We start from the raw sequence: 144,179 nt of genomic DNA on the forward strand, positions 1-144,179 counted from the left end.
AAGCCTGGTGCACACTTTCTTCTCTCCACCAAACAAAGAAAGGATCGCTGCTTATTGGTAGTAAACAACAATAGCTACATGTACTGACTGTCTCAGCAGTGCCGTACGTATTCTTATGTCATCCGTTAGTTCCTCGTTTCTGGCGGTATTGTTATTAAAATAGCTCTGATAGCATTTCACATTTTCTGTTACAAGTCAGCATTTCAAAGCAATAGAAATTTAACAAATAAACATCAATCTATTTAAAAAAAGTTTTATTTTTAAACAAAAAACTGCTACGACAAACTGGTATAACGGATTTTTACCCTGTTGTCAGTATAAATGAAAAATCCTAATATAATTGAGACCAAACAAATACCGAAAAGTGACGGTTACTCAGAATTACAATTTCGGTAAGAAGGCTGTCATTAAGATATTCGTATACACGACCAGGAAGTCCAACATTAGCGAGAACAGCGTTCACAGAAGCACAGTTGTAACCAAGAATGGTCTGCAGACAATCGTAATCAAAACTCTGACACTTAAAAGAGAAGCAGCATTCTTAGTGAAATACAAAAGAAGACGTGCAACAGAGTGACAATCTGCCGTTACCGTAGGAACTCAGTTTGACCTTTACACTGCAGATGCTGTTAGGGGAAAGATTTCGAAATACTCGAAACCAGAGAGATTATTGGCGATCAGGCGAATGTCGTCTTGCCAGATGGCGATGTCAGTTGTGGCTTACACAATCCAGTAAGCTGCTACAGCTATATCTACATCTACATCTAAACCCCAGAAGCCACCTTTGTGGCGGAGGCGTAATTTTGCTTTCATGTGCTTTTTGCATGTTGGTTGACTCTTCTAGGGACTTACGTTCTCCACTAAAAAGCACACTTTGATGCAGAACACCTCGCTTGCAGCGTCTGCCATTGGAATTGCTTAAGGTTTTCTCGTTAATTAAATGAACCTGTAACAAAACACGCTTCTTCGTATCGTCGGTTTCTTCCATCAGTCCCATCTGGTGCGGCTCCCAGACTGATGAGCAGAATTCAAGTTCTGGTCGAAAGAAGCTGTTTTAAGCTACCTCATTTCTAAGTCCTAAGGACCTATCCCATGAATCTCAGACTGGCGTCTGCTTTACCTGCCATTAATTCTATGTAGTTGTTCCACACTGTATTGGTTCAAATGGCTCTGAGCACTATGGGACTGAACTTCTGAGGTCATGAGTCTCCTAGAACTTAGAACTACTTAAACCTAACTAACCTAAGGACATCACACACATCCATGCCCGAGGCCGGATTCGAACCTGCGACCGTACCGGTTGCTCGGTTCCATACTGTAGCACCTAGAACCGCTCGGCCACACCGGCCGGCCCACACTGAATTGCTTTGTCCTTATACTCCCAGTTATTTTATGTATGCGACTGCTTCCACTGATTGCTCTGCAATCACATGATGGGTTTTTGCCTGTTTTTGCTGTGGGCTTCAGTCTGAAGACTGCTTTCCAAGCTACTCTATCTTATGCAAGCCTCTTCGAATCCGAATAAGTACTGCAACTTACATCCTTCTTCTATGGTTAACTAATGCGGTATCAACAGTTTGTGTCTCCGACCAGTCATGATGAATGCTGCACTCTTTAATTATTGGGGATGACATTTGTCCTACCTAAAGGCAGAACGTATATTACAGGGTGTGTTGAGGGACTTCTCCATCCTAAAAAACTGGCATGTGCGCGTCACACATACTGCGCTAGCCTGGTAGCCGCATTCTGTGTGATGCACGAATGGCCTATTAATGAAGCCTTAAAATTCTGCAGCAGACAGAAGAGGCCCAGAAATCCGCTTCCAAGATCGTCACAAAATTGCCTGAGCCTCTGGTTTAGGCGTTTCACTTTTCTCGAAAGCACAGGAGCGTTGTCGGTTCCATGAACTATGCTGCAGAACGTTAGGTCTGTTTCCATCCGTGAGGGAGGTTAGCTGTCTTCAGAAAATCAAGAGTCGAGGATGGCCTGTGAAGCCAGACAGCGTGCATCATTTGTGGTCACATATCCCACGATTTGCAGCCTGGTGCACCCAGTGCAGTCGATCACTCCTGGCAGAACCTCCTCCACATCTTGGACGATATCCCTGACAAGCAGACGGAGTGGACACTGCCCTTCTTTCTCGACCTGACCTGACCATCGCCCGCCTTCCATTGGAGCGCCTTGTGACAAGCTGCTGACCCTCTGAGCTTGTTCTGACCTTTCAGGAAAATCGCCCCGAGTCACAACAGACGAGATAAACTACGCACGCTCAGATGTACATTGAGCACTGGGCAGTACCACAGACCTGTTTGTAAGGCATAGGGATGCAGTTGTGGGGCTGTCACCAACTTTCGTATTCCGCCAGGGATTCGCAACTCCGCCAATGTTCGCCATTTACCATCATATAAAGTGTCCACTGCCCGGATTTTGGGTATTAGAAGGCTTCGCAACGTCAGGGATCTAAGGCGACACTATGGGCTCCAGAAGCGTCAAAGCATTCGGCTCAGGTTCCCCAGCGCCATCGCAGCTTAACAGCAGTAGCTTGAAGAAGTCGACCATGGGCAACAGAGCTTCCAGTTGTTTACCGGCAGCATCAATACTCAAAAGGCACAGCTTTTTATCAGCTTTTGTCTGTGTCACAAGTAATATAACCCTAGCCTAAGGAGTCACTGGGTGCAATATAATTTATGCTAGTATGCTACCTCTGTGTTTCTGCGGTTCCGTGCTTCAATCGGTAAAAATGGAATCATTGTAAGCTCACTTTCTCATCAGTCTGTCCGTATCTCAATCTGTCTGTGCGAATGTTACGACATCTTTTTCTCACAAGGGAACCTTCCTATCGCACCCCCCTCAGATTTAGTTATAAGTTGCCACAGTGGATAGGCCTCGAAAAATTGGACACAGATCAATTGCGAAAACAGGAAGAAGTTGTGTGGAACTGTGAAAAAATAAGCAAAATATACAAACTGAGTAGTTCAATGGAAGATAGGCAACATTAAGGACGATGAATGCGCAGGAGCGCCGTGGTCTCGTGGTAACGTGAGCAGCTGCGGAACGGAAAGTCCTTGGTTCAAACCTTCCATCGAGTGAAAAGTTTAATTTTTTATTTTCAGTTTATGTGACAAACTCTTATGTTTTCATCACTTTTTTGGGAGTGATTATCACATCCACAAGAAAACCTAAATCAGGCAAGGTAGAAGAATCTTTTTACCCATTCGCCAAGTGTACACGTTAGGTGGGTCGGGAACATATTCCTGTCATGTGACTCACATGGCGTCACCAGTGTCGTATAGAATTTATCAGACATATTTTCCTGTGGAGGAATCGGTTCACCTATGACCTTGCGATCAAATGTTTTCGGTTCCCATTGGAGAGGCACGTCCTTTCGCCTACTAATCGCACGGTTTTGCGATGCGGTCGCAAAACACAGACACTAAACTTATTACAGTGAACAGAGATGTCAATGAACGAACGGACAGATAATAACTATGCAAAAATAAAGAAAGTAAAATTTTCAGTCGGGGGAAGACTTGAACCAAGGACTTGCTGCTCACGCTACCACGGGACCACGGCGCTCCTAAGCCCACAATGTCAATTATGGGGCTTATCTCGCCCATGGACTACTCAGTTTGTATATTTTGCATATTTTTTCACAGTTCCACACAACTTCTTCCTGTTTTCTCAATTGATCTGTGTTCAGTTTATCAAGGCCTATCGACTATGCCAACTTATAACTAAATCTGAGGGGGGTGCGATGGTGAGGTTCCCTTGTCAGGAACAGGTAGAGGTGCAAAGGTCTACGGTCCCATAAGACAAACGAACACCGTCCTTGGACGTCCAACGGTACCAATCGGCCGCCTTGTCATCGGATGCGGATACGGAAAGGCATGTGGTCGGCACGTCGCTCCCCCAGCCATTGTCAGTTTTCGCTACGTCTTAAGCAAGTAGCTCCTCAGTTTGCCTCACTAGGGCTGAGTGCGTCCCGCTTGCCAACAGCAATGGGTAGACCTAGACGGTGACCCATCCAAGTGTTAGCCAAGCCCGGCAGCTCTTCATTTCGGTGATCTGACGGGAACAGGTGTCACCATTGCAGCAAGGCCGTTGGCTCTAGAGTCGCTTGGTGGTTCAGAAAAATTTAAGCATCAATCACATCAAAAGATACAGCCGTTTATGTCACATATTTTGGTAGTCGCAAACTCACTCACCAAATCGTATAGTGTACTTCCCGTCCATCTAGAATAATAAAATTTGCCAAAAAGTATGGTTTCTCAGTACAAGTAAAGTGAAGAATGCGAAATTTTTAAAATTTATAACTAAATCACATGCGTTCTCCGTCTGTCCATCATTCTGATAATATATTTTTTTTTCTCAGGAGCGGGTAGAGGTATCGAGCTGAAATCGATGACAAATACCAAAATGTACAGTACCTTGGCAGTGTAAAATATTTATGGTTCTAAGTCAATGGAGACAAAAGATACGGCCATCTGTATAGATCCATTTTATTTTCAGGATCGAGTTGAGCTATCACATTAAAATATGTATGAAATGCTAAAGTCTATGATCCAGTATTATGAAAAGGGTGGTTGCTAACTCACCATATAGCGAAGACGCTGAGTCGCAGATAGGCACAACAAAAACTGTAAGAAAATTAGATATCGGCCAACAAGGCTTCCGTCAGAGATCGAACGTAGACACACACACACACACACACACACACACACACACACTCACACTCACGCAAACGCAACTCACACACACGTGACTGCAGTCTTTGGGAGCTGAGGCCACAGCACCCAGTAGCCCTAGTTTTATTTGAATACTCGACACTGTGAAGTATGCCTACATAAGGTGAAATTTGTATTGCATTCGGTTTATGTGCTCAGTTTCATGAGCTCTGTATTGAAGTTCGATTTTTATCTTCAGTCTTACTATGAAATTTTGAAACGCGAAACACAAAGTAAAGAATTGTGCGATCAAGAACTTATTATTGTACCATAACCTCCTTTATGCGTTATCGTTGATGTGCAGAATTAATTTAGTTATTTCGTGTCAGTCAGTTTAGATTGCTACGTGTGGTAGGGAACACGCGTGCAGGCATCGGTTTCAAGCTACAGCGATGATAATGTAATGTAGCTGTTTTAACTCAGAATATTGCTTTTGGAGCGCTACGTATATTTTAAGCGCTAGTAAATGCGTCTTAAATATACGTAGCGTGAGGTAGTCTGAATAAACAGGCAAAAAGTTACTTATTATTAATGCAAATATTACGCTCTCTTTCGACAGATGACAACGTAACGTAACTTGCAGTTAACCCAGCGATAATACAGAGCATGAAATAATTTCTTTTCCCAGCAAATTAATCTAATGTTGCATCGAAAGAAAGAATGGTACAAATATCAGCGCATTATTGAGATTAATTAATTTATATTTCTTTAACTTTATCTTTTTAAGAACTGAGTTAACTTTTAATCCTTTGAATTGTGGGGAAATATTTTAAGGCATTGGTGAAGCCTCACCCTTACCTTGCGGTGTTAAATCTCTGATTAACTTCCGTAATAAAAAAAATACTAAATTTAATACTGAAAACTGATTGTCAAAAACGCATAAAGGCACTTAGGATTGTTTTCCTTTGCGAGTGAAGCTGGCAAACATTGAAATATTCTTTAGCACACATAATGGCGGACTCAGCGCCACCGAAACACTCGAAGCCAGATGGGCAGTCGAATGCAGTACTATTATCTTTAAATAAATTTCACGTGGTGGAGAAGTATTTTTTAAAAGAAACGTGAGATACTTTCAATTAACAATATACTGTAAATTTAAATTTCATACAATTGTGCAGGCAGCGTGTTAGGCGAGAGAGAACAAACAGGCGAAAAACAGAGAACAAACATATATAGATTGTTTCAAAAATGACCGGTATATTTGAAACGGCAATAAAAACTAAACGAGCAGCGATAGAAGTACACCGTTTGTTGCAATATGCTTGGGACAACAGAACATTTTCAGGCGGACAAACTTTCGAAATTACAGTAGTTACAATTTTCAACAACAGATGGCGCTGCAAGTGATGTGAAAGATATAGAAGACAACGCAGTCTATGGGTGCGCCATTTTGTACGTCGTCTTTCTGCTGTAAGGGTGTGCTGTTCACAACGTGCAAGTGTGCTGTAGACAACATGGTTTATTCCTTAGAACAGAGGATTTTTCTGGTGTTGGAATTCCACCGCCTAGAACACAGTGTTGTTGCAACAAGACGAAGTTTTCAAAGGAGGTTTAATGTAACCAAAGGACCGAAAAGCGATACAATACAGGATCTGTTTGAAAAATTTCAACGGACTGGGAACGTGACGGATGAACGTGCTGGAAAGGTAGGGCGACCGCGTACGGCAACCACAGAGGGCAACGCGCAGCTAGTGCAGCAGGTGATCCAATAGCGGCCTCGGGTTTCCGTTCGCCGTGTTACAGCTGCGGTCCAAATGACGCCAACGTCCACGTATCGTCTCATGCGCCAGAGTTTACACCTCTATCCATACAAAATTCAAATGCGGCAACCCCTCAGCGCCGCTACCATTGCTGCACGAGAGACATTCGCTAACGATATAGTGCACAGGATTGATGACGGCGATATGCCTGTGGGCAGCATTTGGTTTACTGACGAAGCTTATTTTTACCTGGACGGCTTCGTCAATAAACAGAACTGGCGCATATGGGGAACCGAAAAGCCCCATGTTGCAGTCCCATCGTCCCTGCATCCTCAAAAAGTACTGGTCTGGGCCGCCATTTCTTCCAAAGGAATCATTGGCCCATTTTTCAGATCCGAAACGATTACTGCATCACGCTATCTGGACATTCTTCGTGAATTTGTGGCGGTACAAACTGCCTTAGACGACACTGCGAACACCTCGTGGTTTATGCAAGATGGTGCCCGGCCACATCGCACGGCCGACGTCTTTAATTTCCTGAATGAATATTTCGATGATCGTGTGATTGCTTTGGGCTATCCGAAACATACAGGAGGCGGCGTGGATTGGCCTCCCTATTCGCCAGACATGAACCCCTGTGACTTCTTTCTGTGGGGACACTTGAAAGACCAGTTGTACCGCCAGAATCCAGAAACAATTGAACGGCTGAAGCAGTACATCTCATCTGCATGTGAAGCCATTCCGCCAGACACGTTGTCAAAGGTTTCGGGTAATTTCATTCAGAGACTACGCCATATTATTGCTACGCATGGTGGATATGTGAAAAATATCGTACTATAGAGTTTCCCAGACCGTAGCGCCATCTGTTGTTGAAAATTGTAACTACTGTAATTTCGAAAGTTTGTCTGCCTGAAAATGTACTGTTGTCCCAAGCATATTGCAACAAACGGTGTATTTCTATCGCTGCTCGATTAGTTTTTATTGCCGTTTCAAATGTACCGGTCTTTTTTGAAACACCCTGTATATATATACACTCCTGGAAATGGAAAAAAGAACACATTGACACCGGTGTGTCAGACCCACCATACTTGCTCCGGACACTGCGAGAGGGCTGTACAAGCAATGATCACACGCACGGCACAGCGGACACACCAGGAACCGCGGTGTTGGCCGTCGAATGGCGCTAGCTGCGCAGCATTTGTGCACCGCCGCCGTCAGTGTCAGCCAGTTTGCCGTGGCATACGGAGCTCCGTCGCAGTCTTTAACACTGGTAGCATGCCGCGACAGCGTGGACGTGAACCGTATGTGCAGTTGACGGACTTTGAGCGAGGGCGTATAGTGGGCATGCGGGAGGCCGGGTGGACGTACCGCCGAATTGCTCAACACGTGGGGCGTGAGGTCTCCACAGTACATCGATGTTGTCGCCAGTGGTCGGCGGAAGGTGCACGCGCCCGTAGACCTGGGACCGGACCGCAGCGACGCACGGATGCACGCCAAGACCGTAGGATCCTACGCAGTGCCGTAGGGGACCGCACCGCCACTTCCCAGCAAATTAGGGACACTGTTGCCCCTGGGGTATCGGCGAGGACCATTCGCAACCGTCTCCATGAAGCTGGGCTACGGTCCCGCACACCGTTAGGCCGTCTTCCGCTCACGCCCCAACATCGTGCAGCCCGCCTCCAGTGGTGTCGCGACAGGCGTGAATGGAGGGACGAATGGAGACGTGTCGTCTTCAGCGATGAGAGTCGCTTCTGCCTTGGTGCCAATGATGGTCGTATGCGTGTTTGGCGCCGTGCAGGTGAGCGCCACAATCAGGACTGCATACGACCGAGGCACACAGGGCCAACACCCGGCATCATGGTGTGGGGAGCGATCTCCTACACTGGCCGTACACCACTGGTGATCGTCGAGGGGACACTGAATAGTGCACGGTACATCCAAACCGTCATCGAACCCATCGTTCTACCATTCCTAGACCGGCAAGGGAACTTGCTGTTCCAACAGGACAATGCACGTCCGCATGTATCCCGTGCCACCCAACGTGCTCTAGAAGGTGTAAGTCAACTACCCTGGCCAGCAAGATCTCCGGATCTGTCCCCCATTGAGCATGTTTGGGACTGGATGAAGCGTCGTCTCACGCGGTCTGCACGTCCAGCACGAACGCTGGTCCAACTGAGGCGCCAGGTGGAAATGGCATGGCAAGCCGTTCCACAGGACTACATCCAGCATCTCTACGATCGTCTCCATGGGAGAATAGCAGCCTGCATTGCTGCGAAAGGTGGATATACACTGTACTAGTGCCGACATTGTGCATGCTCTGTTGCCTGTGTCTATGTGCCTTTGGTTCTGTCAGTGTCTTTATCTGTGAGATTAATGGAAAATATTTACAAAATTTGTCACAAAATATTATCAGACTCGACAAAATGCCTCATAATATCGCAGGTATTATTTTCTCGGTTTACACTACATTCATATTAGTTGAATAAATCGCGTCATACGTTACATAGGCTTCAAGGTCACGCCACACTATATTTCAAAGTTTTACCAAATCTGAATGGTCTCCTGCCTCTACTATGAAAGTATTTCTACATCAAGTAATGAAAATCGCTTGACACTTTTCAATTGCACTAAAATTCACGCAAACGATTGTAGTAAGTTAGTATGCCCTAGTCAGCACAGTAATCTTCACACACAATTCACTAATTCTCAAAAAAACGTCAGGTAAAATCTAAACTGAATGCAGGGCATAAACTGAAACTGCTATCGAGAGCTTACATGCCTTCAAAGAGGCAGTCAAGAATTATTAAATTCGTTTAAAATAGTTATTTGCTCTTCGCTGAAGACGGTTGCTGACACTCATGAGACCAGCAGTGTTACGTGCTGTGACGTACGCGCAATAACCTGTCATTCTCGTGGCCTCGCGCCGGTTCTGCTGACGTGTAGGCTCGACCGCTGCTGCCGCTGCACGTCGCTGCTGTCGGAACAGCTGCTCGCTTTATCATGGATGTCACAGCGCGTCTCCGTCCAAGGCAGTGAGCAGCAAAACTGTAAAAGATCCTAGACGACAAGTGTCAGGAGCTGAATCCGATAACCAATGCCCTGTTCGGAACGTCCAATCTGACTTCGATCGTGCAAAAGCAAAATAGGGTATGAGCCTGCCCGTTCCAGGATTTTATGACCCAAAGTGCCCGGTCCTTATTATATCCTGCCAAGTGTTGAGAAATTCAGTGACCGATTTGTACCTTGTAGGACGTAGAAAACAGGTAATACTTTTCGTCCCTCAGAGGTTTCCCAACCTGGATAAGCGACAATCGACGCAAATGAGGACGTGTTCTTCATCAAGACGTCTCTTTGAAGGAGAAATTGTGAACCGGTCAGATTTTCAGCAGATTCTAACATTTATCACCATTTTTGAGAAACTGATGACTTCTCTTGTGAAAGTCGTATCTTGAATGACACTGAGGGTGCTGTTCTGCAGTATTCGAACACAGTGAAATAAATTCGTGTGACTTGATCGGTTGTGAGTTCCCAGAGGGAGGGGTTCAGCTACCTGCTTGCAAGCTGTTTCTTCTGTGCACCACCTGAGCGGCTTGTGCACACTCATTCTATCCTGGGAATCCTACTGAAGAAATGGTACCTACTGTTTAAAATCCGAACAACGTATCGCTAATGGGATATCCTCGCATCATTCACACGTGACAGTTAGAGTAAAGACTGTAAAATTACTGTTTCTCATTTGGATTCGATCCTGAGATCGGTTTCTGGACTCTTATTTTACTAAAGCACCAAGCTCGACAGCAGTCTGTAAGAAATCTGGCTGTGAATGTCTCTCTTGACTACAATTTTTCTTCGAGTGGGAAAATCTGCTCGCAAAGTTATGCAAACATTAAATTAAAACTGATATTTTACAGTGAAATACATCAGGGTCTTTTGTAACCAGAAGATCAATGTCCTGAAGGAAAATGAGCATCGTTGTAATTAATCGCAAATTCTTTCTTTGTTATTTGATGTCGCGCTAGCGTTCGTGGACCTGTCTCAGCAAGTGGCGAAGCGGACTTGGTTCGTGGCGTCACAGTGAGAATACAATATTGTAGCATGTCTCGGTACGTGGCGAGGTGGGCTTGACTTGTGATGTCATAGTGAGAATACAGTATTGTAATTAAATGCGGAGCATTATTAACAAAAATATTCCAGACCTGCAAGTCACAAACTCGGACAGCCTCTGACGAAGAGCCACGGAGAGGGAATTGGTGCGATAGGGGGGAGGGGGGGGGGCGGCCCCTAGTGACAATTAATTTACTTTACGAATGTGAAAACGGACTCCAGAGTCCAGATTTTAGTAAACCAAAATATCTTAAAATCATCGGTAAAATGACATGAAAATATCGATAAAACAAGGTTAAAGTGATATAAGGATGTCCCAAAGAAATACCGAAAAAGATCATGACAGATTCCTTGCACAAAAACAATAGCTCTAAAGCGCATGCGGTAAGAGATAGAGCACTTGTTTATGTTCAGCGCTGCGAAACACATCTCTTCTACTATAAGCTCTTTGCTGTTCATATTTTAGGAGGACGATGTATGAACCAAAACAAGAAAAAGTGACTCTCAAAAGTGGACTCTAAACTTCATACCATAACAACCCTTTTTATTTATTTCTGTTCAGGTTACCTGTACGTAGAGTTCTTCGGTGTTTTTTTTAGTACACGCTGTATATGTGAAGTTAGTTATACGTCATTTAGAGTGATTAAAAAAGACATAGGAGGCTGGAACAGAAATTAAGAAAAGGATAATTAATTTAAATCACTATGTTTTTCTTTACGAAGCCACATTCTTTGAAGATGTACGAAAATGTAGGCTAAAAATCAACAGTCGAGATCGCAATAACATTTCTTTATTGACCGGCTTCAGCTTATGTTAAAGCCATTTGACTGTGTAAATCACAATATCCTTTTAAGTAAATTAGAATATTATAGTGTAACAGGAAATGCTGCAAAATGGTTCAAACTTTATATCTCTGGCAGGAAACAAAGGATGTTATTAGGAAAGAGACATGTATCAAGCTATCAGGCATCATCCAACTAGGAACTAATTATGTGGTGTCACTGCCAGACACCACACTTGCTAGGTGGTAGCTTAAATCGGCCGCGGTCCATTAGTACATGTCGGACCCGCGTGTCGCCACTGTGTGATCGCAGACCGAGCGCCACCACACGGCAGGTCTCGAGAGACGTACGAGAACTCGTCCCAGTTGTACGACGACGTTGCTAGCGACTATACGGACGAAGCCTTTGCTCTCATTTGCCGAGAGACAGTAGAATAGCCTTCAGCTAAGTTCATGTCTACGACCTAGCAAGGCGCCATTAGCCTTAGATAGCTTGTATCTAAAGAGTCGCACTTGTATCGCCACAATCTCCAGATGGCTCATCAAGAACGATGTATACAAAGGAAGGATTAAAAGTTAAGTAGTCCAGAAGATACGTACTTTTCTTTATAGCATTCATTAAGTCTCCTGTTTCAGACCTCACTCCATCCTTCGTGAGTTAGCGCGTGCATCTTGGCCACCTCTTTCAATTAGTGTGCGTAGTGTTGGCAAGTCTGCCGACACAACAAATTATATGTGGGGTCCCAGAAGGTTCCATTTTAGGGCCCTTACTTTTTCTTGTGTATATCAATGACCTTTCATCAGTAACATTACCAGATGCCAAGTTCGTTTTGTTTGCCGATGATACAAACATTGCAATAAATAGCAAATCAAGTGCAGTCTTAGAAAGATCAGCTAATAAAATATTTGTGGACATTAATCACTGGTTCCTAGCCAATTCCTTGTCACTAAACTTTGAAAAAACACACTACATGCAGTTCAGAACTTGTAAGGGGTGCCCCACAAGAGTATGTGCCTAACATATGATGACAAGCAGAGAGAAGAAGTGGACAGTGTTAAATTCTTGAGATTACAGCTTGATAGTAAATTCATCTGGGAATAGCACACCACAGAACTGCTGAAGCGTCTTAACAAATCTCTATTTGCAATGCGAATTGTGTCAGACATAGGGAATATAAAAATGGAAAAGGTGGCGTACTATGCTTACTTTCATTCCATAATGTCATATGGGATTATTTTTTGGGGTAATTCATCAAGCCAAGCTCAAGTTTTCCGGGCACAAAAACGTGCAGTAAGAGTTATATGTGGTGTGAACTCAAGAACATCCTGCAGAAGCCTGTTTAGGGAACTAGGGATACTAACTACTGCTTCCCAATATATTTATTCTTTAATGGAATTTGTCATTAAAAATATATCACTTTTTCAAACCAACAGCTCAATTCATGGAATCAATACTAGAAATAAGAATAATCTTCACGAAGATTTAAAGTCACTTAGTCTTGTACAAAAAGGTGTGCATTATTCAGGAACACACATTTTCAATAACTTGCCAGCAGCCAAAAAAAGCTTAACAACTAATGAAATTCAGTTTAAGTCACATATTTTAATAATCGCAAACTCACTCACCAAATCGTATAGTGTACTTCCTGTCCACCTAGAATAATAAAATTTGCCAAAAAGTGTGGTTTCTCAGTACAAATAAAATGAAGAATGCGAAATTTTTAAATTTATAAGTAAATCACATGTGTTGTCCGACTGTCCATCATTCTGTTAATACACTTTTTTCTCAGGAGCGGGTAGAGGTATTGAGCTGAAATCGATGACAAATGCCAAAGTCTACAGTACCTTGGCAGTGTACACTATTTAAGCTTCTAAGTCAACGGAGACAAAAGATACGGCCATCCGTCAAGATCCATTTTTATCGGAATCGAGTTGAAGTATATGAAATGGTAAAGTCTATGATCCAGTATTATGCTACTTACCATATAGCGAAGACGGTGAGTCGCAGATAGGCACAACAAAAACGCAGTAAGAAAATCAGCTTTCGGCCAACAAGGCTTTCGTCGGAGGTAGAACACACACACACACACACAACTCTCACACACGTGACTGCAGTCTCTGGCAGCTCAGGCCACAGCACCCAGTAGCCCTAGTTCTATCTGAATACACGACACTGTGAAATATCCCTACATTCTCGAAATTTGTATTGCATTCGGTTTATGTGCTCAGTTTCATGAGCTCTACTGAAGTTCGATTTTTATCTTCAGTCTTACTACGAAATTTTGAAATGCGAAAAACACAATAAAGAATGGAGCAATCAAGAACTTATTGTACCATAACCTCCTTTCTGCGTTATTGTTGTTGTGTAGAATTAATTTAATTATTTCGTGTCAGTCAGTATAGCCTGAAACACGCGCACAGGCATCAGTCGCAACCTACAGCGATGATAATGTAACGTAGCAGTTTAAACTCAGAATATTGTTTTTGGAACACCACATATTTTGAGCGCTAGTAAATGCGTCTTAAATATACGTAGCGTGACGTAATCTCAATACGCAGACAAAAAGTTATTTATCATTAATGGAAATGTTACGCTCTCTTTCAACAAATGACAACGTAACGTAACCTTCAGTTAACCCAGCGATAATACAGAGCATGAAATAATTTCTTTTTCCAGCAAATTAATGTTGCACCGAAAGAAAGAATGGTACGAACATCAGCGTATTATTGAGGTAATTGAAAAAACTTTCTTCAACTGTATCTTTTTAAGAATTGAGTTAACTTTTAATACTTTGAATTAAGTGGAAATATTTTAGGCCACTGGTGAAGCCTCACCCATGCCTTGCGGTGTTCGATCCGTGACTAACTTCCGTAATAAAAAAAAAAAAATACTAAATTTAATACCGAAAACAGATTGTAAAAATGTATAAAAGCACTTACGATTATTTTCCTTTGCGAGTGAAGCTGGCAAACAGTACTCTTTAGTACACGTAATGGCGGAATCAGCGCCTCCGAAACAGTCGAAGCCAGATGGGCAGTCGACAGCAGTATTATTATCTTTAAATAGATTTCACTTGGTGGAGAAGTATTTTTTAAAAGAAGCATAAGATACTTTCAATTAGCAATATATTGTAAATTTAAATTTCATACAATTGTGCAGGCAGCTTGTTAGGCGAGAGAGGAGAAAAACAGAGAACAAACAGGGGCGAGCAACACGGCTCTTGATGTTCCACATTTTCGTGGATCGTATTGGAATTTCGTACTCTTTATCTCAGAGATTAATGGAAAATATTTACAAAATTTGTCACAAAATGTAATCAGACTCGACAAAATGACTCATAATATTACAGACATTATTTTCTCGGTTTACGTTACATTCATATCCGTTGAACAAATCGCGGCATACATTAGATAGGCTTCAAAATGACGCCACACTATATTTCAAAGTTGTACCAAATCTGAATGGTCTCTTGCCTCTACTATGGAAGTATTTCTACATCAAGTAATGAAAATAAGTTCACACTTTTGAACTGCACTAAAATTCACGCAAACGGTTGCAGTAAGTTAGTATGCAGTAGTCAACACAGTAATCTACACAGGTATCATTCACTAATTCGCAGAAAAACGTCAGGCAAAAGCTAAACTTGATGCTGAGTGTAAACTAAAACTGCTGCTGCTTTGGGGCCAACGAGGTATACCGGCCCTGACTGGAACTTGTGACGTCATGCTGCTCGGCTTGTCCGCCACACTTCGCGATCGCTAGGCTCCATGGAGGGTTCATGGAAAATCAATGTGTAACTGAAAAGGTACCCACTAAAACTCTTGAATTTCTCGTGTGCTATCGAGAGCTTACTTGCCTTCAAAAGAGGCAGTCAAGAATTATTAAACTCGTTTAAAATAGTTATTTGCTCTTCGCTGAAGACGGTTGCTGACACTCATGAGACCAGCAGTGTTACGTGCTGTGACGTACGCGCAATGACCTGTCTTTCTCGTGGCCTCGCGCCGGTTCTGCTAACGTATAGGCTCCTGCGCTGCTGCCGCTACGCGTCGCTGTGTCGGAACAGCTGTTCGGGCCGCATTAAAACGGTGGCGCTTTCTCACGGACCTAATAACGCGTCTCCGTCCAAGGCAGTGAACAGCAAAACTGTAACGAGGCCCTAAGCGACAAGGGTCTGGAGCTGAGTCCGATAACCACTGCCCTATTCGGAACGTCCAGTCTGACTTCGATCGTGCAAAAGCAAAATAGGGCAGGATTATACGACTCGAAGTGCCCGTTCCTTAGTATGCCTCTGACGTAAAACAACAGGTCTCCAGCCAAGTGTTGAGAAAGCCAGTGACCGATTTGTACCTTGTAGGGCGTAGAAAGCAGATAATAGCCGAGCGGTTCTAGGCTTTTCAGTCCGGAACCACGCACCTGCTACAGTAGCTGGTTCAATCCTGCCATGGGTATGGATGTGTGTGATGTCCTTAGGTTAGTTAGGTTTAAACAGTCTCTAAGTCTAGGGTACTGATGACCCAGATGTCAAGTCCCATAGTGCTTTGGGACATTTGAACCATATGAAAGCAAATAATACTTTTCGTCCCTCAGAGGTTCCCCAGTCTGCATAGGGCACAAGCGATGCAAATGAGGATGTGTTCTTCATCAAGACGTCTCTTTGAAGGAGAAATTGTGAACCGGTCAGGTTTCCAGCAGATTCTAACATTTGTCACCATTTTTGAGAAACTGATAACTTCTCTTGCGAAAGTCGTATCTTGAAAGAGATTGTGGGTGCTGCTCTGAAGTAAACACGCACGGTGAAGTAGATTCGTGTGACTTGATCGGTTGGGAGTTCCCGAAGAGAGAGGTTCAGCCGCCTGCTTGCAAGTTGTTTCTTCTGTGCACCAACTAAGCGGCTTGTGCACCCTCATTCTATCCTGGAAATCCTACTGGAGAAATGGTACCTACAGTCTAAAACGCAATCAGAACTATGTGTCACTCCTGGCATATTTTCGCATCATTCACACGTGACGGTTACCGTAAATAAAGACTATAAAATTACTGTTTCTCTCTGGGATTCGATCCTAAGATCGGTTTCTGGGCTCGTATTTTACTAGAGCACCAATCTCGACAGCAGTCTGTAAGGAACCTGGCTGTGAATGGCTCTCTTGCCTATAATTTTTCTTCGAGTGGGAAAACCTGCTTGCAGTGCTATTCAGGCACTGAATTAAAACTGATATTTTGAAGTGAAATACATCGGAGTCATTTGTAACCAGAAGATCAATGTTCTGAAGGAAAATAAACATCGTTGTAATTAATCGCGAATTTTTTCTTTGTTATTTGACGTCGCCCTACCGTTAGTGGACCGGTCTCGGCACGCGGAGAGGCGGACTTGGCTTGTGACGTCATAGTGAGAATACAGTATTGTAATTAAATGCGTTGTGTTATTAACAAAATATTCCAGACCTGGAAGTCAGAAACATGGCGGGCCTCTGACGAAGAGCCACGGAAAGGGAACTGGGGCAGTAGGGAACTAGGAGTGGGAGCATTTGCCCCTAGTGAGAAATCGTTTACTTTAGAATGTGAAAATGGACCTGTAACCGCAGAGTCCATATCTTAGTAAACCAAAATATTTGAAAATCATCGCTAAATTATCGATAAAATAAGGTAAAAATGATATACAGCGTGTCCCAAAGAAATACCGATAAACTTCAGGACAGATTCCATACACAAGAACAAGAGCTCTAAAGCGTATGCCAGAAGAGATAGAGCACTTGTTTATCTTCGGTACTGTGAAACACGTCTCTTCTACTAAAAGTTCTTTGCTTTTCAAATATTAGAAGGACGTAATATGGACCTAAACAAGAAAAAAAGTCTTGTAAACGTGGACTGTAAACTGCATACCCTAAGAGCTTGTTTAATTATTTCTGTTCAAGGAACCTGTCCCTACAGTTCTTCGATCTTTCTTTCGTACACACTGTAGATGTAAAGTGATGTATACGTGATTTAGAGTGGTTAAAAAAGACATAGGAGGCTGGAACAGAAATTACGAGAAGGATAATTAATGTCAAATCGCTATGTTTTTCTTTACGAAATTTCATTCTTTGTAGATGTACGTAAATTTTGGTTGAAATCAACAATCGAGACCGCAATAAGATCTCTTTATTGACCGGTTTCGGCTTATGTTAAAGCCATTATTAGAATTTTTGGGCCCTGCAAGGGTAGGAACAGCAAAGTTACAGACAGTACTACTACATATGGCGTTAAAAGAAAATGGAGAAAAGGCGTAGCGTTGACCCCTATCGCTGGTGCTGGCGAGTCCTCGGTTTCTCACGCGACAACAAGGCCATACACTGTGATTGGTGACTGTGGAGCCACGGGTTAAATAGTGCGCAATTTGCGGGCTGAATATGAATTCCGTCAGCACTAGCCAATGACAAATGCTTCACGAGAATTGAAATGTCATTGCTGTATGAAATTTGCAAAGTAAATTCTCATAGACCAAGTACGACCACACAAGAAGTTAAAATATTATAAAGCAACAAGCAAGTAGGTCTATTGACACTGGTTTGAATGACGAATACAATGCTCTTATTATTGTTTTGTCGATAAACGAATGAGCTAGAATGGTAATTATATGCACATACAGATAGATATTACATAAAGACATAATGCTAGGAAAAATTACATTGAAAGATACAACCACTGAAATGTATACACGTCGTTGTGTACTTTCTAGGCAGCTCCCTCTGGTAAGAATTCAAAGTGACGCCGTTGTCTAGGCAACGTAGAGGCCAAGATGGTCGCTATGAAATCATAGAAGAGTGTACTGGAAGGTAGACCGTTGTTATGGTAACGTAACGGCCGAACTGACAGCTAAAAAACCAAAAAAGGAAGCATTGGGTAGCTGACTGCGACCAAGGTATCGATCCAGGTCTGTATCTCCAAAATCATCTGTACAGAAGACTTATAAATTACTGGCAATACTAAAATCATCTCAAACTAAAATGATCTAAAAAATAAGAGTGAAATTGATATATTTTGTCTGTCTGGCCACCACGTAACTGTGGGGATGGAAGGTGACAGTATAAATGGGTATAATTTAGCATATTACACCTGCAGATCTAGCAAGGATAAAGGAGGAGTTGCTGTTTACACAAAACGAGGGTACAAATAAATAACTGCAGAAGTAAGCAAATTTAGTGTAGATCAGAACTATGAAGATTGTGCATGTGAACTACAGCTAGACAATGTAGTTTTGATGCTAGCAACAGAGTAAACGCCCCCATTAGGAGATTGCGAGCTACCTATAAGTAAATTTCACTCTCTATCATGCTGTCTGTCAGCCAAAAAGAAGTAGTTATTAATCTGTGGTGATTTCGAAGCAATTTTGACAGAAAAAGTGAACTAGAAGTGTAATTAATGACATATAACTTTCTCAGCGATCAATTTCCCTACACATATAGCTCAAGACAGTAGGACTCTAATAGATAATGTATTTTTACAGCAAGAGGATGTAAAACTAATACATGATTTACCTGTGATAAATGGATTATCAGACCACAACGCACAATTCACTTACAAAACCTAGCATGGTGTACAGTTCAGAAACCATTAAGTAAAAGCATAAGGTTGCTCAAACCTGTATCTGTAAAGCACTCCAGAGAAAGTTTAAGAAACGTTAACTGGGAAAATGTACATAATGAGCCAAATGCTAATGACAAATGCAACATATTTCTTGTAATCTCGTTTTTAACACTGTTGTCCAAAAGAAAATTATTAAATGTAACACAGAACATTTCTCAAAGAAGCCTTGGATTACTACAGGTATAACTGTGTCTTCAGAAAGAAAAAGAAAACTGTATGAGACAGCTAGAATTAGTAATGATCCAGAATTAATTTTACGCTGTAACAATTATTGTAAGATGCTGAGAAAAGTTGTCAGAAAATCAAGAAACATGTATATATGAAATTAACAATTTGGGCAATAAATTCAAATCAGTATGGAATTATGTTAGAAGGGAGATAGGAAAAATAGCTATGGGGGTAGATAGTATTACTATTAAAGAGAATGAGACCACCTTAATCAACAGTACACAAGTAGCTAATGTATTTAACAACCATTATTTAAGTGTTGGTGAAAAATTGGTGAGAATAGTTCAAAAGTAAAAGCCAAGCATTACATGGAAGAGTCAATTTTGAGAAATGCTAGATTAATTTTCACCTAACCATCTCTTGTGAAATAAGGAACGTCTTTAAATCTTTGAAAAATAAATGTTCTGTTGGAGTAGATGACATGTGGAGCAGTTACAGCTGCTGTTCTAAGTCACGTATGTAATGCATCACTAACTCAGGGTATTTTCCCAGATGGGTTAAAATATGCCATTCAAGCCTCTCCACAAGAAAGAGGACACCACAGATGATAATAATTACCTGTCAGTATCCTTGCTTACAGCATATTCAAAAATCGTCGAGAAAGTAATGTACTCAAGACTGGTTAGCCATATCAACAGTAATGGGATACTTAGTAAATCACTTGGTAAATCACAGTTCGGATTTCAAAAATGCTGCTCCACTGAGATAGCAATATACAGTTTTACTGCCCACATAACAGAGTCTTTAAATAGTAAAATATCACCAATAGGATATTTCTGTGACGCATTCAAAGCATTTGATTGTGTGAACCATGACATTATGTTACAGAAATTACAATTCTGTGGTATAAATGGAACATCATATAAGTGGTTTAAGTCATATCTGCAGAACACGAAGCAAAAAGTTACTTCTAATGATTTGAGTTATTTGGGGAAGTTTCCCATTTGATCTAACTGGGGTGAAATTACATTACGTGTTCCACAGAGTTCCATCATGGATCGTCTTCTGTTCTTGATATATGTGAATAACCTCCCTTCTTATCTGAAACAAGAAGCTGAACTGACACTGTTTGCTGATGATACACGAATCATTATTAATTCATTAAAGAAACTCCAATAGAAGATTATACAAATAATCTCTTTGCAAAACTTATCGATTGGTTTTCTGCGGATGGGCTTGTTCTGAACTTGGCAAAAACACAGTACATTCAATTTTCTATTGCGAGGAGTACAGTTCCTTCAATAAATATAACACGTCAACAGAAGTCAGTAGCCAGGGTAGAGCATACTAAGCCTTTCGGTGAATATATTATAGATGAGAATCTTAGATGGAAAATTCATATTTTGGATCGCCTGAGGCGACTAGGTTTATCAATTTTTGCCATCAGAATAATTGTTCTGAGGATACAGAAATCAGTAAGCTGACATACTTTGCATACTTTCACTCTCTGATGTCATATGGAATAATATTTTGAGGTGACTCAACTCTTAGGAAGAAGTATTCACTGCACAAAATAAAGTGCTTAGGATAATGTGTGGGGCACACAGACGCGCATCGTGCTGGCATTTGTTTAAAATGTTATGAAATCTTACAACACCCTCTCAGTAAATTTATTCAGTAGTGAATTTGTCCTCAACATGCTATTCTGAACATCCAACAGCTTTAACATGAAATTGTTCTATAGTGATCACTTTCTTGGCGCGATCATTCTGTGCCATATGCGTCGGCAGACTTCAAAGGGTTGAAGGACTGGCGGCACGAGGCGACTGTTCCCAAGGGAGCGAGCGGACCTGTCAAGGCTTGGTGACGGCTCTTACCTCGACAGCCGACTGAAAGAAACGGTGACTTTAAGGGAGACCGACAAAGTGGTCTATGCAATGTTAAACGCAATGGAAATACATTGGAAACTCCCTGCGGACGTTTACAACAGGAAAAACAGAAAGGGATCGCGCTACAGGCTTGGTCCTCTATGCGTATCTCTGGTGTCGTGGATGGAAGTAATTTGCTGATTTCTTAGCAAATGTCCTATCATGTTCTCTCTTATTTTACGCAGCGTTTCCACATATTCATTTCCATGCCGATTCTGCGAAGGACTTCCTCGTTTATTATCGTAACCGAACACACAATTTTCGGAATACTTCAATTACATGGCATCTTTCAAACGCTTCGCTTGTTCTCTTTTGCATCTTTCCAGTAGTTAACTTCGATATAATAGACCAAAGCTGAAAAATATCACCAGGAAACAGATAATTAGAATACACAATAAAATCTAAAGTACTAAATTGGAACAGCCGGCCGTGGTGGCCGAGCGGTTCTAGGCGCTACAGTCAGGCATGGATGTGTGTGATGTCCTTAGGTTGATTAGGTTTAAGTAGTTCTACGTTCTAGGGGACTGATGACCTTAGAAGTTAAGTCCCATGGTGCTCAGAGCCATTTGAACCATTTGAACTAAATTGGAACATTCATAAAGTATACGACACAGGCAATAAATGCATTTTCCTAAATATTTATAAACCAATTAATACCAATTTTATATTTTAATATAAGTATTAACTTTCTCGAATATTTTTAGTAAACTAGCGACATAAAGTTACTGTTTAAATTCTACTAAACTTCATATTGTCTGTTTTGGAGTTCTTCTTTGAATTACAACTGCTAGCAAGAATTATGTGACCATAATCCATATTTTACATGCATTAAAATGTCCGAGTGTATCGGATCAGTACCCAGGAATCTAATCGGTCATGTTAATGTTGATGGTAATCTTCCTTCATGCTGCTCTGATAAAATATAGTGGTCAAAACAAATGTTGTATATTTCTTTGTTGTCAATACTGGACACAGTATGAAACGAAACTAATTTTGCTCTATCAGGTACAGTCCCAAGAAAACAAAAATAAAGAAGATAAACGTATTTCCACCTGATATAAAATAAAATCTTACAAGTGATTCCACAGCACACATTACAGTTTCTTCTCAGTAGCATCTTGCATAACACATTATTTGTTAATCAACTTGTCCTTCTCGTAACTGGAAACACTTTTGAATGCAACTAGGCTCACCCCTTAACAAGTTGCCCAGATAGGCCTGTGAAACATTGACCCACTCCTTCACAGCAGACTGTTTGGTGTTCCGTAAGGTCTCTGGTGGGACATGCCCATTAAAAACCGCTCGTTTTACCACGGCCCAGTGCAGAGACTATGGAGGCCATTCCATCCCACTGATTCTCCTCTACACTATGACAGTGTTCACAAGATTGTGGCGCTGGAGGCGTGCATTGTCGTCAATCAGCCTGAATTCCACTGCAATATGTAAACCAAATGGAGCAACACTTATAAAATAAATAAAATAAAATAAAATATTAATTATTAATTATGTATAATTGTGATTGGTTGTAATTAATATTTGCTTATCTGGAGCGTGGACGTTTAATTTTTCGGTATCAGACGCTTGACAATGGCTTTTTCGTAACTGTAATGTTATTCGTAGTTGACCGTGAAATAAGACTCAAATAATCGGACTTCGTATTTAAATCGTTTCCAAAGACTGCTGCGGTAGGTGCGGACTCAAATCTAAATCTCAATATTAGAATAATGTGGCAGCCATGTCAATACGTCGTACAGAGGTGACTGTCTACTAAACATAAAAAGTTTACACAGTTAGTTAAATCAGATATATTCAACGAATAAGCCTACAGTTAAATAATTCTACTTACTTTCATAAATATAAATTCTTTACAGAATCGAGTGCCTAGTAAGATTGCAACTCGCAGTGTTCTTATATAACATCAAATATGGCGGTGTGCCAGTTAATAAAATATACGTGCTTCCCGCACAAGTTGTTCGGCCAGACCTCTCCTTCTTAATGAAACATAAGAGTATCGTAATTGTGTTTTGTTTTATCAGCGACACAGCGCTGCAGTTCTGTGCCATAAGCTTTATTTATTTGTCACAGATTAATTATTTAATTAAGATTTCGCGTTTCCGAGGAAACTCACGCACGGCATGCAAATGTGCCTTTATATTGCCCCCTGAATTGCGAGGCGAAAGGACACACCTGCAGGCGAGCAATTCACCTAAAGGCAAAAGAAAATCTAAGTTATCTACAACTATTTACATGACTTACATTATACTGTATATTATATCAAAAATTTGAATGACGCGCGAGCGCCGTAAAAGTTCTTATGTTGGCAAAATGGAGTGCGCGCATGCGCAGAAGCGTCTATGTGACTCCGGCACTGCCGTTATATCGTAAATTTAGATCACGTGGCACAGTATTGCAGTTCATATTGTTAGTGTGCACGCGCATTTCTTAGTCGTTGCACAAAGAAAATATTCCACCAAGATTACATATGAAGACTACATTCTATGACAGGTAACTTAGTTTTAAAATTACAATATTTGTTATAATACAATACAACTTTAGATTGTTGAATGTTCTTAGTTACATAGTATTGCATTGAAATGCTTCAAAGAAAAATGTCTTTTTGTTTCAGGTGCGTTGACCTATACACATCGTGTCGTTATTACAGTTTATATTCATCCGCTGCACAATAATTTTTCACAGGTTAGTGTCGTCGTGGTAAAGTTTTTTGATCACAGTAACATCGCTGTATAACAACGTGATTGATACATAAGCATGTCCATTTCCTATTTCAATTATAGTCGTTGTGATGCAGTTCGTTGTGACAAAAAGCATTGTTTATTACAGATCAGACGTGACCCGTCGAGTAATTGGTCTATATGCAGTTCGTTTTCGATATTCCGTGGAAGCTTGGTTGCAGAACCTCGGACGGCACATAGCTGGCGTCGATCCTTGGACAGTCCAGGTAAGTGTGTCCGTCACACTTCGAGAAATAGATTAGACGCACATCTCTCAGCAAGAAAAGCATCTACCAGTAGCCAAGGCCACACAGACACTATACACACACGCACAAAACGCGAGGAATCTAACAGCTTTCCGTCTCTTATTATTTTGAATATTTATTGAGTAGTGCTTCCCCCATGAACCATGGACCTTGCCGTTGGTGGGGAGGCTTGCGTGCCTCAGCGATACAGATGGACGTACCGTAGGTGCAACCACAACGGAGGGGTATCTGTTGAGAGGCCAGACAAACATGTGGTTCCTGAAGAGGGGCAGCAGCCTTTTCAGTAGTTGCAGGGGCAACAGTCTGGATGATTGACTGATCTGGCCTTGTAACATTAACCAAAACGGCCTTGCTGTGCTGGTACTGCGAACGGCTGAAAGCAAGGCGAAACTACAGCCGTAATTTTTCCCGAGGACATGCAGCTTTACTGTATGATTAAATGATGATGGCGTCCTCTTGGGTAAAATATTCAGGAGGTAAAATAGTCCCCCATTCGGATCTCCGGGCGGGGACTACTCAAGAGGACATCGTTATCAGGTGAAAGAAAACTGGCATTCTACGGATCGGAGCGTGGAATGTCAGATCCCTTAATCGGGCAGGTAGGTTAGAAAATTTAAAAAGGAAATTGATAGGTTAAAGTTAGATATAGTGGGAATTAGTGAAGTTCGGTGGCAGGAGGAACAAGACTTTTGGTCAGGTGATTACAGGGTTATAAATACAAAATCAAATAGGGGTAATGCAGGTGTAGGTTAAATAATGAATAAAAAAAATAGGAGTGCGGGTTAGCTACTACAAACAGCATAGTGAACGCATTATTGTGGCCAAGATAGACGCAAAGCCCATGCCTACTACAGTAGTACAAGTTTATATGCCAACTAGCTCTGCAGATGATGAAGAAATTGATGAAATGTATGACGAGATAAAAGAAATTATTCAGGTAGTAAAGGGAGACGAAAATCTAATAGTCATGGGTGACTGGAATTCGTGAGTAGGAAAAGGGAGAGAAGGAAACATAGTAGGTGAATATGGATTGGGGGGAAGAAATGAAAGAGGAAGCCGTCGTCCACATACTTCGCACCAGTCATTCCCCCATGTCGTGGCACGGTGGCTGACCTGCGCTCATATATGGCTCCATCCCAAAACAACACTAAATCGCTTTGATAGGGGTGGAGGTTTACGGTACTGTTAGGTAGTAAACGTTCTTCTCGTTGCTCCGCAACGATTGTCGGGATGGAGACGGATACGCTTCTCATCAGAAAAGAGCGTTGTGTCTCACTGCTGCCGAGTCCACAAGGAGTGGTTTTGTGCCCATGCGACACTAGCCGCTCCCCCAACCCAGTTTAGAGAAAGAGCCTTGAGCGATCTTCTGGTACGGAATCACTGCTAATGGAGCCTATATCATATCGCTTGTGTTGCCGCCTCGGTTCTTGTAGCTGTCTGGAAGTAGCACCGTAGAGATGTGGCACTGTCTTTATGGTTTCTGCTTGCTGTTATACGCAGATATCTATCCTGCCCACCCACTGAACTTTTCCCGCGGTTACTTCTGTGTTGATCCTCAACTGATTCTTTCGCTAGCGACTTTTTACACATTCTAGAAACACAATTTTTGACTCACACCAACATTCGCTGCAAGCTCCATTTACCTCATTCTCTGCTGCATTAGAGTAACTAACCTGATTGTACTTTATTGTTCTCAACACCATCCTGGAGGAACAAAACTCTCGCAGCACAAGTACTACAATATTTACATGTGACACAGTTGGCATAGCCTACAAAACACTGCGACCTCACCGCAGAAATACGGACCGTTTTTGCTAGAGTTACGTTACAAACGAACCATTGTATTGATATCAGAAAGTATTTTCGGATCACAACGTTCAATATTAGAGTTTAGTCAATATGCAACATTTATTTTGACCACTCCAAAATGGTTCAAATGGCTCTGAGCACTATGGGACTCAACTGCTGTGGTTATCAGTCCCCTAGAACTTAGAACTACTTAAACCTAACTAACCTAAGGACATCACACACATCGATGCCCGAGGCAGGGTTCGAACCTGCGACCGTAGCAGTCCCACGGTTCCGGACTGCGCGCCTAGAACCGCGAGACCACACGCGGCCGGCTTGACCACTCCAACGGGGATCTTTCAGAAAGGTCAGGATCTGTAGAAGTGTTCCTAGTGATCAATGGCGCCTATTTGTTGGCAAGGCCCTGAAACGTGTCGTTTCATACCCGCTCTTCAACACAGGAGGCTCAAGAATTGCACTGGCAACAAGTAATGTAATCAGACTCGAATGAAACGTGAGTGTATATTAATTTTATGGAAGTGGGTGTTTATCTTGCTCTGTCCTGATATCTATCTACTTTTTTTTTCTACGAAAGTTGCAACCGGCTGTGTTGTTGTGGATGCTTTTAACCAGATGTTACGATTGTTTTCCAGCAACACTGACAAATGTGTTGTGGGCCGAATTATTAGTTTTTGCGCCACATGAGCTGTTAACTGTTCAGTATTTTTGTAAGTTATCTCTACTGATGAGATTTATAGTAGATCAGGCAGTCACATCTGTTTTTTGTACTTCTTTGCAGAACCACTGACAGATGTGAGCCGAATTATTAGTATTTGCACCACATGAGCTGTCAGTTGTTGAGTATTTTTGTAAGTGATGTCTATTGATGAGATTTTTAGTAGATCAGGCAGTCACATCTGTTTTTTGTACTTCTTTTGTTGATTTTTTTTGGTTGCTTACACAGCTGCCGTTTCAAGCTGTGCAGCCAATCCATTAAACACTTTACCCCTCAGACTAACCTGTGATCGTGCATGCGGAATCACAAAGAGGGGCAGCAGCCTTTTCAGTAGTTGCAGGGGCAACAGTCTGGATGATTGACTGATCTGGCCTTGTAACATTAACCAAAACGGCCTTGCTGTGCTGGTACTGCGAACGGCTGAAAGCAAGGGGTAACTACAGCCGTAATTTTTCCCGAGGACATGCAGCTTTACTGTGTGATTAAATGATGATGGCGTCCTCTTGGGTAAAATATTCCGGAGGTAAAATAGTCCCCCATTCGGATCTCCGGGCGGGGACTACTCAGGAGGACGTCGTTATCAGGAGAAAGAAAACTGGCTTTCTACGGATCGGAGCGTGGAATGTCAGATCCCTTAATTGAGCAGGTAGGTTAGAAAATTTAAAAAGGGAAATGGATAGGTTTAAGTTAGATATAGTGGGAATTAGTGAAGTTCGGTGGCAGGAGGAACAAGACTTTTGGTCAGGTGATTACAGGGTTATAAATACAAAATCAAATAGGGGTAATGCAGGAGTAGGTTTAATAATGAATAAAAAAATAGGAGTGCGGGTTAGCTACTACAAACAGCATAGTGAACGCATTATTGTGGCCAAGATAGACACAAAGCCCATGCCTACTACAGTAGTACAAGATTATATGCCAACTAGCTCTGCAGATGATGAAGAAATTGATGAAATGTATGACGAGATAAAAGAAATTATTCAGGTAGTGAAGGGAGACGAAAATTTAATAGTCTTGGGTGACTGGAATTCGTCAGTAGGAAAAGGGAGAGAAGGAAACATAGTAGGTGAATATGGATTGGGGGGAAGAAATGTAAGAGGAAGCCGCCTTGTAGAATTTTGCACAGAGCATAACTTAATCATAGCTAACACCTGGTTCAAGAATCATAAAAGAAGGTTGTATACCTGGAAGAATCCTGGAGATACTAAAAGGTATCAGATAGATTATATAATGGTAAGACAGAGACTTAGGAACCAGGTTTTAAATTGTAAGGGGCAGATGTGGATTCTGACCACAATCTATTGGTTATGAACTGCAGATTGAAACTGAAGAAACTGCAAAAAGGTGGGAATTTAAGGAGATGGGACCTGGATAAACAGAAAGAACCAGAGGTTGTAGAGAGTTTCAGGGAGAGCATAAGGGAACAATTGACAGGAATGGGGGAAAGAAATACAATAGAAGAAGAATGGGCAGCCTTGAGGGATGAAGTAGTGACGGCAGCAGACGATGAAGTAGGTAAAAAGACGAGGACTAGTAAAAATCCTTGGATTACAGAAGAAATATTGAATTTAATTGATGAAAGGAGAAAATATAAAAATGCAGTAAATGAAGCGGGCAAAAAGGAATAGAAACGTCTCAAAAATGATATCGACAGGAAGTGCAAAATGGCTAAGCAGGGATGGCTAGAGGACAAATGTAAGGATGTAGAGGCTTGTCTCACTAGGGGTAAGATAGATACTGCCTACAGGAAAATTAAAGAGACCTTTGGAGATAAGAGAACCACTTGTATGAATATCAAGAGCTCAGATGGCAAACCCAGTTCTAAGCAAAGAAGGGAAGGCAGAAAGGTGGAAGGAGTATATAGAGGGTTTATACAAGGGCGATGTACTTGAGGACAATATTATGGAAATGGAAGAGGATGTAAATGAAGACGAAATGGGAGATAAGATACTGCGTGAAGAGTTTGACAGAGCACTGAAAGACCTGAGTCGAAACAAGGCCCCGGGAGTAGACAACATTCCATTAGAACTACTGATGGCCTTGGGAGAGCCAGTCATGACAAAACTCTACCATCTGGTGAGCACGATGTATGAGACAGGCGAAATACCCACAGACTTCAAGAAGAATATAATAATTCCAATCCCAAAGAAAGCAGGTGTTGACAGATGTGAAAATTACCGAACTATCAGTTTAATAAGTCACAGCTGCAAAATACTAACGCGAATTCTTTACAGACGAATGGAAAAACTGGTAGAAGCCGACGTCGGGGAAGATCAGTTTGGATTCCGTAGAAATACTGGAACACGTGAGGCAATACTGACCTTACGACTTATCTTAGAATAAAGATTAAGGAAAGGCAAACCTACGTTTCTAGCATTTGTAGACTTAGAGAAAGCTTTTGACAATGTTAACTGGAATACTCTCTTTCAAATTCTGAAGGTGGCAGGGGTAAAATACAGGGAGCGAAAGGCTATTTACAATTTGTACAGAAACCAGATGGCAGTTATAAGAGTCGAGGGGCATGAAAGGGAAGCAGTGGTTGGGAAAGGAGTGAGACAGGGTTGTAGCCTCTCCCCAATGTTATTCAATCTGTATGTTGAGCAAGCAGTAAACAAAAGAAAAATTCGGAGTAGGTATTAAAATTCATGGAGAAGAAGTAAAAACATTGAGGTTCGTCGATGACATTGTAATTCTGTCAGACAGAGCAAAGGACTTGGAAGAGCAGTTGAACGGAATGGACAGTGTCTTGAAAGGAGGATATAAGATGAACATCAACAAAAGCAAAACGAGGATAGTGGAATGTAGTCAAATTAAGTCGGGTGATGCTGAGGGAATTAGATTAGGAAATGAGACACTTAAAGTAGTAAAGGAATTTTGCTATTTAGGGAGTAAAATAACTGATGATGGTCGAAGTAGAGAGGATATAAAATGTAGACTGGCAATAGCAAGGAAATCGTTTCTGAAGAAGAGAAATTTGTTAACATCGAGTATAGATTTAAGTGTCAGGAAGTCGTTTCTGAAAGTATTTGTATGGAGTGTAGCCATGTATGGAAGTGAAACATGGACGATAACTAGTTTGGACAAGAAGAGAATAGAAGCTTTCGAAATGTGGTGCTACAGGAGAATGCTCAAGATAAGGTGGGTAGATCACGTAACTAATGAGGAGGTATTGAATAGGATTGGGGAGAAGAGAAGTTTGTGCCACAACTTGACTAGAAGAAGGGATCGGTTGGTAGGACATGTTTTGAGGCATCAAGGGATCACAAATTTAGCATTGGAGGGCAGCGTGGAGGGTAAAAATCGTAGAGGGAGACCAAGAGATGAATACACTAAGCAGATTCAGAAGGATGTAGGTTGCAGTAGGTACTGGGAGATGAAGAAGCTTGCACAGGATAGAGTAGCATGGAGAGCTGCATCAAACCAGTCTCAGGACTGATGACCACAACAACAACAACAACAACCCAAGGACATCACACACATCCATGCCCGAGGCAGGTTTCGAACTTGCGACCGTAGCGGTCGCGCGGTTCCAGACTGTAGCGCCTAGAACTGCTTTGCCACTCCGGCCGGCAGTTGGCAACGGGATTGCAAGTTTCCGTGAGACGCCGAGAGCAGTCGTGTGTGATGCAGCACACCCAATGGTGCGCGCCCACTGAGGAGCGCCTCCAGCGGCTAAGCTTCGTACCACGAACTCCCACGACACAGTGCGGCTGGCGGCGGACACACAGGTAACCCACTCTTGCAGTCGGTTCTCTACGTGACGCCCAGCAGACACCGCCTAGCCACGGCTCCGACACCGTCACTTGTGCTCAGACCAGGGAACGTCAACCTTACGTACACTGAGGGAGCTGTACTTATTTCTTGCTGCTTTATTTGTAATGAGTCTTCATATACTTGGATAGAATGCATGCCCGCATCTCGTGGTCGTGCGGTAGCGTTCTCGCTTCCCACGCCCGGGTTCGATTCCCGGCGGGGTCAGGGATTTTCTCTGCCTCGTGTTGGCTGGGTGTTGTGTGCTGTCCTTAGGTTACTTACGTTTAAGTAGTTCTAAGTTCTAGGGGACTGATGACCATAGATGTTAAGTCCCGTAGTGCTCAGAGCCATTTGAACAATTTTGATAAAATACAAGTATGTAAATATTCTGTTTGTCGTGTTATATTTGGTACGTTAATTCTTTTTTGAACTGCAAATTCCTTAACCTTTAATATAAAGGGAGTGGAAGGACTTGACCCATAAAGTGACCATTTCATTTCAACATATTTATTTGCATCATAGATGAATCATTAAGAGAATTACAATCATAAAACAAATAATAATCTCTTTAAGAAACGCCATTCAGGCGAACTTTACAAACTGCTTGTTATATAAATCCACAAATGAATTAATCTCTTTGAATACATAAACGAATTAATCTGTTTGCAAATTTAGGAAAAAAAAAAGACGCCACTCCGGCCAAGTAAATCATTTAAAATAAACTTTACATCAAACAACCAGGAAATCAATTATTATTTCCACATAGATTAAAAACCGCCCCTCCCGGACGAGATATTACCAAACAACTTTACAAGGTTATAGACAGTTTGATCAATAATAACCCAGTTATTTCCCCATCAAAAATGACATACGCCACTAAGCCTGAATTGCACCGCAATTTTAGAAAACGGTTTCAATTAAACCACATTTTTCTAGAAATCGCTCAAAATTCTTAAGAGAAATATTTAAAACATTTAACCCGGGCAACCTTGCAGAGCCACCACAAGTCTTAGAAAACTGCAGCTTGTACAGTAACTGAGGCCCGAGATTGTCAGGCCGTGACTTGGCCACGAACGGTGGAGGCGACTGAGTACTTATCTTCGAATTAAGATGTGGACTCCGTTTGCACTTCCACACCGTTCAGAACGCCGAAATCGGAACCAAACAGCACACGTGAGCTCAGGCGAAGTCCACCGCCCGTACGGCCGCTAGTAATTTGAAAGTGGAGGCTCTGCACTTCGGTGGCCCACTGCTTCCGATCTCTGAAACATAAATCAGAAGCGACAACAGGGAACCAAACAACCCTTCCTTCACCTTAATACTCAAACTTACACAGAAAACTACTTCGATAAAATTGACAATAATAAAACTGGTTTCATTCCTTTAAGCAGAACCACATACACGAACGATGCTCATCAAAACCCAAGCATCACATGGAAAACCTTATGTGGGCCTGTAAGGTACCACACGGCACTCTTCAGACATGGAATATAGATCGTTCAGTAAGTCTGCGCACACCTATCAGTGTTTTACACACTTGCCAGGTGAAGTAAGAACAATCCTATTAAGGAGCGAAGCACACACTTAATAAGAGGCATGAAGTATCACGTCTCAGTCCTTGCAACGCTTTGTTGCGTCAAAAGCAATCATCATTGTGTTTCACTAATCGTTGGTAGGACTTGAATAACTGAACTTGATGCCAGCTGCTGGATCGATGTGGCGAAGACACCAGACGTTGCTTAGTCCGATAGTAACAGCGTGTTCCTTCACGGAAGCGAGCTCATGCATAGCTTCACGAAGTTGCCAAGAAGACACAGCGCCGGCCCGCTTTTACTGACCCCAGTAAGATCAAGCGCTAACTGCCGCCCGTACCCAGGCACACCGTGCTCGCTGTCGTCTATCCAAGGTCTCGCTAATACGCGCCCTTCCGCGTGCCGTGCCCAACGTGGTTGTCCCTTTCCACTCGGTACTGCCCGCTATATCCTGAGCCGACCCACGCTCCAAAGACGAACTTCTGCCAGAGGGAATCGATAGTGCTTAACCAAAGATAGCCCTGGTACCAGTCCTGTCACAGCTCTATCTTGTCTCCCTAGGGCCCCCCTTTTCCTCTCCCTTCCTACTCCCACAGCAGATTTTCCTCCTTACCCCCTCCCCCCTGAATCCCTGCACCCCCTCCTCGACTGTGCCCCTCCAACGTCCTTTCCTCTACGGCCCTCTTCGGCGCGCCCCCCACCCATCTCCTCCCTTCTCACCCCCTCTCCTGCCCTCCCTTCTTCCCTTCTCCCTCGTCTCCACGCCCCTGGCCGATCCTTTGTTTGCTCATCGTCATCAGAGTGCTACGTTAGTGTTGTGTTTGTTGCTGTTCTCCTGTGCGTCCAGAGCTGTCATTTTGTGTGCTGGACCTGTACATAGTGCTATTCTCAGTGATTGTTATGTGCTACGCCGTCCGTCGATCCTTTTATGCTCCGGTTATACTCCTTGTTTTCTTTATTTGTCTCAGTGTGGCTTTTTTACGGTTTTTTTCTCCATTTTACAGTCGCCCCACCCCCCATTCTTCCCGTTCTCATCCATACTGTTCCCCCTTTTTATAACTACGTACACAATATTTTATGCTTTCTGCTATTTTAAATATCTTCTTTGGTATAATTACTGTCTTTCAGCTGAAGAGCAGTGCATATGCTGCTGCCAGCCCGCCCCAGATGGGGCACTGAAATACAATAAAGGAAAAAAAAGTGTTATCGTTGAAACATCCCCTTAGAAAACATCCCCTGTGCTGGTAAACCTCTTACATTATTTGATTCTCAAACAGCTGAACAGAACTGAGCGTACTCAGACATTTTTCTCTTTACCTATTCTGGTTAGCACTAAACTGACACACAATATTTTTAGCGCAACGCAATCTGACTTTCAAAAATCCCTACAAAAGAATGGCCCTGACTAACAATAATCTATACCTATCATGAATCACTTACCTCACAAAAATCTTCGTTACTCGAACTACTGCAATACAGCGCGCGCCAATACTGTCAGCTACATAAATGATTCTAACTACTGAAGGCACTAACTACTGATAGGCATAGTTAGCAAATGAAAGATTTGATAGAGAAAAAACAATGTATTTACGTTAATATTGTTCAAAAGTCATTATATATATATATATATATATATATATATATATATATATATATATATATATATAAATCAGTCCATGACATCCAGTCTTACAAATTTACTCCCTCTGATGGACACACGTCCAGATCGTCCTCTATCAAAACTCCGCCATCTCTCTCCCCACATCCACCACTGCTGGCGGCCCACCTCCAACTGCGCAACGCTACACGCTGTTCACATCCAACTGCCCAACACTACAATGGCGAATATTCCAACAATGCCAACCAGCCGCAGACTGCACACAGCACAGCCAGTTATTTTCATACAGAGCGCTACGTGGCGTTACCAACGTAAAAACCTAAACAGCCTAGTTACATCTTGTTCGCTAATCATCTCTGAACGTATGTAGCTTTCCTAAGACGACAGTTGCCACACCTCTCTGTAGGTCACGTCTCCTTACCGTTGTGTACAAAGTCTTAGACAAGAATGCACGCTGCATCTCCTTCCACACAGTCGCCAATACCACTTTCGTATTATTGGTGGTTCCTGACACAGAGTACGTAGGTTCCCTCGAAAATTATACATACGTCCCTTTCCGTACGTCGGTTCCCTCGAAAATTATACATACGTCCCTTTCCTTCGGTTATGCTCTAGACAACGGAACTTTCACAATGCAAACCTGCGTCCTGCGAATGATGGCACTACGGCTAGCGAGAATCAGACTCCAGAGGTTTACTGCCTCAATAAGCGCCGACCCTCATTTCACCCAGGCGGTAATTAACTGTGGAACTTCTGGAGCAGTAAAACGAACCAATTAATTCTCCCGGAAGTTGCCGCTGCCGGCTGCCAGAGGACTGTCGTCTCAAACAGCCGGCAAATTTCCGAATAAAATAGACCACATTGCTGAGAGTGTGCTGTTTTCGAAAATCGACTGGACGTAGTAAGAGTTTCAACCAAAATTCGCTGTTTTATCGTGAGATACGAGGAATTAGGCGTTCGGTGTAGACACAGAGATTGCCTTAATAAAAAAAATCACAGAAACATACACACAGCACAATACAGCATCAGAAGTAAGACGCATTTTGTTCTATGAGGTGGTACATGTAAATTAGTTTCGCGAACCGTATTTTTAATCCTTCGATAGAAATTATTAGGGAAACCCGTAGTCTAGGGGTAGCGTCTTTGATTCATAATCAAAACGTCTTCGGTCCCGGGTTCGATCCCCGCCACTGCCTAAATGTCGATAAATAAGCAGCATTGGCGGCCGAAGACTTCCGGCATAAGAAGTCAGCCTCATTCTGCCAACGGCCTTGTCAAAGAGGGCGGAGGAGTGGATAGAGGTTCAGGGCACTCTCTTGTCCTAGGGGTGGGAAATTGCCCCTAAAGGCGGAAGAATCAGCAATGATCAACGACATGAGGATGCAGAAGGCAATGGAAACCACTGCATTAAAGACACGTAACGTGTATCCACAGGACATGTGGCCTGTAATTGAAGAAGTGTCATGATGATCTCTCCATTGGCAAAAGATTCCGGAATAGTCCCCCATTCGGATCTCCGGGAGGGGACTGCCAAGGGGGAGGTTACCATGAGAAAAAGTTTGAATAATCAACGAAAGGATAACGTTCTACGAGTCGGGGCGTGGAATGTCAGAAGCTTGAACGTGGTAGGGAAACTAGAAAATCTGAAAAGGGAATTGCAAAGGCTCAATCTAGATATAGTAGGGGTCAGTGAAGTGAAGTGGAGGGAAGACAAGGATTTCTGGTCAGATGAGTATCGGGTAATATCAACAGCAGCAGAAAATGGTATAACAGGTGTAGGATTCGTTATGAATAGGAAGGTAGGGCAGAGGGTGTGTTACTGTGAACAGTTCAGTGACCGGTTTGTTCTAATCAGAATCGACAGCAGACCAACACCGACAACGATAGTTCAGGTATACATGCCGACGTCGCAAGCTGAAGATGAACAGATAGAGAAAGTGTATGAGGATATTGAAAGGGTAATGCAGTATGTAAAGGGGGACGAAAATCTAATAGTCATGGGCGACTGGAATGCAGTTGTAGGGGAAGGAGTAGAAGAAAAGGTTACAGGAGAATAGGGGCTTGGGACAAGGAATGAAAGAGGAGAAAGACTAATTGAGTTCTGTAACAAGTTTCAGCTAGTAATAGCGAATACCTTGACCAAGAATCACAAGAGGAGGAGGTATACTTGGAAAAGGCCGGGAGATACGGGAAGATTTCAATTAGATTACATCTTGGTCAGACAGAGATTCCGAAATCAGATACTGGATTGTAAGGCGTGCCCAGGAGCAGATATAGACTCAGATCACAATATAGTAGTGATGAAGAGTAGGCTGAAGTTCAAGACATTAGTCAGGAAGAATCAATACGCATAGAAGTGGGATACGGAAATACTAAGGAATGACGAGGTACGTTTGAAGTTCTCTAACGCTATAGATACAGCAATAAGGAATAGCGCAGTAGGCAGTACAGTTGAAGAGGCATAGACATCTCTAAAAAGGGCCATCACAGAAGTTGGGAAGGAAAACATAGGTACAAAGAAGGTGGCTGCGAAGAAACCGTGAGTAACAGAAGAAATACTTCAGTTGATTGATGAAAGGAGGAAATACAAACATGTTCCGGGAAAATCAGGAATACAGAAATACAAGTCGCTGAGGAATGAAATAAATAGGAAGTGCAGGGAAGCTAAGACGAAATGGCTGCAGGAAAAATGTGAAGACATCGAAAAAGATATGATTGTCGGAAGGACAGAGTCAGCATACAGGAAAGTCAAAACAACCTTTGGTGACATTAAAAGCAACAGTGGTAACATTAACAGTGCAACGGGAATTCCACTGTTAAATGCAGAGGAGAGAGCAGATAGGTGGAAAGAATACATTCAAAGCCTCTATGAGGGTGAAGATTTGTCTGACGTGATAGAAGAAGAAACAGGAATCGATTTAGAAGAGATAGGGTTGGTTCAAATGGCTCTGAGCGCTATGGGACTTAACTTCTGTGGTCATCAGTCCCCTAGAACTTAGAACTACTTAAACTTAACTAACCTAAGGACATCACACACATCCATGCCCGAATCAGGATTCGAACCTGCGACCGTAGCGGTCACGCGGTTCCAGACTGAAGTGCCTTTAACCGCACGGCCACACCGGCCGGCGAAGAGATAGGGGATCCAGTATTAGAATCGGAATTTAAAAGAGCTCTGGAGGACTTACGGTCAAATAAGGCAGAAGGGATAGATCGACTATTCACGTTGGTGTGTAGAATATATGAGTCTGGCGACATACCATCTGACTTTCGGAAAAGCATCATCCACACAATTCCGAAGACGGCAAGAGCTGACGTGTGCGGGAATTATCGTACAATCAGCTTAACAGCTCATGCATCGAAGCTGCTTCCAAGAATAATATACAGAAGAATGGAAAAGTAAATTGAGAATGGGCTAGGTGACGATCAGTTTGGCTTTAGGAAAAGTAAAGGGACGAGAGAGGCAATTCTGACGTTACAGCTAATAATGGACGCAAGGCTAAAGAAAAATCAAGACTGTGGTGTCACCGCCAGACACCACACTTGCTAGGTGGTAGCCTTTAAATCGGCCGCGGTCCATTAGTATACGTCGGACCCGCGTGTTGCCACTGTCAGTGATCGCAGACCGGGCGCCGCCACACGGCAGGTCTAGAGAGACTTACTAGCACTCGCCCCAGTTGTACAGCCGACGTTCATAGGAATGGTTCACTGACAATCACGCTCTCATTTGCCTAGACGACAGTTAGCATAGCCTTCAGCTACGTCATTTGCTACGACCTAGCAAGGCGCCGTATTCAATAGATATTTATTATTGTGAAGCATGTATCATCAAGAGCGATGTTCTACAATTATGGATTAAAGTTAAGTATTCAAGCCACTACGTTCTTTCTTTATTAGACTCAACTCCTTCAATTGTTCCAGACCTCACGCCAGTCTGCGTGAGCTTTGAACGCGTGTATTTCGGCCTCCTCTAGCAACACGGTGTTGGCTCTTCTGCCAACACTTCAAAGACACTTTCATAGGATTTGTCGAGCTGGAAAAAGCGTTCGAGAATATAAAATGGTGCAACCTGTTCGAGAATGTGAAAAAAGTAGGGGTAAGCTATAGCGAGAGATGGGTCATATACAATATGTACAACAACCAATAGGGAATAATAAGAGCGGACGATCAAGAACGAAGTGCTCGTATTAAGAAGGGTGTAAGACAAGGCTGTAGCCTTTCGCCCCTACTCTTCAATCTGTACATCGAGGAAGCAATGATGGAAATAAAAGAAAGGTTCAGGAGTGGAATTAAAATACAAGGTGAAAGGATATCAATGATACGATTAGCTGATGACATTGCTATCCTGAGTGAAAGTGAAGAAGAATTAAATGATCTGCTGAACGGAATGAACAGACCAATGAGTACACAGTATGGTTTGAGAGAAAATCGAAGAAAGACGAAGGTAATGAGAAGTAGTAGAAATGAGAACAGCGAGAAACTTAACATCAGGATTGATGGTCACGAAGTCAATGATGTTAAGTAATTCTGCTACCTGTTGTTGTTGTTGTGGTCTTCAGTTCTGAGACCGATCCCTTCTTCTAGTGAAGTTAAGCCACAAACTTCTCTTCTCCCCAATCCTATTCAATACCTCCTCATTAGTTACGTGATCTACCCACCTTATCTTCAGCATTCTTCTGTAGCACCACATTTCGAAAGCTTCTATTCTCTTCTTGTCCAAACTGGTTATCGTCCATGTTTCACTTCCATACATGGCTACACTCCATACAAATACTTTCAGAAACGACTTCCTGACAAATCTATACTCGATGTTAACAAATTTCTCTTCTTCAGAAACGATTTCCTTGCCATTGCCAGTCTACATTTTATATCCTCTCTACTTCGACCATCATCAGTTATTTTGCTCCCCAAATAGCTAAACTCCTTTACTACTTTAAGTGTCTCATTTCCTAATCTAATACCCTAAGCATCACCCGAATTAATTTGACTACATTCCATTATCCTCGTTTTGCTTTTGTTGATGTTCATCTTATATCCTCCTTTCAAGACACTGTCCATTCCGTTCAACTGCTCTTCCAAGTCCTTTGCTGTCTCTGACAGAATTACAATGTCATCGGCGAACCTCAAAGTTTTTACTTCTTCTCCATGAATTTTAATACCTACTCCGAATTTTTCTTTTGTTTCCTTTACTGCTTGCTCAATATATAGATTGAATAACATCGGGGAGAGGCTACAACCCTGTCTCACTCCCTTCCCAACCACTGCTTCCCTTTCATGCCCCTCGACTCTTATAACTGCCATGTGGTTTCTGTACAAATTGTAAATAGCCTTTCGCTCCCTGTATTTTACCCCTGCCACCTTCATAATTTGAAAGAGAGTATTCCAGTTAACGTTGTCAAAAGCTTTCTCTAAGTCTACACATGCTAGAAACGTAGGTTTGCCTTTCCTTAATCTTTCTTCTAAGATAAGTCGTAAGGTTAGTATTGCCTCACGTGTTCCAACATTTCTACGGAATCCAAACTGATCTTCCCCGAGGTCGGCTTCTACCAGTTTTTTCCATTCGTCTGTAAAGAAACTGGCTCTCCCAAGGTTTTCTGTAGTTCTAATGGAATGTTGTCTGCTCCGGGGGCCTTGTTTCGACTCAGGTCTTTCAGTGCTCTGTAAAACTCTTCACGCAGTATCTTATCTCCCATTTCATCTTCATCTACATCCTCTTCCATAATATTGTCCTCAAGTACATCGCCCTTGTATAAACCCTCTATATACTCCTTCCACCTTTCTGCCTTCCCTTCTTTGCTTAGAACTGGGTTGCCATCTGAGCTCTTGATATTCATACAATTGGTTCTCTTCTCTCCAAAGGTCTCTTTAATTTTCCTGTAGGCAGTATCTATCTTACCCCTAGTGAGACAAGCCTCTACATCCTTACATTTGTCCTCTAGCCATCCCTGCTTAGCCATTTTGCACTTCCTGTCGATCTCATTTTTGAGACGTTTGTATTCCTTTTTGCCTGTTTCATTTACTGCATTTTTGTATTTTCTCCTTTCATCAATTAAATTCAATATTTCTTCTGTTACCCAAGGATTTCTATTAGCCCTCGTGTTTTTACCTACTTGATCCTCTGCTGCCTTCACTACTTCATCCCTCAGAGCTACCCATTCTTCTTCTACTGTATTTCTTTCCCCCATTCCTGTCAATTGTTCCTTTATGCTCTCCCTGAAACTCTCTACAACCTCTGGTTCTTTCAGTTTATCCAGGTCCCATCTCCTTAAATTCCCACCTTTTTGCAGTTTCTTCAGTTTCAATCTGCAGTTCATAACCAATAGATTGTGGTCAGAATCCACATCTGCCCCTTACAATTTAAAACCTGGTTCCTAAGTCTCTGTCTTACCATTATATAATCTATCTGATACCTTTTAGTATCTCCAGGATTCTTCCAGGTATACAACCTTCTTTTATGATTCTTGAACCAGGTGTTAGCTATGATTAAGTTATGCTCTGTGCAAAATTCTACAAGGCGGCTTCCTCTTACATTTCTTCCCCCCAATCCATATTCACCTACTATGTTTCCTTCTCTCCCTTTTCCTACTGACGAATTCCAGTCACCCAAGACTATTAAATTTTCGTCTCCCTTCACTACCTGAATAATTTCTTTTATCTCGTCATACATTTCATGAATTTCTTCATCATCTGCAGAGCTAGTTGGCATATAAACTTGTACTACTGTAGTAGGCATGGGCTATGTGTCTATCGTGGCCACAATAATGCGTTCACTATGCTGTTTGTAGTAGCTAACCCGCACTCCTATTTTTTTTATTCATTATTAAACCTACTCCTGCATTATCCCTATTTGATTTTGTATTTATAACCCTGTAATCACCTGACCAAAAGTCTTATTCCTCCTGCCACCGAACTTCACTAATTCCCACTATATCTAACTTTAACCTATCCATTTCCCTGCTACCTAGGCAGTAAAATAACCCATGACGGACGGAGCAAGGAGAACATCAGAAGCAGACTCGCTATGGCAAAAAAGGCATTTCTGGCCAAGAGAAGTCTACTAATATCAAATACCGGCCTTAATTTGAGGGAGAAATTTCTGAGGATGTACGTCTGGAGTACAGCATTGTACGGTAGTGAAACATGGATTGTGGGAAAACCGGAACAGACGAGAATCGAAGCATTTGAGATATGGTGCTATAGACGAATGTTGAAAATTAGGTGGACTGATAAGGTAAGGAATGAGGAGGTTCTACGCAGAATCGGAGAGGAAAGGAATATGTGGAAAACACTGATAAGGAGAAGGGACAGGTTGATAGGACATCTGCTAAGACATGAGGGAATGACTTCCATGGTACTAGTGGGAGCTGTAGAGGGCAAAAACTGTAGAGGAAGACAGAGATTGGAATACGTCAAGCAAATAATTGAGGACATAGGTTGCAAGTGCTACTCTGAGATGAAGAGGTTAGCACAGGAAAGGAATTCGTGGCGGGCCGCATCAAACCAGTCAGTAGACTGATGTTCAAAAAAAAAAAAAAAAAAAAAAAAAAAAAAAAATTGTGACGACGTGACATATTGCTCAAAATCCATTTGCGCAAGGGACAAGATACGTGCTTACGAGGAGAACACGGCCGGTGCCATAGCCCGATTTCCCAGCCTTCACTCAGAGGAAGAGGAGTCAAAATAAACGAACACTTGTTCCCGCTTCTCCGTAGATACTCGACTGTTTCTGGGAAAGTGACCTTCAAAGTTTTCGACGCAATTTAGATATGTCAGCGGCCAATTAGCCCACCCCAACGGATGCCACAGTGGCTCGTGTCACTGCTACTCTGCTTTTCGTCCAGTGTCCAAAACACGATTACTGTTTTTATTTATACATTTATTTATTTTTCATTTACCTACTCATGTCCATAGAAGATCACTATACGAGAGCGTCATATTAATGGTAAAATTACAACTGTTTTTCGAAATAAGTGCCACACACTTTTATATACTATGTGTGCATATGGTATTTTCAGCGTTTACAATCCACTTGAATTCTTATATTCTTGTATTTCATTGTTATAGTAATTGTTAATTTTTATATTGCATTCTTGTGATTATTTTGCAGGAAGAGCTTGTGCTTACCCTTGGGTGATACTGATAGTAGAAACATTCCAAACATTGAAGTCCAGAACTCCATGAACGTTTAGCGAAGTCTCATCTGCCACCGCGACATTTCTTCATATAAATCTCACACGGAAAAAAAAGTCGTCAACATCGCTAAGGATTTTAGGCGTCGGCATTAATTTTACGGCAACACCATCACTTTCCCGGAAACAGGTGTTTGCACTTGACTACGAATCAAGATACATTACACGAATTTCACCGAAAATAGTTTCAAATAATTTTTCGTTCATTTTCTGTTGTTTTTTTTTAAATCCATTCACCAGACCTACTTTTACTAGATGAATAAGGACAACGTTATTTCAATATACATTCGAAGACATTCGTGTAGTAATGCTCTACGGACACGGGCAGGTATACGAAAAACAAAAATAAAAATAACAATCGGGTTTCGAACACGGTTCAGAAGCGCGTCACTGGCCCCTGTACCACCGCTTGTGTTGAACCAGTTAACTCGATCAAAGACACGTACAGTACCTTGAAAACTTAAACCGCTGTTTTCTAACAAACGGTCGAGTTATGTACAGATAAGCCGAAATACGTGCTCACTTGTTTTGCCTACTCTTCCACTGAGCAAAGCTTTCGGGTAATCATGTTATAGTACCTGCCATGTTCTTCTCGTTAGCTGTACTGTAGTTGCTGCTTAAAAATTAAACCAATAAGTCAACTGAAAAGCAAAGATAGATAATTCAAACCTCTAAAAACAACGAAGAAAGAAATGAAACAAACAAATAAAAGGTAAATCTATCGCTTCATTCATTTCATGCAACTCCAAACATTTCAACGTAAGTATCTGTATTTCCTTTACGTTTATCTATTGTTAAATGAAAATCAGTCTATCAGAGAATCATGATTGATTGTTTATCGAAGGGAAATCGCCATAAACAAAAATTATTTATTAAATTTCAGCGGTTGAGTGATTGAATTTCCATAAGCGAATGAAAATATTGTAATTTCAGGAACCTATTGTTTAACGGATTTATTATTAACAGATCCATCTATCACCGTGTTTATTGATAAGGATATAGGCTTTTTGGTTACTCATAAACGTTGCTAAGAAGTCCCTGGCATTGACAGTACGTTACTATGACATTTTACAAAAAAATTTCATTTTAGATTACATATCTTGGTTAGAATAAACACGTATATTATAAACATTTTAGTACTGTATATTTATACCATCATCCTTTGTAGAGCTTCGTTCTGCTGCCGTTGGGATGGAATGGTACAGAAAAAATATCGTGCTTAGGGTCGTCGTAGGTTTCCGCTCATTACAGCAAGAAACAAATAGAAAAAACACACATTAGCACACACATATAAGCTAGTCCTGTCAATAGGTCGCCACTGAATTGCCCTCTCTGTTTATTGATTGGATAGCCACTGAATCGCTATTTATTTATTTAATGGGATAATAATAATTATTAAAAGGTGGCAATTTTATTTAAGCACTGTTTTTACTCTTTCGATTGTTGCGAGTCAGCGATAGTACAATGCTGCTCGCTTTGGAGAATACACATTTTATAAGAATTATTTGGTCCAGGAAACACTTTTGCGATCACGGTTGCGATTTAGACGGTAGTCGCGTAATTGTACTGATTAAAAGTTATCGTTTCCGAAAGACGCAGGTTCGATTAAAGCTGTGTGCACTTTTGCGCATATAATGAAAATATTCATAACACGTCGCGTAACAAAAAGAAACATGCGAATCACAACCGTGATCAAACGAAGAAAATATATGATAACATAAATGTTCTTCGCTGTTATTCAGGACAGGCTCAGATTAGACCTCGCAATTTTTAGTTATAGGAAATCACAAGACGTTACACTTTAGACATATTTGTTTTGAATAACTTGTATTTACCTTCTGTCTCTCTCCTTTTTACATCCTTTATACCTTCACATCGATTAAGGAACTTTTCCTTCTCTACCGACCAGTACGAGAACAAAATTCAGACTCAACAAAATGTCTTACATAGAATTATTACATGCTTAACCCTTTACAATCATATATAGTTTCGTAGTACAAACAATGCTAATTTATTCCGTGCACTAGAAAGTCTTTGATACACTGAGCACAAAAATGAAAATAATAAAATTATAATTACATTTTTAATATCATGAATACTTCTTTAAATCATGAAAATAAGGTTTGACATCGTCGAAATATTAATTTTCATCGTTGCAGCACTACGCCTTGATTAGTCATAATGAAATAGAGGTAATTGTGTGGGTGAAAAAGGAAAAAAGTATATCAACTGTAAAGCTGTGTTGTGTCACAGTCTCTTCCTATCCTTTCACTACTACTTCACTACAACAGAAAACAACATCTATTTTTCTGGTCTTCTGCTCACACTATTACTTCCCCCTGCTGTTCCTTCCAGTACCGAGTTCAGAACTCCCCGTTTTCACAGCAGATGATCCAGGAGTCTCTCCTTGTTTCTCGTAAAGGTTCAGCATAGAGTTCTTGAATCTCCTATTCTGTTTAAAATCTCTCCATTCTGAACATTGCCAACGGCCTAGCCGCAGTGGCAACACCGGTTCCCGTCAGATCACCGAAGTTAAGCGCTTTCGAGCTGGGCTAACACTTGGGTCTACATCAACATCTACATTTATACTCCGCAAGCCACCCAACGGTGTGTGGCGGAGGGCACTTTACGTGCCATGGTCATTACCTCCCTTTTCTGTTCCAGTCGCGTACGGTTCGCGGGAAGACCGACAGTCCGTACGCTCTCTAATCTCTCTAATTTTACATTCGTGATCTCCTCTGGAGGTATAAGTAGGAGGAAGCAATATATTCGATACCTCATCCAGAAACGCACCCTCTCGAAACCTGGCGAGCAAGCTACGCCGCACCTCCTTTGTTGATGTACTAACTTTTCTAAGGACTCTCCCAATGAATCTCATCCTGGCACCCGCCTTACCAACAATTAGTTTTATATGATCATTCCACTTCAAATCGTTCCGCACGCATACTCCCAGATATTTTACAGAAGTAACTGCTACCAGTGTTTGTTCCGCTATCATATAATCACACAATAAAGGATCCTTCTTTCTATGTATTCGCAATACATTACATTTGTCTATGTTAAGGGTTAGTTGCCACTCCCTGCACCAAGTGCCTATCCGCTGCAAATCTTCCTGCATTTCGCTACAATTTTCTAATGCTGCAACGTCTCTGTATACTACAGCATCATCCGCGAAAAGCCGCATGGAACTTCCGACACTATCTACTAGGTCATTTATATATATTGTGAAAAGCAATGGTCCCACAACACTCCCCTGTGGCACGCCAGAGGTTACTTTAACGTCTGTAGACGTCTCTCCATTGAGAACAACATGCTGTGTTCTGTTTGCTAAAAACTCTTCAATCCAGCCACACAGCTGGTCTGATATTCCGTAGGCTCTTACTTTGTTTATCAGGCGACAGTGCGGAACTGTATCGAACGCCTTCCGGAAGTCAAGGAAAATAGCATCTACCTGGGAGCCTGTATCTAATATTTTCTGGGTCTCATGAACAAATAAAGCGAGTTGGGTCTCACACGATCGCTGTTTTCGGAATCCATGTTGATTCCTACAGAGTAGATTCTGGGTTTCCAAAAACGACATGATACGCGAGCAAAAAACATGTTCTAAAATTCTACAACAGATCGACGTCAGAAATATAGGTCTATAGTTTTGCGCATCTGCTCGCCGACACTTTCTTGAAGACTGGGACTACCTGTGCTCTTTTCCAATCATTTGGAACCTTCCGTTCCTCTAGAGACTTGCGGTACACGGCTGTTAGAAGGGGGGGGGGGGGGGGGCATCCGATCTGCCGAGCGCTGGTGGCAAACGGGGTGTACTCAGCCTTTGTGAGGCAAAATGAGGTGCTACTTGATTGAGAAGTAACGGCTCTGGTTTCGGAAACTGACATACGGTCGGGAGAGCGGTGTGCTGACCACATGCCCCTCCACATCCGCATCCAGTGACGCCTGTGGGGTGAGGATGACACGGCGGCCGGTCAGTACCGTTGGCCTTCATGGCCTGTTCGGGAAGAGTTGTTTATTTCTGAACATTATTTCTCGTCTTAAATTCTAGAGTTTTTCGACGCCACAAAGTTTCAAATGTTTTCAGGTTATTCGTCTCTGCACATCCTTGTTTTGCATTAGCACAATGGTGTGCTTCAAACGTATACTTTCAGATACGTCTTCTTCCCCTGTGCGAATCTACTCCATACAGCTTTCTTGGTTTCCCCATTACAGAATTCTCTCTCATCCTCCTCTGTGCTGTCATTGTCTGTTGTCTCATTAAGAAAGTCGTTATTGCTCTTCCTACCACCCTTTGCTATCCCAACACTCTATGCAATATTTTAACTTACCTCTTTGTTTCTAAACTGCCTTGACGGACAGGAAAGATCTCACAGTCTTCGGAAACTTGGAATAAAACTGAACTTGTCCCGTATAACGTATTTTATTATTTCCGAAAGGTGCGCTAGAAAGAGATGATATTGGTGAAGTCACACTGATTTCCAAATTCAATAAAAAATATAAAAAGAGCCCTACGAGACGAATACACTTGCGGTTTGCGGTGTCCTAAAACGACTCAAAAAGTTTTGTGTAGAGTTTATTGTAAATAATCCCTTCTGCTTTCTTTCAGCTGTTAAACAATTCGCAGTAATGATTACACTTAAAGGCAGAGCTGAATGCCTGAAGGGGTATGTGGAAACCAAGTCATGCACTGGTGTCGAAAGAAACTCCCAGCGTGAATTTGAAAGGAATGCATCCGAAGTTGGGACGATTCAGGTTTCCTGCCTCAAGTTCCTTGCCATTGGCAATGTAAATAGGCTGTGGCAGAAAATGTAGGTTAGGTGAATGGAACTGATCAGAGAGGCGTTACAATGAAGCCCCTCAAAGTCAGTACGGGTGAACAGTACGGAACGTAAAAATACCTCGTCCAAACCCTCACAAGGTTTTGCAATAATGACTTCGCTTGCACGCTGACAAAGTTGAAATTGCGCGATCACTGAAACGAAAAAACTTCTTCATGCGTTTGCTATTGCCTGCCGTTGTGGCCGAGCGGTTCTAGGCGCTTCAGTCCTGAACCACGCGACTGCTACTGTCGCAGGTTCGAATCTTGCCTCGGGCATGGGTGTATGTGATGTCCTTAGGTTGGTTAGGTTTAAGTAGTTCTAAGTTCTAGGGAACTGATGACCTCAGATGTTAAGTCCCATAGTGCTCAGAACCATTTGAAACATTTTCGTTTGCTATTGAAATGCACCAGATCGGGCAACTTTCACTTCCTCTGACGAAGCTACATTCCACACATATGGGAAGGTCAATCGGCACAACATTAATATCCGAGGTTTGGGAAACCCCCAAAATTTTCGACAATATGTGAAAGGCAGCGTAAAGGTGACTGTCTGGTGTTCATCTGGACAAACTTGAACGAAGTGACCCTCCTCAGCTTCCTCCCCTCAGCCAAATGTGATCTTCCAGCAGGATGGTTCACCACTGCACTGCAGTTAACGTATCGTGAGTTTCTAGGCAGAACATTTCCACAGCGACGGATAGGAAGTATTCGACCATGTAGAAGTGGTCACCAGTATCTCCGGACATAACCACTCTGGAATATTGCCTGTTTGGTTATTCGAAAGACATTTTACGAGTCCAGGCCGGTCTGCATAGATAAACTGAAGATGCAATAGCCTCCATCATGCCAGACATGCTTGTCTGCACATGATTTGAGGTAGGGTACAACATATAGACATTTCACGTGTTGCGAAAGGGGCCCATGTGGAAGAGAATTAGTCTTTCAGTAAAACTAGTTGAGTTACTTTACATTATAAAACAAATCGCAAGTTAGTATGTGTCATAGTATTTTTCTTAATTGCACTTGCAAATTAGACGTGTTTCGTGTCACAAACTGTAGATCCTAACTAAAGGAAACCAGTCCCAGACAAAATAAACCTTCTGACACAGATGAAAACGTCAGGTATTTCACACTAATTTCTTCTCTTTCAACCGCAAGACCGCTACGGTCGCAGGTTCGAATCCTGCCTCGGGCATGGATGTTTGTGATGTCCTTAGGTTAGTTAGGTTTAACTAGTTCTAAGTTCTAGGGGACTAATGACCTCAGCAGTTGAGTCCCGTAGTGCTCAGAGCCATTTGAACCATTTTTTTCTTCTCTTTCTGGCTAGACATCTTGTCGACACTTCATATCGTTTTCTGTCTTTCTGCATCTTGATTCCGTTTGTACTGAAATTACTTAACACTTTCGATTTTGCATGTGTTGTCGTGCAAGTCCAGAGGAAGGTGATACTATTCGATGTCACGCATATGTTGGTTAATAAGCCACATTAGCTCTACAACAAATTCCCTCTTGACATTCTATCGTTCTATATAACTTACAATATTCTTGATGGTCATTCCAGCAAACCTCAGTGTAGTAAAAGTTATTAGCATCTAGTTCATCGGAATATCTAATAAATGGTACTAGATGTGTATAGACGGCCAAACTCAATTTTATCGTTTGAAGTAGACTTTTATCAAATCTGTCTTTTTGTCTTCTTTGAATTTTTCTTCTTCTCACTATATAAAAAAAATGATGGAACTACTGTACATCTGTTGGGAATTTACTAATGGATCATCAGCCAGTTGAGTCGTGTAACCTGAGAAGAATTAGGTTATTTTTTAATTTATTTTGGTTGTTGTTGTTGTTGTGGTCTTCAGTCCTGAGACTGGTTTGATGCAGCTCTCCATGCTACTCTATCCTGTGCAAGCTTCTTCATCTCCCAGTACCTACTGCAACCTACATCCTTCTGAATCTGCTTATTGTATTCATCTCTTGGTCTCCCTCTACGAATTTTACCCTCCACGCTGCCCTCCAATGCTAAATTTGTGATCCCTTGATGCCTCAAAACATGTCCTACCAACCGATCCCTTCTTCTAGTCAAGTTGTGCCACAAACTTCTCTTCTCCCCAATCCTATTCAATACCTCCTCATTAGTTACGTGATCTACCCACCTTATCTTCAGCATTCTTCTGTACCACCACATTTCGAAAGCTTCTATTCTCTTCTTGTCCACACTAGTTATCGTCCATGTTTCACTTCCATACATGGCTACACTCCATACAAACACTTTCAGGAACGACTTCCTGACACTTAAATCTATACTCGATGTTAACAAATTTCTCTTCTTCAGAAACGATTTCCTTACCATTACCAGTCTACATTTTATATCCTCTCTACTTCGACCATCATCAGTTATTTTGCTCCCCAAATAGCAAAACTCATTTGCTACTTTAAGTGTCTCATTTCCTAATCTAATTCCCTCAGCATCACCCGACTTAATTCGACTACATTCCTTTATCCTTGATTTGCTTTTGTTGATGTTCATCTTATATCCTCCTTTCAAGACACTGTCCATTCCGTTCAACTGCTCTTCCAAGTCTTTTGCTGTCTCTGACAGAATTACAATGTCATCGGCGAACCTCAAAGTTTTTACTTCTTCTCCATGAATTTTAATACCTACTCCGAATTTTTCTTTTGTTTACTGCTTGCTCAATATACAGATTGAATAACATCGGGGAGAGGCTACAACCCTGTCTCACTCCTTTCCCAACCACTGCTTCCATTTCATGCCCCTCGACTCTTACAACTGCCATCTGGTTTCTGTACAAATTGTAAATAACCTTTCGCTCCCTGTATTTTACCCCTGCCACCTTCAGAATTTGAAAGAGAGTATTCCAGTTAACATTGTCAAAAGCTTTCTGTAAGTCTATAAATGCTAGGAACGTAGGTTTGCCTTTTCTTAATCTTTCTTCTAAGATAAGTCGTAAGGTTAGTATTGCCTCAAGTGTTCCAACATTTCTACGGAATCCAAACTGATCTTCCCCGAGGTCCGCTTCTACCAGTTTTTCCATTCGTCTGTAAAGAATTCGCGTTAGTATTTTGCAGCTGTGACTTATTAAACTGATAGTTCGGTAATTTTCACATCTGTCAACACCTGCTTTCTTTGGGATTGGAATTATTATATTCTTCTTGAAGTCTGAGGGTATTTCGCCTGTCTCATACATCTTGCTCACCAGATGGTAGAGTTTTGTCATGTCTGGCTCTCCCAAGACCATCAGTAGTTCTAATGGAATGTTGTCTACTCCCGGGGCCTTGTTTCGACACAGGTCTTTCAGTGCTCTGTCAAACTCTTCACGCAGTATCTTATCTCCCATTTCGTCTTCATCTACATCCTCTTCCATTTCCATAATATTGTCCTCAAGTACTTCGCCCTTGTATAAACCCTCTATATACTCCTTCCACCTTTCTGCCTTCCCTTCTTTGCTTAGAACTGGGTTTTCATCTGAGCTCTTGATATTCATACAAGTGGTTCTCTTCTCTCCAAAGGTCTCCTTAATTTTCCTGTAGGCAGTATCTATCTTACCCCTAGTGAGACAAGCCTCTACATCCTTACATTTGTCCTCTAGCCATCCCTGCTTAGCCATTTTGCACTTCCTGTCGATTTCATTTTTGAGACGTTTGTATTCCTTTTTGCCTGCTTCATTTACTGCATTTTTATATTTTCTCCTTTCATCAATTAAATTCAATATTTCTTCTGTTACCCAAGGATTTCTATTAGCCCTCGTCTTTTTACCTACTTGATCCTCTGCTGCCTTCACTACTTCATCCCTCAGAGCTACCCATTCTTCTACTGTATTTCTTCCCCCATTCCTGTCAATTGTTCCCTTATGCTCTCCCTGAAACTCTCTACAACCTCTCGTTCTTTCAGTTTATCCAGGTCCCATATCCTTAAATTCCCACCTTTTTGCAGTTTCTTCAGTTTCAATCTGCAGATCATAAGCAATAGATTGTGGTCAGAATCCACATCTGCCCCTGGAAATGTCTTACAATTTAAAACCTGGTTCCTAAATCTCTGTCTTACCATTATATAATCTATCTGATACCTTTTAGTATCTCCAGGATTCTTCCAGGTATACATCCTTCTTTTATGATTCTTGAACCAAGTGTTAGCTATGATTAGGTTATGCTCTGTTAAAAATTCTACAAGGCGGCTTCCTCTTTCATTTCTTCCCCCCAATCCATATTCACCTACTATGTTTCCTTCTCTCCATTTTCCTACTGACGAATTCCAGTCATCCATGACTATTAAATTTTCGTCTCCCTTCACAACCTGAATAATTTTTGTAGTACTTGCTAATTCATTTGTGCGAGCCCTCACAACACTCTCTTTTAACGCTCCACATAATTCCAGGGAAACAAAATGAAAGATGTGACACACCAGCTGTTGGCCATGATCAGATGTAGATGTCTGTTTGGTCAATGTAATAAAACACCACTTTCTAGTGCGTAAAGGACCTTTGAGTGCCCTGAACCTCTATAGTATCGAAGGAATGCAGTTTCCTCAGAAGTGGTATTTCATTTATAATTCTAGAATGGTGAACACTAATTTTCCATGGCTTTTCATATCTCATATGAACATGATGTTTTTATATGTTCTGACACACTTTGGAGGCACACCTTGCTGCCCCCTGACCACCACCCTTCCCACTCCGCACTTTCAATAACAAGCTAAAGTCAAAGAAGGTGATGTCCTGCCATGTGACCTTGCAAACCATCCGACTCGACCCTACTTACAGGCATGGATCTAACAGTCAATTCAAACATCGGCTAATTGGAGGGAATTTTAGATGAACAGGAAGCCTCGTAAAACGCTCCTAACGGTTGGGAAGACCCCAAATTAGACTCTGTAATTCAAATGTTCTCTTCATTTAAGATTTACGAACAAGCAAGATAACTAAGAATCAGGAGGAAAGATTGAACTGGTAATCAGTATCAGGCTTCAGAAGTGTTCAAGTATAAACGAAAAATAAAAGGCACAAGATGATAACAAGAAAACGATTATTGGGTTGAGACGAGAGAGAGAGAGAGAGAAAGAGAGAGAGAGAGAAATAAGGAGCAGCTGCAGGGCCTAACAACGTGTTACCTAACATTTAGGACAGTGAATCTCTACATGTTATACAGACACTACTTGGCGCCTTTCTTACTGCGTGTATCCCATAAATCACTTACGTTTCGCCGATAGTTTCACGTCGTATTCGACTTTCAAAGGACGTTGCTACTTCTGTAAGTTTATGAGTCCTTAGAGCCTGGCTTTCACCAATATTGTGCCAACCACGAGGTCTTCTGTGACGGACACTGACTACATGCTCGCTACGTATTGATAGCTCTGGGACTCAATCAGTGGTGAGGCTGATTGACTCTGCTGTGTCCTGTTTAAAAACCTGGTCCCAGGAAGAAAACGGCAGACTGTCAGGGTAGGAACTGTTCTCTATTGGAGGCCTAAACCACTGTTCCTATAAAACGCTATGCCCGTGTTACAGCCTAGTTTTGAGGGAATTGTTCACATCCGTTAGGCTGGCATTAGCTGACTGGACCTAACCGCCAACTACCTCCTAGGAATATCTACCTGCACTCTCGTCGTCCTTCTTCAAACCGACGATCTTCTCTGACGGCCACCGCACCATCATTTTAGTGACCACCAATAATTACTGCTTGAAAGGCGTTGCATTAATACTGACATGGTCCAAATCTGTACTATTACAAAGGTAGCGGTAATACGTGATTTCGGTCTCCCTCTAGTCACACGGACACATTTAGAATCGGGAGGGAAGGCCTCTTTAATTTAATTTATAATTCAGTCCCTAACAAAATTAATGTATAAGAGGCGATCAATAAGTTTCTCGTTGAGGCTGTTGCAAGAGCGTACATGCAAGGCAGCGCTACTCCGATGTGGGTATATAAGCACCGACATGTAGCCAAAGGATTAGTGAGGCATTCGTTTCTTTCCGACGTGCGTTGTTGAGGGCGACGAAAGCTGATACCACACTAGAACCGGAGTCGAAAGCGCCAGCCATCTTTGTCATCCAAGAAGTTCCAGAGAGAGTGATCTCTTCGAAAGGTGCTGTTCACACTATTCTTTGATTACTGCGAAGAAGGGTGATGCTTCTCCATGGCAACACACGGTCCCATATTACTAATGTCGTAACGCAGAAGTTAGTCTGCTCAAGTAGAAGACACTCAAGCACCCTCTTTACAGACCTGGTCTCTCCCTATGCGATTACCACGTTTGTGATCCTTTGAAAAAGACATTTTAGGGTCAACGATTCCTGTCGAACGAGGATGTACTGCAGGCAGTTGCGGACTTCTTCGCGCATCAGAACACGTTGCTTCACGAAACGGGTGTCTTCAAACTGGTGGGATGGTTGCCTAAATGCTTACGATACCGGCTCTGCACAGTACAGTCTTCGATAGGAAACTGTTTAATTGCCCCTGGTTGTATCACAACACGTTGCTTACAATGCACCATTATAACTGTCTGTTGGAAGGTTAGGTCCTTGTAAACAGGGATGTTAGGTATGGGACACAGAGACAAGCCCATTATATCCGTACACTGTCTTCGTAGGATGACGTTTGCTTTCCTCGTTTACCTCTTTTCGCATCAATTTTGCATCCTACGTTTCCTACAGCGAATGAAACAGACATGTCCAGGCTTGTTTTAAACGTCCGTCTGATCAGCTGAGTGGAAAGCCGCCACAGTAGCCTAGCGTGTTTGGTCAGAGGGTTAGCTGCCCCCTATATATAAACTGAGTGCAAGGATCAACAATAAACTTAAACGGGTGTCATGGAAAGTCCGCCCAGAACAAATGCAACAATAACGCACAAAATGAGATTAAAAAATAAAAACAAGTGGTAATGTGCTTGCCTACCATGCAGTGGGCCTGGGTTCGACTCCCGGCCGTTGCGGAGATTTTCTCCACTCGTGTACTGGGTGTTGTCTTGTTCTCATCATCATTGTATCATCACCGATCACCGATGTGCAAGTCACCCAATGTGGCGTCACCTGAAATAAGACTTGCGAACCGGCGGCCGAACTTCCCCGGATGGGGCCTCCCGGCCGACAATGCCACGCGATCCTTTTTTTTTTTTTTTTTTTTAAATGCTGAAGTTCACTCCGCATGTTGTTAGTCTACACTAGAAATAGTTATAAGTCGTATGTTTCCACCTTAATTTACCATTAAACAAATAGCAACCTTTTTTGGGAATGTGAAGGACAAAAATCTTCATTTAAACAGAAGCCGGGGTGTTACACCAGTAGAAGGAGCAGTTTCCTAATATTCTGTTTCTTGCACTACGTCAGAAGAGAGCTGTCACATTTCGATCGAAATCAGTGTTCCATTTTCGTGCACTGTAAACAGGCTGAACTAGAGGTTCTCATTTTTTTATAAGACTTCGTTGAAGTTAACATATATAAGAAATTCTGCAGTTGTAGCCTTAGAGACGTAGCTCTTATCTCAAGGGATTTCGCGTGCAGCAAGTGTCCGATAATGACGTAGAGAGGCCCTCGAAACAATAATCTCGTGACGGTGAAGGATTTGGGAATGAAACTTTTTTTCCAGTAGTCAGCTACTGGATTTTACAGCCTGGGACATTACCAGAACAGATTTATGTGGTGTGCCGTGCCTTCCACGAGCAACAGGAGTACGCAGCTCCTCTGGTGGTTAGCAGAAACTTTGTACTTTCGAGCCGAGCGACCGCACGGAGCCGTACCTTTTTGCTGTGTTAATTTCTCCAGTCTGAAACTTTGTCAGCTGCGCTGCTAGTTCTCTTCCCACACTTGAGCGAAATAACCCGGCCCTCTTGTCCGATGTAATGCATTTGCATTATAGAGCACAAAATACATCGCAGTGCTGCATGGAAGGGTGGCCGAACGGTTCTAGGCGCTACAGTCTGGAACCGCACGGCCGCTACGGTCGCAGGTTCGAATCCAGTCTCGGGCATGGATGTGTGTGATGTCCTTAGGTTAGTTAGGTTCAAGTAGTTCTAAGTTCTAGGGGACTGATGACGTCAGAAGTTAAGTCCCATTCTGCTCAGAGCCATTTGAACCATTTTGTATGGAAGGGAAGAGAAAACATCGACACCGCTGCCAAATATTTACTTAGGGAATTACATAGTCTAACATCCGTGTATAACGTTTTCTGTTCAGAATACTGATAATCCACCGATGTAAATCTACGAAACATCTTACGCATTGATTAATCGCAAATTTTAGCACAGTTGAGTTCACAAATATTTACAGTCATTCCACATATTTCACTCACCGTTATCCGAAACAATCACAAATATGTTGTCAAATAACGGTTTCGATTATGTCACACAATATCCTTAGATTAATGTGTCACTGTGCTATTCGTGATTCTAGGAATGACCGCTTAAATCGTTCTGAATCAGTTATTTGAAGAAATAATTACGACTGTGTCCAAAAGTAAAAAGAATCTTAACATTTTTTGCTAGAGAAAATTCAAGACAACAAAAAAGTCATGGTCTGTTAGATTTATCAGTTTTGAACCAAAGATTGTTTTCTTCTCTCAAACGTCGAATATATGAACAGAATTAGAGACGTTTCATTAATGTAGTGAAATATATCCAGAACGATTGCCACACTCATTGATCTACGGTAGGAGAGTAAAATAAGCTTTAACGTTTCTCTCTGAATAAATACTGAAACCTACAAACGTTTGAAAATAGTAACTGTATTCAGGTCTCTGCAATTACTCCCACTGACAAGCTGAAGGTCTCTTTATGTGTTCTATACAACGATCCCTTATTTTGGCCAAGTTTTCCACAAAAATCTCTTTTTTAGATTCTAATCATCACGTCCTAATTGATGTTCGAACAACCCACCTAATCTTCAGCATTCCCTCATACCTATCGAGACCCATGGTACAGCTAGCTATGATAAAATTATTCCAACTAGTGTACATCATATTTCGGAAGCTTTTATTTTCTTCTTGTTCGAATTGCTTACCGTTAAATCACGACAGCCCTCTTCTAACACAGTGTAAGAAACAGAAGAATAAGAAATTACTCCTTTTATGGGTGTAATAAGCCAGCCACTTTCACCAGTGCGCTTAAGTCTGGTCAGGTAGTCTCGGTTCAGACAAGAAGAGAAAATAAATTCTGAGAATGTGGTACTGTTGAAGAATGCTGAATGTCTCCTCCTTGAGATGGCTTGTTACAACTTAGACCGTTAATAGCTGCATCAGTTTCGTGACGCAATAACGTATATCCAACCTCATCTTCACTTACTCCTATTCTCTTTGTATGATGTTGACCTCAGTTCTTTTCCCTTTATGTAGACCCTCAATGTCCTCCTTCAGGTTTCAGCCTTCTCCTCCTTGCTTAGTACAGGCTTGCCATGTGTGTTACTGGTATTCGGACAGATGCTTCTCTTTTCTCCAAAGATTTCCTTCATTTCCCCATATCAGGCATCTGCCATACTCGGTCACGAAGCCTGTAGGATATGCAGACGTGACAAAGCCAGTAGGTCATATTTTTTGTGTATGAGTCCAGCGTTGTATCGTTTCATGATAATACACTCATAGAAAAAATTCTGCAGTGCTATTTCACGGCGCAGTTGGGAAAAATAGTGAACAGAGGGCATATCGATATCATGGTATAAAGGCTTTGCGAATTTCATTCCGTGTACTCAGCTGGACAGTAACTATGCCTCGTAGACAGCCCCACGAACAACACGCAGATGTAACCATTTGAGAGAGGGCGTATAGGTGGACTCAGGGAAGCCAGTTGGAGTAAACAGTGAATCGCTCTACATTTGAATAGGAGCGATGCAGCTGTTCGACTATTTTGGCACGAATTTGTGAACCACGTCGAACGCAGACTCAAGCGGGAAGTGGTCGACCTAGAAAGACGACGGAACAGTACGACCGAGCAATCGTCAGAGAGTCACTCAGAGCACCGGATTCATCATTATCATCGCTCCGACGTGCTGCTGGTGCTTCAGTGACGGCAAAGACCATTAACTGTCAGCTCACATAAAGTGATTAACCTCATAAGCCCGTCTGCAGCGATGCTGTGCACATTAAACTGGAGTCTCACTGACTGGAGTAGAGTAGTCTTCAGTGACGAATTTAACATCAGAACTAGAACCCCGCGGGGTAGCCGCGCGGTCTCAGGCACTTTGTCACGGTTCGCGCGGCTCCCTCCGTCGGAGGTTCGAGTCCTCCCCCGGGTATGGAGGTGTGTGTTGTCCTTAGCGTGTTAGTTAGATTAAGTACTGTGTAAGCCTAGGGACCGATGACGTCAGCAGTTTGGTCCCATAGCACATAACAACAGCTTTTTCTTTTTTTTTTTAAAAAAAAAAAACAAGGAATTTAGCTACGAATACGTGTGTGGAGACGCTCCAGACACTGGTAGGATACCAACCGTTACAACACAGTGGAACGTTGACCACATTCTACGCCCCGTATTGTTTTCCACGGCAAGCCATCCTGGCCTTACATTTCACACGGCGAGAATCTGGACTGCTGGTCTTCGTTTTTGCCAAACCGTACATTGGCCAGCAAGATCGTCGGATACCTACCCAACTGAGAATGTTTGGAGCGTTATGGGCAGTGCCCTCGAACCAGCTCGGGATTTTGAAACTCTAACGCGCTAACTAGACGGAATTTGACACAGTATCCCTCAGGAGGACCTCCAACTACTCTGTCAGTCAGCACCAAGCACAACACCAGCTTCCACAAGTACCAGGAGTTGACCAACTTGTTACTCGTTTGTTAAATGTGTGAAGCTCTTTCTCTTGATTAAATCATCCAGTTTTTTTAAAATTGTAATCATCTGTTTGTCTGCATATATTCATCACATATCACATCTACTGATCTCCATTCCATTCTGGTAATTCCTTCTTGGTGCGTCGCTTTTTTCTTTTTTGTCTTGGAGTGTATATATAATCTCAAAAGCTGTGCTTACTTGCTTCTAGAACTTGCTGCTTCATTCATTAGGTTCTCTGCAGCTATCGTTCAGTAACAGGACTACGCAGCTGATTCTTTCGCAGTTACGTCATAGTAGTGTCCTCACAAATCGTGTAGACAGTGCTGAGATTTTGTCAATCTAAGCAGAATATTTTTTTATTTTTGAAATGTTATAAGAAAGGTGACATTTTACCTTATCTGATCGACACGTTCTAACTTAAGAGCCATGCCGTTTAGAAGTTGTAGATCACAGTGTAGAAAAAAAGGACGACAGTCCCCAGCGTTGGATGTTTCTTTCCTTCCGACCAAGTCTCTCTTGCCTTTTATTGAGTTTCAGATACCGTGAGTGTATCCCTATTATATACTCGTACAATTCCAGTGTGTCCATGTGTGTAATTTGACCTTTATATTGCAATAAAATTTTGTTGTATTTTTAATGGATGTTTCTGATGCCATTAATTGGAAGTTGCAGAAATGCTTTATCGTCGTATCTTTGACTACTTTATGGCTCTCGAGATATTCAAGCAGTGTTCATGACAGCCTGAAGGATATGTCTGTGTCTGTGAATCTAATAACGATTCATTTTTGGAAGATGACTGCCAACAGCCTTTAAGTAATGTATAAAATGCGTATTGGAACCACCAGGTATTTTTATCTTAAACCCAGATTCTACCGGTTTCGGTCTTGGACCATCTTGACGGATGGAGGGTTAGAATTGTTTAAGCTGTCATACTGCATTACTCATTACTTAAAATGTGTAGTGCGTTTCATGAATACAGATATATGACACAGAACTTTAAAAGCAAACATACGAATACTAAATGAGTATACAGAGTAGTACTGCTCTCTATACTCATGAAACGCACTACACATTTTAGTAATTAACCCAATATGGCGGCTTAAACCATTTAACCCTTCATCGGTGAAGATGGTCCAAGACCGAAACCGGTAGAATTTGGGTCTAAAATAAAAACAACTGACAGTCTAAATATGCCTTTTATACATATAATAACGATTCTTCTTACTTCTCCTAGGTTTGTTTGTAACGTTGTATATCCTTATTGTCCTTAAGTGCTGAAATATATATCTAGAATAATCGGACCTGCCAGGAGGACATTGTGATGGGTAATCTACGCTGCTGACACTAAAATTGCAGCATCTTCAAGACGGCATGACACAAGCGCCGAATTGATATCAAAGGTATTACGCACATGAAGACGCAAAATACACTCCTGGAAATGGAAAAAAGAACACATTGACACCGGTGTGTCAGACCCACCATACTTGCTCCGGACACTGCGAGAGGGCTGTACAAGCAATGATCACACGCACGGCACAGCGGACACACCAGGAACCGCGGTGTTGGCCGTCGAATGGCGCTAGCTGCGCAGCATTTGTGCACCGCCGCCGTCAGTGTCAGCCAGTTTGCCGTGGCATACGGAGCTCCATCGCAGTCTTTAACACTGGTAGCATGCCGCGACAGCGTGGACGTGAACCGTATGTGCAGTTGACGGACTTTGAGCGAGGGCGTATAGTGGGCATGCGGGAGGCCGGGTGGACGTACCGCCGAATTGCTCAACACGTGGGGCGTGAGGTCTCCACAGTACATCGATGTTGTCGCCAGTGGTCGGCGGAAGGTGCACGTGCCCGTCGACCTGGGACCGGACCGCAGCGACGCACGGATGCACGCCAAGACCGTAGGATCCTACGCAGTGCCGTAGGAGACCGCACCGCCACTTCCCAGCAAATTAGGGACACTGTTGCTCCTGGGGTATCGGCGAGGACCATTCGCAACCGTCTCCATGAAGCTGGGCTACGGTCCCGCACACCGTTAGGCCGTCTTCCGCTCACGCCCCAATATCGTGCAGCCCGCCTCCAGTGGTGTCGCGACAGGCGTGAATGGAGGGACGAATGGAGACGTGTCGTCTTCAGCGATGAGAGTCGCTTCTGCCTTGGTGCCAATGATGGTCGTATGCGTGTTTGGCGCCGTGCAGGTGAGCGCCACAATCAGGACTGCATACGACCGAGGCACACAGGGCCAACACCCGGCATCATGGTGTGGGGAGCGATCTCCTACATTGGCCGTACACCACTGGTGATCGTCGAGGGGACACTGAATAGTGCACGGTACATCCAAACCGTCATCGAACCCATCGTTCTACCATTCCTAGACCGGCAAGGGAACTTGCTGTTCCAACAGGACAATGCACGTCCGCATGTATCCCGTGCCACCCAACGTGCTCTAGAAGGTGTAAGTAAACTACCCTGGCCAGCAAGATCTCCGGATCTGTCCCCCATTGAGCATGTTTGGGACTGGATGAAGCGTCGTCTCACGCGGTCTGCACGTCCAGCACGAACGCTGGTCCAACTGAGGCGCCAGGTGGAAATGGCATGGCAAGCCGTTCCACAGGACTACATCCAGCATCTCTACGATCGTCTCCATGGGAGAATAGCAGCCTGCATTGCTGCGAAAGGTGGATATACACTGTACTAGTGCCGACATTGTGCATGCTCTGTTGCCTGTGTCTATGTGCCTGTGGTTCTGTCCTTGTGATCATGTGATGTATCTGACCCCAGGAATGTGTCAATAAAGTTTCCCCTTCCTGGGACAATGAATTCACGGTGTTCTTATTTCAATTTCCAGGAGTGTATTTGCCATCCTCGGTAGCCATTCAGAATAGGTGGGACTAGCGCAGTCTGCATTTTGTAGGGAAGAAAAGATTAAGCTACAAGTTTTTCCCTTAAAAATGAGTTTTGGATGTTGGCTGTTCGGGGGGGGGGGGGTGGGGGGGGGTGGGGGGGGGGGGGGAGATTGCACTACGCCTCGCGTAATACAGTGAGTTGATAAAAGTCATGGCACAGCAATATGCACATAAACATCTGTCGATACTAACATGTACAAACGGTATAAAAGGACAGTGCATTGGCGGAGCCGCCATTTGCACTCGGGTGATTCATGTGAAAAGGTTATCGCCGTGATTACGGTCGCACGACGCGAATTTACAAACTTCGGAAGAGGAATGACAGTTGGAGCCTGACGTGTGGGACATTGCATTTCGGAAATCATTAGGGAATTCACCATTTCGAGATCCACAGTGTCAAGAGTGTGCCATATACGAATGCGAAACCGTGGCCTGATCAGATGCTTTCCGATTTCAGTTGGTTAGAGCTGATAGTGGGGTTCGAGTGTGACACAGATCCCACGAAGCCGTGGAGCCAAGTTGTCAACAACGTACTGTGCAAGCCTTTGAAGGCCACGTAATGGTGTGGGCTGTGCTTACATGGAACTGACCGAGTCTTTTTGTCCAACTGAACAGATCATTAGCGGTATTTGAGGAGACGCTGTTCGTGGTCCCTTGGTTGATTTCGGCAGTCAGTTGTTCGTCAGTACCGCAGTCAGCTCTCCCGTGCACATCTCCGCAGAATCGCTCCGCAATGCGCCACAGTTGCCTCGGCGCCTGTTGCGGATAACGCCCATTTTCCTACCACAATATACTTTAAGCACCGCGGCGCGCGAACTGTTCAGAAACTCAGCCACTTCGGAACTGCTTCCACACTTGTCCCGAAAACCAACGATCATTCAGTTTTGTACATCAGATAAATCGGTCCGTTTCGACTTTACGACAATGACTGCGCTGTTTTCTGCGACCCTCCGACACTCCTTATTACCCTCCACTGCTACCTGCCGTCTGCAAGTGGAATGGACCGTTTATTTCGGGTTACAGTGCGCTACTGCCTTGAATGAGGCCATACATCTGCTTATACCCTCATGTTGCGTATGGATGTCCAGTTTGATGGAACGTAAGGTGTGAGCATAAAATTGGTCTTGCCTCGTGCACGCTCAGCTGGAGACTAGCCTCAACTGAGTGGCACCTGAGTGCTTGGCAGCTCGGTGCTCGAGCGCACAGTGCTTACCCAACTCCTAGTGGGTGGAACGTCTACTCCTGTGACACTCCTTCCTTTTACTGCACTGATGCAGTTTTTACCACTAACAATGAGGTGTCTGTCGTGCCAGGAAAGCAGCGCAAGCCACTAATCTTCATACCAAAGATAAAGGAACAGGTGCTTACAAATAATAACCAATATTAGTAACTTGAGTTTGATACAGAACTCCAAAGCTTGTCCGTAGCTGGGTATTATGACATTCTATCAACAACTGAGCACGGGTTCATAATCTGCATGTTTGAATAGTGGTGCGATTGAAGGTTTACAGCCGACTTGTTATTTCCATTCCAGGCCTGTTTCATTTCGACGGCCGATCCAGTAGTCTTCCACAGGTGCTTCCAGTTTTGCTGTAATGTGTACTTGCTGCCTGGACTCCAACCAGCTTCGTTGCACCAGTGCTCCGGTTAAGGAAACACCAAATAATAATCTACAATGAAGGGCAGAAAAAATTGCACCACCAAGAAGGGGTTTGGCGACATAAACGGAAGCCGACAGGCGTGCTCATACGTGTGAAAGATCGTGTGTATTCAAATTTCGCTCCAGTCGTATAGGATGGCGCTAGTGGTGTCACTATAAGGATCCATATCAGGTTTTGCTTTAAATACACGCCGCAACATTGTGAGCATTAGTTATCTTTGAGACTGGACTGGTGAACGGATGTTAGTCAAGAATGACTTTAAGGCGACAGAGACTCCATTATCAACACCTTACAGAGATTGAACGACGCCGTGTAATGGAGCAACGTTAGCTGAACGTTCCTTCTCCGATACTTCAGGAAGACTCGGCAGGAGTGAAGACCCACAACGTGACTGCTGGCAATGAGAATGTACAGTTGCAAGATGACCGGACACCATACGCTCACATGGCACTGCCGAGAGGGAAAACCATCATGTTGGGGGTATGGCTTTGACACGTCGTACAGCATCACAGCAATTTGAGCAGCAGTTGGCAGTACAGTGACGCAACGAACTGTAACCTTTCGGTTACTTCAAGGACAGCTCCGAGCCAGACACCCTGTAGCGTGTGTTCGAATGACTCCAAACGAGCCGGCCGCGGTGGTCTAGCGGTTCTGGCGCTGCAGTCCGGAACCGCGGGACTGCTGCGGTCGCAGGTTCGAATCCTGCCTCGGGCATGCGTGTGTGTGATGTCCTTAGGTTAGTTAGGTTTAAGTAGTTCTAAGTTCTAGGGGAATTATGACCTAAGATGTTGAGTCCCATAGTGCTCAGACCCATTTGAACCATTTGAACTCCAAACGACCGCCCTTTGCAGCTTCATTGCCGTCAAGCGAGAGCGCACTGGAGGGCAGGCCGCGAGTCTGTTGTGTTTTATGGTGAAACCTGGTTCTGTCTCGGTCCCAGTAATGGCCTTGTGTTGCTTAGGAGAAGAAAAGCCGAGGGCCTACAGCCAACTTGTGTGTGTGTGTCAGTCAAACTGGACCTGTACCTGGAGCTGTGGTCTAGGGTGCGATTTCGTATGACAGGAGGAGCACTCTCGTGGTTAACCAACGCACCCTGAATACAAATTTGTTCGCTCTTATGGTGATTCGACCTCCTGTGCTGCCATTGAACAGCGTTCCATGGGGGTTTTCCAACAGGATAACCCTCGCGCGCATCCGCTTTTGTAACCCAGCATGCTCTACAGAGTTTACCTGGCCTGGTCGATCACTAGAGCAGTCTCCAACCGAGCACATATGGGAGATCATCGGTCGACAGCTCCAGCGTCAGGGACAAATAACGTAAAGCGGGCCTGTTTTGATCGACCAAGTGCAACAGGCATAGAACTCCATCTGACAAACTGACATTCTGCACCTGTCGAACACAACGCAGGCACGTTTCTGTGGTATACACCACTTCTAACAAACACCGAACAACGCGCTCCAGTACGCGGCCGCCAAATACATCGCTGGCCGCACTTCTCTGGGCGGCCCGCTGCTTCCTTCGCTAGCCGTCTTCAGACGAACGCTCCCTGACGTGGCCGAGAAATACATCGCTGGCCGCACTTCTCCGGGCGGCTCGCGGCTACCATCGCTGGCCGCCTTCACGCGCGCGCGTTTGTCAGCACGCAGCAATTGGCTACGCCAGGAAACATTGCGATTGGTTTTCCCTGGAAAACAGCGACCCCAGCCGACGGCTCCATTAACTAGCAAGCCTTACATAAACCCGGCCGCCGTTGCAAACGACAGTTCTCATCGGGAAGCGCAGTACGCCGTGTTCCAGCTGCTTGTGGATGACTCGCCGCACCACTCGAGGTTACCTGGCTGCTCGGTGGAAATCTAGCGACTTCACTCGGAGAGACGGAACTTCACTGGACTTGGGAATAATTACGGGACGTGCACCCCACCATTCACATTTGGACATTGGTATAACCAAATTTTAATTATGCATTACTTCTGAGTGTGAGCCTGGGTAGACGCTTGGCTAACATACTTGTTAAAAAGTGATTTGTGATTTAATAAACCAGACTGAAGAGGTTATTGAGTTATTCCTGGTTGTAACAGTTTCCATGCTTGCATTCAACATTCTGGCGGTTACACCAGTTATTAATGCACCAGAACTTCACATTTGCAGTGGATTCTCTCTTACTTACATTAACCCGTATTCTTCTAATGTTAACCATTTATATATGTTACCCAAAGAAATATATTCCTGAAATTTCATTACGTGGATAATCTTTTGGTGCTGCGACTTTTTTCCCTCTGTGTAGTTTCACAATCTGTATTGTATTGCATGTGAACCGGGGGCCTAGCAACGACGGAGAGGCTCCGTCCCCGCCGCAGCCGCAGTGGTCCAGAACCCCACGACGACTACCGCAGTCCACTTCATCCCTCCGGCGTCCCACACCGAACCCAGGGTTATTGTGCGGTTCCGGCCCCCGGTGGACACCCCCCCCCCCCTCCAAGGATCGTCTCACACCAGACGAGTGTGTTTGCGTGGTAGAGTAGCTGTGGTGTACGCATACGTTGAGAACTTGTTTGCGCAGCAATCGCCGACACAGTGTAGCTGAGGCGGAATAAGGGGAACCAGCCCGCATTCGCCGAGGCAGATGGAAAACCCCCTAAAAATCATCCACAGACTGGCCGACTCACCGGAACTCGACACGAGTCCGCCAGGTGGATTCGTGCCGCGGACCAAGCGCTCCTTCCCACTCCGGAAAGTCTTGCGTTAGACTGCACGGCTAACAGGGCGGGCATCTGTAGTGAAGTACTACTACAGTATTAGAGACACTTAACGAGGCACAAAAAAAATGGTTCAAATGGCTCTGAGCACTACGCGACTTAACTTCTGAGGTCATCAGTCGCCTAGAACTTAGAACTGATTAAACCTAACTAACCTAAGGACATCACACACATCGATGCCCGAGGCAGGATTCGAACCTGCGACCGTAGCGGTCGCTCGGTTCCAGACTGTAGGGCCTAGAACCGCACGGCCTCTCCGGCAGGCTTACGAGGCACACAAAGGGCCTTTACTGTGAAGCGAAGATCAATGTTTATAAAAATTAATGCGGTAGTTTAATATTTCTTTCTCCCCCTAATGAAAGTCTACCTGCTGCGGAGAATTTAATTAAGACCGCGGATTGCCATTAAAAATGCAACACCATGAAAGAAAGCAAATAACGAAATTTTACTTGTTGCGAATGTGGATGTTTAGGTATACAGGACACAATATTTACACAGAGTGTTGCCTTCTCTAGCGGGAACAACGACTCTCACGTGAATGGTTGCCAAGGCGAACTGAGCCTGCATAACCATGTCAGAGTTCACCAATTGTACCCGGTGGCTAGTAGCTCGGAGAGTTATAATCGGATGTTCGCAAGGTGTGAGAGATCTGGAAAACAAGGTGGCCAGGGCAAGTGTCGAACCTCTTTATTCGAGTAGGTCAGGACAGCACGTTCATGTCCACGGTGCTACTGCGTGCAGGTCTCGGGCTGATCTTTGGAGACCACAGACCCGTGTCCCGCTTAGTCGCTGCGCTCGCCGTTTTCATAGGTGCCTGTACTGCTGCCGCTTAAAGGGGTGCCGACACGGTGGCCGTCATACTGACACCGATGCATTACGTCCTGTTGCGAACTAGCCCTTTTGCTGACTCAAAGTACGTGACCTGCTTGTAAGACCCTGCATGGCCGAGCGAACGATATTTCTGTCCTCTTGCGCACTATCAGTTTCGATACGCCACTGCTTGTATTGAATTCCAGTACAGCTACCAGCCGAGGTTTCTCATTACACTAAGGTGACAAAAGAGGTGGGATACCACCTAATATCCTGTCCGATATCCTTTTGGCCGGAGTAGTGCAGCAGCTCGACGTGGCATGGACTCAACGACTCGCTGGAAGCCCTTCAGAAATACTGAGCCATGATTCATCTACAGGGTGGTCCAAAAGTCCTCAAACACCCTCATAAAATTCAAATGGAGTAGCAAACAAGGAAACAGAGTCCCTACACACGAGGAATGGGAAGGGGGAAAGTTTATAGGCTATGCCACCAACATCGCGGCCATCTTGAAAGTCGCCATCTTGGTTTCAACTCCAAAATTTCAAATGGGAATGTGGTCATGTGACATATCAAACAGATAGAGAATTTTACCAGAAAAACGATGCCGTTGTTATTTTAAACATAACTTTATTCATTCTCGAGTTATAGCCAGTTACATGTGGCAGCGGTGGGACGCTCGGCAGCATGTGTGTTATGTGCCGAAGAGACATTACGCCGATGTTACACAGAACCGAGAGACCACCAACAGTCACAGGAATGGCTCGATATATTGTCCATTATGTTGGACTGGTAATGCTATCCTCCGAACCCAGTCCTGATGAACTTTGACCAACACATTTGGCTGAATTTGACCACACGCATCAGCAATGCGCTGTTTTAGATGATGCAAATCCCGTATTTTCACAGAATAAACCAGTGCTTTGACATGAACCCAAAGATAAAAATCCAAAGAAGTCAAATCTGATGAACGTGGTGGCCACTCCACAGCACCCCTACGACCAAGGAACTGCACATTCAGGTATGCTCGCACATTGTGCCCATAATGTGCTGGGGCTCCATCATGGTGGAAGAGTTCCATAAATGTCCCGCCCTCCGTTAACAACGAGGGAAACACTTCTTCATCCAATAACTTCAGATAACCGTTGGCTTTTAACGTACCATCAATAAAAAAAAGGTCAAACGACTTTGGTACCCCACACACCACACCACACCAGACCATCACTTTTTGTGAGTCGACCGTTTTGGAAGCATCAATCCAGTGCGGATTTGTGTCCGACCAGTATCTGTGATTCTGCTTGTTCACTTTACCATTGATAAAGAAATTGGTTTCATCACTGAACAGCACCTGATAGGGGAAACGTGGGTTTATCTTTAGCTGCTGTGTCACCCATTCTGCGAACTGTACCCAACGGTCTAGGTCATCAATTGGCTCTGAGCACTATGCGACTTAACTTCTGAGGTCATCAGTCGCCTAGAACTTAGAAATAATTAAACATAACTAACGTAAGGACATCACACATATCCATGCCCGAGGTAGGATTCGAATCTGCGACCGTAGCGGGCGCTCGGCTCCAGACTGTAGCGCCTAGAACCGCACGGCCACTCCGGACGGCGGTCTGGGTCATCCTCGTTAAGGTGTTGCAGCAGCTGAATTTTGTACGAGTGCCATTTGTGCTGCGATAAAATTCGCAGTATGGAGGTACGGCTAACCCCACATTCTTGTGAAAGGCGACGAGTACTCCGTTGCTGAATCTTGCTAAAAGATGCCAACACGCTCACTGTTGTTGCTTCATCGGTAGCGGATTTTGGTCTTCCAGCCTTAGGTTCATCTGCGACAGAAACTGTTGCTCGGAATTTGGCCAAAAACTTGGCAACTGCGCTGTGAGTGATGGGCTGTCTGGTTGGGTGACGACTGTTGAAATCCTCAGCAATGACCCGTGTGCTTCTTTCTCCTGATATCAAGATATTTCAATGCGTTCTTCATGTGTTAAGGACATTTTGTAACCTGTAAGCCGGCCGAAGTGGCCGTGCGTTAAAGGCGCTGCAGTCTGGAACCGCAAGACCGCTACGGTCGCAGGTTCGAATCCTGCCTGGGGCATGGATGTTTGTGATGTCCTTAGGTTAGTTAGGTTTAACTAGTTCTAAGTTCTAGGGGACTAATGACCTCAGAAGTTGAGTCCCATAGTGCTCAGAGCCGGAGGCGGCTTATCCCGTCTGCGCGCGGTAGGATCTCTAGACCGCGCGCGGACGGGATTAAGCTTGGGCACGGCGCCAAGCGCCAGATGCCTCGCTATGCGTCACAGCTCAGAGTATATTGCATCACACTGTTCCAACTCTATGGCCTCCGGTCAATGTAGCGTACGTCCGATGATCAGAAACTAGCCGATTAGAATAATTATTGAATTAGGTTTTAAAAATAAAACAAGTTAATAATTAAAAAAAATTATTTATTTCAATTTCTATAATAATGTGTTACATCTCCAGTCACTTGCACCTTAGCACATCTTCCAGCACCTTTCATCCATATACACACACTCTCTTGTTCACTTATTTTACGATGATTTCTTGTTCTTAAATAAAATGACTGGTTAGATACAAAGTATGACAGTCCCAAATCTCTATTATACACTTCTCCAACATGAAAAGTACGATAAGCAATTACATCTCTTGCATTGCGCATTATACACTTCTCCCACATGAAAAGTACGATAAGATATTACATCTCTTGCATTGAATGCTTCCAAACCAGTAACATTTTTCACTTTATTACCATCATAACGAACAACAGCAACTGTAATCCATCCATTGCCAGCTTGATGTGTATCTAATTGAGTAAGTGTAAAATTAATAATACAACCACAAAACACTGATGGACCTTGCAAAATAACTTGTGATCCCTTGTTAGCAACTCTCACTTCCAGATCTTCTATAGCCTTGTAAACAGTTTGACGCGAACGTCGATATCTTCTGCTGTAGCGAGGCATCTCGGAACATGCAGTTGCACGCGCTGCTGCTCGCCGACTGACGTCGGCTCTGACTGTAACTACTTATATACACGCGAAGCTCGTGACCTTGAACGGGACTTAGAAAATTCTGCAACTGGCGGCGGCTTATCCCGTCTGCGCGCGGTAGGATCTCTAGACCGCGCGCGGACGGGATACAGCGTTGGCAAGGCGCCAGAGCCAGATGCCTCGCTATGCGTCACAGCTCAGAGTATATTGCATCACATTGTTCCAACTCTATGGCCTCCGGTCAATGTAGCGTTCGCGTCAAACTGTTTACAAGGCTATAGAAGATCTGGAAGTGAGAGTTGCTAACAAGGGATCACAAGTTATTTTGCAAGGTCCATCAGTGTTTTGTGGTTGTATTATTAATTTTACACTTACTCAATTAGATACACATCAAGCTGGCAATGGATGGATTACAGTTGCTGTTGTTCGTTATGATGGTAATAAAGTGAAAAATGTTACTGGTTTGGAAGCATTCAATGCAAGAGATGTAATATCTTATCGTACTTTTCATGTGGGAGAAGTGTATAATAAAGATTTGGGACTGTCATACTTTGTATCTAACCAGTCATTTTATTTAAGAACAAGGAATCATCGTAAAATAAGTGAACAAGAGTCTGTTTGTATTTGGATGAAAGGTGCAGGAAGATGTGCAAAAGTTCAACTTACTGGAGATGTAACACATTACCTGTAAATAAGGAAATAATGATCAAAACGTAAGCATGAGTAAATTATACCTAACAGTTAAAAAACATGTAACATATCAGGCATGGGCTAGTCACTTTGCACCGTTTCAGACTCCATTTTATGACTTCTCAGTACGTAATACTCACGCTGCCGAGCAGCCCACTGCTGCCGCAAGTAATTGGCTGTAACCCGAGAATGAATAAAGGTATGTTTAAAATAACAACGGCATTGTTTTTCTGGTGAAATTCTCTATCCGTTTGATATGTCACACGACCACATTCTCATTTGAAATTTTGGAGTTGAATCCAAGATGGCGGCTTTCAAGATGGGCGCCGTGTTGGTGGCATAGCCTATAAAGTTTCCCCCCTTCCCGTTCCTCGTGTGTAGCGACTCTGTTTCCTTGTTTGCTACTTCATTTGGATTTTATCAGGGTGTTTCCGAACTTTTGGGCCACCCTGTATATCCATAATTGCGAAAGTGTTGCCGGTGCAGGATTTTGTGCAGGAACTGATCTCTGGCTGGTGCGCTGTAGGTCTTCGATGCGATTCACGCCGGACGATCTAGCTGGTCAGATCACTCGCTCGAATTGCCCAAAACGCCAACAACTGTGCCCAGTGACATGACGCGTTGTCTTCCATAAAAAATCCATTGTTGTTTCGTGACATGGAGTCCTTGGTTGGCAAGCGAGCGAGGTGGCGCAGTGGTTAGACACTGGACTCCTATTCGGGAGGACGACGGTTCAATCCCGCGTCTGGCCATCCTGATTCAGGTTTTCCGTGATTTCCCTAAATCGCTTCAGGCAAATGCCGGGATGGTTCCTTTAAAAGGGCACGGCCGACTTCCTTCCCTAATCCAATGAGACCAATGACCTCGCAGTTTGGTCTCCTCCCCCAAATCAACCCAACAACCAACCCTCCATGACTGGCGGAAAATGGTCTTCAAGTAGTTGAACAGAATTATTTTCAGCTAATGATATGTTCAGTTGGACAAAAACACCAGGTCAGTTTCATGTAAGCACAGCCCACACCATTACGTGGCTCAAAAATGGTTCAAATGGCTCTGAGCACTATGGGACTTAACTGCTGAGGTCATCAGTCCCTTAGAACTTAGAACTACTGAAACCTAACGAACCTAAGGACATCACACACATCCATATCCGAGGCAGGATTCGAACCTGCGACCGTAGCAGTCGCGCGATTCCAGACTGTAGCGCCTAGAACAGCTCGGCCACTGCGGCCGGCATTTCGTGGCCTCCAAAGGCTAGCACAGTACGTCGTCGACAACTTGGCTCCACGGCTTGGTGGGATCTGTGTCACACTCGAACCCCACAATCAGCTCTTACCAACTGAAATCGGGAAGCATCTGATCAGGCGACGGTTTTCCAGTCGTCTAGGGTCCAACCGATACGGTCACGAGCCCATTAGAGGCACTGCAGGCGATGTAGCACTGTTAGCAAAGACACTCGCGTCGGTCATCTGTTGCCACAGCTCATTAACGCCAAACTTCGCCGCACTGTCCTAACGAATACGTTCGTCGTACGTCCCATGTTTATCTCTGCGGCAATTTCATGCAGTGTTGCTTGTCTGTTAGCAGTGACAACTCTACACAAAGGACGCTGCTCTCGGTCCTCAAGTGATGGCCGCTGCACTGTCCTTTCTGAGAGGTAACATCTGAAATTTGCTATTCTCTGCACACTCTTGACACTGTGGATGTCGAAATGGTGAATTCCCTAATGATTTCCGAAATGCAATGTCCCACACGTCAGGCTCCAACTGTCATTCCTCTTCCGAAGTCTGTAAGTTCCCGTAGTGCGACCGTAATCACGGCGATAACCTTTTCATATGAATCACCCGAGTGAAAATGGCGGCTCCGCCAAAGCACTGTCCTTTTATACCGTTTGTACATGATAGTACCGACAGCTGTTTATGTGCATATTGCTCTGCCATGACTTTTATCAACTCACTGTATTACGCGAGGCGTAGTGCAATCTTTCCCCCGAACAGCCAACATCCAAAAGTCAATTTGAAGAGAAAAACTCGTAGCTTAATCTTTTCTCCTCTACAGAATGCAGTCTGCGCTAGTCCTACCTATTCTGAATGGCTACCGAGGAAGGCTATTTTTTTGCGTCTTTAAGCGCGTAATAGGTTTGATATCAATTTGGCGCTTGTGTCACGCCGACTTGAAGATTCTGCAATTTTAGTGTCAGCAGCGTAGATTAGGCATCAGAATGACCTCCCGGCAGGTGCGATTATTCCAGGTACACACTTCAGCACTTAGGTACAATAAGGGTATACAACGTTACAAACACACCAAGGAGAGGTAAGAAGAATCTCTATTATAGGCATAAAATCCATATTTAAAACACCAGCTATTTTTATTTTAAACCCAAATTCTACCGGTTTCGGTCTTGGACCATCTTCACCGATGATGGTTTAAACCGCTATATTGGGTTAGTCATTACTAAAATGTGTACTTCGTTTCATGAATATACAGAGCAGTACTACTCTGTATACAATTTGTATTAGGATGTTTGCTTTTAAAGTCCTGTGTCATATATTTATATCCGTGAAACGTTGCTGCGTATGGGCATCCGCAGCAGGTACTGGGAGGTGCATCCCTGCTGACTTATGTTCATTGGCGATGGTGGCCGGAATTTGCACACCGGTATTGCAGCTGGACACTCACTGAGTGGCGACAGGAGGATGAATCACGCCTTATGCTCCATCGGACACCCTGCGACAACCGTCAGAAAGTTCCAGGCGCGAGGAGGGACCGTGTAGTCTGAGGAGTGTTTTCGTGGCAATCCGTGTGTGATCTCCTTATTCTGGAGGGCACAATGGATCAATAAAAGTATGCATCTATCGTTGCGGACCTTGTTCAACCACTACGCAGTGTCTTTTCCGTCGGCATCATGTCACCTAACGGCAGGATAACGCAACGTGTAACACAGCTCGCAGTGTACGTGCGTGATTTGAAGAGCAAGAGGATGAGTTTACCGTACTGTCCTCACCACCAGACTCCGCGGATTTAAACCCTATCCAGAAGATCTACCTGTTCGGCCCATAGACCCTCAACCGAGAAACTTAATGTTGTAGTTGGCAGAAGAGCCAACACCGTGTTACGAGTGGAGGCCGAAATGCACGCGTTTTAGCTCACGCAGGCTGGCGTGAGGAGGGAAGAACTATACTGACGTGAGGTCTGGAACATGACAAGGAATGAGAATTCAGAAAGCGGACATAATTAGTTTGATACTTAACTTTAATCCATTAATGATGAACGTCGCTCTTAACGGTACATGAGTCACAATATTATCTGTTCAGAATACATTCTGGAAGTAGTAACTGAATATGGCGCTTTGCTAGGTCGTAGCAAATGACGTAGCTGAAGGCTATGCTCTGCAAATGAGAGCGTATGTATACAGTGAACTATCGCTAGCAAAGTCTACTGTACAACTGGGGCGAGTGCTAGGGAGGCTCTCTAGACTAGACCTGCCGTGTGGCGGCGCTCGGTCTGCTATCACTGATAGTGGCGACACGCGGGTCCGACGTATACTAACGGACCGCGGCCGATTTAAAGGCTACCAACTAGCAAGTGTGGTGTCTGGCGGTGACACCACACTTAACCCACCTGTTCACGGCACTGGGGTCGGCATGGGTCTATATTCCTTCACGTTGCTGCCAAGAAGACGCATACTGAACATTCTATAAGTGATCGTAGTTATCGTTCACTATATATTAAGAACTACAACAGAGTAAAGATAGATCAGTGCAAGTAAGGCATGATCTACTTCGACGCACGGTCTTCATGCTACATTTATTATTGTAAATTGTTGCTAAAGTCTGTTGGTGTCAGTTTGCTGTTATTTGGACCTTTGGCGAGGATGTATAGCTGGATAATACAAGCAAGTCAACTCACTACGGCAACTTCTTTCGGTGGTAGCTTATTCTCTTCCAACTACTTACTAATCATTGACACAAAAGGTATGTGGTGAATATTACAATACGTTTTGCATTTAATGAGTTTGGGGTGCTGAGAGCTTCCTTATTACCGGCGACAGGGCAGATCGTGTCTCTCACCTGGCTCACCATTGCTCTTGAAACTTGTAGACACGAGCTCCAAAATACTCCATCTGCGAGACCAGTCTACTACACTGAAACATTTCAGCTCTTCTAACGCCCCGGGAATAGACAACATTCCATTAGAACTGCTGACAGCCTTGGGAGAGCCAGGCCTAACAAAACTCTACCATCCAGTGAGCAAGATGGATGAGACATGCGAAATACCCTCATACTTAACGATGAATATAATAATTCCAATCCCAAAGAAAGCAGGCATTGACAGATGTGAAAATTACTGAACTATCAGTTTAATATGTCACAGCTGCAAAATACTAGCGCGAATTCTTTACAGACGAATGGAAAAACTGGTAGAAGCCGACCTCGGGGAAGATCAGTTTGGATTCCGTAGAAATGTTGGAACACGTGAGGCAATACTGATCCTACGACTTATCTTAGAAAAAAGATTAAGAAAAGGCAAGCCTACGTTTCTAGCATTTGTAGACTTAGAGAAAGCTTTTCACAATGTTGACTGGAATACTCTCTTTCAAATCCTGAAGATGTCAGGGTAAAATACAGGGAGCGGAAGGCTATTTACAGTTTGTACAGAAACCAGAGGGCAGTTATAAGAGTCGAGCGACATGAAAGGGAAGCAGTGGTTGGGAAGGGAGTGAGACAGGGTTGTAGCCTATCCCCGATGTTATTCAATCTGTATCTTGAGCAAGCAGTAAAGGAAACAGAAGAAAAATCCGGAGTAGGTATTAAAATCCATGGAGAAGAAGTAAAAACTTTGAGGTTCGCCGATGACATTGTAATTCTGTCAGAGACAGTAAAGGACTGGAAGAACAGTTGAACGGAACGGACAGTGTCTTGAAAGGAGGATATAAGATGAACATCAACAAAAGCAAAACGAGGATAATGGAATGTACTCAAATTAAATCGGCTGATGCTCCGGGAATTAGATTAGGAAATGAGACGCTTAAAGTAGTAAATTATATTGCTATTTGGGGAGCAAAATAACTGATGATGGGCGAAGTAGACAGGATATAAAATGTAGACTAGCAATGGCAAGGAAAGCGTTTCTGAAGAAGAGACATTTGTTAACATCGAGTATAGATTTAAGTATCAGGTAGTCATTTCTGAGAGTATTTGTATGGAGTGTAGCCATGTATGGAAGTGAAACATGGACGATAAATAGTTTGGACAAGAAGAGAATAGAAGCTTTCGAAATGTGATCGGTAGATCACATAACTAATGAGGAGGCATTGAATAGAATTGGAGAGAAGAGAAATTTGTGGCACAACTTGAATAGAAGAAGGGATCAGTTGGTAGAGCATAGTCTGAGGCATCAAGGGATCACCAATTTAGCATTTGAGGGCAGCGTGGAGGATAAAAATCGTAGAGGAAGACCAAGAGATGAATACACTAAACAGATTCAGAAGAATGTAGGTTGCAGTAGGTACTGGGAGATGAAGAAGCTTGCACAGGGTAGCGTAGCAAACCAGTCTCAGGAGTGAAGACCACAACAACCACAAGATCCTTTCTACTCATTTAAAACCCAAAGCTGTTCATTAAGTTTACAGGGTCGCACTCCAACATGTGTAGTTAAAGAGTATTTTTTGTTCTGCATTACCGAAAACGCACGCTCACACCACCAAACAGCTGCTGTTAACTCATACTTTAGTCTGATATTATTGCTGTTCTTTAAATTTTCAAGAAGTGATTCATTTTCGATTGTATGAGGGACGGTTGAATGAAAGTTGGACTAAAAGACGTTTATGTCCCCATATCCAAAACAGCTGTACAGTTCTTCTGAGATTCTCAAATCTTCGATCCAGTTGTCAGTGATTTTTGTACCCATTGGCATATTAAGTAATTAATTCCAGTCCCAAGCGTTTTTTAAGCAATACATCTGACGTTCCTTAATTTGATTGTCTGATGACATGCAGTATATCTTAATGTATGTGATCTTCTTGTGATTTTGTGTTTTTCTCTGTTGTTGTCTAATTAACTGATTCATTATTATGGAATCTCTTTCCGTTTTCTAACTTAAATGTCTCTTGTGGTAAGCCACCCTTGTTCATTGTTCATCACGACCTTTTCCTTTGGCTGTTATTAATATTTTTTGGTGTAAACTGGTATGTTCTCTATTTTTTTGCTTTTATCCATGCATTATTTCCCGTTTTTATGTGCTCCCTGGTTAATTTTGTTTACTATGTGTTAAGAGCCATTGATGATCCCAAAGAGCCAAAGAGGCCCTGTTTTATCGCTTATGTTCTGTAATTTCGTACATATTTAACAGTGACTCACACATAAAGTGCACTACTTCCTCACGAGATTTTGACTTTCTTTTGAATAATGGTACTTTGTGTGCCTGATAAGTATTGTAAAGATGACTGTCAAACTTGCCTTTTTTGTAGTTCTACTTACTTACACACAAAGTACAGAGTTCACCATGACAGTAGTAGTTATTTAATGAATGGCCATATGCCTTATTTGTGTTGGACTGATGGTCTTTGTAGTCTGGTCCTTTCAACTTGCACAAACCAACCAACCTTTGTGTTAGATGTTGGTGGCTCTAAATGATAATTCAGAACCCATTTGGGCAAGAATTTTTTATGTGTTACCTGATATGTTTCTTCTTAATATGTATTAAAATAACGTGTATGTGCTTTTTGAGTTAGGCTGCTTTGCTTGATACAAAACAGAGCAAAGACAAAAAAAAAAAAAAAATGAAAATAAGAGACTTCGTGGTTAATTCCACGGGCCCCCTCTCCCCAAATATGCTATAAAGTAATTGACAAATTTTTCTAATTCCTTATATTTTTATTAAGAAAACAGAGTCCTTGCGAGATCTGCTTTCATAGGTCACTGTGATGAAAGACGCGTGCTTTCCGCAGTCTTTTCATTTTTTGAATAATATTTAGTCCTGCAGTGAAATCTTTTTCATTTTTGATTTAGCAACATCGTTCCCTATTGGTCCTTAATTTTCTACACCTAAAAAACCACTGACATTTGAAAGAGGATGGAAGCAATCTTGTAATTCTTTCAATTCACTCTCTACTTTGTTTTGTAAAGCAACTGGAATGGAGCCGGCCTGAAGAAACTTACGCTGTGCATTGTCTTTCAATGTAACTTGCGCTACAAAGTTATTTACTTTTCCGATTCCTTCTGAAAATAGTTCAGGAAATTCTTTAATCAAGCTAGCGACTTTGGCTTTCGGATCAAAAGCCGATAAGGAAAGTACACTGTCTTGGATTCTAAGGCCAAACAAATCAGAGGCATCTAAACCAAATATGTTCTCACTTTTTCTTGAATTCAACACAGTAAAATTCACAGTTCTGCTGTGACATTTGTAAGTTTCAGGCAAACTGCACTGTCCAAGCACTGGAATTTCCTGTCCATTGTAAGCGCTGGTGTGCTTGCTAGATTTAGAAAGGCATGATGAGCCTAACTGTTCGTACGTATCACGATTTAGTAAAGTTACTGAGACACCAGTGTTTAACGGAAAGTTCAAACGACGGCCAGCAATTCATAATGAGACAAATAGTTTGTTAGGACGTCGTTGCACAACACTAGGACGAGAATGAGGCACAACCTTAATCTTACTTTTGTCACAACCTGTTGTAGGTTTAGAAAACACAGCGTCCACTGCATGCGCACGAGCCTGTTTTTTCTGGGAGCGAGAAAAATTGGCTTTTTTGTGCCGTTGCGAACAAACTGCTTGGAGATGGTCATTTTTTCCACACGCTTAACACGTTGCGTTATGTAATGGGTAGTCCTGTCTTTTATACCGAGCAAAACATCTAGGGCAACACTTCACTGAATTCACAGATGTGTTTACATGTCTACGTGGCTGTCTGCGCGGCTATGGACGCGCTCGTCATTGTGGCTGCTTGGGGCGGTCGCGAGCAAGGGGCGACTCGATCCAACAAATCGGGGCGTGGTCAAACTTATCGGCCGCTATGGCAAGCGAATCAGATTTGCTGTAAGATTTTTAACACTTGAGGAAGTGATGGATCAGAGTACTGCAAGATCTGTTCTTATATTCTAATATCTGGGACACTGAGTGTTATTGCCTCCCTAATCGTTCATTTATTTAATCGTATGGCTAGGGCCTCCCGTCGGGCAGACTGTTCGCCGGGTGCCGGTCTTTCAGTTTGACTTCGGTGACCTGCAGTCGATGAGGATGATAGGATGATGATCAGGACAGCACAACACCCAGTCCTTCGGCGCAGAAAATTCCTCGACCCAGCCGGGAATCGAACCCGGGCCAAGAGGATTGACACTCCGTCACGCTCACCATTCAGCTACCGGGGGCTGACTCCCTAATCATCAGGTCACTGTAAAAGTTGGCACAGCTACACTTAAATTTACATTTCCAAGTCATGCCCGTTAATTCTGTACACCACTGACTGTACGCCTCTTCTGGTTCTTTCTGCAAGTGAAAGAACTGATATCTGGCTGCAACCACTTGGACTTGCCGGCCATACAACTTTGTTAATGCAGCGATTACTCCGTCCTAACTGAGCTCGTCGGGAAACGCAGTTGCGAATAGTTTATGTATTAATCTGAACACTGGGGACCCCGCCATCGAAAGAAAGTATTGTAGCTTCACAGTACGTTGAATTCGATGAAATTCACAATGTGCTTGAAAGTGAGTCAGGTATTCGAGCCATTGCCCTTCTGTGTCGTTAAATTGCCAGAAAGTTGGTGTGCTGACCGGCGGCACTTGTTCGGCTGATCGGTCGGTCGGTCTCTCAGCTGGGCGGCCGAGGTGGCTTGTGCAGCCAGAAGTTGTTGTACCGTCGTCAGTAACGCAGTGATTTGTTGGTTCTGAAATGAAAAGTTTGTGTTAGGTCCATCACATTGGCCGTCTGCTGCTGAGGCGCGGGGCAGGTGGTGGGGTAGCCATGTTATACACACCTATCTTTTAGCAAAAAGCAAGCAAAGCCTCTGAAAAGAGAAATTTGGTATTTCTTCGGTTCTCCTCCCGGAATACATTCGCCGGCCTTTGAGGCCGAGCGGTTCTAGGCGCTTCAGTCTGAAGCCGCGCGACCGCTACGGTCGCAGATGAGTTGTCCTAAGCTCTAGGGAACTGATGATCTCAGATGTTAAGTCCCATAGCTCAGAGCGATTTGAATTTTTGAACGACGAAGCGCAGGACGTCACTTGGCAAAACTTCAGATGAAGTCGCTGAAGTCACGGAAAGTGAACTACAAAGAAAGTTACATACATATTGTCACGTGGCTGACAACATATTTCGAGCCGTCGTATGAAATCATTCACCATAATAGCTTATCAGTTTAAAGGAAAAGCATAAATGAAATAATGCTTAAAACTACATACTTAAAAGAAAAAATTAATATTTGTTAATCATGGAACAGAAAGTTCAAAACGTATGAGCTTCCAGAAGACCAGATGAAGGCACCATGTGCTACCGGTTGAGCGGCAGGTGAGACGGTCGTGTTTCTTTACAGTCAGCACACTGCAGCCAACGGGTGGAGGATCATACAAGTAGGCTTACGCTCGTTTACGGAATCACAGAGACATCAGGCAGTACAGCTGAACTGTTTAACAAAACAACAAATGAGCTACAGTACGGCCAGCAACAGACAAAAGCTGGTCTTCAATCAAGTAGGGGTGGGCGAGAGCTGATAATGCTATCTACATATCAATAGCTTAAATCTGAAATATATTTCAGCTACATTACCCGACAACTATGTGGTGTGTAATTTCATGTAGGTGATAGTGGGGGTGCGCACCCCCCCTTTTTTTTCACTACGTCCTTGTGTAGAGAATATCATATCATTACAAACACACTCCACTATCCACTGTGAGTTGTGTGGCAGAGGCTACCTAGCATGCTACCACATGTTAGAGTTCCTCGACATCCCGTATGGAGTCAGGGTATGATGAGTACTTAAATGTCTCTGTGCATAGTGTAATAGTGCGTTTACGTTCGCCACTGAACTGTTACGTGGGGAGAGTGGGGAGTACAGGGGGGTGGGGGGTGGAAATGAAGAATATCTGGAGAATCTTCACTTAATGATGGTTCTCGACGCAGGCTAACTCCGGATAGTTAACGTCTGTCTTCGTGCGTCTATTTCACATTTTCTTGACGCTCTACCGGGAGTCAGGCAAACCGGTATCCATTTCTGCTGTCCTAAATGGCTCTGAGCACTATGGGGCTTAACATCTGTGGTCATCAGTCCCCTAGAACTTAGAACTACTTAAACCTAACTAACCTAAGGACATCACACACATCCATGCCCGAAGCAGGATTCGAATCTGCCACCGTAGCAGTCCTGCGGTTCCAGACTGAAGCGCCTAGAACCGCACGGCCACACCGGCCGGCGCTGTACATCTACGTACACGTTCAATATATGGTATGGATTCCACATATTTGCGCAATATTCTAAGATGGGATGCATGAGAGCACCATTATTCTTCAGTAGAGTATGAGCAATATAGCGTGAAACCAGTGCATCTTAGCAAGTATGGACGACCCGCAAGCGCTGTGAACAGACGATGAGAACGACGGGGTTTGTAACCTCCCCCTTTCTAATCAGTCTATTGGATTGCAATATAAATGACCGTGATTACGTATGGCTAACGATATTTTGCAGTAAGTAAGGCTATCGTTACCGAAGGAAAATAATACCAGCTAATAGGAGGGAAATGTACAACAGACGTTTCTCAAGGAAGAATCTATTCTAAACCTAATCCAAATACAAATAATAATTTTGTAATGGGTTGAAATTTACTGCAATCGCTCACGAACCACACAGAGGGAAAAGGGTATCAGGTAAATGTAAATGTCGTGTGACCAATGCCTTCCGTTGGGTAGCCCGTTCGCGAGGTGCAAGTCTTTCGAAGTGACGCGACTTCAGTGACTTGCGCGTCAATGGGGATGAAATGATGATTGGGCAACACAACACCCAATCCCTGAGCGGAGAAAATCTCAGACCCAGCCGGAACTCAAACCCGGGACCTTAGGATTGACATTGTGTCGCTCTGACCACTCAGATACCAGGGGCGGCCAGGGTATCATGTAATATTTCAGTACAGAAATTATTCATAATACAAAAAATACTGATTATCAGAAAAGGGATAACTAAACGCTCGCCAGCCCATTAGGGCAATGAATATACAGAATCTTAAGAAAGATAATGGCAAAGAAAATCAAGCAAATAATCACTGGCGTGACAACAGGAGGTTGTCACGCTTTCCGACAACACAGTAGTTCACGAGAAAACAAATGAATCAGAAAGCACCGAGATTGCTCAAATGGCTCTGAGCACTATGTGATTTAACGTCTGAAGTCATCAGTCCCCTAGAACTTAGAACTACTTAAACCTAACTATCCTAAGGACATCGCACACATCCATGCCCGAGGCAGGATTCGAACCTGCGACCGTAGCGGTCGCGCGGTTCAACACTGGAGCGTCTAGAACCGCTCGGCCACACCGTCCGGCTACCGAGATTGCAGGTACTTAATATGAAAAATAAAATTTTGAAAGTAAAGTTAAATGAAGTTGCTGATTAAATAAATGGATGACTAACTGAAACATAAGATAACGCAAAATTTCGAAAAAGGCAAGTAATTTACTTTCGATTACTGAAAGGCTGAACTGAATTTACTATCAGCAAAAGAGCAACTGATTTACTTGTAACATAACAATAAGGTACGTACAAAGCCAGCAGAAGTCTCTCGCTAAGCTAAATACAGAATAAACGAAATTGCGCACATTTAATTTGTGCTGTATCTTCAGTTATTAGCTTTTCCAGTGAAATTTTACGTTACTTTGAGTGAAGTTAATACAGAATTGCAATTTAGTTAAGCATCTGTTACCTAATACAAAAATTAACAGTTACTGAGACAGCAAAATTTAGAATGAAACTGGTCAATAGCAAACAAACAAACCTGGTATTAAATAGTAAATCAGTTTTCATATTTTTAAAACACTCGGTGATTGCATGGAAATCAAAGGGACCCTGCTTGGTAATAATGACTGAGGAAAATGAGAACACTGGTGCCCTACAAGTTTTAGCTATTGCAGGTTATTATTGAAGAAAGATATTAAAGTTTAAGAAAGAAATGTCGCTTGGAAATGCCTCTACAATATTAGTTAACAGCAATAAGATGTTGTAGGTGTGCAGACGACGAAGAATGTAACCGACGACAATGTTGTGCTGTCGCTGCCGCCACCGCCGCGGCTGCTGCTGTTAGTTGAGAACCCCGAGTCGTCACCAAGGCAATGGATGATTATGGGACAAGCGATAGTTATAACTGCAGCTTCCTCCGCCTGTTCACTGCGACCGTGCTGTCAATAATCGCTGGCTAACGAATTAGGTGCCTACACTGGCGCGGGCATAGCTGCACACCGTATCTGGGAGAGCGCTCGACAAACACGTCCGCACTCGTTCATCACTCACGCTGCTCTGTTTCCTCTCTGCTCGCAACGCGACACAGACTCTCCATACGCAAAGATAAACAACAGCACAGCTCCTGCTATTCTGTCGTCACTATCGATACATTAAAATAAAGTTCCCTTGGCTACTACCCAGCAATTTATGACATTTACACTCAATTATATACATTCACAACTGAATACATTATTACATCCATTACATATTACATACAGTTTCGGTAACAGAGCTTACACATTGAGAATTAGAAGTGCAGTACAATTTGTGAAGGTAAGTTAAACGCGAAAAATTTTGAGTGGTGCAGAAGGTGTTCCATCTGCATTTTCGGTGTTACATGTTGGGTAGAGTCTTGGGAGGAAAGTAAGAGTGCGAGTTAGTGCATCTACCCGCGTATGTGACGAAAATGCATCGATGCCTGTGAATCTTGTGGCACGTAAGAGACTAAAGCAAAGGGAGCCATTCGCTGAGTGGCAGGCACCAGCATTTTACTGAGAAATGTGCAGTTACATAATTGCAGCCGTGATGACCACAGAGTAGCGTGCAACTTCCATATAAAAAAAGGCTAAGACCATCTATGTCGCTCTTTTATTTTACTGGAAAACCTGTATCGACCATTTTTAGGTCATCCTCAAATCCATAAATTACTAAAAAGGAAGAAATAAGTGCGGTGGCACTAAGATTGTCGTTAAAGTGACATAAACATTTATACAGGGGTACTGTAAAAGTAAAACCTGAGACATAGAGTACCGAATAATGATGAAACGGAGGACGCCACTTGGCAAAAAATCAGTTGAAGCTGCTGAAGTCACGGAAAGTGAACTACAAAGAAAGTTACATACATATTGTCACGTGGCTGACAACATATCTCGCGCCGTCGTATAAAATCTTTCCCCATAATAGCTTATCATTTTCAAGGAAAAGCATAAACGAAATAATGCTTAAAAGGAAAAGCATAAACGAAATAATGCTTAAAACTACATACTTAAAAGAAAAAATTAATATTTGTTAATCATGGAACAGAAATTTTAAAACGAACCAGCTTGCAGAAGAGCAGATGAAGGCACCCTGTGCTACAGGTTGGGCGGCGGGTGAGGGGGTCGTGTTTCTTTACAGTCAGCACACTGCAGCCAACGAGTGGAGGATCACACAAGTAGGCTTATGTTCATTTACGGAATCAAAGAGACATCAGGCAGTACAGAAGTAGCACAGAACGTCATTGTGTAAATTGAAATAGGCATTCCGTGAGAACTCGGCCTATTCATTCAAAATCTTGACGGAATCTTTTCTTTTCGCGCAGTACATCTCAAGCTCCTCTAGCATATCTACACAACTGGCCATTAAAACTGCTACACCAAGAAGAAATGCAGATGATAAACGGCTATTCATTGGACAAATATATTATACTAGAACTGACATGTGATTACATTTTCACGCAATTAAGGGGCATAGATCCTGAGAAATCAGTACCCAGATCAACCACCTCTGGCCATAATAACACCCTTGATACGCCTGGGCATTGAGTCAAACAGAGCTTGGATGGCGTGTACAGGTACAGCTGCCCATCCAGCTTCAACACGATACCACAGTTCATCGAGAGTAGTGATTGGGGTATTGTGACGAGCCAGTTGCTCGGCCACCATTGACCAGACGTTTTCAATTGGTGAGAGATCTGGAGAATGTGCTCGCTAGGGAAGCAGTCGAACATTTTCTGTATCCAGAAAGGCCCGTACAGGACCTGTAACATTCGGTCGTGCATTATCCTGCTGAAATGTAGAGTTTCGCAGGGGTCGAATGAAGGGTAGAGCGACGGGTCGTAACACATCTGAAATGTAACGTCCACTATTCAAAGTGCAGTCAATGCGAACAAGAGGTGACCGAGACGTGTAATCAGTGGCACCCTATACCATCACGCCGGGTGATACGCCAGTATGGCGATGACGAATACACGCTTCCAATGTGCGTTCACCGCGATGTCGCCTAACACGGATGAGACCATCATGATGCTGTAAACAAAACCTGGATTCATCCGAAAAAATGACGTTTTGCCATTAGTGCACCCAGGTTCGTCGTTGAGTACACCATCGCAGGCGCTCCTGTCTGTGATGCAGGGTCAAGGGTAACCTCAGCCATGGTCTCCGAGCTGATAGTCGATGCTGCTGCAAACGTCGTCGAACTGTTCGTGATGATGGTTGTTGTCTTGCAAACCTCCCAACTGTTGATTAACCGCAATCGTGATAGGCTACAATCCGACAAGTCGGAAACGTGATGGTACGCATTTCTCCTCCTTACACGAGGCATCGCAACAACATTTCACCAGGCAACGCCGGTCAACTGCTGTTTGTGTATGAGAAAGCGGTTGGAAACTTTCCTCATGTCAGCAAGTTGTAGGTGTCGCCCCCGGTGCGAACCTTGTGTGTATGCTCTGAAAAGCTAATCATTTGCATATCACAGCATCTTCTTCCTGTCGGTTAAATTTCACGTCTGAAGCACGTCATCCTCATGGTGTATGAATTATAATGGCCAGTAGTGTAAGTACCACTGCTTGTTCCATTTGAGAAGGATCTCCGTTTCTGTATCCACGTCCGCAACTGCTTGATCGTCTATTGACATATGGCCGGTGCGGTTTTATTTTGTGCAATAAGTCTATTAATTGAAACTCCTTGATTCTACTTGTCTGCACAGTGTACACTATCCGATCAAAAGTATCCGGACAGGTCAGTGTAATGTATAATAGACCAACAGACATCACGAGAGGTGGACCCACCAATACTGAAGGAGGCGAAGAGTACTGTGTTGCAGTAGAGAAGCAGCGAGAACACAAAGGGTCAGCCAGGACAGCTCAGTGACTTCCAATGTGGCAAATGGCTCAAATGGCTCTGAGCACTATGGGACTCAACTGCTGAGGTTATTAGTCCCCTAGAACTTAGAACTAGTTAAACCTAACTAACCTAAGGACATCACAAACATCCATGCCCAAGGCAGGATTCGAACCTGCGACCATAGCGGTCTTGCGGTTCCAGACTGCAGCGCCTTTAACCGCACGGCCACTTCGGCCGGCACTTCCAATGTGGACCGGTCACTGGATGTCACCTGAAGAACAAGTCCATCGGGGACGTCTCAACCCTTCTGAACATGTCCGAGTGGACTGTTGGTGCTATGATCTCGATGTGGGAACGAAAAGAAGCAGCCTCAGCTGAAACCAGAGCAGTCAGCTCTCGTGCACCGACGGACAGTGAGCGTCGAGCATTGCGGATGGTCGTTGTATAAAAATGGCAAGAAATCAGCGGACCACTTGTGAGTTCCCAAGTTCTAACACAAGTGCATGTGGAACGATGACTGTGCTTAAGAAGTTAAGACAATGCGACACACTGGACGAACAGTTCCTCATAAGCCAAACAATCTGTTGTCAGTGCTAAACGAGGCTTGAGGTGACGTAAGGAGGATGCCACTGAACAGTGGGTGGCTTCAAACGAGTGATGAGTCACGCTGTCCCCTCTAGCAAACCGACGGAAGGGTTTGCGTTTGTCGAGCGCCTGGAAAATGTTATCTGTAATTATGTGCGGTGCCGATATTTAAGTGCAGAGGAGGTGGTGTTACGTTATGGTGTGTTTCTCGTGGTTAGGTTGTGCAGCGCTATTGCTGTTGCTTTGATAAAACAGTTCTACGAGTTCACTTTGCCCAGACCCATGTTGAACGCAACTGCGATGCACTTTGGCGCTTATGTTTCAACCCTACGTCGCCGTACCAGTACCAGCGCCTAACAGCAAGTCATGACACTTTTAAACGCTACTAACAGCGCAAATCCTGTTGCACACAGTGTTAACATCATTCCTATGGAGCTGGGTACCCCTTTATAGTAAACTGTTTTCCGTCTACACTCGCTCAAGTAGCGAAAGTTTAAGCCATCCTGCACTATTACTCTGATAAAATCTGAATCGCTCATTGCTTCCCATGTTAAGAGGAGTACCTACCTTTACATAAATGGTGGGATAAAGGTTCAGAATGGTACAAATGGCTCTGAGTACTATGGGACTTAACATCTGACGTCATCAGTCCCCTAGAACTTAGAACTACACTACCGGCCATTAAAATTACTACACCACGAAGATGACGTGGTACAGACGCGAAATTTAGCCGACAGGAAGAAGATGCTATGATACGCAAATGATTTAGAGCATTCACACAAGGTTGGCGCTGGTGGCGACACCTACAACTTGCTGACATGAGGAAAGTTTCCAACCGATTTCTCATACACAAACAGCAGTTGACCGGCGTTGCCTGGTGAAACGTTGTTGTGATGCCTCGTGTAAGGAGGAGAAATGCGTACCATAACGTTTCCGACTTTGATAAAGGTCGGACTGTAGCCTATCGCGATTGCGGTTTATCGTATCGCGACATTGCTGCTCGCATTGGTCGAGATCCAATGGCTGTTAGCTGAATATGGAATCGGTGGGTTCAGGAGCGTAATACGGAACGCCGTGCTGGATCCCAATGGTCTCGTATCACTAGCAGTCGAGATGACAGGCATCTTATCCGCATGGCTTCAACGGAACGTGCAGCCACGTCTCGATCCCCGAGTCAACAGATGGGGACGTTTGCAAGAAAACAACCGTCTGCACGAACAGTTCGACGACGTTTGCAGCAGCATCGACTATCAGCTCGGAGACCATGGCTGCGGTCACCCTTGACGCTGCATCACAGACAGGAGCGCCTGCGATGGTGTACTCAACGATGAACCTGGGTGCACGAATGGCAAACTGTTTACAGCATCAGGATGGTCGCATCCGTGTTTGGCGACATCACGGTGAACCCACGTTGGAAGCGTGTAGTCGTCATCGCCATACTGACGTATCACCCGGCGTGATGGTATGGGGTGCCATTGGTTACATGTCTCGGTCACCTCTTGTTCGCATTGACGGCACTTTGAACAGTGGACATTACATTTCAGATGTGTTACGACCCGTGGCTCTACCCTTCATTCGATCCCTGAGAAACCTTACATTTCAGCAGGATAATGAACGACCGCATGTTGCAGATCCTCGACGGGCCTTTCTGGATACAGAAAATGTTCGACTGCTGCCTTGGCCAGCACACTCACCAGATCTCTCACCAATTGAAAACGTCTGGTCAATGGTGGCCGAGCAACTGGATCGTCACAATACGCCAGTCACTACTCTTGATGAACTGTGGTATCGTGTTGAAGCTGCATGGGCAGCTGTACCTGTACACGCCATCCAAGCGTATCAAGGCCGTTATTACGGCCACAGGTGGTTGTTCTGGGTAGTGATTTCTCAGGATCTATGCACCCAAATTGCGTGAAAATGTAATCACATGTCAGTTCTAGTATAACACATTTTTGCAATGAATACCCGTTTATCATCTGCATTTCTTCTTGGTATATCAATTTAAAGGCCAGTAATGTACTTAAACCTAACTAACCTAAGGACATCACACACATCCACGCCCGAAGTTGGATTCGAACCTGTGGCCGTAGCGGTCGCGCGGTTCCAAACTGAAGCGCCTACAACCGCTCGGCCACAGTGTCCGGCGGAGCAAAGGTGGCGACAGTTGCTTCTTCTATAAGTAGTACCTGCTTGTTCTTGTTACAGTGTAAAGTCAACCGCCGAAATGCCAGTCGGGAACGCTAGAGAAGAGATGGCTGTGAGAAGACGTCAGCCAACCGCACACTGACCCGACCTCCTTCCAGGACGATAGCGCGACAGCAGTGTCCCCTATGCGAAGAGGGCATAAGCGCTGCGACCGACTAGTGACGCACCAGTTGAATAGCAGCTTCAGGACTAGCGATTTGGATAGAAGCGTTAAAGCTAGTTACTTCGTTTGTGCTCTCTATGTAGCACAGACTTAGGATTGTCTATACTGAAGACCATTTATTATTTCGTATATCACGTTTTGTTTGCGACATATCTGTGTAATTTCGAAGTTAAATATGGTATCTTTTCTTAATGTAATAAAACTTATTAATACGATTTATTTGAATGTTTGTATAGTGAACCGAGCGTGCAGGTTTCCTAGACAACACAGTTCTTACATTTTAATGATTGGTGGAAATTAGTCTTAAACAGAAGCAGCAAATAATCTACCAGGTGATCAAAAAGTGAGTATAAATTTGAAAACTGAATAAATCACGGAATAATGTAGATAGAGAGGTACAAATTGACACACATGCTTGGAATGACGTGGAGTTTTATTAGAACCAGAAAAATACAAAAGTTCAAAAAATGTCCGACAGATGGCGCTTCATCTGATCAGATAGCGATGATTAGCATAACAAAGTACAACAAAGCAAAGATGATGTTCCTTACAGGAAATGCTCAATATGTCCACCATGATTGCTCACAAATAGCTGTAGTCGAGGAATAATGTTGTGAACGGCACTGTAAAGCATGTCCGGAGTTATGGTGAGGCATTGGCGTCGGATGTTGTCTTTCAGCATCCCTAGAGATGTCGGTCGATCACGATACACTTGCGAATTCAGGTAACCCCAAAGCCAACAATCACACGGACTGAGGTCTGGGGACCTGGGAGGCCGAGCATGACGAAAGTGGCGGCTGAGTACACGATCATCACCAAACAACGCGCGGAAGAGATCTTTCACGCGCCATCTGTCGGGCATTTTGTGAACTTTATTTTTGTTTGGTTCTAATAAAACCCCACGTCATTCCAAGCATGTGTGTTAATTTTTACCTCTCTATCTACATTATTCCGTGGTTTATTAAGTTTTCAAATTTATACTCACTTCTTGATCACCCTGTACATATAGGCAGCTTTTAATTTAGTTCCGTGCACGAGCCTTTCATTTTTGTAAGATGTGGACCACGGTATGTCAAGCTGACGTGCTGCTTCCCGACTGTAATGTAACCAGGGAGGCAGCTTGTGAGAGGGTCCGTGTCCACAGCATTTGCCAGTGTTCGTAGCAGGGGCACACCGCACAGCGACAGGGAGAGGATTTTTGCAAACTTCGTTCCCGGCGGTGCGTCCCAGGGCAGGTGGTCGCTGCTTCCGCGGCTCTCATTCCACATGCGCGACCATTTTGCTGTTGTGCATCGCACCCTGCTACATTATTCATCCGCCTCACACGGCCACCTGTCACAGCTGTTGGCGTAGCAGCAACACTCCGTAGCCACCGCCGTTGTGCACCTCCGACTACATATTTCTACATCTGCATCTACCTCTTTACTCTACAAGTCCCACTTGAGTGTTTAGCAGGGAGATGAAAAACAGTTTCAGACTATTTTTCTACCGTTCTACTCGGGAACAGCATCCGGGGAAAAGTGAACACCTAATTTTTTTGTGCGAGCTCTGATTGCTTTTATGTTATCAAGACGATAATTTCTATACTGCTAGCCATTAAAATTGCTACACCAAAAAGAAATGCAGATGATAAACGGGTATTCATCGGACAAATGTATTATACTACAACTGACATGTGATTACATTTTCACGCAATTTTGGTGCATAGATCCTGAGAAATCAGTACCCACAACGACCACCTCTGGCCGTAACAACGGCCTTGATACACCTTGGCATTGAGCCAAACAGAACTTGGATGGCGTGTACAGGTACAGCTGCCCATGCAGCTTCAACACGATACCACAGTTCACCAAGAGTAGTGACTGGCGTATTGTGACATGGTAGTTGCTGGGCCACCATTGGCCAGTCGTTTTCAATTGCTGAGAGATCTGGAGAATGTGCTGGCCAGGAGAGCAGTCAAATATTTTATGTATCCAGAAAGGCCCGTACAGGACCTGCAACATGCAGTCGTGCATTACCCTGCTGAAATGAAGGGTTTCGCAGGGATCGAATGAAAGGTAGAGCCACGGGTCGTAACACATCTGAAATGTAACGCCCACTGTTCAAAGTGCCGTCAATGCCAACAAGAGGTGACCGAGACGTGTAACCAATGGCACCCCATACCATCGCGCCGGGTGATACGCCAGTATAGCGACGACTAGTACACGCTTCCAATGTGTGTTCACAACGATGTCGCCAAAGACGGATGCGACCATCATGATGCTGTAAACACAACCTGGATTCATCCGAAAAAATGACGTTTTACCATTCGTGCACCCAGGTTCGTCGATGAGTACACCATCGCAGACGCTCCTATCTGTGATTCGGCGTCAAGGGGAACTGCAGCCATGGTCTTCGAGCTGATAGCACATGCTGCTGCAAACGTCGTCGAACTGTTCCTGCAGGTGGTTGATGTATTGCAAACGTCCCTATCTGTTGACTCAGGGATCGAGACGTGGCTGCACGATCCGTTACAGCCATGCGGATAAGATGCCTGTCATCTCGACTGCTAGTGATACGAGGCCGTTGGGATCCAGCACGGCGTTCCGTGTTACCCTCCTGAACCCACCGATTCCATATTCAGCTAACAGTCATTGGATCTCGACCAACGGGAGCAGCAATGGCACTATCGCGATAGGCTACAATCCGACCTTTATCAAAGTCGGAAACGTGATGGTACGCATTTCTCCTTCTTACTCGAGACATCACAACAACGTTTCACCAGGCAACGCCGGTCAACTGCTGTTTGTGTATGAGAAATCGGTTGGATACTTTCGTCATGTCAGCACGTTGTAGGTGTCGCCACCGGCGCGAATCTTGTGTGAATGCTCTGAAGAGCTAATCAATTCCATATCACAGAATCTTCTTCCTGTCGATTAAATTTCGCGTCTGTAGCACGTCATCTTCGTGGTGTAGCAATTTTAAGGGCCTGTAGTGTACCTTCCTAGGGGAGAGTCAACAAAATATTAACACTCGGAGGAGGAAATTGTCATAACAAAAAACGCCATTATTTTAGTGCCTCTCCAATTCATTTATTATATCAGTGACATTCTCTCTCCTATTTCTAGACAATGTTAAGCGAGCTGCCCTTCAACAAACTTTTCCGATATCCTCCGTCAATCCCATGTGGCAAGCTTTCCATACCACAATGTTATACTCCAGAAGAGGACGAACTGATTGTACTTGTTGCGCCTTGTAACAAAAAATGACATGAGTGCGAGGTCACCAAAGATGTTTTTCGGCATTCGATGTCCCAATTATTGCCTACCATGCAACCACAGTATTAGCTGCTACTGGGAACAGGGAGCAATGGCAACGATAAACAAAGTAAACGTTGCAATATATCTACAACAATAGTTTCCAAAATTGCCATTCCGTCACGAAGGAACCCAATGAATTTCGCAGAGTGAGAAATAAGTAGCAGACGAAATATTTTTCTGCGAGATGAGTCAGTAGAATGGATGGTGTTGTATACGCTCGACTGTGCCGACAGTGTACAAGGTGACAACTATGGAACTATATGAAATAAAATCGCCGTAACTTCTGAGTGGTTTATGTTAGGACGTTCAAACTTCACGGTTGGCCGCGGGTCATGATGGGAATCAGTATGTGCATGTGTGGTTTGGTTTAGCGACGAAGCTCTTTTTCATTTAGATCGGTTTGTCAGTAAGCAGCTAAGGCGCATTTGGGAGGCTAAGAACCCCCATTTCGCGATCTAGAAGTCTCTTGCCATCAACGGGTGATTGTGTGGCGTGCAGTGTCCAGTCACGGAATAATCGGTGCGATATTCCTTGATGGCACAGTGACTACCGAACAGTACGTGAAGGTTTTGGCAGCTGATTTCATCCCCATTCTCCAATGTGACCTCGATTTCGACAATATGTGGTTCATTCAAGACGGAACTCGACCTCATAGGAGCAGGAGAGTGTTTCATGTTCTGGAGGAGCGCTTTGGGGACCGTATTCTGGCTCTGGGGTACCCAGAGGCCACAGGCAGGGGCCTACATTGGCCGCCATATTGTCCGGATCTGAACACACGTGACTCCTTTTTGTGGGGCTATATTAGAGACAAGGTGTACAGCAATAACCTCAAAACCATTTTTGAGCTGAAAACCGCCATTCAGGTGGTCACCCACAGCATAGATGTTCCGACAATTCAGCGCGTCAGGCAGAATTTCGCTATTCGTCTGCACGACATCATCGTAAATGATTGCAGGCATATTGAACATGTCATAACCTAAGTCTGGATATCTGTAGTGATGATTACATGTTGAAGAAGGTGTGTGCACGCCGTAGTTTGTAACAAACTTACTTTTTTTTTTTCATATGGTTTAATAATTGTCACCCTGCACATGAAGAGCACAGTACTAATCGAACCCACAGATTTCATCCTGTGACAAATTTCCATAAATGATTAAAGTACACGAGTTGCGTGTAATCAAAATTTTTGGAATTTTTCTTAGCAGGAAAAGTTTTTCTTTTTAACTATGAAAATCCCAGTTTCTAGCTAATCTGAAAGCTATTTGCATTTGAAGCCATTTAAACTCACTTTTTTTCCTGAAACTTGGATACCACATAACATGAAGATACAAAATTATTTCCATGAAGCAAAATTTTTAAATTTACTGTTGTTTTTACACAATTTAAAACAAAACTCTTTTATCTCAGACCATTTTTTACGTCTGTAAATTATTATATTGAACTCTTGGTTCATATTTTCTTAAAGCAACTATGTTCCACAAACCAAGTGTTTTACCAGATACTGGAAATACTAAAAAAATGCATTAGCACTAGCAATATTTACAATCTTGTAAGCTTCATTGTAAACGAATTTAAATTTGGTAATCTCGTGATAAATATCACTAGATTTCTCATGGGTTTTCGCGAAGGCCGAAACGCCTATTTTAAAATTTGGAAACTTCAGATTCTCGTGATCCCAACGAATCCAATCCTCAGGTTGGTTTTTTCTCGTCTGTCATAATTTCATTACTAGGAACTAAATCTAGTAAATCTTGAAAGGTGGCTACACTGAGTCACGGCGCCAGAGATTGCGCCAAAGATTATCATTCCGCCGCCTCCACTGGGCGCAGTAGTAGTTCAGACGATGTCGAGAGCAGTCGTCGTTCTGTTGGGCGAGAGAGTAGACGATCTGAGTGTTGACTGAAATGTTGTACTGTTCGGTTGATGTAATGTATAGATGGAAAAAGATGCAATTGTCAGAATATATGTGAGAAAGGAGATGATCTTTTGATTTACTTTGCTGGTGTAATGGAATATTTTCGTCAATATATAATGAGGTAAAAAGGAATTACAGTTTTCTTTAATAACAATCCCTCTTGCTCACAGGTACAGTCAACAAAGCATCTGGCTCGTGTTCATTTATTAGACTTGTAATTCTGGTTTCTATGTGCAATTGTAGTATTTCTGGTTTTTCAGTTAGTTCATTGTAAATGGTGTTTAAAATATTTTGTCGTACTGAAAAAGAACCGAGGCAGATACATGTACGTTGAGACACAATACCACACACAGAACAGTTACACTTGTGCTTTGTTGTTGCGTAGTTTTTATAGTTGCAGGGGACTTAATTAATCAATTGTTTTAATGGTAATTCCTTGTAATTCTTATTAATCAATTGTTTTAATGGTAATTCCTTGTAATTCTTTATTTTATGCAGTCAGATTGCATGCTATAAATAATACTAGTCAGGGCCAACCGGTTTCGAGACTTCGTAACCGGTCACACAGCTAGTAAAATTATTGCATTTATTCGTTAATATTAGTCATTCCTTTTTAATTAAGCCCCCTTGCAATCTTTACCAGACTTTTTATTTCTCTTTTCTCAATATCCTCCCTTGTGATGTAAAACATGAACTGTCATGATCTAACGTGTTAGTTATTTGTTCAAACTCTGTTACATACTTGCCCCAAGATATATGGTTTTCATGGCACTAAGTTCGACACAATCCCCGAATCTCTCACATTTACCTTACTGCCGGACTACTGGATGGGTGGTAGGCAGATATACAATGTATAGCCTGTACTTGGTTGTCTACCATACCATATGTCCATAGCTCTCAGGAGACTTCGACACCATTATCTGATAACACACTTTTTAGTTTACCTATTTTTTACCAAATAGTGTAGGGTCATTTGAAAAACCAGTGCCCATGGTGTGAGCCTGTTACGTAAAAGTAGGTAATCTTTCAAAGAAGTCAGTGCCCAATGATCGATGAGTATTATGATTTTGTTTCCCCATAAGTAACTCTTAAAACTTGGGAAGCCCCAAACGTTGCCCAATGCTTCCTTCTCAGACACAGTGTAATTTCGATCAAAATTACTGAGGGTTCGGCTACCAAAAGCTATAGGTCCTTTTTCTAGCCTGCCCTCTATTTATCTATAATTCGCTATAATTCGCTATAATACGCTATAATTCGCTATCTACTACTTCGCTTTCTACTTTTGTTAATTCACTTTCTACTGAATAACCGCGTACAGTAACTCTTTGGCTCTTTAAATGCAGTATAGCCAGGTTCGCATCGGTCGTTTTCGTTATGTTCATATCTAGATCAGAGATATTCTTATCTAGATCAGAGATTTTTGTATCCAGCTTTCAGGTCTCAGTTTTTATCTGTGTGTCCACATTCTTGTTACCAGTTTTAATATCTGCTTGTAGCGCTCCCGTATCACGGTTCATTGCGGTCAAGTTAATCGGCACTTTTTTCAAAATTTTCATGAGTTCCAAAGAAATGATTCCTGTCCTGTTTCCATAGCTCGATTCTGTTCAGCTTTTGCCGATCGAAAATCGTTGTCTCATTCTCTAATTTGATCGCCACTAGCGTGGATTCAGTGGCGGAATCTCGAGCGCATTGTCTCCTGCTACTACTGGTGTTACCAACTGTTGACTAACATATCCACTATCTCCACTTGCGCCAACGCTTTAACAATCACATCTTTTTTGCTAGCATCATCCAGCTCATCTTGATTTCTTCAGGGCCCTCATCATCCTTAGGACTCGCCATTCTCTCAAAATGTTATTGATGCCTCAAGAATACCTTTATACTACCAAATACCAACTGTTATATGGTCCTAAACTGCTTTTAACCCAGTACTTTACAAGTTAACGCCATCCACTTTTACCAAAAATCTTTCGCTAATAGAACTAAGGTCCCTTTTCTCACCAGAAAAGGCTTTAAAGTCCTGTCATGGTCGCCACATGTAACCAAAGCCACCGATTGCAGCGTGTTACCAGTTCGCATAAATTATTTAAGTACGTGAACCGCGTGTAATCGAACTTTTTGTAATTTTTTTGTATCTGGGAAAGAATTCGTTTTTAACTAAGAGACTAGCAGTTTTTAGCTAATCTGAAAGATATGTTTGCTTTTGAAATGTTTGACTCATGCAGAAAAATAGTTAACGTCATTGGAGGAAACTTGATTTGCCGACTTAACGGCGTTCCGAGAATTTCTGGCGCTGCCATCGGGCCTAGCTCCCGTGTCCTCCGCCACACCAGCAAAAAACGGCTCCCATCTTCCAGTGAAACCGAAACCTCTTACCGGTCAGCAGTGCATCGACGTTTATCCTGCACTTCAAAATTGTTATTTTTATACTACTTGTAGCATGTTTAATTATTTGTGACTATGCGTAATTTCCCAGAATGTAAATTTAATTGTAAGACTGCTAATTTATTATAGCCCTCTCTCCGAAGTGATACGTCGATAACGGGGCTTGATTTGCATTGATTTCGACACACATTGAAAGCAAACACATTTTGCAATCACTTCACTGCCTGCCTTATAATTTTGTCGGCACCTCAGCATTGGGTTGTGAACTGGTCCCTATCTCGTCTTACGTTAGTCCCCCTGTAAAAGATATTATTTCCACGAAGATTTGCGGTCACCAGCTCTGAAGGAGCAAATGAACATTACTTATTATCTAACTTCAGTATATAATGAATTTACTTTGATAAAATTTCTTTGAATTTTCTTACTTGGAATCGAGGTGAACCCTAGCTGTGAGATTATGACGTAGCACAATGGCCTTACTGTTGTCTCTTGGTTCTTGTACATACTGTATATTACCCGTGTTTCCCTGTTGCACCATTTGACATTGTCGAACGCTTTTTCCAAGTCGGCAAATTCTATGAGCGTGTCTTGATTTTGCTTTAGTCTTGCTTCCATTTCAACCGCAAAGTCAGAATTGATTCTCTGGTGGCTTTACCTTTCGTAAAGCCAGACTGATCGTCATTTAACACATCCTCAAATTCTTTTTCCCACTCTTCTGTATATTATTCTTGTCAGCAACTTGGAAGTGTGAGCTGTTAAGCTGATTTGCAATAATTCTAGTCTTTTTCGGCTCCTGCACTCTTCGAAATTGTGTGGATGATGTTTCTCCGAAAGTCAAATGGTGTATCGCCAGTCTCATATATTCTACACACCAACGTGAATAGTCGTTGCCACTTCCCTCAATAATTTTATAAATTCTGATGGAATGTTATCTATCTGTTCTGGCTTATTTAATCTTAAGTCTTCCAAAGTTCTTTTCAATCCTGAATCTAATACTGGATCCCCTATCGACTCCTGTTTGTCCTTATATCATGGCATCAGCAAGTCATTCCCGTTTTAGAGGGGTTCAATGTATTAAAAAATACATCTATGTGCTCTCTCATTGAACACCTACTGTTAGCGCCCTTGATTTTAGTTTCAGCGAAGGTTGTTTTGGTTTTCCTATATGCTGAGTCAGTCCTTCCGACTATCATTTCGTTTTCGATTCCTTCACATGTTTCATGCTGCTATTTCGCCTTAGCTTCCTGCACTTCCTATTTTTTTTTCATTCGTAAGTGAGTTGCATTTCTGTACTCCTGTTTTTATTGATCCAGTAAAGCATTTGTTCTGTTATCCATGTTTTCTTCGTAGTTACCATCATTGTACCGACGGTTTTCTTTCCAACTTTTATGATTGTCCTTTTTAGAAATGCTCATTCCACTTCAACTGAACTGCTTACTACGCTGTTCCTTATTGTAGTATATATAGCCTCATAACCTTACAAGCGTACATCTTCATTATTTAGTACTTCACTATGCCACTTCTTTGAGCACTGACTCTTCCTGACCAGTCTCTTAAACTTCAGTCCACTCTTCATTACGCCTAAATTGTCATCTTGGTCTATACGCCTTACAATCCAATAGCTGATTTCGGAATCTCTTCCCTCCATCCTATACACAGGGTGATTCTGTAATGATGTTACAAACCTTCAGCGTTCATGGAAAAGGATAAATATATTAGTGTGAGGTAGGGGACCCTGGTATGGAGACGACAGACTTGAAAGCCATAAGCAAAAATCATTATGATACCTCCAACAGTAGAATACATATACCGGTACTTTGTGACTAAGATTGAGGGGAAACTTTCAAAGGAGGTAGTATGGACCAAGACAAAACAAAAATGGCTAGCAAACATCTACTCTAAACTGCACACCGTAAGAGCTATGACCACTTGTTCATCTTCAATACTGTGAAACACATCTCTTCTACTGAACAAGCGCCCATAGCTCTGAAGGACTTCTTTTCTTGTTTTGGTCCTCCGAAACCGTGGAAACCAAAGATCTTGCAGTAGAAGAGATGTGTTTCATAGTATCGAAAATGACCATAGCTTCATAGTTCTTAAGGTATGCATATTACAGCCCATGTTTACTAGATGTTTTTGTGTTATTTTGTTGGCTGCTATCAATTCTGACAAACAAGGGAAAGCAGAAAGGTGGAAGGAGTATAGAGGGTGTGTACAAGGGCGATGTACTTGAGGACAATATTATGGAAATGGAATAAGGATGTAGATGAAGATGAAATAGGAGATATGATACTGCGTGAAGAGATTGACAGAGCACTGAAAGACCCAAGTCGAAACAGGGCCCCGGGAGAAGACAACATTCCATTAGAACTACTGACAGCCTTGGGAGAGCCAGTCCTGACAAAACTCTATCATCTGGTGAGCAAGATGTATGAGACAGGCGAAATATCCTCAGACTTCAGGAACAATATAATAATTCAAATCACAAAGAAAGTAGGTGCTGACAGACGTGAAAATTACCGAACTATCAGCTTAATAAGTCACGGCTGCAAAATACTAACGCAAATTCTTTACAGACGAATGGAAAAACTGGTAGAAGCCGACCTAGGGGAAGATCAGTTTGGATTCCGTAGAAATGTTGGACCCTGCGACTTATCTTAGAAGTTAGATTAAGGAAAGGCAAACCTACGTTTCTAGCATTTGTAGACTTAGAGAAAGCTTTTGACAATGTTGACTGGAATACTCTCTTTCAAATTCTGAAGGTGGCAGGGGAGGGAGCGAAAGGCTATTTAGAAGTTGTACAGAAACCAGATGGCAGTTATAAGAGTCGAGGGACATGAAAGGGAAGCAGTGGTTGGGAAGGGAGTCAGACAGCGTTGTAGCCTATCCCCGATGTTATTCAATCTGTATACTGAACAAGCAGTAATGAAACAAAAGAAAAATTCGGAGAAGGTATTAAAATCCATGGAGAAGAAATAAAAACTTTGAGGTTTGCCGATGACATTGTAATTCTGTCAGAGACAGTAAAGGACTTGGAAGAGCAGTTGAACGGAATGGACAGTGTCTTGATAGAAGGATATAAGATGAACATCAACAAAAGCAAAACAAGGATATTGGAATGTAGTCGGAGTAAAGTTCTGTATGTTATACTGTTCCACAGTGTGGGGCAGAGACAAGAGTAATTCTGAAAAGCGCATGAATCGCACCCCGCTGAAGGAAGGTGGCGGGAATGCAGCCGGTGATATTTCTGACCCGTTAACTTTGAGTAGCAATGGAGCGGTGGACAGCTCAGTATTTTATCAGTACGGTAGTGTTTACATGCAGGTGCCTCGTGTTTTTCGTACCAGTTTTCAAATGAATCGGTATCGACCGGTGCCGTCTGCCTGTGCGGTTAAGAATTCGGTTAAAAACTATGAAGAGGCTTCGTCAGCGACGATAAAGATGCCTAATGAACCAAAGAAAATTCGTATTCCTGCGAACATCGAGCGTGTAAGAGCTGCAGTCGAAGAAATCCCACTCCTCACAGCTCGTTGGCATGACAGTACACTTAGGAAATAGAAGTAAACGGAGAGAAATTTTTTCAGAAATACTGAGCAAATACCCGCAGAGCTCGAGTAAGCATGATTTTTGTTAATGCTTTGTTCACAAACACATGATCTCTCGAAAGGAGAGTATCTTATTGTCTCCCTGTTCACTGGACCTAATGATGCGCGACTTTTCGTGACAGCTTACGGAAATAGGGAAGTTTATCAGGATAAGCCATCACGAACAGTTGAAGCACTCAAGAACGGATCCGACAGGATCTGGTCCAAATCACACTGCCAGTGCCGCAAAATGTGATGAATTACTTTTAGGTTGGCCTGGGAGGATTTCTACTCCTGAACGTACACAATCCTGAACTTATTTTTAATATTTAATTTTCTTAAGGGGAGGTTTACTACCTTTTTGTCCAAAAAATCGTTTTTTATGTGCATTTTTGGATCCATAAAAATTGTTAGAATGCACCGCTGAAACGGTTTTTCCGAATACGGAACCGAAATGTTTGTTATTCGTGGTTGAACAAAAAAATTCACCTGCCTGAAATCGGCCTTTTTCACGGGCCAGTTCTTTTCTTTCTGAGGACCAGTTTTTGTACCGATGCTTGGGAGGAAACACATAAAATTCAATTGAAAGTTTGAACGCGTGTTTAGAAGTTAGCCCCCATGCATTTGCATTCTGGTGCGAAGACTGTGGAGATTGCGACTTTCCTGACAGTGAGCAGCTTCAACGAAGGGTATTCAGCAATTCTGAAGACCATGACAACGATGGACGTCACCCTGGGACTCTATTCAACGCGGTTCGCCAAGCATTCGGACGTCCACCGGATACAAGCGGTCGAAAACCGCTTGTCACCGCCCGTACGAGCGGCTCTGGAGCAGCGCAGGATGGTCCAGATCGAGCAGAATGCCCTCTATGAGGAAGAGGAAGAACTAGTTTATAGACCTGGAATAGCAGATTGAACGTACGTTGAAGAATATTGCATTTACATGTAGTCAAAACCTCAAACGCGTTTTTCTCGAAAAGACGTTTTTCTTATCGCACTTTATGGTAACTTCAAATCTACTGAACCGATTGGCATGATTCGTTGTTTCCGACGAAGCTAACTAAATTGTCTAGGAGTTGTACCACTTTTATTCCGATCCATCAACTATAAATATTTTTCCTTGGCCGACGAAGTCTAAAAATCGATGAAAAAAACGCTTTTCTTTCAAATGGCCGCCATTTTGTTTCCTATGGTCCAAATAACTTAAGCGAGGTACAAATCCTAAAGAATCTTATATATTTCGCTAACGTAAACTCAATTTTGATTTCAGACGAGCCGGCTGACCCGTGACATACCGCGCGCGGAGGTCTACATTGAAATTTTGTTTCCTTCCGACGGCACTTCCGCCTTTGCTCTTCGAAGTTTCCGGTCGAAAAAATTCCAGTTTGTAGAGGCAATATCAGTAAACATTCTGACCAAATTTGACACTGATATCTATAGCACATCCCGAGAAAAAAATTCTCCAAAAACATGCTTTTTCCGGGCCAAAGATAGTAAACCTCCCCTTAAATACTTGTTACGTAATTTGAGGTGGTAAACACACGATTTGGAAAAAAAAACTGATTGCATTTTTACAGCCATTTAAAAATCTCTTTTTACTCATCTCCATCCGGTATTTCCAAGGCGAATCCATACAATGGTACAATGAATTAGAGGCTATAATAACATATTCAGATAAAAGTCAGTCAGTATTACTTCGATTGGTTTTTCGTGAGGCTGTATTTCATGAGGACACGCTGAATCACTTGATAGCATTTGCACGACTGTCTTGAAATGATTGACATGCGATGCGTTTTCCTCAATCAAAAACGCACTTGTTTACTGTAACGTCACGGCACGTTTCCGATTATGGCCACAGGAGGCCAAATGAAATAATATCGTGATCATGTAATAACTGAAAGCTTACTTTCTTATTTTGAATCTGGCAAAATTAGAAAGTAACTGGGCTGTTTTATTTACCTCACACTCACGCACTATGTAGCTGAAAAGGCACCTGTATTCTTGTTCCTTTTTTACTTACAGGTGAAAAGCGTCAAAGCTTTTCCTGTTTTTAATTAAATGAGATAATTGCTTTTAAAATCAATCATTAGTTTAAGGCAATATATGAAGTGTGATGGAGGTGAATTATTGTGTCATTAAGTATCGGTAAAGGGCTATGGTTCTTCTCTTTGCAAACTTGGTACACTTTGTGCATGAAAGGAATTCTTCTGATAAGTTCCTATCTGGGAAGCCCGGCGACCAGGTGGACACAGGTAGTGACCACAGGCGAGCGGCGGTCACGCGCCTATGTCGGCACGCTTCACACAGAGCAGGACCCCAGAGGATTAGTGACAAATGGTTCAAAAGGATCTGAGCACTACGGGACTTAACATCTATGGTCATCAGTCCCCTAGAACTTAGAACTACTTAAACCTAACTAACCTAAGGACACCACACAACACCCAGTCATCACGAGGCAGAGAAAATCCCTGACCCCGCCGGGAATCGAACCCGGGAACCCGGGCGTGGGAAGCGAGAACGCTACCGCACGACCACGAGCTGCGGACGATTAGTGACAGGCGAAGACGCTACATATATCAACACGCTCCCAAGGGAAGCCGTGGACATTCGCACGTGTGCCCGAGGCAGCGGAAACTATAAACTTAGAGCGAAAAACAGCTTTGCCACGATTCTAGGTAACATGGACAGAGCGGCGAGTTGAATAGCAACAGCACGACTTGGGTGTCCCGGGGCCCGGGGAATTTTGGCCGTTTCCCGCGAGCAGAACACCTGGGAACGTAGCGGTAATACTCAAAGGGAGAAGCTTTTTTTTATTTGTATACCCTGTCTCATTCAGGGTGTCGCTCTCTTTTCTTCGCGGAATGCGACGGCAAAGAGGGAGGAAATTTTGAAACGGACCTCTTCATTGGCAAGAATCTCATGTTCACTTTGAAAAATAGTACGAGCTACGTAATTTGCGGAAGGGCGGAGACAAGACGCTGGAGGGGAGCGGCTCTCTCTCTCCAGGTGCGAGGAGCCCACTATAGTTCAATTCTTTTATCTTGGCGGTTCGCGCATGCCCGCCCAGACGCGGGAGATAGCTGTGTTGCCAGTTGTATGCGCCAAGAGAAGCAGCGCCATAGTATAGTATAGTTCGCAAACTTAACGTTTAGGGGGGAGCGCGCAGTTTATGAAGTATAGCCACCACGGCCGCATTAACCCTTTTGCTGCTACAGAGACGTGCTCCCCTTGTCATCACTGCACTGCTCGCCTTTGCAGTCACATGGTGTTCCGACTGCTTTGACAAACTTATCATTCGATTTCATAAAAACTATTTGGCCCAAAAATTTGATTTTTACACATCTTCTTGACTGATACCTTCCCCCCATAAATGACTTAATTTTGTTTCGATGTTCAACACAGTTATTGTGCAGCATTAGATATAGTAAACCATTGCACGAAATTGTGAAGAGTTTGCAGAGGTAAAAGTCCATAGCGTATACTTTCCATATGGTCGATTTTAGTTGCCAATAGAAATTTCAAAAAATTACATTCAAACTAATAAAATTCATGAAGTAAGACACTTGGATATTGTTTTTAAATAAAGAAAATACTAAGCACCGAACAACGTTTGAACTCGGAACCTTTCCCTTATCAGCCATACACTTTAACCATTACGCTAACGCAGCTCATTAATCAATACCTGTCCCAGAGGACTCTAAAATGTCACACAAAATACCGACAAACACTTGGTATGATTATGAATTACTCACGTTTCGTCACAGTACAATAGGAAATAACAATTACCGCTGTTCTTTATTGCGAAAAAGCGGCTAGTGAGAATGATACAAACACCTTTCCTAGCTATCGCCTGAATTCGGAGGCTTATTGCTTGTTTGGTCTAATTAATTAATAGAATATGAAGCAATTGGTATAAATAATGCTTTTTCCAAACTTTCTATAAAAGAAACTCTGCTATCAAGATACTGCTTTTGTTCAATTACTTTATTTATGATTGAACATTTCTAAAACTGAAGACACTCGTCCATGCTCTGCACTGCAGTCGAGCTCTGGCAACGTCGTTCTCCGTTCATTGGCTGACTGTGTTTTGTGACGTCAGATGCGCAGAACGAACATAAACTCGGCCGCCGTCATAAATGACGCGCACTTTAGTAGTCGGAATTCCGAATATTGCTTCTGAGGAGGCAGGAGTTCTCTCTTGACTGCTTCCGATAAGTCACAAGGATTCTCTAATCGCTTGTCATGAGACAAGGCACTTTGCATTCGTCGCAAACAGCGTAGAGAGCAATGTTTGTTAGATCCAAGTAGGCGAGCTTCACCCACTGACGGTAGTACTGTTAGAACAGTTTTGAGCTTTGTTTAATACAGTTTCACGTAGATTTGCACTTGCAGATGGACGCATACCGTCGTCAAGTAATGATAACTTCCAGTAGCAGGTTTCGGTCACTATTTTCAGCGTAGGGCATGTTAGACGCTATCAACTACGTCGCCGGCAGAGTCTTGATGCATCCGCACGCAATCAGCCGACTCCACCGCCACGCCGACCAGCTATGAACACGGTAATACAGAAAACGCCTGCTTTCCTAGCTGCACATTCTTCTTTCGCTTTCTTCAATTTCTTTGCAGTATGTTAGATGCTCATAAAGACGTAAGGCACAGTATTCACCGTTTGCCGGTTAAGAAAGGCATATGTTCAGCTGTTTTTCTTTTTTTATTCCTTCCTCATTTGTTACACCAGGTCAACCCGTCTCGTGTAATTTATTTATATGATAAATTAGGATGAAGTCAAACAATGCTCATGTTAAAAGACAAATGCCAGGGCAGGCACCTTATATAATTCACTTGTTGTGAGCTCTTGGTGCCAATTCAATTCTATTTGTTGTCTTTTTTTTAATACTTTCTACAGTATCTGGCGGCCCAATTTTTTTTATTTTTGTTTATCATTATTTGAATAATTTGTGAGTGAATGTTTAATGAAATTGATAAAATTTCAATATTTATTGCATATGCAGTTTCACTGAATAAACCAATTATATCGTGAACAGCCCTCCTTGCATTTCATTTATAGAATGGTTCAAATGGCTCTGAGCACTATGGGACTCAACTGCTGAGGTCATTAGTCCCCTAGAACTTAGAACTAGTTAAACCTAACTAACCTAAGGACATCACAAACATCCATGCCCGAGGCAGGATTCGAACCTGCGACCGTAGCGGTCTTGCGGTTCCAGACTGCAGCGCCTTTAACCGCACGGCCACTTCGGCCGGCTTTCATTTATAGAATTTAAATCAAAATGCACACCTCTTTCTCCCTCCCACACGGGGTATAATGCACAGGAATTACAAGAGAGAAGCAGTAGTCGGAAGTGTTCACGTTAACCGCAAGCTTCAAATATTGAATATGTACGATTGCAGGGCTGCGCACAATTATCCCATTTGCCCCTCTGGAACGAGTACAAGTTGTGACGTCACCGAGTCCTACAGCCACATGCAGTACGACACCGTCCATTTGTCAGCAGGAGCGCCCAGTGATCTGCACAGAATCTGTCGCGTGTAGCCGGAAGCCTCATCGCAGTCAGCCCCCTGCACGTGTCATCCCACAATTTGTCGCGCTCAGGCAGCGCGCTTACGGCGGACTCGGGTCACTTGTTGTCAGCCGTCTGGGCAGGTGGTCGCCGCCCCACTTCACACTCCACAGCTCGGCAGAGCACAGCACGGCGCGCCGGTGTGTACACGGACGGGCGGCCCGCGGTTGATTTGATCTCAGCCTCGGCGCCTGACGCGCCTTTGTCCCCGGCACGGTGGCTGCGCCGCTGGAATTGCGCGGCCGCAGTCTGCCGCCTTCCTGGCAGACGTGGAGCTGGTGCCGTCCTCACACCACCTCACTGCTCTCGTGTCTGGCACCATTTCTCTCTGACAATGGTTTCCGCTAAGGTGTCGTGTACTGGGGTGGTTCTATAAGCAAGGTAGTAAGAGCTCTCGCGGGTGTATACATAACCCGTGCGAATTAAATTCCGTGTCTAGTTACAGTACAGGATCAAAGGTTTCAAACGTGGGTCGCAGATGTGCTGTTACGCTTCGAAACGCAATTTCAGAATGGAAGCGTTGATGGATACACGGCGTTTGATGTGCAAATTGTATTTGCACATCTACACACATATTTCGCAAAACCACCACTGTGCATGGCGGAGAGTACGTAGTACCACTCCTTTTCATTCCTTTTCCCCGTTCCCCTTAACACGGAAAAGGGAGAAATGACTATCCCTATTCTTTCATACGATCGCTGACCTCTTTTCTTACACGAAATTTAGGTTGATGGTAGTGGAATTATTCTGCTGCACTCAGCCTCGTGATGCCAATTGAGGAGCTACTCGACCGAATAATAGCGGCTTCGGTCAAGAATACCATCATAACGACCGGGAGAGCGGTGTGCTGACCCCACGCCCCTCCTATCCGTATCCTCGCCTGAGGATGACACGGCGGTCGGATGGTCCCGGTAGGCCACTCGTAGCCTGAAGACGGAGTGAGTGATGACAAAATGCGTTTACAAAGTTTCTCGATACAGTTTCACGAAAAGAATGTTTTCGTCCCTCCAGGAATTCCCATTAGAATTTATGGAGTTTTTCAGTAATACTCACGTGCCAGTCGAATCTACCGGTAACAAATCCAGCAGCACGCCTCCACATTGCTTCGATGGCTTCTTTAATCCGACCTGTGGCGGATTCCAGAGACTCAAATACTAGTCGTGAGTTCTGAAGCGTAACATCTGTATATCGCTTCCGACACCAATCAATACGAGGGAGCAACTTTCTGCAGATATGACTCATGGCTGTCTCGCAACAGATGTCCGATCCGATTCAGTAGCTTAGCTGCAAGTGGCTACGGCTGCACCCAGAAGGTGTCAGTATCTTACAAAGTTCCTAAATTGTCTAGGTCAGTGCAGGGTGACAATTATTGAACTATATGAAAGAAAACGAAAATTAGTAACAAACTATAGCGTACACACACTTTACTCAACATGTAAACGTCACTACAGTTATTCGGATTTATAATAATAATAATGAGCGTATGGCATTGGTGGTCTGGAGACCCCTCGCGGGGCAGTTCGGCCGCCGCTCCACAAGTTCTTTAACGCCACTACGGCGACTTGCGAGTAAATGAGGATGGAAGACACAGAACACCCAATCATCTCGAGGCAGAGAAAATCCATGACCCCCCCGGAATCGAACCCGGACCCCGTGCGCGGGAATCGATAACGCTAGCTCAAGACCAATAGCCGCGGACTTCGGATTTATTTTATGACATGTTCGATATGCCTGCCATCGTTAACGATGATGGGACGCAGACGAATAGCGAAATTCTGCCTGGCCCTCTGAAGTGTCACAAATACACTCCTGGAAATTGAAATAAGAACACCGTGAATTCATTGTCCCAGGAAGGGGAAACTTTATTGACACATTCCTGGGGTCAGATACATCACATGATCACACTGACAGAACCACAGGCACATAGACACAGGCAACAGAGCATGCACAATGTCGGCACTAGTACAGTGTATATCCACCTTTCGCAGCAATGCAGGCTGCTATTCTCCCATGGAGACGATCGTAGAGATGCTGGATGTAGTCCTGTGGAACGGCTTGCCATGCCATTTCCACCTGGCGCCTCAGTTGGACCAGCGTTCGTGCTGGACGTGCAGACCGCGTGAGACGACGCTTCATCCAGTCCCAAACATGCTCAATGGGGCACAGATCCGGAGATCTTGCTGGTCAGGGTAGTTGACTTACACCTTCTAGAGCACGTTGGGTGGCACGGGATACATGCGGACGTGCATTGTGCTGTTGGAACAGCAGGTTCCCTTGCCGGTCTAGGAATGGTAGAACGATGGGTTCGATGACGGTTTGGATGTACCGTGCACTATTCAGTGTCCCCTCGACGATCACCAGTGGTGTACGGCCAGTGTAGGAGATCGCTCCCCACACCATGATGCCGGGTGTTGGCCCTGTGTGCCTCGGTCGTATGCAGTCCTGATTGTGGCGCTCACCTGCACGGCGCCAAACACGCATACGACCATCATTGGCACCAAGGCAGAAGCGACTCTCATCGCTGAAGACGACACGTCTCCATTCGTCCCTCCATTCACGCCTGTCGCGACACCACTGGAGGCGGGCTGCACGATGTTGGGGCGTGAGCGGAAGACGGCCTAACGGTGTGCGGGACCGTAGCCCAGCTTCATGGAGACGGTTGCGAATGGTACTCGCCGATACCCCAGGAGCAAGTGTCCCTAATTTGCTGGGAAGTGGCGGTGCGGTCCCCTACGGCACTGCGTAGGATCCTACGGTCTTGGCGTGCATCCGTGCGTCGCTGCGGTCCGGTCCCAGGTCGACGGGCACGTGCACCTTCCGCCGACCACTGGCGACAACATCGATGTACTGTGGAGACCTCACGCCCCACGTGTTGAGCAATTCGGCGGTACGTCCACCCGGCCTCCCGCATGCCCACTATACGCCCTCGCTCAAAGTCCGTCAACTGCACATACGGTTCATGTCCACGCTGTCGCGGCATGCTACCAGTGTTAAAGACTGCGATGGAGCTCCGTATGCCACGGCAAACTAGCTGACACTGACGGCGGCGGTGCACAAATGCTGCGCAGCTAGCGCCATTCGACGGCCAACACCGCGGTTCCTGGTGTGTCCGCTGTGCCGTGCGTGTGATCATTGCTTGTACAGCCCTCTCGCAGTGTCCGGAGCAAGTATGGTGGGTCTGACACACCGGTGTCAATGTGTTCTTTTTTCCATTTCCAGGAGTGTACAATGCTGTAGATGACCCCCTTAATGGCTGTTTTCAGTGTAGCAATGCTTTTGGGACTATTGCTGTAGAACTCGCCCTTAATATAGCCTCACAAAAAGGAGTCACATGTGTTCGGAGAGTATGTCGGCCAGACAGGATTGACGGAGGACGTCGAAGAAGTTCATAGAAGGGCAACTCGTATTGTGCTATCGCGAAGTATGGGAGATAGTGCCACAGACATGATACACGAATTGGGATAGCAGTCATTAAAATAAAGGACCTTCTCGGGAAGTTTCGACCACTAACTTGCTCCCCAGCGTGTAAAAACATTTTGTTGGCGCCCACCTACGTAAGGAGCAATGATCATCATACGAAAATAAGAGAAATCAGATATTGCACGGAAAAATCTAAGTGTTCGTTTTTGCCGCGCACCGTTCGGCAGTGCAACAGTGGAGAAGGAGCTTCAAGGTGGTTCGTTGAACCCTCTGCAGGGCACTTAACTGTGCATTGCAGAGTAATCATGGAGATGTAGCATCATGTAGATGCAGTTTCTCGTTCAGTAACATTCTCTCAACGCTGCTTCCGGTGTGTTTGGACACTTATAAAACAATTTAACATTCAAAGTTATGTTACATAGTTCACGCACACAGAAACGCTGTAACGCGTGAACATTGTACACAGTAATTTTGTGTGTTGCTAGTTATTAACTGACTTACTATCAAAGACCACAAACAGAAGAGAAATACAAATGCGATATATGTCGACTGGCTGACGGCAGTGGCCTGAACGAGCGGGTACAGATATCAGTGGATACGTTGCAGGCACACTGCAGCAGATCCGTAATGAAGCTGGTGTCCGCAGAGAAATAGACTCGGCTCGGAGATTGTGTCAGTTTATGACTGAGAGTGACGTATTACGCGATCTAGGCTAGACGTGCTCTCGTCGGTGCGCCTTCCTTATCTGCCAACGCAAAAATGTATGGGCGCACATTCTTTTCTTCTCCTTAGAGGGCAGATCACGCTCTCTGGAATCCTACTGGCGTTCTTGCACCTGCCGTCACTTACCTGATGGTCTAGCCAACTGCATCTCACTGTCACCAATTTGGTTCTCTGACACTTCGTAGCAGAGCTAATTCAGCGTTTTGTCACTCACGTGTTCTGTTATATAAGTGACAGTTCAAACAAACCACGAGCGTAAATTAACTTTAGATATCTGCTCAGCGGTATTCACATTTCGTTACCTTACATTATTCTGAAAATTATCTTTCTTTGTGTGATTACTTTGATCATATCAGAAAGCCTTATGGAGACTACATTTACTGATAGGTGGACACAAGATGCAGCAGAAAAAAATAGTGAAGACAATGTAAGTATTAAAAATAGTATTATAACCCTAAACAAAGGTACTTGCAAACAGAATGTCATCAACATGCTATACCCTTAGAATACTATCATCAGTGTGTAACATGCAGTGTTCAAAAAAATGGTTCAAATGCCTCTGAGCACTAGGGGGCTTAACAACTCAGGTCATCAGTCCCCTAGGAATTAGAACTAATTAAACCTAACTAACCTAAGGATATCACACACATCCATGCCCGAGGCAGGATTCGAACCTGCGACCGAAGCAGTCGCGCGGCTCCAGACTGTAGCGCCTAGAACCACTTGGTCACTCCGGCCGGCTAACGCGCTGTGTCTTTTAGTCACATATTATTCATATGTACACTCAGTTCTTAGCTATGGCTTCTTTTTTGGGGAACAAAGGCACAAAGACCAAACACAAAATATGTACACAATTTTCAAACTCCAGAAAAAAGCCATAAGAATAATAACCAAAAATACTAGTCGAGCTCATTGTAAAGATCTGTTCAAAACACTGGGAATTTTAACTGCTCCTTGTGAATACATTTACGTCAGTAGTACACATTAAAAATAACATTGGTAATTACTGCACAAACAGCTCTGTTTATGACCATGCTACAAGAGATAGACTCAACTTACATTTACCAAGAAAAAATAAACATAAAACTCAACACAGCATTTTATACCAAGGAATGAAACTGTACAATAAATTACCACAATAGATTAAAGCCATTTCAAAAATACACTTACTTAAAAAATCAGCTATAAAGTATCTGATGTGCAATACATTTTATACACTGAAGGATTACTTAGATAAAATAGAGGAGTTTGATTTTAAAAAAAATGTTGTACAAATAAATAATAATAATAATGATTATATAAAACATCCAACATTCCACATAACACCTTCAATTTGTTTATTTCCTTCTTTTTTCCTTTCTAGAAATACCCCCAAGCTATACATAGCACAATACTAACACCTCTTCCACTTTCTGAGCTCAACATCTCACTCATTATGGAGGGATACTGACTCAACTTTTCAGGTTAGCAAATGGGGAAGTTGCGGTACAGAAAGTGGCCAAGAGATCACCAGTGTGTGTGTGTGTGTGTGTGTGTGTGTGTGTGTGTGTGTGTGTGTGTGTGTGAAGTGTTATGAAACAATGTGCGTATACTCTGTGCAGTGACTGACGGTGAGATATGAGTGAACAGTGTGGCATTACATTATTTAATAAGTTATCTGTAAAAACGTATCGTATACCAGGAGTAAATCTAATGATTGTCTCTAACTAGAAGTCTGTAAATACATGTGTAAACGAATTAGCTCATTTTAAATTGGTCTAAAGTTGTAAATACTTTGACATGTCCTATATCCTTGTAAAAAGAGATCTACTGCTGAATAAAGCTCTTACTACTACTAAATCAGAGTGACTAGCCGTTTTAATCTCCAGCAGTCTCAAGAAATTAAAGGGAGACTCTATGCGACAGTGGTCACTACTCTCCCATCACTTCCTTGGCGCCGAAACTGCAGATGAAGCACAAACTTTCTGGTGACAATGGCTGGACATGGCTTAAATTACGGGAGACGCCGACGGCGTCTCTGAGGCCCAACATGGTCATATCTTCTTCACGTGATCGTGGCAGTGAGGAGCATCTTCCAGAATGGTGGAAATTAATTTGGGTCACGACTGAAGATCAACGAGCTACCGCCTGCTGCGTAATGTAGAAAGACTTCCATGAGCCACATTTGTGGTTATCGGCCACCGCGTGATCAGTCAACATAGGGCAGATGCCCGACGCATCCCTGTACACGGCCTCTCGGAGCTGTATGGTAGCTTTCATGTCAACCTGGTGATACCATTTCCCCTAGCTAAATTTTCTGCATTAATCCTGTGTAACAAAAAACGTACCTTTGAGCATGAAGTAGATTTTCGGTGGTTTGACTTCGAGGCAAGCGGACCAAAGAAATAGAATATATCAGACAAACTAGACATCCACAGCAGTAAGTAATCGCAATCAATTCTTCAAAATGTTATAATTACTCAAAACAATTGGACACACTCTGTTACAGTAATAGTAATTGCATCAACTGCTAATTTTTAGCAGTCATATCGAGAAATATTCATAGTGGACCAACACTTGCTGCACTTAATCTATCAGTGCATTCAAAAATTCGTAAATAATGTTTAAAGTACTGTCAATGGCAAGATCATTAGAGGTGGGGCACAAGCTTAGATTGGGGGCGGGATGGCAAAGGAAATCAGTCACGCCGTTTTCAATGTAATTAATCCAAGATACATCTTATGCGATTGATGGGAACCTAAGTTAACCTAAAACTCAATATCTGGAGGAGGATTTAATTTGCTGAGCTTCCGAACACGAGTCCAAGAGTGCTAACTTCTGCACCACTCACACGGTCAGTAGTTAGAATAACTTGTACAATAACACTGTAACCCAAATGATTCTATGTGACTGACTCCCACTTCAATTGGCGTAGCTTCTGTGTTATGACATTTATGTTAAAGGGACGTGAGCTATCATGAAACAGCGCGGAACTTCGCAAAATTCCACAATGGTGGTTATTCACAGACATGCTGTCTCATTTATTCTCCGATGGATGTCTTCTGGTGTTTATCTTTCGGCAGCCAAGGAAACAATAACAGCACATTGGTCTTATTTGGGCACATTTGTTAACGACGTCGCCATAGTTCGCGTTTCCACATTTACAAAACGTACACTATGTGCTCAAAAGTATCCGGACACGCCCTAAAACATACATTTTTCATATTAGGTGCATTGTGCTTCCACCTACTGCCAGGTACTCCATATCAGCGACCTCGATTGTCATTAGACAATGTGAGGGAGCAGAATGGGGCGCACCGCGTAACTCACGGATTTCGAACGTGGTCAGGCGATTAGGTGTCACTTGTGTCATACGTCTGTATGCGTGATTTCCACATTCCTAAACATCCCTTGGTTACTCTTTTCGATGTAATAGTGAAGTGGAAACGTGAAGGGACACGTACAGCACAAAAGCGTACAGGCCGACCCCGTCTGTTGACTGACAGAGACCGCCGACAATTGAAGAGGGTGTTATGTGTAATAGGCAGATATCTATCCAGACCATCGCACAGGAATTCCATACTGCATTAGGACCACTGCAGGTACCATGACAGTTAGGTGGGAGGTGAGAAAACTTGGATTTCATGGTCGAGCGGCTGCTCTTACGCCACACATCACGCCGGTAAATGCCAAACGACGTCTCGCTAGGTGTAAGGAGCGTAAACATTGGACGATTGAACAGTGGAAACACGTTTTGTTGAGTGACAAATCATGGTACACAATGTGGCGATCCGAAGCAACAGTAAAATTCGGAGGCGGTGGTGTTATGGTGTGGTCGTTTTTTGCATGGAGGGTGCTTGCACCCATTGTTGTTTTGCGTAGCACTATCACAGCACAGGCCTACATTGATGTTTTAATCAGCTTCTTGTTCCCACTGTTGAAGAGCAATTCGGGGATGGCGATTGCATCTTTCAACAGGATCGAGCACCTGTTCATAATGCACGGCCTGTGGCGCTAAGTCGGCGGCTGGCGCGCAGCCAAGATGTCCTTGAGCCGCCTTATCGGCGGGGTCAAAGGTCACGCGCTCACAGAGCTGACGTAGCATGCTGTTGCAAACTCTATGCCGACAGATTCTAGATGTACCCTTGTCCGGTTCTCAGCTACGCTACAGATCAATTTATTTATGAAAATACAATGTACAATCACCAACTAGTTTAACATATTCACACACACCTTTTCCCTTACACCAAACAAACACAGTTTCATTTACAGATATCTTACGTCTATTACGTGTGAAAAGGAAGAAGGGAGAGGGTGACATGTAGGTTGATTTTCCAAAGTCTTTATTTGCATTTTCGGTGACATGATAGGTCTTGTAGGCTATGATGTCTCTGTCGACGAAACTTTCCAGTCCTGTCACGTTTGGAACACCTGTTCCACCTCGTACAATGGCGACTGTAAGCCATCCATTGCCATGGGTAAATGTGTCATTGATGTCAATGCTGAAGTTCAGTCTACAACCACAAAAGACTGCGGGTCCATCTAGTAGAGAGTGTGCGGCGACAGATTTTACTGTATTCTTCTTCTTGTCTGCGGCTGATGTTGTCATTTCAACATCTTCAATTGTTTTATATATTGTCTGTCTTGCACGACGGCGATATCGTCTGTGTGGCATCTTGGCAGCGCTGCCCGCGTAGCGGATCAGTCGCGCTGCTGCTGCTGCACAGGCAACCGCATTGAACGCTGCCAAGATGCCACACAGACGATATCGCCGTCGTGCAAGACAGACAATATATAAAACAATTGAAGATGTTGAAATGTTAACATCAGCCGCAGACAAGAAGAAGAATACAGTAAAATCTGTCGCCGCACACTCTCTACTAGATGGACCCGCAGTCTTTTGTGGTTGTAGACTGAACTTCAGCATTGACATCAATGACACATTTACCCATGGCAATGGATGGCTTACAGTCGCCATTGTACGAGGTGGAACAGGTGTTCCAAACGTGACAGGACTGGAAAGTTTCGTCGACAGAGACATCATCGCCTACAAGACCTATCATGTCACCGAAAATGCAAATAAAGACTTTGGGAAATCAACGACAATAACATCCCTGTAATCGACTGGCCTGCACAGAATTCTGATCGGAATCCTATCGAACACCTTTGGGATGTTTTGGAACGCCGACTTCGGTACCTCTCCTCAGTGCAGCACTCATTGAAGAATGGGCTGCAATTGCCCAAGAAACCTTCCAGCACCTGATGGAACGTATGCCTGCGAGAGTGGTAGCTGTCATCAAGGCTAAGGGTGGACCATCACCATATCGAATTCCAGCATTACCGGTGGAGGGCGCCACGAACTTATAAGTCATTTTCAGTTAGGTGTCCGGATACTTTTGATCACATAGTGTGCGACGGATCGTTGAAAACGATATCAGTTTCGTTAACAACCCTGGAGTAAAACTGGAACCTATCTTCTTGTTGCGTTCTCTCTATTTTACCATTACTGAACTGTTGTCGTTATGTTTGCTAATTTTTGTTTAACACCTAAGTCTCTAACGATTTTTTCTATTGTTTCTCTGTTTACCGAAGCAGATATTTTATTGAAATCAATTCATGATGCTGTTATACTTTTATCTCCCACTAGAGGTAGGCCTCAATAGATGAACAGACGAAGAGTGTCCCATAACGCCCTCTCTCTCCCATATCCACTCCCACAGTCCTTTCCGATTCCCCAGATATCCAACCCAAGGTATGATGCGACCTGCGCCGAGGTGTGCGTGTCACATGGAAAGATGTGTCACTAAAGGAGCCTCTGGGATGCTGCGCGATCTAACTGATTAAGCACTGAATAAATCCGCAATCCTCTTGGGACTAAAATTGTGAGCGCGGAACAAAACATAACAAAAACAGAGGAACACGATGAGACCGCAAACACCCAAGAATCAGGATGGGAACCATTGCAATGAAAGCTGTTTCTGCAATTACATCGAGCGATAGACCAGTCCAGGATTTGGAAATTGTGACTGAGTAGTAAACCACATAGAGATCAAATCCTTATCTCGAGCTGAGACGAGGAAACTCCTCAAAGGAGAAAAAGAAAAGGTAGGTAAAGGACGGCTTCCTAAACATAAATGAAGAGAACTAAAAGGTCTTGAACTTAGCTGTCCAAAAACAGCTGTCTGAGAGTGAAAGGAGTAATCATATCCCTTCTACTTTTAATACAGGTAACAAGAGACCAATAGAGGAGTCTAATACTCCCACTTCTTAGGATAAACGGATCCCAAAAAGCTGAGGCAAAAATAAGGACACAGATCAATAGTACTGCAGTCTCAGTTTTTAGGATGACGGTTATCCAGAAGGGATATCCACTGATTAACAAACCCAGACAGCAGGTGGAGCCTGTTAAGACTGGTCTCTTTGAGAAGATTCCAAAGACTGGTCTCTTTGAGAAGGTTCCAAATTCAGGATGGTCTATTCGGATAAGGGTGCTATTATATTTGTCTGTGAGGGGATGGGAACACAGTTTAGACGTAAGGAAATGGCGCCCACGATATCTTCGTTTGAGGATGCGAGGCAACTGCTCAGCTGCTGAGCTTTTCAAGACCGCAAAGGCATCGATTTGGGTATCGAAATCTCTTCAGGATACTCCCCTAAAGACTCTGTTCGGGAAATTACAGACTCGGAATCAGAAGGTCTCGACAAAGAACTAGAGAGTAATCACCAAAAGGTTATACTGGACGGTCAGACCCCTGTGGTGGAAGTCGGTAAAGAATCCCTGACTGTACTGCGATATAAGGACCTAAAATTCTACTTAGAGTTCTCGCAGGTCATCGTCAGGAAAATCAACCGCTGTGTTTAATTCTGAATAACCGGTATTTTTCGATATTTCTTTGGTGTCGGTTATAACGAGTATGCTTTCTATTTTTTACTAACAACCGGGTAAAAAACCGAAATAGCAGTTAGCCATAGCAACATTACTAAATTTTTTGCTGTTTAAATAAAACTTTTTTAAAAAACAAGTACTTTTTACTTGTTAAATTTCCATTGCTTTGAAATATTTCGGTATTATAGAAAACGGGAAAACCAATCAGTGCTATATTAATAACAAAGGCGACTGAAACGAGCTACAAATACACTACTGCCCCTTAAAATTGCTACACCACGTAGATGACGTGCTACAGACGCGAAATTTAACCGATAGGAAGAAGATGCTGTGATATGCAAATGATTAGCTTTTCAGAGCATTCACACAAGGTTGGCGCCGGTGGCGACACCTACAACGTGCTGGCATGAGGAAAGTTTCCAACTGATTTCTCATACACAAACAGCAGTTGACCGGCGTTGCCTGGTGAAACGTTGTTGTGATGCCTCGTGTAACGAGAAGAAATGCGTACCATCACGTTTCCGACTTTGATAAAGGTCGGATTGTAGCCTATCGCGATAGCGGTTTCTCGTACCGCGACATTGCTGCTCGCGTTGGTCGAGATCCAATGACTATTAGCAGAATATGGAATCGGTGGGTTCAGGAAGGTAATACGGAACACCGTGCTGGATCCCAACGGCTCGAATCACTAGCAGTCTAGATGACAGGCATCTTATCCGCATGGCTGTAACGGTTCGTGCAGCCACATCTCGATACCTGAGTCAACAGATGGGGACGTTTGCAAGACAACAACCATCTGCACGAACAGTTCGACGACTTTTCCAGGAGCATGGACTATCAGCTCGGAGACCATGGCTGTGGTTACCCTTGACGCTGCATCACAGACGGAGCGCCTGCGATGGTGTACTCAACGACGAACCTGGGTGCACGAATGGCAAAACGTCATTTTTTTGCATGAATCCACATTCTGTTTACTGCATCACGATGGCCGCATCCGTGTTTGGCGACATCGCGGTGAACGCACATTGGAAGCGTGTATTCGTCATCGCCATACTGGCGTATCACCCGGTGTGATGGCACGGGGTGCCACTGGTTACACGTCTCGGTCACCTCTTATTCGCTTTGACGGTACTTTGAACAGTGGACGTTACATTTCAGATGTCTTACGACCCGTGGCTCTACCCTTCATTCGATCCCTGCGAAACCCTACATTTCGGCAGGATGATGCACCACCGCATATTGCAGGTCCTGTACAGGCCTTTCTGGATACAGAAAATGTTCGACTGCTGCCGTGGCCAGCATATTCTCCAGATCTCTCACCAATTGAAAACGTCTGGTCAATGGTGTCCGAGCAACTGGCTCATCACAATACGCCAGTCACTACTCTTGATGAACTGTGGTATCGTGTTGAAGCTGCATGGGCAGCTGTACCTGTACACGCCATCCAAGCTCTGTTTGACTCAATGCCCAGGCGTATCAAGGCCGTTATTACGGCCAGAGGTGGTTGTTCTGGGTACTGATTACTCAGGATCTATGCACCGAAATTGCGTGAAAATGTGATCAGATGTCAGTTCTAGTATAATATATTTGTCCAATGAATACCCGTTTATCATCTGCATTTCTTCTTGGTGTAGCAATTTTAATGGCCAGTAGTGTACATGTCTTCATGACGGCTTTAGTCGCCACAGTACCTCTTCCTTCAGACACACATGCACTGCAATTCCGTAAATATTCATTAGTCGCTCGAAATATTTCTTCACAGGTTGCTGGTTTACTTCTTTGCAAAAAAATAAATTGCTTGCAATTACATCCCCATCAACATACCTTATTTAGGAAAGAAGTTGTGCGTGACCGCCAATATGCCGCCAATATCAATGGATTCGTCGATCTGAAGTGCGAACTTACTACTGCTCTCTCTTTTCTCCTTCAAAATGTCTTCGTTGTCACTGGACACGCCACTAACTCGGCAGCTAATTGTGTGAGCGGAGAGAGGAACTACGGAAATTTCAGTAGCAGCTGCCGAACCTAGGACTGCTTTTGGCATTTCTTTACACGACGGCATTAAAAGTGTTTTTGCTGCATTAGAGTCCCGCTAGTTCTAACGAGTTGGCATCGAACACTGTTCGGTTTCGCGGAAATTCGGAGTAGGAAGACTTCATGAATAATATCAGCTTATCGACTAGTTAAGCCGTAAATAGAGTGCAGGGACAGCTGCCAGCGACTTTCAATGATAGCGCAGACGCCCTACCTAATGCTCTCCCTTCCCTGTTCCCACATTATTGCAAATTTACTGTTAAGCTTTGTTCGGTGAGTGTTGAGTTACTTTACCGAGTCACTGCGTCTTTTTTATTTATTTTCGTAGTCCTTGACGTCAGCTGTTACACATTGTACATGGTAAGTAAACGAAGTCGTTCTTCGTGTGCTTTAAAACAAAAGCTTGAAGTGTTAAAAAGACTCGACAAGGGAGGAAGTGCTAACAAATTATCACTCGAATATGACGTCGGAAAAGCAACGATTAATGACTGGGAAAAAAATCGCGTTAAAATTCAGCAGTTTTGTTCTTCTTCCACATCTAAATCTACATCTACATCCACACTCCGCAAGCCTTCAAGTGTATTAACTCTTGGAAAGCGACAAAAAAAGACTGCCTTCATATGAAAAACTTGACGAGGCCTTATTCTTGTGGTTCACACAAGAACGGCAGAAAGGAGTACCTATTTCTGGTCCTTCGGTCAAAGAAAAGGCGCTTCAACTGAACAAGCTTATGGATAGTGATCGATCATTTTCAGCTAGCTACTCAGTTCACAATTACTGGGGATTAGCTGTCAGCTGACAACGAAGCAGCTGCCAATCGCCTAAAAGAATTCAAAGACCTTGTTTCTTCTCAAAACTGCTCACCGCAGCAAGTTTAGAATGCAGAAGAAACCAGACTGAATTTTAAGGCTTTGCCTACCAAGAGTCTTGCTTGATAAGAAGAGAAATCTCTCATGGGGTTTAAAATCTCTTAGACTGCAACAGCACCTTAGCAACAAACGATCTTCCGTTGATGGTATTCGGCAAATTTGCGAAACCACGAGCGCTCAAAAACATTAACATCAACTCAATTCCTGTGTATTCTAAGAATATAAAAAGAAAACTTTTGGATGGAGCTTGACTTCTTCAAGGAATGGTTCGCGTACCAATTTGTCCCCAAAGTGACTGCGTTCAATAGAGACATTGGATTACCTAAGCAAGCTCTGCTGTTTATAGACAATGTTCCGTCCCACACAGGAGAATTTAAACTTGTTTGTGGAAACATCAAAGCAGTTTTTCTTCCGCCTATGTTTCTTCAATTCTTTAGCCTATGTACCAGGGTGTGTCGCAGGCTATCAAGCAAAAATACAGAAAAATGCTGCTTCGCGCCTTACACGAAGAGGAGGAGAAGTAAATCACAGTCCAGCAAAAACTTTACGAAAGTACAATAAAACATATGATTTACTGGATCGGTGAAGCATAGGATAACACCACTACAGGCGCATTAAAAAACTAAGGAAATATCTCACCTGCTTTGGAATTTGTTGAAATAACTTTTTCAACAGTGGATGTGACGCCGGCCGCTGTGCCCAAGCGGTTCTATGCGCTTCAGTCCGGAATCGACCTGCTGCTACTGTCGTTGGTTCGAATCCTGCCTCGGGCATGGATGTGTGTGATGTCCTTAGGTTAGTTAGGTTTAAGTAGTTGTAGGTCTAGGGGACTGATGACCTCAGATGTTAAGTCCCATAGTGCTTAGAGCCATTTGAACCATTTGAAGACTGTGACCTTTCTCCACTAATCAAGAAAATCCCTGGCTGTGAGGATACAGAAAAAAGCAGTGTTGAGGAGTGAACTGCAGTTGACGACAATGGCCACCTGCGGTACGGTGACGAAGACATCGTAGCAGTGGCCCAGGACTCATCAGGTCGGAGGAAAGCAAGAAGGAGGTGAAGGCTTAAACTGAACCCATATAAAACACAGACGCGTCAAATACTCTTGACCTCACATTACGGTACGTCGGAACAGCACTCTTCATCAACATTCAATGGTTGTAGGCTCATGCATCCTCAAATCTACTCAGTTCTCTTCGATTCAGTGCCTATGTTTCCCCGCATGCGACGACGTTCGACAAATAGCTGTCAAGATCAGCATCGTAACGCGCAAGCAATTCCGTACGGATGGTCCTTCGTTGCTCTTTTTGGACTTACGTTAGGTGGCGAGGAAAGCAGCGGACACACAACTTTGAGTACCCCAGCTGGTGGACGAGAATGTCAGCGCTACCAACAGACACGTCCAGTTGAGCAGCAGCGTGTTTGATTGTGATCCCTCTATTACCCCGAATGAGAGTGTCGCCCTTACCGGTATTGCAGGAGTCACAATTGTGTGCAACCGGCCAGCACACTGGAGAAAGGACAGGTTTGAGCGACTTCGTTGCGACGAAGAAAGACGCCCAGCCCAACGAATCACCGAGCCAGGTCGCCGTAGACAGTCTACAGGCGCCTGTCAATATCTAAAATGCACCGGTATTCCGCCAAAAGAAACTCAATGACAGCTCTCTGCTTGGAACACACTTCGATTTGTAACATCCTCCTCTAGCATTACTTGTCGTCAACAGCACTTATTTTTCGAATTTTGGTCAGGTCAGTATTATCTTAGCTCCTTTTCTGAAAAGTTTCATATAATTTTGTACACAATATGTTATCTCTATCTCTCTTTCCTTGTGCCTCTGTCCCACACTTCCGCAGGGTCGGCATGGTTACGTTTGGATTTGGCAAGGTAAATTTAAGGGCTGGCCGGGTCCCTTCCTGTCGCCACCCCGGTGGATGAGATGGTGAGAAAGACAACACAACTCGATGACGAGGACAACACAACACCCAGTCCCTGAGCGAAGAAAAATCCCTGACCCAGCCGGGAATCGAACCCGGGCCCCTTTGCGCGGCGTTCTGTCGCGCAGACCACTCAGCTGTCAGGGCGGACTTTATATTTCTAGCTAAAATTTATGAAAAGGAATTACTTTATTTTCGATGTTCAATCGACAAGTACTAGCTCTGAATGTACAGTTAAAATTGATTTTTATGTTTTATTTTTTCAGACACGTTTGAAATTCTGAATTATTTGGCACACTTATAATTTCTGTTGCTAATTACGCAATCTAGTACTGTTTACTATTTTTATTTCTGGATTCGTTTATGAAATAATTATCGAAACTAATAGAAATTCATTTGTCAAGAAAAATTGTGAACCATTTGCAATAGGGTTATTACCACAGAGTTACGTAGTTGTAAGCATGCCTCTGATGTGATCTGACGTATTTATGTATTTTGAACGAACAGTACAATTTCGGCTTTGTTAATGCGAAATTTCAAAAGACTGTATGATATACTAAAATTTGACAAAATATATTAACGTAAAAGCAAAAATTCTACAACAACAATCTTCAAAATCATTTAGATCAATTCAATGATGAGGACCCAAATGTGAAATTTCAGCGTGAAGTATCAGACCCCTAGACAAGAAGAACTGGAGCCAACTCAATAAGATAACTAAACTAAAATGGTTATTGTAATCTTACTCCTGTCAAATCTTCAGAACAGACTTTGTTGTTGTGGACAACAAAAAAATGGTTCAAATGGCTCTGAGCACTATGGGACTCAACTTCTAAGGTCATCAGTCCCCCAGAACTTAGAACTACTTAGACCTAACTAAGGACATCACTCACATTCAGGCCCAAGGCAGGATTCGAACCTGCGACCGTAGCTGTCTCGCGGTTCCAGACTGTAGCGCCTAGAACCGCACGGCCACTCCAGCCGGCTGTGGACAACAGCTGGAAATAGGAAGGAGGGGTGACACTACACGCTAGAGACGCCATTTTCAAGGCTGCATATAGAGCATCCACCTATCGGAACTTGATGAAACTATAGGGGCTGACATGGGAACACTGCACGATATCCCACAACAAATTCCGCATTTTTCAACCGAAACTGGCCGAGAAAAAAATGAGCTGCGTTAGTTATTGAAAGCTCCTCGCCCAAGGAACTTTGAATTATTTCAGAGTACATTTGATGCTTCATAGCGGCACGCGTAGTGACTCAAAGTTTTTTGCAGCTTTTACGGTATGATTAATTTCGTGTGTCGCCTTAGATCAGGTAGCGTAATGTACGAAGCCTACCGAGGTGAGCGCAACCATCTGTTGCAGCAGTACAGCCACGACACACAAGCAGCAGCGACGCCACCGCAGAACGTCTCGTGTGTTCATTTCAGAATGCGGTCTTTAGTCGTTCGATGTTGGCGGCAGTGGAGTGGCGCACACGGTACGGTTTCGCGACCCAGTTCCCGCAGTGTGGGCGTCTGGTGGGGGTGCGACTGCGGTCGCGGCCGGCACTGTCCAGAGTAACAACACAAAGGGGGTGGCGCGCCCCCATCACACCGCACGCTGCTCCCCTGCTGTACATACTGTCCACTGTGCACTGTCTGCTGCTGGAAATGCCTGCTGCTGGTGCTCTCCTGTACAATCACTGCTGCCCTGGGTGCCTATTCTGTATCTTTCCGCCATCGTGCCACGAACGCAAAGCGGCTAGCAGACGACACAGGCGCGCTATTCTTCCAAGTACCGAAAATTGCGTTTACGTTCCCATAACGCATGACGCCGCATTCCATCGAGCTGACGTGCCCGCCTTCATCGCTCTTGCCTCCTCTTTAACAGTATCAGGCGCAGTATATCCATCTCCATGATTCTCAGCTGAAATTCACAGAAATTTTTACAATTTCCCTGACCGCATGTTTCCATGCATGCATAATAACGGTGGCGTATTCGACTGTATTCTGCAGATTGCCGTAAATGCCGCATTATGTCATCTTATTCTCATTCACACTGACATCGTGTATTGGATTTTACGTTTCGCAAAATGAGTTAGAAATAGTGTGTAGAACCACATTGTACTAATACATCTATAAAAACACCAGAAAAATTGATTCCGAGAGCTTCAAAGAGTAAGAAAATAAACAGAATGTGGTTATAACTCGCTCCTAGAGATCCAAATGATTAAGTAGCCCACTTCCCTATATGATATGTCAACGATTTGGGTCTTAAAAACAACATTGAAAAAACGCATTTTCGAGAGCTCCTGCAGTTCGTCGAAGTTTATAACATGCATCTCATGAATGAAAATGTTTCGTATATGGTGCTACAGTGTAAAAGTATTACGGCAGAGATCTTTCATCTCTGTCTACTGCTGTTGAGGATTCGATCGCACATAAACAGTTGTGACGAGCAAGATTATGAAGATGACCGCTGCTAGTTACATTCCCAGTGATTTAAGTTGTGCTCTTAGATTCCTGTCTAACCACAACTCCGAAATCGCTACATATTCGGAAAAAATGGTGAATTATTTCTGACAAGAAAAAAATATAAAGATCACCGTCGGTTGTTTCATGCACAGCAATTTCATATTCGTTTTTTAAACACACAGAAATCACGAAATAATTACTGAGGAAGTGCGCTCTTACATGTAAGTAATAACGAATATTGCAGAAAAATGTTAACTTACATGACTAACAATGTCTCAGAAGGTTTTGCATATATGAAGAGGAAAATAAAATTTTTTCACCCATCCGTGCGCGAACCCAGTCTAATATGGCGCGCTAACCACTACGCCACGCCAAACAGCAGTCAGTTTGTGCTCAATTCTCGTACTATTGTGCTGAGGAACCTAGGCTGACTTCATTGCCAAACGGTTCTGCGTAAGTCATAAATGCGTGATAGCTTGGAAGGTTTCCAATATCAGGCTTCACATAATTGATTGAAAGTTGTAAACACATTACGATAACTACTAACCAAATCATTTGTGGGAAAAAGTACGCAAAGTAATATATATAAGCAGAGTCGATGTTTTGATATTTGATGATCTTTAAACTCTTATTTGCATCAAAATAGCACGTATTTTGAGAGAATATTGACCGAAAACGTTTTTTTATGTAATTATACACAGTAACAACCTAACCTAACCATATTTCTAACAAAGAAAAATAGTCTATTATGAACTCACTTTCCAACCAGATGCGTCCTCTGGTAGTTCTTTAGTAAGAAAATAACTAAATCCAAAGCTAAAACCGCTAAATATGTTTAAAATAACAAATTACAGGTGTACATAAACCACATCTCACCGAACGACAGGGCCACATTCTAAACTTCTCGGTACAATTGTTGTAAAATCGGTCGGAGGACCGTTCGGTAACAGGTCTCAGAAGCTTACTGTATAGGACATTTCGATAAAGAACCGAAAATGACGTCATTACCGAGACAAAACTACTACTCCGATCGGTATGAAGGATACAGAATAGGGCCCCTGGACGGGTTCCGCCGCGGTTTAATTAGCGCCCTCCGCCACAACGCGCAGGAAGCATACGAAAAGGGCAAAAATTTGTTGGGGGAGGGGGCGACTGCAGTCAATACCCTATTATTTTTATTTAACTGATTTTACGAAGTATATGATGTTTCTCGCTACTCCAGTAAGTTCGGGGAGAAACGTTACTGGCAGGGCAACAGGGATGCTGAGAAATTGGTTTGCATACATTCATCTCCCAGTACCTACATCCTTCTGAATCTACTGAATGTATTCATCTCTTGGTCTCCCTCTACGATTTTTACCCTCCAAAGTGCCCTCCAATACTAAATTGGTGATCCCTTGATGCCTCAGAACATGTCCTACCAACCGGTCCCTTCTTCTTGTCAAGTTGTGCCACAAACTCCTCCTCAATTATATTCAGTACCACCTCATTAGTTATGTGATCTACCCATCTAATCTTCAGCATTCTTCTGTAGCACCACATTTCGAATGCTTCTACTCTCTTCTTGTCTAAAATATTTATCGTCCACGTTTCACTTCCATACATGGCTACATTCCATACAAATACTTTCAGAAATGACTTGCTGACAGATCTATAATCGATGTTAACAAATTTCTCTTCTTCAGAAACGATTTCCTTGCCATTGCCAGTCTACATTTTATATCCTCTCTATTTCGACCATCGTCAGTTATTTTGCTCCCCAAATAGGAAAACTCTTTTTACTACTTTAAGTGTCTCATTTCCTAATCTAATTCCCTCAGCATCACCTGATTTAATTCGACTACATTCCATTATCCTCGTTTTGCTTTTGTTGATGTTCATCTTATATCCTCCTTTCAAGACACTGTCCATTCCGTTCAACTGCTCTTCCAGGTCCTTTGCTGTCTCTGACAGAATTACAATGTCATCAGCAAACCTCAAAGTTTTTATTTCTTCTGCGTGGTTTTTAATTCGTACTCCGAATTTTTCTTTTGTTTCCTTTACTGCTTGCTCAATATACAATCATAAACAGCATAATTGTAGACGTATACCAGGATAAATGAGTGCGAGAAGGCAATAAAAATACATTTCCTTAGCGAAATGCAAATTATACTGCAAGATAATGATGATTTTGCAACTAATGTGATAATACGATGTTAACTATGCAGTTACTAAACGTTTGCTCTCACTTTTTCGTAGAATTGGTGCATTCTGTAAAAGTAAATCTCATGTAATCTGATAATAAATGTGTAATATAGTGAATGAAGACTGTCGATTGTTTCACCACTAACTCAGACGATACTGATGTACTAATCGCTTGAAGAAATATCGCTGCCATCCAAGCCAGGTTTACTGGGGTTGTATTGTATGGAAATCAGAGTAGAGTCAAAATATTGGGTGACCAGTTGTTATATGATTAACATAGTCGTCACGAATTTTTGATTCCATAACCTAATGTTTTTTCGTGAAAAAAGGTACATGTCGTACTACATTGTTCGCTGCAATATCGCATGGCGTGCGTTCAGTCGCCTTCGGCTGTTGTCCCTCGACACGTTACAGATATGTGGAATTTGTGTCGTTTGTGTACTTCAGAGTATAGGTTATTGTAATGGAAACGTGTATAGTGTAGAGTAGTGTGGTGGTGATGAGATTCCTCGCGAATAGCACCAAGGGGGCCGCCGAAATTCACGTCCCCATCCGGCAGATGGGACACTGCGGAGAAGTTTGGAATTGAATCCAGGACTTTGGTGCAAAGAATGGCGATCAGGAACTTTACTCTACAAGCTCTCCTCGCTTTGTCCTCCAAATACTGGCCTCGGCTATGGAGGATGGTGTTGTATTCATTGTAACGTAATTTAGATGTAGTTATTATAGCTAAAGCTAAGGAGTGGTGTCCACTATAATGTAACCAAATTTTTCCGGGGCAAATCGGACGCCTACCCATAAAAAGTTGATTGATTAAAGTGACCAATTAGCGGGATGATAAATTAGCGTATAGCAGCATGGAACAGTAAGTGTGCCATGTCTGCTATGTGTCCTCAGGAAAACAGGTTACCAGTAGGCCGGACTTAAGACAAGGAGGTTTACTTATGCCAGTAGCTTTCTGGTACGTTCTAAACGACACACGAGTTCTCTCTCATCAGTTTTGGGAACAGCGCTTATCGCAGAAGTATACTGACGGGAAATGATTTACTCGCAGCCTAGCGGATTGCTTCCAGAACAAATCACTCACGAGAAGTTTGGCAGGTGTAAGACAGGGAATGCTGAATGTAAACTTGTGGGAGGGGGGGGGGCGTGCGTGAGTCGTCCAGCCCTGGATAACTCAATTCATTAGTGCATTGTCCCCTTAGGGCAAGGTTCGAGTCCTGTTTTAAACCGATAGGAAGTTTCGCATCAGCGCACACTCCGCTCTGCGCTTCAGAGTAATGATCCACTCTGGAGATATATAAGCTTGTTTCTTGTACCAGCAAAGCTCTGCATGTAGGTAACACAGTAAAAGATCTCCATGAACGCTATAGTGAGCACATCAAGTTCTATAACATTTCTATTGTTCAGCATTAAGACAGTGTCCTTATTCTCCTCTTTCTCACTCCCTTGCGCCCCTCCCTCGGTTGCATGACATAAAACTTGATCTCTACTACTAATTAGAATAATGGACGTGAGTTACGTAGTACATGAAAACACTTTGCTAAATGATCGGGAGTAATGCAAATGGCTTCAAAAATTTGATCGCAGTCGAATGCTTGTTCCACGAATAAAATAAAAAGGTTTTAATAAATGTGACATGATTTAAAATGGTGCAATGTAATACACATAACATTCACGCGCGCAGCTGAAGACATTGAAGCATGGAGGCATGGAAAAGTTTTCATATTTGTGTATGCTGTGGCGTCATCTTTGGTCCTTCTGTCGTGTATTTCAGGCAATATTTTTCTGAAAAATTCCATCTTAATTAGTTTAGCCACATTTGTGAGTAATAAAGACATATCCAAACAAGGTAAGTAGTGACTAATGACAAACTGAGTTACTGGGGCTACAGACCCAATCAAAGCTAAAATATTATGTGAATCAATATTACATAAGACATACTATCAAATAGTACATATTTGACTTGTTTTGTGTGGAAACGTTGATTTAACATACTTCTACTCGTATGTATCTATAGTTCTGGTTTGTGATTACACAGATTTCATCTTTACACTCAGGTAGAGTGGCATGTTTAGGTAGTCCTACGCAAAACACAAATAATTCAGTTACATACAATGTAATTTTTCCATTTCCTAATGGAATGCGTTACCAATAGTTCATGAATAATACAGTAGATTACAACTTCACACATCTTGTGTGGTCTTCAGTGTTAAAATGAAATAATAGTGTTTTAACTGAGGCTCCACTGTATGAGCAACCAGACTGAGTATAGAAAAAATGAGCATCAACTTTGCAATGAATCTCTTCATAATATTGATATCTCAAGATGATGACAGCATGGGTCACAGTCATACTTACAATTAACAACAAGTTCAGATATCATTTCAATCCTCTAATTCCTGATAGTACGTTACATGATAAACTGAATTGCTGTATTGCCCAACAAGTGTGTATTGTGCATCAAATTGAAGTTACATGTATTACTGTGCATAATGACTGACGAGGTCCCTATATTTATTGCATAAACACATGTGAATAATCATCAGTCATTGAATAGTACAGGTAATATGTATGTACATGAAGTACATACAATACCTAGTAGCAAGAGTACAGATCATATAATAAATAGATAGTTTCGAATAGATCGCGGGACACTCAGCAGAATGTTTCACCAAATCAAACCAATCCTCAAAAGTATTCAGAAAATTAGCTCAATTCATTTCCTGTCTTCAGAGCAAGCACAACAAAGCTTATTATGTAAATTATGGCATAAATCACTGAGTTAATTATTCATATATGTTAGTTTCCTTATGTAAGTTCAACTTGAACTCGGAAAAGAATAATGAAAACAAGTAAGTACATGTATATTTCTTCTACAACTTCATTAATGTCGTAGTGTAAATACTTCATCAAACTCGAAAGGTTTGAAAGATGGCAGTGCCTTCCGTTCTGACCACTGTCAGGCACCTCCCCTTCCGTTTTGTTTTGGTGATTACCACACCATTTCATTCTCCTTTGGTGTATCGAAATTGTTCCTGAGTGATATTAATCCGATGGACTATTAGGGTTACTGTAAACCACTGATCGATCTCATAGTACTTGCATGACTAGAGTAGCAGTAGTAGAATTAAACTCGGCTATAGAGACAGATTTTTGGACGCTGGGGATGACCATTGCATTAGTGGCAGCTATAAAACTTCCTCCGAGCAGCAAACCAGTATGCGGATTCCTTTGGAGTCACCGAATCGGGGCGTGGGCCTGGCAGGGCAGTGATTTATGGGCTGACATTCTGCGACCAAGCAAAAGACTGGGAACGCTATGGCTGAATGGGAAATGACACTTGTTTAGAAACTGGCGGCACCGGGCCTCCTCGAGCCGGCCTAACTGCTTTATTAGTGAGTAGAGTCTCGTCTCCTTATTCCGTGTGCGGGTCCAGGCAAAGCAGCGTCGGGCTGGGGCCCGGATAATCCGTTTATTACAAGAACAGCGTACCTTGGGACGATGACTGTCTCCGGATGCCGCGTTTCTTAGATGCCGCCGCGCCCCGCCGAAACAACGCCCACTAAATCGTTTTGTGGCCGAGGCGGAGCTTGTTTCACTAGGAAGCTTCCCTCATCTTGTGAAATGCGCCGGGGATTTTTGGGTGCAGGACCTCCAGGCATTGTGTGCTGTAGTTTCGGAGAACAGTATGTGTACTGTACTGCAGTGGTTGTTTGAGGAAAGTCGGATCTCCTTGCAAGAAAACATGATTGGCACAGTAACCACTGCTGCGCCATAGAATGCTTATTCGAGAACATCGAAGGGGGGGAGGGGCGAGGGGGGGGGGCGACGGCTGTTTTTCGGAAGTTTTTTTATAAAAAGGGAGATGCGAGAACTTGCTTTTTGACCATGGCAGAGTACAGTCGTGAGAGCTCTTCCGTTTGTACGGAGAGGGCAGTTAGTTATAAAGATGTCCGGACACCCTGGCGAAACTTTATATTTTCGCGAACGTGAGACAATCACCGGCGGACGTGGGGTCATCTCGCGCAGTACGACGCTTCAGCATTGCCCGGATGCAGACGACAGCGTCTCATCTTTCACCGGCTATATCGGTAACGTTGCGCAGCTTCGACAAAGCCAGATACCTATCAATCGTTCTCAAGACCATCTTTTTTTTATAGCGGCCTTGTACTCGCAGTAGTCACTCCCAGTGTCCACTGCACGCTTAATTGTATCTTGACTCGTGAGACCAATCAGTTGAACGATACAGTAGAGTGTGCCGGCCGGAGTGGCCGAGCGGTTCTAGGCGCTACAGTCTGGAACCGCGCGACCGCTGCGGTGCAGGTTCGAATCCTGCCTCGGGCGTGGATGTGTGTATTGTTCCTAGGTTAGTTAGGTTTAAATAGTTCTAAGTCCTAGCGGACTGATGACCTCAGAAGTTAAGTCCCATAGTGCTCAGAGTCATTTGAATCACAGTAGAGTGTGCCTGCCTAGACCGGCATCCTTCCACTCACTACACGTGAATTCCAATTAGGTTCCCCAAGTCTATTGCCAACCAACCTGAGTTCTTGTTAATGAAACGTGACGCAGGTGAAGTTTCTGTCTATATGTTTGTTCTCCCTTGACCTTGATATTAGTTAATAAATCTCTTTGTGGTACCACAGGCCCTTGTTATTAATTTTTCAACGACACCCATTCTCATTCCCTACGATGTCATTTATTTTGCTGTTGGTTTGACGTAATATAATTAAATTTAGTTACCCGACTCAGGAGTGATCCACACAGGGGCTACTGTTTAATATCAGATTTCCTTTCGCTACTGATAAATGTGGCACCTCTTGGGTATGATGGTTACGAATTTTAGTCGTTTGGCAGATGGAGAACTGCCGCCACCATAGGCTAGCTTTCAGGTTGCATTATATTAATATTTGGTCTTACACAGCATGTTTCCAACATAATCCCAGGTTAATCCTTCAGTACACATATATTTTCCTGCTAGTAGGCTATTATAGACATCATAGCTTCATAAGAAGTATAACAGTAGTGTATAACAGTAATGTAATTCGTTGCATCAATGTCCACCTAAACTTGACACTTATTCACCACATACAGAGTATATCTTACTAATAAACTTCACATCCAGCACAAATGTCAAATCAACCGATGCAAAACGTCTCCAAGACGAAATAAACAAATAATCAAAAATGGCTCTGAGCACTATGGGTCTTAACACCTGTGGTCGATGTCCCCTAGAACTTAGAACTACTTAAACCTAACTAACCTAAGGACATCACATACATCCGTGCCCGAGGCAGGATTCGAACCTGCGACCGTAGCGGTCACGCGGTTCCAGACTGAAGCGCCTAGAACCGCACGGCCACATCAGCCGGCAACAAATAATCAAAAGATTCCAGTGTACATGGACATATTTTAGTTACTGGTTAAGTAATAGTTGTATATGTGAGGATGTGTGTGGATGTGACATTTATAAAGTGTAACTGAGAAATAAATGTCACATCGCTGGGCCCTGCATAGGCCACACACATAACACACAAAGAGTGTGTATTCCCAGAGGGATAAATTTCAATTTATCAAACACATTACTGATTGTATGTTATCGTTTGTTTAATATTCCTGAGTCCAGATAGTTTCTAGGCTTAGGATAACTAAGTGTGTAAGCATTAGGATGTGGAACTTCTAAAACTTAAAATGGTCCAATATAAATGTCAAAAGAAATTTAATCTCTATTTGTAGCCTTAGATTCCTCATAACTTTTTGTCAATGCCAAATCTTCTACACTAAACAGTGCAGCTGTCAAGTTTCTATCATGTCTCTCCTCTATCATCTACAAACAGCTCTGTACCTACAGGGTAACTGATCGGTTTGTTAAATAAATTAGTAGGTTTCTTGCCACTGTGTACTTCATAGGGTGAAAATCCATTTGTAGATTAGTGTAAACTGTTCAAAACATCTTCTACCTGACTGATGTAATAATATCGGCTCTGAGCACTATGGGACTTAACATCTTAGGTCATCAGTCCCCTAGAACTTAGAACTAGTTAAACCTAACTATCCTAAGGACATCACACACATCCATGCCCGAGGCAGGATTCGAACCTGCGACCGTAGCAGTCGCGCGGTTCCGGACTGCGCGCCTAGAACCGCGAGACCACCGCGGCCGGCGATGTAATAATATCAATTAGTCTGATCTTTGCTACAATATCTCCTGCACAAGCATCCAGGTTCCTTTATATATCTCTCTGTGGGATGACATGAAGGTGAAAAAACAGAAATAAGTATGTGTTTTATGTTCCTTTGTCTACCAAAATCTTTCCAAACATTTCATGTGAACCAGCTTCAGTTACGTGACAAAATAGCTTTGGTGTACCTAACTTTTGAAAGAAATCTGGAGTAATATTACGAATAATCATGTAACAGGTTGCCTTTTTCAAAAGATAAAGTTTAACAAATATGGAAAATTAATCTACTGTTACAGACAAATAAGAATAAGTATGTAAACAAAGTGTATTAAGTGCTTGTGTTTTGACACACTTCCTATAAAAATTACATAAAACATAGAATAATCTGAGTTCTTGTTTTTATTTTGGTTTTGGAAATTCTGCAATGGCCAAAAGCTTTTCATTATCAGACAGAATCCCGTCCTCATTTATTGCGCGACTGAGAAAATTCAATTGTTTCACAGCATTTGTCTGGCTTCAAAGTCATACCCCCTTCTCTAAATTTCTTTCCAACTTATCTCAATGTTTCTAAATGCTCTGCCCATGTTTTACTGGTTATAAGAATGTCATCAACACAAATGACTGATTTTGACAATATCTCAGTGTCCAGGACATGGTCCAAAGCTCTTATAATCTCAGCAACACAATCATGAAGGCCAAAAGATACAACAAACTTCTGAAATGACTGACCATTATCAAGAAATGCACAATATTTTCTAGATTCAGGCTCAAGTGAAATCTGATGAAACCCTGAAGTCAGCTCTAAAATACTAAACATTTTGACACTGTCAAATTCGTTCAACAAATCTTCCAAGTTTTCTGGATGATCTAAAAATTCAATTAAGTACCTACAGTCGATTATAAGTCTGACACCTCCATCCCTGTTGGATACAACAACCTTTGGATTATTGTACTAGCTCTTGCTCCTTTCTATTATCGCCTAATTTTGTAATTTTTGAAGTTCCCTTAGTACTACTTTTCTTTTGCAAACTCGTAAACTGTATGGTTATACAATGAACGGATCATGATTTCTTAATTTCAGCTGGCATTGGTAATCCCTCACTCTACCTCGTTTTTCACTAAAAATGTCACACAACTCTCAGAAAATCCCTTCTTTCTCTTAACTTATTAGCTGCATTGAGTTTTTCAGTAACAAGGTGTGCATGTGAATCATTTCACAAAAATCACAAAAATCCTCATCCTCACCAAAACAATGGTTATCATCCATTATTTCTACACCTCTTACCTGATTACTACAACTTTCATTAAGCAACATATGTAGTTTTGATTCTTTAATATTACCAGTTCTTGGTTCAACAAACAAACATTTCATCTTTTAGCAATCAAAACTAGCATTTGCTTTCATAAACCATTCCACACCTAACAAAATGTGTTCATTTAAGTCATTCACCAGCAAACATACCTGTTCAGAACTAATGTTGTCAATGTTGAATGTTATCAGAGTTTGTCTGTTAGTTAGCTTGCTAAGTTCGTGTTGCTCCTTTGATTCAGTCACTTGTAATTGGAGATTCAGTATAATTCTCTGTACATTTTATTTTGTCTCTCAGTTTACCTGAAATACCAGGTACCAGACTACCTATGTCAATCTAACAACTACTTTCCGATTACCAATTAGAATATTAATATATGGACTACCTAATATGCCTTCATTATCAAGAATTTCATTCTCAGCTAAAAATCTTTCTCATCTTCTCTAAAATTTAATTCTGTTCCTATAAGTGATTCAACTATAATGGTTGGCTGTAAGGCTCTTAATGGTACCTTACAACTAATTTTAATAATGTTTTGTACACACAAATCATCTTCTTCAATGTATGTGGGTCGCCTATTAACGCTTATCTTACTATTTGTGTTGCAGTTACTTAAATCTGAATGCTTGTGTTCATCTTCCACCTGAAAATGACTATGTACATCACATCTAACTTCTGTATTATTAATATGACTGGCTATAACTTAAAGTACCTTATGACTAGACCTGCTCCAGCTTACAATCACTATCTGCAAAGGTCTCACTGATGTCAGCTGGTGTCATATGACTCTCATGAACTTCCCTATGCATTATCATATCATCAACAAGAGCTACAACTTTGCTACTAGCACTGTCATCATCAACTGATCACAAATCATAGCATTATACTTCTCATTAGCATAAAAATCAACATCATTTCTGCACAAATCAACATCAAAATCATTAGTCTTACTACTGACATCAAGATCAAAATCGGTCTTATCAATAACATCAGCATCATCATCAAAACCAATATTTGTCCCATCAAGTGTACAAATAACATAATTCAACATACTATATTCCCCTCTAGGTACACAATTATCTCCATCACATCTACTTCAGCTAAACTAGGCACAACTTCGCCATTCATCAAACTTATCAACCCAAATTTATCAACATCTTTACAATGGCTAACATGTCATCTACCTCTAGATTTATCAAAAAGATTTGTCAACACATCATCACTTAATCCAAATTCCTGACTCATTTTCTTTTCTTCATCTTTCATCTCCTTCAAAACATTTTACCAAAATTCTCTATCAAAATTAACTTTATTTACATGGTATCCCCTATCTGTTCATTGAAAACAAATAGCTTGTTAACAGTATCTGTTAATCCTAACTCTGTTTTGACTAGACTAGTTTCTGTATCTACATCTCACTTCGGATCAACAGGCTCCCAATGAGGTGGTTAACCATTTGCCTGATTATTATGTCTGCTCTCTCCTCTATTATCTGCATTCCACATTTCTTCATTCCCCCATTGCCTGTTTCTCAGATAATGGCCTTTATCATCATCCCTTCTGTCTTATCTATCGTAATTATTGCTGTAATCATTACCTCTGATCTTCCTGTTATCTCTTCTTCTGTTTCTACCATCTTGTTGATTATGCGTGTCGTCTGCACTCTGGTAATGGTTCTCCCTCTGATTACTATTATTATAATATCTCTCATTGCTCTCCCATGCCCTATCCAATTTATATACATATTCCTTTATTGAATCATCTGGCCAATAGATCAATCCCCAGTGAACACTATTTGACAACCTACATTTTAAGGCATCAGTCTGAATAAGCTCATCTAGTAATTTATCCAAATGTCCTAATGTTCTTAACTGTCTCTTTGAGAACGCTAATATTCTCATGTTACCTTCTTTGTAACTGCAACCATTTAAAAACTCGCTCTTTGTCCTATCTTGCTTTCCCTCAGACTAAAATTTACTAACAAACAGCTTTTAAAAATCTTCAAATGACAAATCTGGGTTAACAAGCTGGTTAGCCCAACACAAAGATTCTCCAACTAAAAACTTCTTAACTAACGTGACTTTGAAATGATCTTTCGACTGACAGAAAAGCTTACCACGTGGATCTTATGATCTAGAAAATATTTTAGAATCATATTACTGAACATATTGTTGTTGTTGTGATCATCTGTCCAGAGACTTGTTTTATGCAGCTCTCCATGCTACCCTATCCTGTGCAAGCTTCCTTATCTCCAAGTACCTACTGCAACCTACATCCTTCTGAATCTGCTTAGTGCATTCATCTCTTGGTCTCCCTCTACGATTTTTACCCCACACATGGCCCTCCAGTTCTAAATTGGTGATCCCTTGATGCCTCAAAACATGTCCTACCAACCGATCCCTTCTTCAAGTCAAATTGTGCCACATATTCCTCTTCCTCCCAATTATATTCAGTACCTCCTCATTAGTTACATGATCTATTCATCAGATCTTCAGCATTCTTCTGTTGCGCCACATTTCGAAAGCCTCTATTCTCGTCTTGTATAAACTATTTACTGTCCATGTTTCACTTCCATTCATGGCTACACTCCATACAAATATTTTCAAAAAAGACTTCCTGACAAATATATACTCGGTGTTAACAAATTTCTCTTCTTCAGGAACACTTTCCTTGCCATTGCCAGTCTACATTTTACATCCTCTCTACTTCGACCATCATCTGTTATTTTGCTCCGCAAATAGCAGAACTCATCTACTACTTTAGGCGTCTCATTTCCTTATCTAATTCCCTCAGCACCACCTGATTTTATTAGACTACATTCCATTATCCTCGTTTTGCTTTTGTTGATGTTCATTTTATATCCTCCTGGCAAAACACTATCCATTCCGTTCAACTGCCCTTCCATGACCTTTACTGTCTCAGCAATGTCACTGGCAGATTTCAAAGTTTTTATTTCTTCTCCACATTTTTCTTTTGTTTCCTTTATTACTTGCTCAATATACAGATTGAACAGCATCGCGGATAGGCTACAGCCCCATCTCACTCCCTTCCCAACCACTGCTTCCCTTTTATGTCCCTCGACTTTTATAGCTGTCATCTGGTTTCTGTACAAATTGTAAATAGCGTTTCGTTTCCTGTATTTTTCCCCTGCCACATTCAGAATTTGAAAGCAAATATTGCAGTCAGCACTGTCAAAAGCATTCTCTAAGTCTTCAGATGCTAGAAACCCAGGTTTGCCTTTCTAAGATAAGTCTTAGGGTCAGTGTTGCCTTGCGTGTTCGAACATTTCTATGCTATCCATACTGATCTGATTGGCTTCTACCAGATTTTCCATTCGTATGTAAGGAATTATTGTTAGCATTTTGCAGCTGTGACTTATTAAACTGATAGTTCGGTAATTTTGACATATGTCAAAACCTGCTTTCTTTGGAATTGGAATTATTATATGCTTCTCGACGTCTGAGGGTATTTCACCGTTCTCTTACATCATGCTCGCCAGATGGTAGAGTTTTGTCAGGGATGGCACCCCCAAGGCTGTCAGTAGTTCTAATGGAATGTTGTCTACTCCTCGGGCCTTTTTCGACTCAGGTCTTTCAGTGCTCTGTCAAACTCTTCACACAGTATCACATCTCCCATTTCACCTTCATCTACGTTGTCTTCCATTGCCCATTGCCCTCCAGTACGTCACCCTTGTATAGATCCTCTATATAATCCTTCCACCTTTCTGCTTTCCCTTCTTTGCTTAGAACTGGGTTTCCATCCATCTGAGCACTTATATTCATACAAGTGGTTCTCTTTTTCTCCAAAGGACTCTTTAATTTTCCTGTAGGCAGTATCTATCTTACCCCTAGTGATATATGCCTCTACATCCTTACATTTGTCCTTTAGCCAACCCTGCTTAGCCATTTTGCGCTTCATGTCGATCTCATTTTTGAGACAGTTGTATTCCTTTTTGCCTGGTTTATTTACTGCATTTTTATATTTTCTCCTTTCATCGGTTAAATTCAATATCTCTTCTGTTACCGAAGGATTTCTACTAGCCCTCGTCTGTTTACCTACTTGGTCCTCTGCTGTCTTCACTATTTCATGTCTCAAAACTACACATTCTCCTTCTACTGTATTTCTTTCCCCCATTCTTGTCAATTATTCCATAACGCTCTCTCTGAAACTCTCTACAACCTCTGCTTGTTCAGTTGATCCAGGTCCCATCTCCTTATATTCCTACCTTTTTGCAGTTTTTTCAGTTTTAGTCTAGAGTTCATAACCAATCGGGCAGGAAGGTTAGAAAATTTAAAAAGGGAAATGGATAGGTTGAAGTTAGATATTGTGGTAGTTAATGAAGTTCGGTGGCAGGAGTAACAAGACTTCTAGTGAGGTGAATACGGGGTTATAAATACAAAATCAAATATGGGTTTTGCAGGAGTAGGTTGAATAATGAATAAAAAATGGAGTGTGGGTAAGCTATTATGAACAGTTATACAAGAGATAGAGAGGGTTAAGGACAGCCGTGTGTTACACTATCAGAGAGATAGGAGGTACGGGAGTTGGAATTGTGGGTAGTGACATAGTGTTGTGGACTGTCGATGGTCGAACCCAGGACTCCAGTTGTCAGAGCTGAAGCCGGGGCACACTGCACAGCTTCTCGTCAGGAGGCCGAGCAAGTTCAATAGCATCAAGGGGCAGTGTAGAGTGATACAGTGGCATTAGGAATTATTCCTTTATTCAGCTTGTTTATAGAAGCATAATGTCAGCGCACCGCCCGCCCGCTGTTCCGTGAGTCCAGCCGTCTCAGCACTCCTGGACTGTCGACACCATTGCTGCAGTCATCAAGGCAGCCCAACGATGGAAGTCAGTCGCGCTCGCCCTGTCGCCGCCTGCCAAGGCGTACTAACGGGTGCCGCTCTACTGCCCGCGATTCCGGAGACTGTTACAGTCCCTGGTCCCCCTGGTCCCCGCCGCCCTCCACCCCCTTTGGTCTGCTCTGTCTGACCGTGGGACCAAGGTGATCACACGTGGCCCTCGATCGCTGCTGCTATCAGGACACGACCAGACTTGAACCCACGGCCTCCTGGATGCTGTGCCACAACTTGCCGCTAGTGGTGCTTGCCAGATGACAACACCTGCCGCCATTTCTGGCGCTGCTGCAGCGCTGCCATGCCTTGTGCAGCGTACGCCTCGCCTGGACTCCAGTACATCAGGTGGGAAGCGAACATGGCCCGTCCTGGACCCGCTGCAGACCGCTGTCACTGCCCTCCTTCAGGCAGACCGTGCAGTCTCCACATACCCAGCTGCCGTTCCGTCTCGCCCCAGTGTTGTGTGCCGAGCGGTTCTAGGCGCTACAGTCTGGAACCGCGCGACCTCTACGGTCGCAGGTTCTAATCCTGCCTCGGGCATGGATGTGTGTGATGTCCTTAGGTTAGTTAGGTTTAAGTAGTTCTAATTCTAGGGGACTGATGACCTCAGACGTTGAGTCTCATAGTGCTCGGAGCCATTTGAACCATTTTAACCAGTGTTGTGTCCCCGGAGGTGGAATACAGCCCTAACCAGTACATAGAAATAAAGTATTCGTTTACACAGATTATTTACAACATCGCTGCCAGACTGGCTCCTGGAAGTGTAGACCAGGACAGGTCCGGCCCGACTCTCGACTGACCTGGCACACCCCTCAAGCTAAAAGTGAGTGACTATTTATACTGCTTTTCCCGTCGCTTCTGATGTTGTGTCAGAGAGAGAGAGAGAAACTATGGCAACGGTAAATTCCCATACGTCAGCCACTTACACATTGCCACTCGCGGCTCTGACCTACTGCCTCGCCTCGTACATAGCAATAACTTAAAGCAATGATGCAGTTCCCTGCCTCGCTGTTGCAAACAAACAAATCGTACATGCAGTACGTCGCTGCAGCTCCGCGCCTTGTTTACCCTGCCTGGCCTACTGGCTGCCGACTACTACGACACACTGTCATCGGCGGCAGACCTCATCTCTCAACCGCGCCTTTACTGAATTTTTAACAAAATTCCCCTTTCCTACGACTAAGACTAATACTAGCGCAGCACACCTCCCTCCTTTCAACAAGATTCGTCTCGAATGGAAATATAACAGCCGTATCCTGTGGCTGCGTAAACATATCTTGTTCACAAAACTTAAATGCTACAGACTAAAACTGACGAGAACATAAAAACATTAACGCTGCCTCTATACACTGTCTACACATGTTACCCATGCCGTAGGCAACTGATATGTTGGCAGCTCTTCTACTGGTGCACGTTTACACACTCTCCACAAAGCTATACTCAAGAAAAATAGAAAAACGGCACACCCTGTGGCTTAAATGCACACTGTCATTATTCTGTGGGTGCGATGCTGTTGTAACGTCCGAATGTGTTCCAATACTTTATAAACAGTGACATATCCTTCCTGTGCTTTAATAAAGGAATGGAAAGTTTTCAAAAACTCTGGATTTAACGTGGAGTTTAAATATGTCAGATTTTTTTATTGGTAATATCTCCAAAACTCCTACGCAAAAATTCCCAATAGTACATTCCGCCCCTATCTAACTCTCTGAAAATAGTCTCCCTCATACAATGACAAACTAAAACAACAGACAAAAATGCAACTATTATCTGACCCACCAAAACACAAGAAGAAAAAAACGCAAATTATCCCTTGATACAAAAACACAAAATGTAAACATGCCATACGATATTACACATATTATAATTTACTCCCTCCATGACCGTAACGCATACAGAACGTTATGCGTCCGCTGTCGTCCCTCCGCCACGACCTTCTTCTTCCGTTTGCTTTGCCTAGCCTCTGCAGTTGGGTCACTTCCTTGTAACTGAGGTAATCCGTCCATCATTCCTTTAAAAGGCTTTACTCTATTTACATGGATAACGGATGTTTTTGTTGGCAGCTGCACTTTAAGATTTACAGGCGAAGTCATCTCCACGACCTGGTATGGTCCGTGGTACTTCGTCAAGAATTTTATCGTCTTTCCCTTAGGTGTATATGGATTCGTGATCAGTACCCATTAACCTACCCTGTAATGTGGTAAAGGTCCCAACCGCTTATTATGTTCTTCCTGCCTTTCCAACGCTTTCGTATTGGCCTTCTGTACCCTCCTCCAGACTTCCCGTATTGTCCGTGCAAATTTCCTCACTGCGTCCCTTTTAGCTCCTGATTTCGGACATAGAACGTCAAACGGTGATGGCATCTTTCTTCCACAGACCACCTCGAATGGCGAAATTCCGAACCCCGAATATATTTTGGTGTTACAACTCGATACCACGTACGGAAGATAAACGTCCCAGTTATCATGGTTTCCATTCACATAATAACTTAGCATTTTTGAAATTGTCTTATATACTCGCTCTGTTCTTCCATTCGCCTGCGGATGAAATGGACTGGTCCGTAATTTCTTAATTCTCAATAACTGACACGACTGTGTCATTAATTCGGACATGAAGTTCGTTCAAAATGGTTCAAATGGCTCTGAGCACTATGGGACTCAACTGCTGAGGTCATTAGTCCCCTAGAGCTTAGAACTAGTTAAACCTAACTAACCTAAGGACATCACAAACATCCATGCCGGAGGCAGGATTCGAAACTGCGACCGTAGGGGTCTTGCGGTTCCAGACTGCAGCGCCTTTAACCGCACGGCCACTTCGGCCGGCGAAGTTCGTTCCCTGATCCGTAATTGTGGTATTAGGCACCCGAAACTTAAATGAGCAGTTTTTGACTAAAGCTTGTGCTACCGTACTTGCCTGATGGTCTGGTATTGCGACCATGGCTAGAAACCGCGAAAAGTGATCAAAATGGTTCAAATGGCTCTGAGCACTATGGGACTTAACTTCTGAGGTCATCAGTCCCCTAGAACTTAGAACTACTTAAACCTAACTAACCTAAGGACATCACACACATCCATTCCCGAGGCAGGATTCGAACCTGCGAACGTAACTGTCGCGCGGTTCCAGACTGTAGCGCCTAGAACCGCTCGGTCACCCCAGCCGGCGAAAAGTGATCAATTATAGTTAAAAACCTAACGATTCCCTGCTGGTGTCTTGTTGTATGGCCTGCAGATATCTAGCCCGATAAACTCGAAAGGTTTCGAAGCCTCTGGTAACCGTTGCAATGGAATTCTTGCGCGCGTCACATCCGCTCGCTGCGCACGCGGTACGCAATTTGCTACGTATTGTTCCACATCCCTTCTCCGAGTGCGCCACCAAAATCGTTCTGCTACTCGTCTTTCCGTTGTTCGACGACCCCCATGCCCTGAAAGCACATGATCATGGGCCTGCTTTAAGACTTCCTCTCTCAAACTCTTTGGTACCACTACTCGTGGTCCACACGAATTTCCCTCCACAATGAAATGTGGTTGAGTTCTAAAACCCTGGCACCCCTCATCCTCTGCTGGTGCCCTTTGCCATTCGACACTCTTACCCATTACTTCTAATGCGTCTAACTTGCGACTTACTGCATCTGCATTCCCGTTTTTCTTCCCTGGCCTATGAATTACTATAAAGTCAATATCACTTAATTTTAGAGCCCACCGTGTTAACCGACTAGAAGGATCCTCGAGTCTCAGTAACCACCTCAACGCTGCATGATCTGTCAGTACCTTAAACTTCCTACCATAAAGCTAAACAACGAAAATACGTTACTCCATATATTACAGCCATCATCTCCTTTTCCGTTGTGGAATAATTCTGCTCTGCCCTATGTAACTGTCTGGAAGCATTCGCCACCGGATGCTCCTCTCCCTTTACCAATTGCCGCCATTTGAAGCGTCACATGATAAGATGGAGTCTTCTTCAAAATTCGGAAACACGAACACCGGACCAAAAACTAATCTCATTTTTAATTCATTGAAAGCTCGCTGGCATCCCTCTGTCCACTGAAATTCAACCCCTTTCTTTAATAGCTTTGTTAACGGCTCGACTATTTTAGCAAAATCCTTTACAAATTTACGATACTATGAACATAACCCTAAATACGATTGTAACTGCTTCGTTGAACGTGGTGTTGGAAAATTTTGAACTGCCTCTGTTAACCGAGGATCGGTTTGAACCCCTTGTTCACTGATTACATGAATTAATATTTGACCTGCATCTACATTTTTCTAAAGTTAATGTTAACCGTGCGGACCGCATTCTTCTAAGGACTTCTCTTAAACGCGATACATTTTCTGGTATATCCTTCGAAAATACTATAATGACATCTAGGTAAACCACAGATGTCTTTGGTTTCAATGCGCTTAAAGACCCATCTAATAATCGCTGAAAAGTGGCCGATGCATTCTTCAACCCAAACAGCATACGTATACACTGATAGTGTCCCCTAGGAACAGTAAAAGCTGTCTTTGCCCTATCCTCTGGCGCTACTTCCAACTGGTGGTATTCACGCCGTAAATCCATCGTCGTAAAACACTTACATTGTCCCAGATTATCCAATGTGTCCATGATATTCGGAATAGAATATGCGTCCGAAATGGTTTTCGCATTCAGAAACCTATAATCACAACAAAACCTATATTTCCTTGTGCCATCCACCGACTTCTTAGGTACGAGAACTACATTACTTGAATACGAACTATCGCTATGCTCTATGATTCCATCACGTAGTTGTTGTTCTATAAACTCCTCTAGTAGCGGATGCATATGACGTGCTACCCTATATGGTTTCGTAAACACTGGTGTATTATCATCCGTTGGTATGTGATGATTCGTAATCGGTGTTGCCGGTAACCTACCCTCCGTTCAGAATAAATCGCTAAATGTCAATAACAATTCCTCCAATGCGACCCTGTCGTCTCGCTGCAAATGCTGTAATCTTCCCCACAATTGCGCTGCATCGAAGTTTTGCTTATGGCTCACCTCTAAATCCTCCTTATCGAGGTCATCTTCATCAAAAAACCCCGATGTGGCCAAAAACAACCCTTTCGCCAACCTAAAATCCGCTATGCCGAAGTTATCTATACTTACAGGAACCCTATAATCTCCTTCCACATAACCTGCGTGAGCTAAACTCCTCCGCACAAAACAGTGCGCATTATCCAACTCCTCATAACTCGAGAGTGTCTCCACCATGCACAATGTTTCCTTTGGTAAGTCCGTATTTATCGACACCCAGACTACCTTCCCTGTACCTGCCAGTATGTTATCCTGCTGATCGACCTTTAATGAATCCGTTCACAGTTTATCTGACGTCACCTTCACCTTAAGTGTGCCTTGCGACTATCGTCCATTTGCAACCGTTTCCCCCATGCAAAACTTTGTTCCTCTGAGTTCCACTGTTTGTTGCCAAAGATCTATCTTCGCACGAAGTTTGTCAAGGAAGTCCAGTCCGAGAATCTCCGAATACCTCTCACCCACACATGGTAACACCTCTACCTGCTCACTGAACTTAGTTCCTGCGATCACAAATTGAAGCACTGTCGTACCACCCACCCCACGTAACCTATAACGCGGTGGCTCAAGCCTTCTCCTGCCAACCAGGTCTAGACTAATAACAGACACGTGTGCCCCCCTGTCAACCAGAAACCTTTGTTCCCTTCCGTTCACCGAGCCTAATAAGCAGCATTCCATCTGTGCATCTACTAGCGCATTACCTAATTTCACTGGGACCACCCTCCGACAATTGAAGCTGTTCCGTTCTCGTTTAACGGCTGCTGTCGCCGAGGTTCCCCCTACTTTTACTCTTGCTGTTCACTGCCCGGTGACCCATTTTCCCACATGAGTAACACCGCAACTGACGTTGACACTGTGTAATATTTCTACATGAATTTGCTATGCTGAAATCGGGTGCTAATAGTAGAATAAAAGCGGGTTACAAGCCGTGAGCTGTCTGGGGAAGTTAATGTTGCATTGCTAAGCAACTGTTTCACGACTGGGTATCTAGTCTAGGTTTACCACATTACCAATCAGACTAACATTGATTATAATCTTTTACAGTCATACAACAACCGGAAATATATATATATATATAAAAGAAGAATTTAAATAAAACAAAAGAAATCAGTTTAAATTTGGAAATTTGTTTTTAAGATTGATCATCGAAATTTCAGCATATTATACGTGAGTTATAACTGAGCTGGTGCCTTATTTACGATTTTGAAAATGTGAGATTGGAATCTTACGGAACACATAAAATATGGAGCCAAGATTGGGAGACTGGATACAACACTGGATTCATAAAACAACACACAAAGAACATTGAAACACATGCAAGAGAAAGTTAACCACAACCAACAGATTCAAATTTTCAGTCAAAGAAATTACATTCGAAGCACAATCCTGTCCGTCATGTAATTACCACACACTGGTATACTAAATTCATATTAACTCTTTGTGAAATCTTCCCAAGAAGAATAGCTGAGGGCTACTTTGATGATTACACCACAAGCTTCACGTGGTCAACTTGGTTTACAGAAAGCGTATAACTCCACAGTAATTTTGATAATAAAATAAATTAGCTCGAAAAGCAATTGACAAAAGAAAAACCTCGAACTGGTTACTAACGTCTTACTGTTAATCTGACGGGTCAAACAGTTATATAAGCACGTGGTACTGGTCTCGCAAAGTACACCCCACGTGGGTTGAACATAAAGAAATGTTGCTATATTCAAAATATTGTCAAGACGAGACGTTATAATCACACAAGCATTTGCATTTAAGATTGATCTTACTTAGAGTTACTGATCAACACGTGGTTCCACTTTACTCACAAAGTAGTAACAAAGCATCTCCCGGAAAATAATATGAACCTCACACGAGAATTACACTACGCTGCAATTTAAGATAACCTTAGATATTTTAGAGCTAACCCGAAATAAAAGTGATTAAATTCTCAGTTAGGCTGAACTTAACAAATCCATTGTCCTACGGACTTAGCAGACACGCGCTTAGCCGGAGATCTTACCACTTCAGACGTTCGCCACCGCCAGACTGCAACTGCCTACCGCTAGACTGCAACTCTCCAACTGCCTACCACTGAGCGTGCTTCCCTGAGGGTCGCTCACAAAGACAAACGGAAGGGGCCAGAGGGGCAGCTTCCTATACCAACATGACAAGGGACGGACCGGACCATACTAAGAATAGAAACCTCTCTG

The sequence above is a fragment of the Schistocerca nitens genome, chromosome 6 (assembly GCF_023898315.1).
Source record: "Schistocerca nitens isolate TAMUIC-IGC-003100 chromosome 6, iqSchNite1.1, whole genome shotgun sequence".
NCBI classification, from domain to species: domain Eukaryota; kingdom Metazoa; phylum Arthropoda; class Insecta; order Orthoptera; family Acrididae; genus Schistocerca; species Schistocerca nitens.